The 140,130-nt window shown below is 35.2% G+C and overlaps 13 protein-coding genes and 2 long non-coding RNA genes across 28 annotated transcripts; 9 read left to right on the top strand and 6 right to left on the bottom strand.

Moving 5' to 3' along the window:
- The first annotated feature begins 684 nt into the window (after positions 1–684).
- On the top strand, positions 685–4,690 carry LOC147532454 (AP2-like ethylene-responsive transcription factor ANT). Of its 2 annotated transcripts, none has more exons than XM_086646293.1 (8): positions 685–1,798; positions 1,949–2,510; positions 2,609–2,691; positions 2,931–3,034; positions 3,117–3,190; positions 3,282–3,332; positions 3,424–3,500; positions 3,796–4,690. In XM_086646293.1, exons 1-8 carry the CDS (start codon positions 1,492–1,494, stop codon positions 4,407–4,409), a joined length of 1,872 nt encoding a protein of 623 aa, XP_086502419.1. In that variant the 5' UTR covers positions 685–1,491; the 3' UTR covers positions 4,410–4,690. The 2 variants fall into 2 exon arrangements, with proteins under 2 accessions (XP_086502419.1, XP_086502418.1); XM_086646292.1 differs by having other exon boundaries at positions 759–1,798; positions 3,282–3,341.
- Positions 4,691–6,766: 2,076 nt separating this feature from the next.
- EGY3 (ethylene-dependent gravitropism-deficient and yellow-green-like 3) lies at positions 6,767–15,054 on the top strand. Of its 3 annotated transcripts, XM_086645687.1 has the most exons (8): positions 6,770–6,957; positions 8,372–9,678; positions 9,828–10,025; positions 10,856–11,080; positions 11,561–11,799; positions 11,972–12,126; positions 12,670–12,972; positions 14,274–15,054. In XM_086645687.1, exons 2-8 carry the CDS (start codon positions 9,142–9,144, stop codon positions 14,276–14,278), a joined length of 1,662 nt encoding a protein of 553 aa, XP_086501813.1. In that variant the 5' UTR covers positions 6,770–6,957; positions 8,372–9,141; the 3' UTR covers positions 14,279–15,054. The 3 variants fall into 3 exon arrangements, with proteins under 3 accessions (XP_086501812.1, XP_086501813.1, XP_086501814.1); XM_086645686.1 differs by lacking the exon at positions 14,274–15,054 and having other exon boundaries at positions 6,767–6,957; positions 12,670–13,244; XM_086645688.1 differs by lacking the exons at positions 6,770–6,957; positions 10,856–11,080; positions 14,274–15,054 and having other exon boundaries at positions 8,981–9,678; positions 12,670–13,244.
- Positions 15,055–17,111: 2,057 nt separating this feature from the next.
- Positions 17,112–21,042, top strand: LOC147532452 (transcription factor bHLH77-like). 4 transcript variants are annotated; one of them, XM_086645683.1, is made up of 10 exons: positions 17,289–17,568; positions 17,797–17,886; positions 18,603–19,177; positions 19,310–19,543; positions 19,629–19,694; positions 19,790–19,858; positions 20,123–20,194; positions 20,286–20,435; positions 20,519–20,606; positions 20,701–21,042. In XM_086645683.1, exons 3-10 carry the CDS (start codon positions 18,632–18,634, stop codon positions 20,721–20,723), a joined length of 1,248 nt encoding a protein of 415 aa, XP_086501809.1. In that variant the 5' UTR covers positions 17,289–17,568; positions 17,797–17,886; positions 18,603–18,631; the 3' UTR covers positions 20,724–21,042. The 4 variants fall into 4 exon arrangements, with proteins under 4 accessions (XP_086501807.1, XP_086501809.1, XP_086501810.1 ...); XM_086645684.1 differs by having other exon boundaries at positions 17,293–17,568; positions 18,648–19,177; XM_086645682.1 differs by having other exon boundaries at positions 17,293–17,568; positions 17,797–19,177.
- A 4,587-nt stretch (positions 21,043–25,629) lies between these two features.
- On the top strand, positions 25,630–27,372 carry LOC147532451 (receptor-like protein 44). Its single transcript, XM_086645680.1, has one exon. The coding sequence runs from the start codon at positions 26,095–26,097 to the stop codon at positions 26,920–26,922; it is 828 nt and encodes a 275-aa protein (XP_086501806.1). The 5' UTR covers positions 25,630–26,094; the 3' UTR covers positions 26,923–27,372.
- Positions 27,373–32,506: 5,134 nt separating this feature from the next.
- LOC147532450 (putative xyloglucan glycosyltransferase 12) lies at positions 32,507–37,055 on the bottom strand. The gene is made up of 5 exons (XM_086645412.1): positions 35,207–37,055; positions 34,708–35,016; positions 34,328–34,618; positions 34,120–34,233; positions 32,507–33,604 (listed from the first exon to the last, which is right to left on the bottom strand). Exons 1-5 carry the CDS (start codon positions 35,960–35,962, stop codon positions 32,969–32,971), a joined length of 2,106 nt encoding a protein of 701 aa, XP_086501538.1. The 5' UTR covers positions 35,963–37,055; the 3' UTR covers positions 32,507–32,968.
- A 6,929-nt stretch (positions 37,056–43,984) lies between these two features.
- LOC147532449 (neurofilament heavy protein) lies at positions 43,985–48,546 on the bottom strand. Of its 4 annotated transcripts, none has more exons than XR_015227294.1 (10): positions 47,993–48,391; positions 47,156–47,220; positions 46,021–47,078; positions 45,864–45,936; positions 45,641–45,757; positions 45,421–45,543; positions 45,208–45,307; positions 45,041–45,130; positions 44,679–44,776; positions 43,985–44,547 (listed from the first exon to the last, which is right to left on the bottom strand). XR_015227294.1 is itself a non-coding variant. In XM_086645871.1 (10 exons), exons 1-10 carry the CDS (start codon positions 48,159–48,161, stop codon positions 44,289–44,291), a joined length of 2,148 nt encoding a protein of 715 aa, XP_086501997.1. In that variant the 5' UTR covers positions 48,162–48,546; the 3' UTR covers positions 43,985–44,288. The 4 variants fall into 4 exon arrangements, 2 of the variants coding, with proteins under 2 accessions (XP_086501997.1, XP_086501998.1); XR_015227293.1 differs by having other exon boundaries at positions 43,985–44,544; XM_086645871.1 differs by having other exon boundaries at positions 45,212–45,307; positions 47,993–48,546.
- A 3,931-nt stretch (positions 48,547–52,477) lies between these two features.
- LOC147532447 (DNA binding protein) lies at positions 52,478–57,327 on the top strand. 2 transcript variants are annotated; one of them, XR_015227854.1, is made up of 6 exons: positions 52,514–52,767; positions 52,830–53,025; positions 53,125–53,211; positions 54,332–54,530; positions 54,674–54,798; positions 54,959–55,237. XR_015227854.1 is itself a non-coding variant. In XM_086648908.1 (5 exons), the coding sequence occupies exons 1-4, from the start codon at positions 52,550–52,552 to the stop codon at positions 54,485–54,487; spliced, it is 657 nt and encodes a 218-aa protein (XP_086505034.1). In that variant the 5' UTR covers positions 52,478–52,549; the 3' UTR covers positions 54,488–54,530; positions 54,674–57,327. The 2 variants fall into 2 exon arrangements, 1 of the variants encoding a protein (XP_086505034.1); XM_086648908.1 differs by having other exon boundaries at positions 52,478–52,767; positions 54,674–57,327.
- On the bottom strand, positions 54,505–57,086 carry LOC147532448 (Tetratricopeptide repeat (TPR)-like superfamily protein). Its single transcript, XM_086648907.1, has one exon. It carries the CDS (start codon positions 57,084–57,086, stop codon positions 54,846–54,848), a length of 2,241 nt encoding a protein of 746 aa, XP_086505033.1. The 3' UTR covers positions 54,505–54,845.
- A 4,965-nt stretch (positions 57,328–62,292) lies between the features above and the next one.
- Positions 62,293–67,572, bottom strand: LOC147532446 (DUF21 domain-containing protein At2g14520-like). Its single transcript, XM_086647851.1, has 11 exons — positions 67,077–67,572; positions 66,419–66,495; positions 66,225–66,308; positions 65,630–65,743; positions 64,817–64,903; positions 64,501–64,640; positions 64,328–64,415; positions 64,126–64,199; positions 63,346–63,473; positions 62,701–62,942; positions 62,293–62,601 (listed from the first exon to the last, which is right to left on the bottom strand). The coding sequence occupies exons 1-11, from the start codon at positions 67,252–67,254 to the stop codon at positions 62,560–62,562; spliced, it is 1,254 nt and encodes a 417-aa protein (XP_086503977.1). The 5' UTR covers positions 67,255–67,572; the 3' UTR covers positions 62,293–62,559.
- A 5,562-nt stretch (positions 67,573–73,134) lies between these two features.
- Positions 73,135–79,532, top strand: LOC147532445 (putative pectin methylesterase CGR2). Of its 2 annotated transcripts, XM_086647282.1 has the most exons (8): positions 73,135–73,236; positions 73,667–73,963; positions 74,422–74,607; positions 74,702–74,741; positions 75,054–75,092; positions 77,675–78,049; positions 78,605–78,660; positions 79,140–79,532. In XM_086647282.1, the coding sequence occupies exons 3-8, from the start codon at positions 74,485–74,487 to the stop codon at positions 79,290–79,292; spliced, it is 786 nt and encodes a 261-aa protein (XP_086503408.1). In that variant the 5' UTR covers positions 73,135–73,236; positions 73,667–73,963; positions 74,422–74,484; the 3' UTR covers positions 79,293–79,532. The 2 variants fall into 2 exon arrangements, with proteins under 2 accessions (XP_086503408.1, XP_086503409.1); XM_086647283.1 differs by lacking the exon at positions 73,135–73,236 and having other exon boundaries at positions 74,428–74,607.
- A 9,292-nt stretch (positions 79,533–88,824) lies between these two features.
- On the top strand, positions 88,825–90,727 carry LOC147532444 (1-aminocyclopropane-1-carboxylate synthase 3-like). The gene is made up of 4 exons (XM_086647919.1): positions 88,825–89,094; positions 89,221–89,352; positions 89,447–89,607; positions 89,739–90,727. The coding sequence occupies exons 1-4, from the start codon at positions 88,936–88,938 to the stop codon at positions 90,694–90,696; spliced, it is 1,410 nt and encodes a 469-aa protein (XP_086504045.1). The 5' UTR covers positions 88,825–88,935; the 3' UTR covers positions 90,697–90,727.
- Positions 90,728–98,768: 8,041 nt separating this feature from the next.
- On the top strand, positions 98,769–100,692 carry LOC147532443 (uncharacterized). Of its 2 annotated transcripts, none has more exons than XR_015228147.1 (3): positions 98,769–98,869; positions 100,062–100,162; positions 100,239–100,692. It is a non-coding gene; the product is annotated as an uncharacterized LOC147532443 (long non-coding RNA). The 2 variants fall into 2 exon arrangements; XR_015228146.1 differs by having other exon boundaries at positions 100,056–100,162.
- Positions 100,693–101,005: 313 nt separating this feature from the next.
- Positions 101,006–101,585, bottom strand: LOC147532442 (uncharacterized). The gene is made up of 2 exons (XR_015228255.1): positions 101,421–101,585; positions 101,006–101,337 (listed from the first exon to the last, which is right to left on the bottom strand). It is a non-coding gene; the product is annotated as an uncharacterized LOC147532442 (long non-coding RNA).
- A 224-nt stretch (positions 101,586–101,809) lies between these two features.
- LOC147532441 (protein FAR-RED IMPAIRED RESPONSE 1-like) lies at positions 101,810–103,942 on the bottom strand. Its single transcript, XM_086649952.1, has 2 exons — positions 103,705–103,942; positions 101,810–103,623 (listed from the first exon to the last, which is right to left on the bottom strand). Exons 1-2 carry the CDS (start codon positions 103,940–103,942, stop codon positions 101,810–101,812), a joined length of 2,052 nt encoding a protein of 683 aa, XP_086506078.1.
- An 11,655-nt stretch (positions 103,943–115,597) lies between these two features.
- LOC147532440 (hyperosmolality-gated Ca2+ permeable channel 2.1-like) lies at positions 115,598–127,434 on the top strand. 2 transcript variants are annotated; one of them, XM_086645293.1, is made up of 11 exons: positions 115,598–116,216; positions 117,288–117,702; positions 118,208–118,354; positions 119,562–119,625; positions 119,705–119,914; positions 120,680–120,877; positions 121,001–121,305; positions 125,212–125,488; positions 125,688–125,957; positions 126,134–126,367; positions 126,539–127,434. In XM_086645293.1, the coding sequence occupies exons 2-11, from the start codon at positions 117,422–117,424 to the stop codon at positions 126,824–126,826; spliced, it is 2,274 nt and encodes a 757-aa protein (XP_086501419.1). In that variant the 5' UTR covers positions 115,598–116,216; positions 117,288–117,421; the 3' UTR covers positions 126,827–127,434. The 2 variants fall into 2 exon arrangements, with proteins under 2 accessions (XP_086501419.1, XP_086501420.1); XM_086645294.1 differs by having other exon boundaries at positions 115,872–116,910; positions 116,957–117,702.
- Positions 127,435–140,130: the final 12,696 nt, after the last annotated feature.

The raw sequence follows: 140,130 nt of genomic DNA, 5'->3' as shown, positions 1-140,130 counted from the left end.
CGAATCATTGACTTGATCGAATTTTTCCATAGTTTCCTTCTTGTGATTTTCGAATTTTTCCATAGTTTCATTCTTGTAATTTTCGAAAGCTTCTTCCAATTTTGTAACCGAGGATAACTTCTTGTTGATGTTGTCCCATTCGGAGGCAAAAGTTGGTGTCTTCTCTTTGATTGTTGGAGTAGGAACGGTAGGATTAACCATTGTGATTGGTTAAAAAAAAAAATTTGGCTCTGAATACCACTTGATGTAGACGCAGCGGAATAATTAAAGAACAATAAAATAAACTAGGAACAATTAAAGAAAACTGTAAGAAACGATAAACTAAACTTAAATTCTTAATAACTCAATTGTTTTTCTCTTCAAGGTGAATAATAACATAGACTAGATCCCCTTTTATAAGATAATAAACCTTCCTAGATAGACTCAAATTAGGATTCATAAAATAATAAACTACTCAAACATAGAAACTTTAAAATAAAGAAATATCAAATTAAAGTAACTTCTCTTCTACTAAATAAACTACTATTATGACTTAATAGGGTGTGGGCGCGCGTGGACGTGGGCCCACATGCCTATGCGCCTGCATCACAGTACTTCAATAATCAAATGATTGACTAATCGTTTTAAGTGGGTTGATTACTTAATTAGCCTAATATATATCAAAGTGAAATGACACCATGACTCACTCATGTAAAAGAACGGTCTAGATCGTAATCAAACCTTGAATTTTTTGTGTAGTGAAGGTGAATCATGAGGTCATCACAAATTAAGTCAAAATCTTTTGTGCCATAGCACTCCCCTTTCTGTTGTTTCATTCTTACGGCCCGAAACCAACTAGATTCAACTAGATTCAAAGAAGTGTTTTTTCTACTTGGATTTACTATGTTTTAATGAGTAAAAAGCAAATTCAAGATTAAAAAGATAAACTCAATTCATGAAAAAAATAGTGGTATTTGAAATATTGAATGTGTTGGTTGTCTTTGTGCAGGTTTTGGTCTTTATTACATCTATGGTATTGTTTTTTTCCAGTATGGATTAAAGAAAAAGGCAAAGGAATGAAGAAGGGATAAGAGGAAACAAGAAAGCAAAATACTTGGTCTTTTTCTAATACACAGATCCCTATGGAATTCTAGAGGGTTTACTACCCCTTTCTTTGCTTGGTGAAACTCATTCTTTTTGTTTAGTTTAAAGGAACTTGTTTTGTTCTCTTTTGTTTATAGTAGAGTTCTCTTAGAGAGAGAAAGAGAGGGTGGGGACTATATGAGTTTATAGACTCAAGAATTAGGATGAGTTAGATAGATTTTGTTATATGAGTTTCTGCAGCTAGAAAACAAAAACCCAAGTTTTTATTTTTTGAAATGGGTAGGAAGATAGATTTTGGAATGATTAGTTTATTTGTTACCCAATGATTGAGTTTACTTGAAACAACAGATCCTGGCTAAGAATCTCTTGAAACTTATTAGAAAGATAGGTAAGAAGGAGAAGAAGAAGATGAAGTCTATGAGTAATGATAACAACAATAACTGGTTGGGTTTTTCTCTATCAGTACCCCACATCAACATGGAACTTACTTCAGAATCTCATCATCATCATCAACAACATGGAGCTTCCTCTGCTTCTGCAACACTACTTTCAACAAATTACTATCTCTCTCCTAACATGAATAACTCTGGACTCTATTATGGACTTGAAGGTGATCATCAAAATAATGGATTTTATTCTCATTTGGGTATAATGCCATTAAAATCTGATGGGTCTCTCTGTTTCATGGAAACCCCCACTAAATCACAATCACTAGGTATGTATGTATATATGTATGTGTTTATGAACCTTTTTTCATGTTTCATTGTTTCTCTTTCTCTCTACTTTTTTCTTTGTTTTGATTTCAAATTCTTAGCTTTGTGGCACTTTTTAAACCTACCCTTTTTTCATATTATATTATATGAAGGGATAGTTCCAACTTCATCCCCAAAACTTGAAAACTTCTTAAAAGGTGGTGGTGCAACAATGGAAGATCATCATCATCATCATCAATTTGGAAGTAATGATAGAGAAACCATGGCTCTTAGTTTAGACAGCCTCTATTATCATCAAAACTCTGAACCTTCTTCAAATAATAGACAACATTCTTATCTTGAAAACCATATTCAAGTCCAACAAAACCCATATTTCTCTGGATTAACAAGCCATAATGAGATGTATCAAATACCATTAGAGAGAGAACCCAAGGAAACCCAGAGTCTTCAACTTCCTGTAATGGCAGAAGATGGGATTTTAAGTCTGAGAAACTGGGTTTCTAGCCATTATCCTGCTAACCCATCTATAGAGCAAAAAATGGCTATTTGTTTGAGTGATGATCAAGGAAATGGTGGTGGGTCTGGTTCTGTTGGTTCCATTGAAACAGCAACAAACAAGAGAGGGTCTTCAAAAATGGGTCAGAAACAACCAGTTCATAGAAAGTCCATTGACACATTTGGGCAAAGAACTTCACAATATAGAGGTGTTACTAGGTGAGTTCTTACTATTTCTTTCTCTACTTCAACTTCGATATTTATCGAAAATTTTAGTTATATGGGTTGTCTTCAACTTCGATATTTAATCTTATCAGACATAGATGGACTGGAAGATATGAAGCTCATCTTTGGGATAATAGCTGCAAGAAAGAAGGACAGACTAGAAAAGGAAGACAAGGTAAGTGACAAGGAACCACAAATTTTCAAGCTTTTTCTTTTCTGCAATTTTGTGGTTTTCTTGGACTGACTAGTACTAACTATTTCTTGTTTGTCATGTTCTTACTTGTTTGGGTGGATTCTCTAATCTATTCCAATAACACAATTTAGTCTATCTTGGTAAGTTTTTTCGTCGGTTATAAAATATTGAACAATAAGAACTAAATGTTTTATAGAATGTTGTTTTTTAATCATTCAAAGTTTTTTTGATTCTAGGGGGTTATGATATGGAAGATAAAGCTGCAAGAGCTTATGATCTAGCAGCACTGAAATATTGGGGACCATCAACTCATATCAACTTTTCGGTATAGATTTCGACCCAAATAATCAATTATGTCAATGAAATTCATAGTTTAAGATTAGTAGTAACTTGTAGTTTCTTGACAGTTGGAAAATTATCAAGAAGCACTAGAGGAAATGAAGAACATGACCAGGCAAGAGTATGTTGCTCATTTGAGAAGGTAGGAAAAAAAACCGATTTTCCCACCATTTTCTCTGTTGAATGTTTCACTTTGTTGTTTCTAAGTTCGTTTTATCCGTCTTTCGTTGCAGAAAGAGCAGTGGGTTTTCGAGGGGAGCTTCGATATATCGTGGAGTAACAAGGTCTCACAGGTTTTTTATTTCGTATAGTAAAACTCGTCTCATGAAAAGTTGCTTCATCTATATAAATCTTTATCGTTTTCAATGTCTATAGACATCATCAACATGGAAGATGGCAAGCAAGAATCGGTCGAGTTGCAGGAAACAAAGATCTTTACCTTGGAACATTCAGTCAGTATTTTGTTTTTGAGTTTATAATTCTCTGTTTCTTCAATTACTTAGAAGAATATCTTATAAGAATGTCCTTTTTTGGTCATTGGGTGATGCTTTATTATAAGGCTGATCATGAACTACTTTATGATTGTATAAGGCTGATTCTTTCAATAAGACTAAGCTTTAATAAGGCTGAATATTTCAGATCAGATCAAAAGAGAAAAAGTGTTTTCTTTGACAGTTTAAGTTCAATAAAAGCTTAAGTTAAACAATTGAAAATGCACTTGAGTTATTGCTAATGATTTTATTTCAGGCACCCAAGAAGAAGCAGCCGAGGCTTATGATGTAGCGGCGATTAAATTCCGAGGTGTAAATGCTGTCACTAACTTTGACATAGCAAGATATGACGTCGAAAGAATTGCCGAGAGTAATACCCTTCTTGCAGGAGACCTAGCTAAAAGAAACAAAGAGATAGAATGTGTAAACAAAGCTATCGTTCTTGATCATTCCTCGATTCAAAATGGTAAGGAAAGAGTAAGTCTACCGACCGAAAATGTGGGTGAATCGAACTTGAACAAAATGGTGTTTAATCAATCTCAACAAGAACAAAAACCATTTGAGATGAGTAACTATAAACACCTTCCATTCCCTATGGCTTTACATGACCTTACGAGTTTTGATTCAATGAACTCAAATCAACAAGGAACGGGAGATTCGTCATCGAAGTTAGGACTAGCTCATATATCCAACACTTCGTCGTTAGTTACTAGCTTGAGTAACTCAAGAGGAGGAAGCCCAGATAAAACACACTTCTTGACGACTTTCGGAGGTCCCTCAGTTTCGACTTCTTGGATTCCATCAACTCAAGTTAAGTCAGCAATCTCCTTAACTAACTTGCCAATGTTTGCAGCTTGGAGTGATGCTTAAACTTTGTCCTGTTCATAAGGTTTTTGCATGTAACAAAGGGAAGTGGGAAAAAAAAAGAAAGAAGAAAAGAAAAGTATGATGATGATTGCTAGTGGTATGGGAAAAAAAAAAGAGGGAATTTTTTTATTTGAGTTTTTGGTAGATGATTTAGTGAATGGTGAATTTGGGGATTCTAATGAAGGTCTAGGTAGGACCATTTTCTTTTTTGTTTTTGTAAGAACAGTTTGAAGTGTTTCAAACTAACCCTTTTATCTGATTTTGAATGAAAGATTTTGCAGAAATGGTGGGGGAAGATTTTAAAGCAAAATTCATGATCAAATTCTTTAGTAATATACTAATATGGGTATTTTAAGTGACCCATTAAGAAAACTTGTTTTTCTTTTATTAGTCTTGCTAAACAAAACCAACTCAAAGAATGTTTTCCCAATAATCCAAAGTAGTCTTTCTTTGACCACACTATCCATCAACTCTCTCTCTCTCTCTCTATTTGCTTTTCCTTACTAAATCCATCATTGGTTTTCATCTTTTTCCCATATGAGAGCTTTCCTTAAAGTTATCAGACATTCTCTTTTCCCTTCCATTATTAAAAAAAGTATAAGATTGATACTAAATATTACTACTAGTAATATTTATGTTTAATTTATGATGTTAGGGTCATCATAAAATCCAGTTTGTCCCCTTAAGAGATTTTTTTTAAGTGTTTGGGTAGGGTGGTGGGTTTGCAAGGAAGATTTTCTAGTAAAAAATTTAGCATTACACCTCCCCACTAGTAGCCAAGTAAGATATAATCGTTCTCGATGTTCAGATATTGATGTTTAGTTTCATAAGCTTGTATATCACACGCCAAGAAAAAATCAAAATAATCATACTCAAAATGTTTTTTCTTTCATTCTCGCGATTTCTCTCATCCTTCGCCAGAAATTCGTCAGCGTCGAAGTTACTAATTTCTCTGGCACCGAAATCTTTATTATCTTTTTTTCTCATCTCCATCTACTTCGACCATCTCTCTGTCTCTGGTCCCTATTCATCCTCCTTCACCGGAAGACCTCTTATCAGCCTTCACTGTTAGGGAGGGGCCCCTCATCAGTGAACAGAATACATAACGGAGTTCGGTTTCATTGAGGTCAATGGTCATTGACCAGAACACAGCACCCAACCAACTTAGTGGGTATGTAACTGTGACGTTCACCCCATCTTCTATTTTACCTTCTTCTGCTTCAAATAAAAAAACTTTAAAAACATTCTTTTTCAAATCAGAGATATTTGCTCCTAAAGATGAAAACTATAAGACAGATGTTACTTGTGATAAATGTTATATAGAACTATCAAAAAGTCTCAGAGGCTGGAGACCATTACTTGTTTAATTAGTCTTATGTGGTGTTTTTCTTTTCTTATTCCGACTTGTCTAGATGTGAATCATTTGAATCAATCGGTTGAAAATCTACCAACATCAACCATTCAGCGGAGGCAGAAAAAAAACACAGCCTGAAATCTGACTTGACTCAATTTAGAAGTGGAGTCAGATTTGGGCTCTCACTTTTATAGGACAATAAATTAAGCAACCAACTACCTTAGTTCTTTGAAGCTTCAGAGTTTTTTAACTGAGCTGAATAGATCCTTTAGTTTGTTTCCTTCTACAACTCTAGCCCAAATCCCCACTTATTTCAACTCCTATGGGCTGTCATTGGAAAGATCCAAATTATGTTTTTGTAATTTTAAAAACATTCACCGGTACTGACTGGTGGCAACTCAAATATATATACTGGTAAATTCTAAAAAAATATTCACCATTGAGTTGTATTTTTGCATTTTTTAACAAGATGATAACCATAGATAAAAGGGATTCTAAAAATATGAGATTTACACAAGGAATGAAACTTCGGTTTCGGTGGAAATTTCGGTCAGCCCAAAAGTGGAAACGTTTCGGTCAGTGTGGAAATTTAACAAATCTACGGAAATGATATAAATGTGATTTAGTTGTGCATAACAAGACTTTCAACCATAACTAAGTATGAAAAATATGTAGTCTTGTCTCTAACATGAACTACGGGATAAACTTGAAAAATAATTGACGGGTTTGTGACAAAATTCGTTAAGTTCAGGGTTAATCTATAATCAAATAGTAATACCAGGGGACTGACTTCAAAAAAGATAACTTGAAGCCGTTATAGTAGGGGGTAAATATTAGAATTTTGGAAATGATGTGAGACATCCCAAATGAGTGTTAAGGGCGCACTCTATAAGTATTAAAAGCGCCTCCCTTGTGAGTGAAGCAGGCGCCTTTTACTGTAAAGAGGGGCGCCTTTATAAATTCTCATTTAAACCTAAAAAACCCTAAAACCCAAATCGTATTCTTCTCCAGCCGACATGCTCTCTCTCTAGATTTCTATCAAAATCAACCCTAAAAACCTCAACTTCTTGATGAATCTTCACCTATAATCTGAGATAAACTACTTGTTAAGAAGAAATGAAAGGATTTCTTGAAGATCTGAGAAGAAACAATGAAGAAAAATGGAGATTAAACCAGAAAAATGAAGAACAAATGAAGGTAAGTATCCTAAATTGATTTCGAGCGAATTTTCGTTTGATTTCGAGCGAAATCTTACACAAAACTTATGTATGTGTGTTTCTGTATACCTATATTGAAAAACCGAAACTTTTCGACATTTCATTCCTTGGATTTACATGGAGTGACACTTCCCAACCGATTTCTAGTAGTCTGCCTTGTGAAACCCGAGTGTCCAATCCAGTAGCATCATTACCCAAACAACTCAGACAACATCCGCGTATGAACTAGATAGCTTTAAAATTCGATTGGTCAGGTCCGAAAGTTACTTAACCAAAATCACTCAATGTAACTACAAATTGCCAATGAGTCATGTCTTACCCGTATACGCGGTTTTAAATCTCTTCCTAAATTCACTATTTTAGAAGAAAATTGGCCTAAACACTTGTGGGCATTTTTAACCAACAATTTGTTTTCATATAGAGTTAGGTTAGGTGTCTTTCTTAAGGTTTTTCTTCAAATAACTAGGTCTTAGGGGATTAAGAGATAAGTTTAGGTGAGAATTTGCAAGACGAAGATAAGAAATAGAGGAGGAAGAATGTTAGTTGGGGGAGGAAAACGAAGGGTTTAATTTAAGGTGCACGGTCTTAGTTCAAAAGGGCATTACGGTCAATTTAACGTTTTTTTAATATTGACTACAATATTATGGAGGTGCTTGTAGAGAATAACTCGAAAGGACTGCCTGCCCACTTGTAGCATAACAATCGGTGCTTTTAGCAACCCCCATAATTTCAATTTTCCTTTTTTTTATGTAATGAGATAATTTCAAATTTTTAATTATAATTTTTTTTGTGGAAATCAAACTTCATTTAAAGGCCAAAAGGCTAATGAGAATTACATCATGAAGTTTAAAATAACAAAGACACAACCAAAACCGGACAAACAAGACAAGTAATGTCCACTTGGGGTGCCTCTAGAGTTGTCTGATCTAGCTGGTGGGCTTCTTCTGGTACACTCAATTGGAATGTATGAGTGTAGAGAAGTCTCCCATTGAATATGCATTAGGTTGGAGATATTTTTTATTAGAAAATTATTAAACCACTATATAAAAAAGAAACAACTTAGATATCACAGTCCTTCATCAAAAAAAAAAAACTTAGATATCACAGTAGGCACAATGACACCTAAAATTTTAAAACTTTTGTTGAGTCTTTTATTAGAGATGTTTTTAGGATAGTTCACATCCGTTAGGACATCTTTCATTCTTAGTAATTTAATTGATGTAAGATGTCTATTGCATTCTGTAAGAAATCTCTCTTTGCTCTATTTTATTTCAATAATATTTTCAAGTACATTGATTTGCTTTTATACTTGATTAAAGAAGAAAAACAGAAAATACAAATAACAGAAAAGTTTGTTATGAATTAGTTGTGTAACTAACTTTCTCTTGTTGTAGGAAGAAGATCTTGAGGCTGCCTTTATAGTAAACCATGTTCAAGAGTTCGTGGCTGCTTTTAGAGAACAACTACAGTCAACTTGTGTTGATTGTTATGGGTGCTCTTAGACCAAGACTAGGTCATATCTGGTATTCATGACCTAGGTATAAAAGGAATTGAAATCCCTAATTCCCTTCTTTCAGCTTCTTCGAAAATCCCTAATTCCTCTTTCCTGTTTCATCGAAACCCTAGTTTTACACATTCCTATAATCATTTATCCGAGAAATACTCGAGAACAAAAAAAAAACATACAGATTTTACGTGGACGATTTGTAATTTTGATGATTTTAATCCACTAAACAGCGAATCATTATAAATTACGTAACGAGAATCTGCCTCATTTTTTTGGAAATTGACTACAATCTACGACAGTCATTACATTGACATTGATAGATCAAAGATGTGATAAGCACGAAATTGTCAAGTTCAAACTCTTACAAAGAACGGACTTATAGTCTAACTAAATTATGACCTAAAGTCAAACAACATTATTTATACCTTAATAACGCAAGTTGAATTCGAATTTTGGCGGGTGAACCTATTTCTCAAAGATCCAGTAACCCATGAAAATATTATGGATGGGACCACGATTATTGTCTCGTCTTATACTTCTCAAACCACCTGTAACCTTCTTTAACTTTCTAGACTTCTCCCTCTCTTCATTCAAACTCTCACCTTCTTCAACTTCCACCATGAATTTTCCCACCATTCCACTGTTTCATCATCATCAATGGCGTCTCTCTCTCTCACTCCTTTATGGTCACTCAACAAAAACCCAACTTTCTCTACATCTTCTCCCTTATCTAATCGCCAAACACTTACCAATAATACCCATCTCTCAGTTTCTCTCTCTTCCAAACCCAACTCTAAAAAGTTCTTCAGAAAATTCTCTGCTAAAGATCAAGAGGAGAATGAACCCTCTTCTTCTTCATCATCATCTTCGCCTGTTACAGTAATTTCTGATAGACCCAGTACAATTGGCACTGAATTGGATGAAGAAAATCAATTGGAAGAACGAAATGAACAGCAAGAATTGGATTGGAAAACTGACGATGAGTTTAAAAAATTCATGGGTAATCCATCTATTGAGGCAGCAATAAAGCTTGAGAAAAAAAGAGCTGAAAGAAAGCTTAAAGAATTAGATAGAGAATCAAATAGTAACCCAATTGTTCAGGTGATTAATAGAGCTGCTCGTGAGAGTTTGATGAGAGAGAAAGAAAGGTTGATGAAAGCAGAGGGAACTTTTAAGGCTCTTGATCTTAACAAGGTGAAACCTTTTTTCTTTTTCTTTATGAATTTGAGTACTCAAACTGTTTGTGTTAATGTCTAAGTGAGAAAATAGAAGAATGGAACGGAGAAAACAGTAAGAAATCAAAGGATTTGTTTTCTTATATATTTGGGTATGTGGAATTGCAGTTAAGGAACTGTTTTGGGTATGATTCATTCTTTGCAACTGATGTAAGGAGATTTGGAGATGGAGGGATTTTTATTGGGAATTTGAGGAAACCCATTGAAGAAGTGATACCTAAGTTGGAGAAGAAGCTCTCTGAAGTAGCTGAGAGAGATGTTGTATTATGGTTCATGGAGGAGAAAACAAATGACATAACAAAGCAGGTAATTGAATAAAAAAAACTTTGATCTCATCTCTTGTATTCTTTTAAACCGTAAATTCATTTAGGAAGTATTAGCATTATCCCACATCTTGTGGGCGTTGAAATTTGAAAAAAGTAGACAAGTTCGGGGGCTATCCTTTCTTTGCAGACGGTTTTCAAGAAGAGTTAGGTCCAATGGACTCTAACATGGTATCCAAGTTAGTGTCTCAGAGACGCGTAGGGAGTTAGTAACCATAGCCCTGCGGGTAGGGGGAGTGCCGAGTGACTCCAACCCTGGAATTGAAGGGAGATATTAGCATTATCCCACATGGCTTGGGCATTACAATTTGCAAAGTAGATAAGCCTTGGACAATCCTTTCCTTGCGAGCCAGTGTCAGGGAGAGTTTGGCCTAAATAACCTAATTGCCTCTTACAGGATCCACATTAGAGTTAATGTGGAGAACTGAAAGATACTAACTTTTTATCTTGCTTTTCTTTCGTTTTTGTCCCCATTGTCTGACTTGACTCGGTTGAATTTGATATATCTGATTCTAATATGGAATGGGAGAATATATTTGATCCGAGCACAAAAAACACTGTAGACCAGTTCGGGTATGTATTTGGTAATTCAGGCTTAGAATAATTAGGATTTGATTGGGGCCAATTAAGCTATGGGTCAGAGGTTCTCACCGAGTCAGATTAGTTGATTCGGAAATGAAAAGCGCAAACAGCGAAAGTAACAACTAGTATCGAGGTTACCTGGGTTTTCCGGTGTACCCATTCTAGGAAAGGATGTAGTTGGCCCCTTTATTTTATAAACATATTGAAGGGACGAAAGTTGTGATCTTTCAGGTTTGTATGGTGCAACCTAAGTCAGAAATGGACCTCCAGTTTGAATCAACAAAGCTAAGTACTCCTTGGGGTTATGTCAGTGCAATAGCTTTATGTGTTACAACTTTTGGAACGATAGCTTTAATGAGTGGCTTCTTCCTTAAACCCGATGCCACATTTGATGACTACTTGGCAGATGTTGTGCCTCTCTTCGGTGGATTCCTTTCCATTCTGGGTGTTTCAGAGGTGCGCTCTCGAACTATTCATGTACTATTGGTGAAATCAACTTTTCTTTTTTGGATTTGGAGTTGGTATAAATTCAAAACTAACAGACTTCCGACATCTAAAAAGAAAAGTAACGGAGCATTGGAGTCACTACTTATGTCTGAAACCTGTAAGAGGAAGCTACCTAACGAGTGATTACTCATTAAATATTTTTCATAACTTGATTGGCAAGGACTCTTTAGTTAATGATCTCGAAATGGTAATTGAACTGCATCTCACGTAGTTTCTGAAACTAAAATGCACAATAATATGACGCTCAAAAGGTAAGAACTATATGACCAAGAAATTTAGACTGATTTAGATAAGAAAGTGGTGCTTTCTTTCCTTGTATGATCAGGGGTAAATTTCAATTCAAGGATAGGTCAAGAACTACTGATTTCTTTTTGTGCTTATATTTGATCAAATCCTTTGTATTTGAAGTATTTTCTTTGTGTTTTGCAGATTGCTACAAGGGTAACAGCAGCTCGCTATGGAGTTAAACTGAGCCCATCTTTTCTCATTCCATCAAATTGGACAGGATGCATAGGAGTGATAAACAATTACGAGTCTTTACTACCCAATAAGAAGGCTCTTTTTGATATTCCCGTGGCACGCACAGCTAGCGCATACTTAACTTCATTAGTGCTAGCTATCACAGCCTTTGTAGCCGATGGCAGCTTCAATGGGGGTGACAATGCTTTGTAAGTCTTACAAATCTCTCTCATTCTCTCTCTCATTCTCTCTCTCGTGTATATATATATATATATGGGTGTGTGTGTGTGTGCGCGCGCGAACATTCCCCGCTCTCTATAACTTTCTGAAACAATTTTGAGGTTCTCTTACATATGCTTCAATGTGTTGGTTTCTTTGCAGGTATATAAGGCCTCAGTTCTTCTACAACAATCCCTTACTTTCGTTCATCCAATATGTGATTGGACCTTACTCAGATGATCTAGGGAATGTATTGCCTTATGCAGTAGAAGGGGTGGGAGTTCCTGTCGATCCTCTTGCTTTTGCCGGACTCTTAGGTAAATCCCCTTAACTTTCAGGTTTGGGTTTTTCACCCATTAGCAACCAAAAATACAAGAAACAAGTGAACAACGAGATAATATATCATAGTTCCTAATCTCAACTTCTCAAGTCACTATTAGAAAAGGATTCTTATGGACATATAAGTATTTCTTATTAGGAGAGTAATGTGTAGTTTTCTTTCTCGTATTTTTTTCCCGAGTCAGGCGTGAAAAAAAAGAACATGAAATAACAGAACATAAAACATCAGTTATCTAAACATGATGGCAAAAGTAATGTGTTGTTTTTTTCTCATAAATTTCCTAATCTCCAAAATACTTGATTCATATTCTGTTTATTTTGAATGACTGGCTCGGGGATTTTGGTTCCCGAGTCAGACAGTCTTATCAAGAGCAACTACATGAAATAACCTAAAATGATTGTTGTGTGTTGTACCCTTGGCCAAAACAAGTTAGACGAGTTAGATTCACATAACACAAAAGAACACCACCTAAGTCTTTCAGTTCATTGTCTAATAGATCTAGAATGAGCAATTTGTGCAGGAATGGTAGTGACTTCTTTGAACCTTCTACCTTGTGGAAGACTTGAAGGTGGTCGTATAGCTCAAGCTTTATTTGGAAGGAACATTGCAACACTTCTATCTTTCGCTACTTCTTTGCTATTGGGAATTGGTGGTCTAAGTGGAAGTGTCCTCTGTTTGGCATGGGGTTTATTCGCAACCTTCTTTCGAGGTGGAGAAGAAATACCCGCGAAAGATGAGATTACTCCATTGGAAGATGATAGGTATACATGGGGATTCATACTTGCAGTAATTTGTTTTCTCACACTCTTCCCTAATGGTGGAGGTACATTCTCTAGTTCTTTCCTTAATCCACCATTTTTTAGGGGTGGATAAGATTAGGTGTATACATATATATTTATCGAATTTTTGCAGTTTCTTTTAAAGGAGTCAGTAATTAGATGGCTATATTTGTATATATATCCTCAACTTATCTCTCTTAGAGGACAAGTGTATATTTATAGTGTCAAAATTTTAGTGTAAGAAAAAAAATCTGTATTCTTGATGTGTAAAGGATATTTTTGATGTGGGTTGAAGAATGAAAAAACCTTTTGATAATTGTTGTTCATGTTGTACTATTCGAACCTCGATTTGTAGCTTATGATTGAACACCCCCTCTTAAGCCCAAGAGGTCCTGCGATCGAGTCTAGGTGGCTATCTCATGTAATTTAGGCAATAAATATAGTAAATAATGTAATAAATTTGTCGGGCCCTAGGCCTCTTTCATGTTGTTGGGTTTTAGGCCTATTTCATTTATGGTTTAGATTAGGCGGTTAACGTATTTATTACATCTTCATGATGTATCAATGCCTTGTAACGACTAACGTAGATTGTAGTCAATCGATTTCTCAAAAAAAAAAAAGTTTCTAAAACACATAAAGAGTATCAATGGATTTCATCTTTCTCAAGGAGTGACATAAAAACCTGTTCAATATACAGTTCCTTCTCTTCTGGGTTCTGGTAATGGCGATAGTGATGATGAACTTTTTAGGCAAATATGTTTACATCCGTGGGCCTTTAACCAACCGGGAAATGCTAAGTACAAAGAGTTTTTACTTAATCTTTGACACGTTGAGTCAGTTTCACTCCGGACGAAGTTTTTTAAAGTTTGACTGCGATCTTAAACGCTGTTTGACCCGGATGAGTCAGCATGTTAAAGATTAAGTAAAAGTTACATGCACTTGTAGCAAAGATTTGCAGAAATTGTGCTTGGACAAGTCAAATTTATTACTGCCCTGAAATTTTGCATTGTCAAATTGTGATCCCATTGATTCCATGGATTTAGAAGATGGGTTTTTTTCAATTCCTAGATCATCACAGCATCACTTAAAATTACAGCTTTTGAGTTTTAGAAATTTGTGAAAGATGATTTTTCATTATTATTCCTCACTGATCTTTGTGAGAAGACTGGACTAGTCTCCCCCTCTTGTTTTTTGTCACTTCTTGATATCGTGGTTAAAGAGTTTTCTCAACAACTAGACACAAAAACAGTGCAAAATGAACATTGGAGAGACATGTTTGCTCATCATTGGAATCGTAAGAGAACTCGAAGATTCCTTTCAGGAGATCCTTATCTCGCTATTGCAGATTGATGTGTTCGATGGGTAGTCTTAAGACTTTGATGTCTCTTCAGCATTAACAGATCGATGTGCAAAAGCAAGTAGTATCAAGGTACTTCATCAGTTTCATTTGCGGTGCCCCTCTGTTTCAATATATGCGTATCGTAGTTTCGGTTTTGAGCCAATCTTGTTTACACTCACAGAGATCAATTATACGTACAAATGATATCGAAGTGCTCTATGATGTCTTACCCTTGTACAAATTGAATCATCTTTGTTCTAGACTAAGGTGGCCATTGCTTTTCCTTCGTGTGATTCTGACTTGTCTAAATATGAATTGTCCAACTCAAATAGACCCAAAAATTAGCCCGAATCCATCTTTCGGACGAGTCATACATCACGACAAAACAAACTTTCTGGAATTTTACTTGAGTCTATTCAGACTTCGAGTCTGATTTCAGATATGACTTGAAGAAAACACCTTATACCTTGTTGATTTGTAGAAAAGGAGAAGGTTTAGAAGCTAACTGTTTCGTGTGCACGCATTCACACACATATACATACGCACAAACCTTTGTATCCTTCTTCTACACATGTAATCGACAGAGTACTTGTGATTTTTTTTTTTCTCTTCATCTATAATTAAAATGTTGCTTCTTAAGAATTGTTTGTGAAGGACCTTATTCTCAGCTTGAAGATTTACGCTAACGACGAGGACTATGATTTTCCTTTATCAGCTTTTTGTACTTTAAAGTTTAAATTAAAGAACAGAATGATGATTAGTTCTCATCTACGCATGCATAATTCAGGTCAGTAAAGGGTATTGGATTTAGTGTTCTTTTATAGTTATGTATTTGTTACTTTGGCACTTCCATAATATGGAGTAAAATATATAGACCAAACTTAGTTGAAACTTTGGAAATTTATTTCTTGTCTAGCAATATGTAGTAGAAGCTTTTGTTTCTTTTATCAACTGTCTTGAAAGAGGGCAAAAAAAGCTTATTTGGATTTGCAAACTCTCTCTCTCTCTCTCTCTCTCTCTCTAAAAGATTATTGTTCATCATAAGCTGTACTAGTAGGTCAATAACTTTGTCAGCTTCTTTATATAATGAAAAGAATAGTTTTATTTTTTGTTTATCTTGTGGTATCCAATATTTTTTTATGAGAAATGTTTTTCTCCTAGATTCTTAGAAACTGATGTGTCATTTTGCCATTCACGTACTCCCATCGAAGTTTTTCAAATATATCAGATGACATTCTATTAGAAGTATAAACTGCGTCATTAGTGTGTTAAGTAAGACCGCGAGCAAGGTCTTACCTTTTCCTAAAAGAACAATTGTTCATGTGAGTGGCCTTCGCCCGAGCTAATGCGTTTGACCTTTTAGTGCAAGACTGATCAGGTCGGGCCGTCTAGCCTAACCCAGTGTGGCCTAACAAGGACCCTGCCAACTGGCTTTCTACCTTAGCCAAGTCTTTTGGGCAACCCTCTTATGGTTCCAAATTCTATTGGTTGGCCTTTCCGAAGGGAATTGGAGGGACAACTCAAGACAAGGGTGTGGAGCCTTCAACTTTATAGCTCAAAATCTAGCTGAATTTGCATAATCAGTGTTCAGGGGTGGCCCTGGGCCAAAGCGAGCTTTTAGGGGCCACCAAGACGTTAATTTCTTTAAAAAATATATAAGAAGTCCAACTCTCTAAGAAAATTATAAGGGCCTCATTTAACAAATGTTAAGTAAAAAAGGGCCACCAAATTTGATGATCTTTAAATGAATGGTGGACCCAACAGTTTGTTTGACTAATGAAACAAAAATGCTTTTTAAATTTCCAAATCATGAAATCTCAATACCTTTCCTTTCTTCAAGCCAAAGTGCCAAACCGGACTGTTTATTCAATTTCTAAAAACAAAGTCTATTATTTTGTTGTTGTAAGTTGTTCAATTTCAAAAGCGCAAAAAAATATTTTGTTTTATGTTTAAAAAGTTAAACTCAAAAGATGATAGTGATTTGAGAAATTCACGTGGTCGCCTTGAAACCTTTTTCAAGCATAATGAGTCATATGACATAGACAGACTAGTCCTATTTTCTAAACTGAAAGCGTTGAAGCATTTTTTACCAAATGAGGTCAAAAGACCAATTGAAGTGCTAGATTTTTTGAAAGATCTGAAAGGTTGTTACCCGTACACATTAGTTTCCTATAGAATTATGTTAACGATATCAGTTCGTACTGTTGCCTCTGCAGAAAGACGTTTTTCTAAGTTGAAGTTGATTAAGTCTTATATTCGATCTACTATGTCGCGAGAAATGTTGAACGGGTTTGCTATATTATCTATTGAGAAGGATATGACTGACAGTCTTGATTATTCGATGATTATTAGTAACTTTGCATCGAAAAATTTAAGAAGAACAAAATTTCATTGATTGTAATTATCAAAAAAACTATTTTGTTATATATAAATATGATGAAAATATTTTGCGGTACTTACGATTTTCATATAGTACATTTATACGTTTTACAATTTGATAGAAGGGGCCACATTTTCAGACCTCGCTTCGGGCCACCGAAAAGTCAGGGCCGGCCCTGTCAGTGTTGAATCTTGTATGATCTTGTTTCACTTTGAATCAGATTCTACCCTTGAGATGAATTCTAGCAGTTAAATAAGAAAGATTTTGAGCTAATGGGGATAATTTTTTTAAGAAACTAATGGGGATAATTACTAAAAATCTTTGACTAGAAAATGACCTCAAGATGTGGACATTGGGGTTTGACTCGTTCAAGTAACCAACAACAACCACCCATGGAATCCCAAGAAGAAAGAAAAGGAAAGGTCACCAAAAACACTATAGTTTATGGTTTATCAAGGGTAGCTTTTTTTTTCTCATTGTCTGAATCAAACTCGTCGAGATTAGACTCGTTTAACTTAAATGAATCATTGATGGGTCTTTTTAAATAAAAAATTTAGAAAAGGATAAAAGTTTAAATTGACAAGATTTGAGGAGTATAATGTAATTTGAGATAAAGATAAAGAGAGTATAGTACAGAAGATGAGATTTGTTTGTTAGGATAGTTGGGGAAATGTGTCAGTAAAAAGATACTCCTCCTGTCAAGCAAGCTTGGGTTTCAAGAGAAGAACATCTTTCCTTCCTCCTCTATGGTTGTGGGATTAAAATAACTAAAAATAATGAAAAGGAAAAAGATCAAAATGATTTACAAGTTTTTCTTTTAAGAAGATTAGGTTAAGTAATAATTTACCTACAACAGCAGTTGGCATTAGTAGTTATAGATAGTCTCTCATTTTAAATATCATACACCTGTAAGCTTGGCAGGTAATAATCAGACCTCTCTCTCTCTCTCTCTCTCTCTCTCTGTAGCTTTCTCTTTCTATATTCATGTTGCTTTTTTGATCTTATAACTTTTTTTACTTTTTTTTTTTGGGTAAAAACCCACTGAGTGATTTTGGTTCTTGTACCAAATTTAAATTAGTATTTTTTTTTTTTTTGAGTTTAAGGTTTCTATCAGCAATCCATTTAAAGGGTATGGTTTCTTTACTACAGGAACTTTGTCTACTTCAAGAATTGTTCAATTCAAGTATTAATATTTGATCACTTTAGGGTTTTTGAAAGGGTACCCATTTCACTTTTCAGGTAATAAAATTCTAACAAGGGGTTTTTCTTCTGAGTTTTAATTTTTTTTTTGTGGGTTGTTGGGGATTACATTTGAAGCATCTTCTACTAGCTGATTTGCATTTGTTAGGGTTTCCCCATAAAACCATTCTCTGTAATTAATTGAAGTTGCTGAATTTCCTCATTTGAGTTACTTGTGAAGTAGAAATTTAGGGTTGAAGATTCATGATTAGCTGTGTAGAACTAAAGCATTTATGCTGTCATTCTTGTTTTTCTTTAGCTAGTTTGTGTTATTTTTCATCTGTTTCTACTTTATGCTCTGAAAAGTTCACTTTCTAGTTTGTGCCCAATTTGCTCTTGAGTGGACTTGATTTCTAGGGTTTCAGGAAATATAAGCAAGGTTCTTGGAGAAGGTTGGGTCTAAAAATATATCTTCTGCCCTAAATTTCTACTTTTCCTTTGTGTGTGGGAGATGCTGAAACTCAATTGGTATCTTTTGCTTTAATTTGCTCTTGGCTCTATAAAGCTGCCATGGTTAAATGTTCCTTGTTAAGCCTTGCAAGTAATGAACAGCTACTTTCAGTCAAACCCCCTTTTCCATTTTAGTTATCTCCATTTCCTTGCAATTTATATTGTAAATTGGGATCTCTTCATTTCCGAGCAAGTCGAATTCTAACAATTTCTAGTCGGTTTTATTCATTTTTCAAACACGGGTATGGATGATAATGGTGATTTAGTCTTTCAACAAGGAGATAGAAACAATCTGATGTCTTCATCTTCAGGGATGTACACTAATATACAGGATGAAAAAGTTTTGGAAGACAAAACAATGAACACAATGTCAATGCTTAAATCTTCAAGTGGAGAAGATTCATTGTTCTTTCATACTGGTTGGGATCCACTTGTTTCAATGGTACAAAATCTAGAGTTTAAGGGTTCTTCATTGGATTCTCACCATCAGATTAGTCCTTCTTCCTTGAATGTTGGAATACTGGAAGACCCACGAATGAACGATTCATCTCACTCTATTCAGTATCCAGCTGATCCCCGCCATGGCGAAATTGAACCAAAAGTTTCTTGTTTTGGGAATGGAAGCTTCTCAGAGATGCTTAGTCCCTTTTGCCTTCCTGAATCTAACCAGACTAGAAATGCTGGTTCTCTTCCACCTCGGACGATAACTGATCCTGGTGTAATATTTCAAGAAGATCTACCTATTAGAAATGGGGATTATCGAAGAACGGTTCTCAACGGGAAGAAAAGAAAGGGAGCACCTGAACTCCATGAAACCCATTCTCAGTTTGATTCAGTTCAGGTAATTCAAGTGGCAGATAGAAATGATAGTTAGTGTCTTTTACTTAACTAGTTTGATATTTGTGACAGTAGCTTATGTAGTTTAAATGATTGTTTGGGTGCTCTTAGTTTACAAATTTGTTGAATTTGATAGAGCATCGAGACTGAACATCGAAGGGATGGACCGGGAGAAGCCATTGAGGGTTTGAAAGGGCTAGATGAAAGAAAAAAGAGAAATAAGCAAACCCCAAGTTCAAATTTGTGTGGTAAACTAACTAGTAAGCAGACTAAAGACAGTTCTCAGACTGGGGAACCTCCGAAAGAAGATTACGTTCATGTCAGAGCTAGGCGAGGCCAAGCGACTAATAGTCATAGCCTTGCAGAGAGAGTAAGTTCTTAATATGAGGTCTTCATGTTTATAATTGAGTATCTTTGTTCTTTTCATGATCTTAAATAACTGGTTTTCAATGTAGGTGAGAAGAGAGAAGATAAGCGAACGGATGAGACTTCTTCAAGATCTTGTACCCGGATGTGATAAGGTTAGTCGTGAAGGTCTATAATTTTTCTAAATCTTTTTTGTAAGCTCTTATGTTGACTTTGTTAGGTAATTAATCGATGTCATTTATTACTGAAGATTACTGGGAAGGCTTTAATGCTTGATGAGATTATCAACTATGTTCAATCACTACAAAGACAGGTTGAGGTATGTACTCTAGTCTAAAAATTTATAAGTGTGAATCATCAACTTCGATTCCGATTAATACACTGTATATAAGCTAGAGATTTTTACTTGGTAGACCTTAGATTGGACATATATGTATAAGTTTCGTCAGGGATTTAACAGTTGAGCTTATTTATAGGATGAAAACCATAAAACTGTTGTTATATCTGTATTAGTTAATTTATATGTGTAGAGTAATACAAGAGTCATAACATATATCGCGATTTATTTCTCGTGCTTTTGCAGTTTCTGTCGATGAAACTTGCCACTGTCAACCCTGAACTGAATATCGATATAGAGCGGATTCTGTCCAAGGAAGTAAGTTTGAACAACATGAGCAGGAATTACAGGCTTAATTTTTTTTTTTTCCGAAACTTGTCGTTTGATCTCTCACTTAATTACTCTATAGATTCTCCATTCACATGGTGAAGGTGGTGGTTTATCTGTTCACGGGTTTCACCCTGGAATGAACTCCTCCCACTCTCAGTTCCATCTCTACCCACGGGAAACTATCCAGACTATTCAAAATACAGAACTTCATTCACTCCCCATGCCTCAGGTAACCGAAAGATAATTTTTTTTCCGGCATATGGTTCTATCTCTTCTTCATCAGTGCTTCTTACATCGTATAACTACTTCCAGATAACGAAGAGTTGGGACGATGATCTCCATAGTGTAGTTCAAACGGGTTTTGTTTCCAACCCGGCTCTCAATGACATAGGACTAAATGGTAAAGTATTCGATGTCAAATTAGACAACTTCCAATCGTATTAACTTCACTAAGCAAAAGGGCTTGATTTCCATTTTCCTTGCTTTGTATACAGGGTGCACGAAAGTACAGATATAAGTTAATTCTTCGGGATATATATCGCAGATTTTGTTCAGCTTTCGAATTATATGGAGTTGTATAGCGAAGAGCGTGTACCATTTGTTCTTCGAATTTTAGCAGAAGAAAGTGACATAGTTGTATAGGGCAATCAGACAGCTTAATAGATTGATTTGAAGAAAAAAGTGATTGTATTTTTTTGATTGTGTGTGTGTAGTTGTTATAGTATGAATGCATATTGAGTGTATTTTGTTAAGTTTTGAGAGACTTTAGTGAGTGTATAATAGTAAAGGTTGCTTGTAGAGAGAGAGAAAGAAGTTAATGAAAATTTGGGTTATTTGAGTTTGTGAAGGTATGAGTGAATACACTTTCATTTCTTCAAAGACAATCTTTCCATATTAGAAAAATGATCAGCGGTTTAGTGTTTGTTATGGTTTTTCTGCTACCCTTTAATACCTTTATTTTTTGTTGAAAGCCTTTAATACCTTGTTGGGCACTACCGCACTATAGGCAGTGTTAGTTATGGGAAATGATGCTGTGCCAGGTGGGAATCCCGACCCAATCCAGACGTGCCTACGTGGCACACCACGCCGGCAGAGCATAGGAGGGATTTAGCTCAGAACAAGGAATTGGGCGATATTCTGAATTTGAGAAATTTGAACGGTAACGTGTTAAGAATTACTATTATGTTGTGATTATGAGGAAGTAGTGTAGTGGTGGTGGACGTGTTGGTAGTAATGGAGTCGTGGCGGTTGTGGTGATGATTAATGGTTGTGGATTTGTGGGTGTGATGGTGGTGGCGGATTGGAGGGGGTGTTGCCGATGTTTTTGGTAAAATTGCGACAATGGTGGCGGAATGGTAATGGTGTTGGTGGAGGTTGTATAATGTGATGGAGTGGTTGATTGATGGTGATGTGGTTGTGGAATGGTTGTGGAATGGTTGTGGAACAACTAAATTCAGGGTTGAAATATTCATCTGATTCATCACCAACAATATATTCAGGGTTCTAAATTCAATGCTGGCAACTAAAACAGGAGGGTTGCACTTAAGAGACTTAACGTAACCCTTTGTAGCGCGAGCTGATGACAATCATTCACCACCTGTATCCGCATTCCTTGTTAGTACTTAACGTGTTAACCGTAACACTCCATGGGCTTAAGAGGGGTATCCAACCGTTACACCAAAGGATGGTGGACCTCAGAGAGGAGGATGTAAGAGGAGTGTAACTAAGTGTTAAAAGGACTAAGTGAAAGGTGCCTTTAGAGAATTTAAGTGTAAGGTGCTTTAGTAAATTGTAACAATCTTAACAGATATTCTGTTAAGGTTAGTTGTAACCGAATCATTTACACTCTTCTTCTCGCTAAGTTGGAGATTATCCTCGAAAGATTAAGGTACTTTCTTCGTCTCCAATGGGACATTCTAACAAAAACTCTAAAGTCTAGTTGTCAAGTGTTACATGAAAATTTTCTTTCCTAAGTGTCAATATAGAGACACTCTAGCATCTCCAATGCAAAATTAAAAAAAAAAACTCTATTCATCTTATGTGTTAAGTTTCAATTAAGATTCTCACTCCTAGTTGGCGAAAATAGAGATCCTCAATTTCTTTTGTCTCCAATGCAAAACTCTAAACTTGTCTTATTTACTTATGTGACATAGTTATTTTTGTAAATAAATAATTAGTTATTTAGAAAATATAGAAGGCTCAATTTCTATTCGATGAAAATCAAATATTAGTGAGTTGGACAATTAGAGATATCTCAAACGGACACTCTATTCCACCCTCAACACGTCATTTTAAATATCCAAATAGAGTGTTGGAGAGAGTTTTTTAGTAAAAACTCTAATAATCATATGTGACACTCTGGGTTTCTAAGATTGAGTGTTGCATTGGAGATGCTCTAAACATTCTTGATCTCCAATGGAAATCTATAAAGTCTCTCTACTTGATACACATGTCACTCTTAAATTGAATAGGAAAAAAATAGTTAAAAAAAAAAAATTCTATTGGTTTAAATTTTAGAGTGACACTTAAAGAGTCTCCAATCAACTTCTGTATTATTCTTTGTGGAATTTGGAGGAGACGAGTGTCGTTTTAGATACACTCCATCTGATGAATCATTTTTCATATAACAATCTTCTCGATTCAATATATTACAAGAAAAAACTGTTTGCCATTTTGAAATGTACTTGCAAAAGGTCAATGATAAATCCGAAAACCAGGGTTATCCATACAAAATGTTACCCAAAACAGGGTTATCCAAGAAAAATACAGGATTGGGGGGCCATTAGTGGGGAAAATTTGTAAAACAACACAAAATTTTATTAAATGGGACCCTGAGAATGAATTAACAGCAAACTAAAGAATTTGAGAATTGAGAGTGAGATGGTACAATTGTCTTCATATATAGGTTGAGCTTTATGGAGAAAGTTATATAGGGTTGGATGACCCACTTCCCTCTCCTACAAAATATGCTGGTTTTCCTAATTTCTTTTGCAAATATTTTTCCCACTTTCTTTTGCAAGGAATGTGACTGTACAAGGCTAAGAAGATAGTCAAACTCGTCACAAATGTATTATTCTGTATAATAACCCGTAGAAATAAAAAGATCAAATATGTAAAATAGTAATCAATAAAAGTATATAAATTTCATACCTCTATAATCTCGTGTTTTAATTTAGAGCAGAAAACACCTAACATGAAAGTATACAAATATAATTAAGAGCATTACAAGTGGTTCTCGATCACATTAAATGACTCAAAAGAGCGTCTCGAAAACTGAAGTGTAAAGGAGATCCATACGGCATTTCTTTCATGTTCAAGGATTGGGGTCAACCATTCTCATTCACTAGAACAAAAATATTTTATCAAATTATATCTTTAGGTATAAAAACATTACGCGTATGGATTATTACCAACCTTCGACAATGCCATATTTATATACATATCCTGCAGTATTTTGATAAGAATAATACTATACCTGATTAGTCTTAGTCATATACACGATAAAATAATGTAAAGAAGTCGGAGCATGCGGAAAAAATCATTCAAAAGGATATAAAGTAAACAGCTAATCACAATTGACTAAATATATTTCCACCAATGGATGTCTATTTGATGAGTTGGTTACCCTTTTATATAATATATATGCACCCAGAGAAACTCTAGGCCTCTAGGTGACTAAGGTTACCATTAAATTATGCCCTTATTAAACCAACAACAATATCTAATGTTTTGATTTTTCATATTTTTAATATCTGGCTTATATAATATATACAAATTTTTCTCTCTATGCATTTTGGGTTATTTTAGTGAGTAGATTGTTTGACTAGACATTACTAGTTTTCTTATCCCTCACTAGTCACTAGTTTGTTTGATGTGGAGATTAAAGTTTGTGTTTTAGGGTTAGAAAACAAATTAAAGTAAAAGCTCTCAAATGGATGTAAATATGTAATTATCACCATGACAGGTACATGTGGTGAATGAACTCTGAAAATATTTCTGCGCCAATCTCGAACTATTAGTTGTGGCATTACTAGCCGATTTGGCGGTAGATTAATCAGACCAAGCGCATCTAGACCAGATTATACTAGCTTGTTAGAGGGTACGGGCCTAACCTGTCAGACTTGTAAGTAAACCACGCCTACTAGGTGATCCGAAAAGTGCTAACGTATGTTAAGCTACGCGTTTCACCACGGCTTGTTCTGTGACTCTGGTAGCTCTAGACCCACTTTGCACCACAGTCCTAAATACTTAATTGAGTGATGTTTTAGAACACCCAAAGAAATGCAACCACATGGAAGTTGGAACTTAGCTATAAGATTAAGGACATCTTTTTACGTGGAAAAGCATTACAATTTTTCCTACGGCAAGGGCACTCCTTTACGTGTGTTAGTAAAAGATAACCATTCTTTGACTACATAAAAAATTGAGCTTGAAGGCAAATTCCACCATATTTTTAGATAAGATAAAAAATTGAGCTTTTTTTTTTTTTTTGATGAAGGAAAAAATTGAGCTTAATTAGAAGGTGTTTTTCTCTCATAGGCAACTGATTTTTGGGGTAAGTTTTGGCCTTCCAAGCTATGCTTTTATGAGGTGGGGGTTCTGGAGCATAAAAAAAATTTTATAGGCATAAAAATTTAGTCATTCAAAATTGAGTTAAGGGACATATGTATTTCTAAGTCCAAAAATTTACTCGGTTGAAATTTCCCCCCTAATCTTCATCTCTCACTCTAGGTATATTTCTCTTTCTCTCTCTACTTCTCACGATCTAGCTCTCTCGCTCTCAAGATATCTCTAGCTCTCGCTTATCTCGCTCTTTCCCTTACTGTATCTCTCTTACTGTCATGTCCATCTCTGATCCCTATCTCTCTCTCACGTACACAGTTCTGCCGTAAGGACACGTTTCCTTCGCTGAAACCAGACTTTGAAGAAGGTTTCTTGTGAAACCCTCCTCGAGGGTTTTGTGGTTTGTTGCAAACTGTCTCAAGTTTTTGCAAGTTACAAAAATACTTACGGAGTTGAAGACTATAACAAATTGAGTGATTTTTTTTACCAAACCAAAAAATTTATAGGAAATTTTGACAAAAATTCCCGAATTAACGTTTATAAGTAAACCAAATTACAACTCTCAAATGCTCTCAGAAACACACTCAATGGTATCAAACTAATCAAGAGGAAACAAAGAGAAAAAGAATTATACAAGAGAATTAGAACAAAAAAAATGACCTAAGATCATCTTCAACCCAAATCTCAAAAAAGTTTTGTCGTTGTCTTATGTGTCAAGTCTCATTCAAGATTTTCTTTCCTCAATGACTATATTGAGATACTCTATTCAAAAAATCTCCAATGCAACACTTTACAAACTTAAAATGCTACCACATCATTTTAAGACCCGTATAGTATGTTGATTGAATATTAAAAGTTATTTGGAAATTAGGACGGGCCAAGTTGAAACAGGCCAAACCACTCAGGCCCAGTAGTTCCTTAAAGGGCTTAAACTACTTAAAACTGAAATGACTAATATGAGCTCGTACCTTTCATTATTCTCTCAAGTCACCATCTATTATAGTCCCCCATTCTCCCCCCACCATCACCATTTTGTGAGTTTAGTGCTCCCCTCTCTCTCTCTCTCTCTCTCTCTCTCTCTCTCTCTACCTATTCTCTGAATCTTCTTCTCTCTCATTTCTCTGTCCTTCACCAAACCCAATAAGCCCCCAAGAAAACAACACAAGAAGAAAATTAAACAAACAAGGAAGTAAGAGAAAAAAGAAACAACTCAGATATCCATCTCTCTCTCTCTCTCCTCAGAAGAAAAGGGCAAACACAACAAACCCAAGAAGAAATAGAAAACAAGAAAGTAAATAAGCAGAGAAGAAAGGGTACCTGGTGGAATGGGTGGTATTTGGGTTCCATTATTTCTTCTACTCTTGCTTCTAAATTTAACATATCTACTACCTCAACCAGTTTTATCAGATCCAGATGATCAATCTTGTCTTACAAATTTGAAACAATCATTAGAAGACCCAAAAAACAATCTTCAAAACTGGACCAAAACTAATTTTGAAAACCCTTGTAGTGGTTTAAAATGTTATCTTGAAGGTGGTACTTGTAACAATGGTCGTATTTATAAACTTTCTCTCACTAATCTCTCTCTAAGAGGTACTATTACCCCTTTTCTCTCTAACTGCACAAACCTTCAAACCCTTGATCTTTCTTCAAACTTTTTAACAGGACCCATTCCTTCTGATCTTCAGTTATTAGTAAATCTTGCTGTTCTTAATCTCTCATCAAATAGACTCAGTGGTTCAATTCCTCCTCAACTAGCTCTCTGCACATATCTCAATGTTATAGATCTACATAATAATTTGTTAACTGGTCAGATTCCTCAACAATTAGGGCTTTTAGTTAGGTTATCAAGTTTTGATGTTTCAAATAATAAACTTTCAGGTCCAATACCTGCATCTTTAGGGAATAGAAGTGGGAATTTACCCAAATTTAATGCTAGTTCATTTTGGGGAAATAAAGATGTTTATGGATACCCTTTACCTCCAATGAAAACTAAAGGATTATCAGTAATGGCTATTGTTGGAATTGGATTAGGAAGTGGGTTTTTGAGTTTGATTCTTAGTTTTACTGCTGTTTGTATTTGGTTAAGAGTTACTGAACAAGGAGCTGTTAATGAAGAACAGAAGATTAGTCAACTTATGCCTGATTACTAACTAAAGGTGAAACTGAAACCCTTTATCTTCTTCTTCTTCTTCTTCAAGTATGATTTCAAATGGGATTCAACCCAGATTTTAGAGAGAAGTTAGAGAGATAAAGGATCTGTTCTGGGTTCTTATTACTTTCTCTTCACATTGATTATTGAAGAAATGAAGAAGATTAGTCAACTTATGCCTGATTAATGAACAAAGGTGAAACCTTTATCTTCTTCAAGGTATAATTTCAATGGAATTGAATTCAGACTTTTAGATTGAAGTTAGAAATTAGAGAGAGAGAGAAAAGATTTGGTCTGGGTTCTTGGGTTTTTTTGATTTTTTTTTTCCTCATTTTGATTGTTTCTTTATTTTACTGATTTGTGGAGTTCCTTTTTTTGTTTGTTAACCATTTTTTGTTCTTATTTTGATTATGTTAATTAATCAACATTGTAATTTAAACAAATTCTTAAATTTTTCTCATTGTCATTTCACTATCTCTCTCTAAAAGTATGAATTATTGTACTGATTGTGTAAGGAAAAGTTGTAATGAAAATCTCAGAAGAAATTTGTCTCAAGGAAAACCCCCAAATTTTGGTACCAAAACACAAATTGATGCATTTATGAAGATAGACATGTTGGTCACTAATACCGGATTCTCATATGACTATACCAAATCTTTGACAAGTGGCAATATCTATATTATTTTGGATGTGTTTCCAAATTCTCCAACATTCCCTATTTTTTTATGAATGAACACCAAAAACCCCATTATTCTTCAACATTTATTCATTTTTATGAAGCCAGAATATAATAATATATGGTCTAATAGGTATTACAAGATGTGAAGTATTGGGTCTAAGTTTCTAGTGATTTACAATGTTAATTTTCTTGGTTCTATTTTATGTGAATTTGTTAGTCTCCAAATCATCTTCTAAACTATTCAAAAGTGGGGAGGAAGACAAACATCATTGGGAAGAAGGGAATCCAACAATGATGGTATGAAGGGGTTAGAAAATGACTAGAACATGATGGAACTAATTGGAATATTGGATACTGTTTTGTCCAACTCAAAATTCCATTGCCCATTTTTAAGTGACAAGACATTACAATACCAAATTCTAAGTTAATTCTCTTAAATTCAACATCAAGTTGGATTTGGACATGCCAACAACTATTTGTCTGGGGTGATGAAGTGGAAGAGACATGTAATGAAATGGACGAGAGATAGAGAGATGAGGTGTAATTTATGTTTCTAAATTTTTTTTGAATAAATTCTATTTGAGTCTCAAGATTAGTTCAGGAAAAAGTTGAAACTTTTTTGTCCTTGAGAGCCAAATAGAACTGGCAGACACTTATGAGGACCACAACAGTGAGTTGGTCACAAATTGGAGGCCAAAACGGAATAAACCAAATAACTCAGACTTTGACATCTGGTGGAAATTGCAAAATCGACGATACATTTAAAGTTAAGACACAATTGTTTGATGGGTCGGTTGTTTTGCCTACTATAATTTCGAAAGATATTCCATCCAATACAAATCATGAGTAGTACAAATATGACACCAGCGGAGTAGAAATTTTAAAGAAACTTCAACTTTTAAGACAATTATAATATTTTGACTGCTTCTCATGCCAATTCTAATAATAATGATGTGATTACTTCGTCAATCGATCTATTTTGAGTTGTTTGTTTGAAAACTCAATTCCCATCCTCAAATATCCTTACACTAAAGAAAAATTTGTGTGATATGATTTATATAATTAAGGTCTGTGGAGGATGAAACACAACATAATTAGTATCTATTTTAACTTTAAATATTTCTTTGGTGTAAGTTGTTTTTGGATGGGAAAAAACATAAATATATGTATTTAAGGATTTTTAGTAAAGTCTAGATCTAAACTGAGCCCACATAAATGAATGGACAACCAAAAAGCCCATCATAATCATGACTTTCAATTTCAAAGGAAAAAGTGAGAACATTTTTACTGAAAAGGGAATATTCACATGTTGTTAATGTCACTATTATCACAAATATTTCATTAGAACATTAGTTGATTAAATGTTTAAATTTCAAATAGCACCTATACTGAGATGGTGGTGACATCATTATTGTACTAATAATGGATTTTAAGGCCCCTTGGGTTCGTTTAAAGGTTTGTGTATAACCGAGTCTAAGTATCAATTATGCCTGCTATGTTTTCATTTAATCTCCATTTCTCGTTTCTCATTTCAATAGTTTGTTAAAGTTCAGAATATTTGTGTGACTAACATCATGTAATAAATGTAATGACTCTGGAACATCCCCTATATAACAAAATGAAAATAACTAAACAACATATATATCATGATTTTTTTTGTTCATGACGTTAATCTGTCACATTACTATTTTTTCCTTCACTTAGTAAAAATCTTATTTTCTAAATTGTTGTAACAATCATCTTATGGTGTGTTTGGATGGTGGAATCATGAATCCGCGGATTCATGGTTCTTTGGGATTCATGATTCCACGGATTCATGAATCCAAGTAATATATTTTGGCTTTTTTGGCAACCAAGAATCCTAAGATTTATTATTATTTGAGTATTTTTAAACGTCTTTAGAAAAAAATATGATTTTTGAAAAGAATAATGATTTTGAAAAAAATATTGATTTTGTAGAAGGAAATATTTTTTTTGTTGATTTTAAGTTTGAAATTTAGGTTCATTAATCCAAAATCTAGCATATCCTAGGAGTGGGGTGGGATTTTAGTACAATACAAATTTTGGAATCCTAAGGATTCAAGAGTCCTAGGATTCTTAGTAACCAAACAGACCAAGGATTCATGATTCCTACCAAATTCCACTTTTGATAGGAATCATACTTAGGAATCCTGCAACCAAACACACTATTAATCTTCTTTATTTTCACCTTAATCTTTTTCTTTTTTCCAAAAACATAGGATTTGTCCTTCTAAAACTTGGATTTTAGGTAATAGAGTGGGATTGGGTTAGTAAAACCCACAGTGCCCTTAAAATTTCTAGAACATATGCACCCGTTCCCTGCCATAGGAGGAAATTCTATATACACTTCCTCTTTTTTAAACTCAAGGTTATTTGTCGATTGTAAAACATTTATTTGTATATGAAATTTTGATCCTAGAGAAAAAATTAAAAAGAATATGTCTATATTTGTTATTAACGGATTAGATGACTAACATGGTCTCACAATTTTAAAAAAGTGGAGCATCTGGGTCGAGGAATGACTCTTTTCACAACTATGTTTTGGTCGATATTTTGTACCATTGAACTTGTGTTGTCAACTAATGTTTTTACACAATGTTTACAAGTTTCCCCGACTTTCAAACACTTCCTCTGTCTAAAAAAACTTACAAGGATTTATAAACACTAAGATCCGTTCGTTTAATCTGATTTCTTAGTTTTCATTCATATGTTGTTCATTCGAAGATTGAATTATGTTCGCTTGAAGACGACACATTCACATTTAAACATTATGCATTTTCGTTTACAAACAGAGGATTTACACTTCTATAAAGAAATTCAGGTGTCTATATGATGACCAACTCATTGATCTCCATATCTGAATATATTCTTCACCAATTAAACCACCAAATTCTCAAGAATCCCTAAAAGAAATTTGATTGTAAGGGAGACTTGAGAAGTCATCATCCTACATGGTTTGGAAAATTAAATAAACAAGCACTGTCACAGGTCCAAGGCAACAAGCCGGCATGGTTAGTAACCAATCAGTGAGAAAACCCACCGGTAAATTCTACTAGAATATATCAGTGTGCAGCTACACTGATATAATTCTATTCATCCCTCCATTTTGATCCTTTCGCCAGCCCTCTGTCGATGTGGCGAAACATCACTCGAGTGTGGAGTAATTGGAGAGAGAATGATGAGAAAATATACTCCACTGATATGTCACCACATCAGCAGAGGGTTGGGGAAGGGACCAAAGTGGAGGGATGAATAGAATTTTTGTTATGATATATTCTATTAGCCCCGGAAACATAGGGTTGATGTTTCTACGTACCTATTGTAGTGATGCGTTCATAGGTTACCTTTAAAAAGTTTTAACTTTCCAACTAAAGCTTTCGTTGAGCAAAAAAACCATCAAACATGTTGTGGCAACAATCTCACATCGGTGGTGAGACGAAGTGTGGTGCTCCTCTTAAGAGGATAAGCACCCTTCCCTAGTGAGGCTTTTCAAAACCGTAAATCTCAGGTGTGTCAAAGCGGACAGTATCACTAGCAGTTTAGAAAACTGGTCTGCACCATCCTATAACACGTTATCAGCACGATTCGCTCTACAATGTGGTATTGGGAGGGCGTGTTGTGGCAACAATTCTACATCGGTGGTGAGAAGGAGTGTGGTGCTTCTCTTAAGAGGATAAGCACCATTCTCTAGTGAGGCTTTCTAAAATCGTGAGGCCCAGGTGTGCCAAAGCAGACAATATCACTAGCAGCCTAGAAGACTGGTCTGCACCATTCTATAACAACACAGACATTATAGAATGATATTTTACCTTTTGAGTGGGTAATTCTTTTGTATCTATTGTTTTACTTGGATCAAAATAAGAATTTAAACTTTTTTCCTTGTCAGTATTTCACCATTAAAAGACTTCCAAAACTTCAACAACTATAAGATGATATTGAAGAGAGATAATAGTGTGATCTCCCTGCTTTTACCAGAAAAGGAAACTTGCAATGGTGGGGTATAGTGTAGTTAATGGAGGAGTTAATAGGTTTTTGGGGTATCTTGGGAGGTTTTTTTACTGACAAAGAAATTTGCCCCATCCTTTCAACTTGGATTTTTCCCATGAAACCCCATTTTTCTTAGCCAGATCTCACCTTTTATAGGCAACATTACTTTTACAAACCCAACTACAACCCTATGTCCCTTAACTACAGTTGCAATGGCAACAAGTTAGGCTGGCCCAAGCCCATCAAATGCGGCCCAAGGCGCGCCAGCGTGACAAAGAAAAATCAGAATGCAAACGGTCGACTTGAATCAATGGAAGGAACTCACACTCCGTCCGCGTTAACAAACTATGAAGCCTACACTTCCACGTCTAAGTCGCCCAGGTTCCGTCCAAGTAATGCGAGTAGGCATTAAAGAAAAGTAAGCTTTCGAATATTTTCTTGTAAAAAGTGTACAATCGTTTCGATCGAGTAAGAGGCATTTTGTTGTGAAAAAAACATACCACGGGGGGTGCAGAAAGACCAGCGATGGTTCTATGCTACCTAATCTCTTTTATATGATGTGTCAACCATTATACCTAATCTCTTTTATATGATGTGTCAACCATTAGGGTCACTTGCGTCTTGGCCGCTTTGCAGTGCTTATAGAAGTGGCTATAGAATTTTTCAAATTTTAGCTAACCTCGGTCGGCCCAAGTAATGTAACTATAGTGGATATTATCTCTAAGATCATCACCCGAACACCGATTTTTTGAAACGGACATGTTACCTACCACCCACCGAATGTGGGTTCACAAACTCTGGTATTTCATCCAACCCACTGCATAACCAGTCAAGTATGTAAAAGGTATAAAGGTGAAGTAATTCATTGACCTCAATTTTATGTCATATAGGAAACAAATTTCATCAAATGGTTGCAATATAAATTGCTAAGTAATTTCATTTCTACAAGAAGAATCAAACATTGGCTTGTCTATGAGAAATGGAAAAGAAGAAAAACGATAACATTCTTAATTAACCTGTAACTAAAATTGCAAAAAAAAAAAAAATCCTTACAAAAGAATTATATCGAAAAAGAACAAAAAAGAAAGCAACTTACAAATAAAACAACTACACCATTATATCTACACCTTATATTCTCTTTCTCCCAAGAGAAATTCTTTCCTTTTACTCTTCTCTTCTTCCTAACGAGCAAAGAGTCCGTTAAAAAGACCTTTAATGGCGAAGAACGAGAAGAACATCAAACACTGTTCGGTATCATAATTATTTCTTATGTGATTTTTTTTTCTGGGGCAGTGTACCCGTTGCCCACGATATTACTCTGTCTACTTGATCAAATATAGGTCTAGTTGTTCTTCCTAACTCATTGAACCTGTTCACCGATTAGGTCAAGACCTACCAATAAAAATGCTATTCCTTGAAAGAGCAGAAAATAGAAATGTATACCCTGTGCAGAAAGCAAGCTTCTAGCTGCTGCAGTTAGAAGAAGGAAGGCGAGGGCAAGTTCCTTGGTATAAATTCTGTTATGCTTCTTTTTCTTAACTTCATTTTTTTCTTGTTTTCGAGCTTCTTCTTTCACCAAGGCATCAAAGTCGGGAACTGAATTGCCTCGAATCTGCTGTGGTTTTGATTCTTTCTCGAGTAGAGAAACTAGATCACCCTCGGACGAGCGACCAGATTTTTTAGTGACTACCCATTCATAGGCGCTTCCTAGTTGGAAAAGGCCGGAAATCATGGCATTGAATTTTGTAACAGACATAGTGTTTTCAAAGAGAAGGTAAGGGACGATAAATGGGAAGGATTTTGGGGCAGGTAAGATATTTAGGAATGACATAGTAGCTGGGATATAGCAGACAACCCAAGATGGGAGCTCGGCCTCTGGGATGAACATGGTCATTGGTAGAATAATGCAGAATAAGGTGAAGGAATAGAAAGGAAGAATCAATTTTCTCAACAAAAAGAAGAGGAAGATCATGTTTGCTTTCTTCCAAATGCTAATCTGCATTAACCAAAATCGAACAAATAGATTGTTAGCTCTAGAAGGAAACGAAAATGTCAAATTGTCACTTAGTCTAAAACCATCAAATATAAAAAGTAAAACGCAATAATGTGTATGTACCAAGGGTCTATGGCGCAATAATGTGTATGTACCAAGGGTGTACGGCTCAAATGTGGAGCAGACTATCCAAGACCTAACAACGGGTTGTTACGGTTTCCATTCTTTGTGTTTTGACAATGAAAATGAAAATATAACAAGGAGACCCTAGCAATCTATTAAACAGGTTAATGGCATAGTCGTCATAGTCGGTCTGTCATAGTCAGTCAGCCCTAACTATAGTAACCCAAGTTTATAATCGTCACACGATTATATGTGCAATTATAATTTTGTGGGTTGGAAACCCCTAACCTAAGAGTTAGTTTAAGTAATGGGTCGGGTTTGATTTTTAGCTTTAAACAACACATAAGACACACCCAAGAACGACAGACCAATGAGGGTTAAAAACCTTATAATACCTTGGCTTTGATAATGGCAGGCAAACAAAGACGGAACAACTGCATAGGACCAGAATGCCACCGATGTTGCTGTTTTCGATAAGCTTCATACGACTCTGGTATCTCACATTGGCACTGAAACAAGAAAATCAAACTGATGTTAAGAGCATAACTACTTAAAATTACCGAATCATTCATTTCTCTGTGAAAAAGTACACATGGTTTATACCTCGACATCGTTAAGGAAGATGAACTTCCAACCATGGAGATGAGCTCGAACAGCAATATCCATGTCTTCCACTGTCGTCCTCTCCATCCACCCTCCAACTTCTTCCAAAGCCTTTATCCTCCAAACCCCAGCGGTTCCATTAAACCCAAAGAAGTTTAAGAAAATTCCATTAACTTGTTGTTCGACTTCGAAGTGAAATGCTAAGTTAATATTCTGCAATCTTGTGAGCAAGTTTTCGTCCTTGTTCACAAATGACCACCTTGCTTGAACCAATGCTAGTTCATCGTTACCCTATAACCAGAATGTTTCAATTATCCATTAGAGAAGAACAACTCAAGCATTTAAATATCGGTAAAATCAAGGAGGAATAGATAATGTACCTCAAAATGGGGAACCGTCTTTTTAAGAAAATCAGGAGTGGGTTGAAAATCAGCATCGAAGATGGTAACAAACTCGTAATCTTTCACGTAACTACAATTCATAGCAGACTTAAGATTTCCAGCTTTATATCCATCTCTTAAGACCCGATGTCTATAAACGATATTGGCACCTTGTTGTTGCCATTTATGAACCTCTTCTTTAATCAGTAATTGAGTTGGTACATCATCAGAATCATCAAGAACTTGTATAAGCATTTTCGATCTAGGCCAATCGATATTGCAGACAGCACCAATAGATTGCTGATAAACCTGATTATGAGTTTCAAAGCGAATTAGACAATAAACTCTAATAGTCTTAGAATACACCATGAATCAATCAGATCTAACAAAGATGATAAAACTACTCATAAACTCTAAAGATCTGATTTGGGTAAGTACGAATTCGAATAATTTGAACTATAATTTATAATCGATGAAAAGTACGAAAAAAAAAATTTACCTCCTTTTCATTGCACATAGGGATCTGAATGAGAACCATTGGGAAGAAACCATCAGCATTATCTTTTCCGGATTCAATATCTTTAAGACCCTGTTTAGGAACAGGTTTGATCTTCTTCAATCGGATCCAGAAACAACCCAAACAGAGAATTAATCGATCTAAACTCTGAATAAGGAACAAAACTATACAGAAATTGGCAAGGAATTGAAGTGGTGGAGCAAGATATTGAACCCTAATAAAAACCCATCCAGAATAAATATAATCAAATAAACCCTTAACTCCATTATTAGAAGTTGTAATGAGATTTTCTAACTGTGATTGAGGAGAACCCAAATGCCAACCTTTGAAATAAGCAACAATTTCAAACCCTAATAGTACTATTGATAACCATAAAAACACTTTGATGAAGAAATAGAATCTCTTCTTAACTTTTTGATTCTCAGTACTACCGATCTCACTGCCGACATCTGAATCTGTTCTACCAGAAACAACTCGACGTTTAACGGCACCAAATAGGTTAGAAATTGCAGGAACAATTGAAGTTAAACAACCAGCAGCTTTATGAGCTTTGAGAAGAAGAACCCAAGTTAATTGTTTAGCATTTTTACCTCTACCTTTGTTTGATCCTGAAATTAAATCATCTTCAGAAGTGGGTTGTTCAAGTTCAAGCATAGACCAATTAGGGTTTTCCATTTTTACAACAACAGGAGTACCTCTTTGAGTATCATTTGACCACCAATCAAATGAAGGTGCCATTTCCAATAAAAATCTCAACTACCCAAGTTATAAAAATGTGAAAGAATTAAACCCTTTTAAATTGGAAGTTCAAATCACTTGATTTTAGTACCAACCCACAAAATTAAAAGCTTGTTGCTACTGTTTTCTTGATCTCATTTTTCAGATTATGAATGACAAAAAGAAGAAAACAAACTAACAAATAGAACCTTAAAGTATAGAGAGAGAAAGAGAGAGATGACTAAAATGCAGCAAGATTCAGATCATATAAGTTGAGAGATTGAGAGATTGAGAGAGAGAGAGTCTAGAGAGAGAAAGAAGTAAGCAACAGCTCAACACGTCTTTAAAGATTGATTAGAAAATTAAGACACTGTAGAGAGAGAAAGAGATAGATAGAACAGAACGTAAAACACGGATAAATAAGTTCCTTCTAGTAAAGTCTATCTCTCTCTCTATAAATAAATCAGTAAATAAGTTCAAGTTGAGAAGAAATGATTAAAAAGTAAAAAACTTTAGAATCTACCAACCCAGAAATTGATGAACAAAAATTTCCTTTTTTCACCTAATCCCACAAAAAATCTCTGTTTATCTTCTATTCTACTCTATTTCTCTCTAAAGAAGAAAAAGAATGTAACTTTATGAGAGAGAAAACCCAATTTAGATCTGTAAATGTTTGTTGATTACAGCAAGGATTTGATAATTAAGACAAAATTAAGAATGGGGTTTAGTTATTTTTTTTTCCATTTGTTGAATAAAGAAGAGGAGGTTTCTTTGGTCTTTCCTTCCTTTTGGATTGAACATTGAACATGGGTAGAGAGAGAAAGTAAGAAACTTCTTTCAGTGTCTGTCTCCCTCATCTTAATTACGTGTGGAAGATGACAATTTTTGCCTGGAGCTTCTAAATTCCAAATTAAACTGTACACGTGATTCTTCTAAACAAAAATGATCATCCCCTTGAAAGAAATAATTAAAAAAAAGTATATATATATACTAGTAATAATAATGTGAAAGAGATCATGAGGATAATTTGGAAAGGATTGTAAGAAAAGTTTTGAAGTCAATAATTAAAAAAATTCAGTAAAGTGGACAAAGGTGTAATCCAATTTGTATTGACATTTTGGCAAGTTTTCTTTGCAATGGATAGGTTATTTGTGGGTGGAAATAAAACCCTATATAATTGTAATTATCGAGCCAGGTCGACCTGGAAGAGATCGGGTTAGTTCGGTTGTCAGGTAAACAGGTAAACTAGACCTTCGTCTAGATCTGGAGCCCAGATCCAGACAAAGGTGTGCAAGACCACCAGCAAACAGAGCTCTTTTTGTACCGACGAGAGTAGAGAGGGAGAGAAGAAAAGAAGAAGAAGAATCTTTTTTTCTGAAGGTCGTCGACCAACGACCTTTTACCGGAGAAGAAGGGTGGGGTGGTGAGAGGGAGAGATAAAGTGGAGGTGAGAAATGATGAAATGGAGGAAAAAATGAGAGGTGAGGTGGAAATAGATGTTTTAAGATTTTTTTCAGAATTAATTCATTTTGATCCCTAAGGGTATTTTTGAAAAAGCTTAAAAAAATTTGGGGTAAAAACGGTGAGTAAGTCACAAATTGGAGTGCAAAACGGAATTAATCTTAAAACAATCTTAAACCAATAAGTTTGTATTCCAAGTTCTGCAGACCTTATAAAAATATTGAACTAATAACCCCTACTTAGAAATTTGTTTGAGGTTCCTTTGGAGATGTTATTTCTTCCATGAAATCTTCTCGTGAAATAAAGACTTCGTTGGCATTCTTTCGAAAAAGTCCGGATTTTGGGTATCAAAATATTATTGAGGCATAAAGACTTTGGTAAATCATATTTAATACGAGGGAATCCGAATGTATATCAATTCGTTAGTTTTACATTCCCTAACCTTCATTTTCACCCTTACCCCGAACACTACCCACCACTACTCTGTTATTGTGTTTTTTGGCGAAAGGCTCCTCTTCGCTCTAAACGGAGTGAGGGGGGAGAAAGATATGAAACAAATACTTCATATAAATGGTGGTGGGGGTGGTTGGAGGGAAAAAAAATGAAGGTGAAGACTATGAGATAAAAGCACAAATAAATTGTTTCCCAAATTGAATAGGCCCCGACTTTAGGGAATAAAGAAAACTCACTTGGGCATAAAGACTGTGTCAGTAAACATTGACATAGGGGCATATTCTTTTTTTTTTAGCTAAAAAAATGTCTTGATCAAACATTGCCCCCCTAATCTTCATCTTCTCTCTTCAACCGTCTTCAGATTTTCAGAGACACAGAGAGGACCCTTCAGAAAGACGATGGTTTAGGGAATTCTTCTCTACTCCCCCCCGTGAATCTTCCTTACTTTCACCCATCGACACATACAAGTTAGAGAGAGAAAGTTAAGCTTCTCCGAGCAAAAATTTAATCCCATCTTACCCTAATTCCTAAAGAGTCCTTGCGAGAATAGTCCCACATGGGAAAAGGGGTAACTAGCAATCAAGAATATAATGTATAAGTCCTTTCCACACATTGCCAATCGGTTTTGAGTTGGATGAGAACAAACTTAACATGGTATCAGAGCTAGGCCAACACGTGATAGGCTTAAAAGTCGCATGTGGTCCACGTTACCCGAAACAAAAAATCACGTGTTAAGTTAACCACGCCACACGTGAGGGGGCGTGTGAGAATAGTCCCATATGAGAGAAGGGGTAACTAGCAACCAAGAATATAATGTATAAGTCCTCTCCACTCATTGCCAATTGATTTTGAATTGGATGACCACAAACTTAACAGTTCTTTTGCTATCCTGATGTAGTTCCTTTTTAGACCAAGAAAATGGAGAAAGGCGCATAAATTCATACCGGAAGTACTATATTGAAGTTTCCTTTGAGTTTTATGGTTGCTTTAGCTGTTATTTTAGGATTCAGTTTGGGGTTTTTGTTGTTTATTTAACCATGTCAGCTTCTGATTATAGCTTCCTTAAGCTTCCTGGGACTCTTGAAAATCTTCAAATTCCCAGGTAATATTCTTTCTAAATTAGAGAAACAGTGACAGATAAAGGTAGATGAAGCAGGAAAAAGAGAAAGGAAGGGAGCAAGAACAAGAGAGTGGGGGGAGAGGGAGAAATAATGTGTGTGTGTGTGTGTGTGTGTGTGTGTGTGTGTGTGTGTGTGTGTGTGTGTGTGAGAGATAGAGAGAGGGAAAGGTCGAGAGAGAGTAACAGTGAGTGAGAGAGAAGAGGTGGCAATGGTGGTTGAAATGGAGTGGTGGTGAAAGTGATAGAGAACATAGAAGATTAGGGGGCAATATTTGATCAAGTTAATTTTTGGACTTAAAATATATGCCTCCAAAAATGTATGAAAAACACATGGATCCTCTATAGAACTTATTCTCCGGAAATTATGTCCCAAAACTGCAACCATCCAATATTGATATTGATAATAAGTTTTAGGGTTATTTCCAAATGACCCTCAACTTTGTGACCAGCTTCCTGCCTAGCCCATACTTTAGCAAAAATACCTATATGGCCTCCTTTTTCAGTGACCATTATAACACCTTTAACCAGTCATCACCTTCTCTCCTCCATCTCATCACCTCTCTCTGCCACCTCACCTGCTCGCCATCTCATTGTCTTCTCCGGCAAAATCGCCGACCGGAAAATTTTCGGCCGGTGACTTTCAAACCTAAAAAAAAAATTGCTCTCTCTCTTTCTCTAAATTTTTTTTCTTTCCCCTCTCTCTAGATCTAGAGAGAGTGAGAGGAAGTCTGTTCAAGGTCCCGGCCGGACCTTGAACAGTCTCGCCCAGACCTTGAACAGATTAGACCTTAAACAGATTAGACCTTAAACAGATCAGACCTTGAATAGATCAGACCTTGAACAGATCCGTTCAAGGTCTGTTCAGACCTTGAACATACTTTCTCTCTCTAGATCTAGAGAGAGGGGAAAGAAGAATTTTAGAGAGAGAGAGAGAGGAGAAAGCAAAACAATTTTTTTTTTATAAGGTTTGAAGGTCGCCGACCGGCGATTTTTGCAGGAAGCTGATGCTTAAGCAAAAAAACTGGGTTAAGAATTTTTGATGCTTAAGCAAAAAACGGCATCCTTTGTGAAATACCAAACTCGAGACTCGAGAGGGAATCCATTCGGCGCCAAACTGACCTTCTTGACAAATTGGGTAGTAGTAAACAATGGCATAGAAGCCGGTAGTCCTAGAGAAGCCGGCATCACGCCGTCGTGCCTTCATGTATTAGTTTAAACAATGGAAGAGTCATGTAAGGCGGATATTTCTTTATCAAATTTCAAACATAAGAGGTATAAACTATTGTGGAGAATTGAATCCAGTCGAAAAGCGAGCAAAAATTGTGGGCCGGGTTTGACCTCAAAACCTGGCATAGAATAATATTCTAATTTTTGACTTAAAAAAGGTTGTGTTTGTTATAACAGAAACCAGAGATGACTTTAAAAATTGTGCAAATATAAATGGAATAAAAGCGGAAAGATAAATAAAACAATAATAAGAATGTTAAATCGGTGCTCGATAAGATTCATATATATTTTGTTAAACGAAATACTCTATCCTTTTATAGAGCGGTGATAGTTTAGTCACAGCAATTACTTCGTGAATTACGATCTTTGTTTCTAGAATTGAATCATTTCATTGTATCTGAGAAAGCTTTCAAATTAATATGAAGGAAGTTTGATCTCAATGAATCAAAATTTTGACCAATATAAACATTCAACACTTTCGAATATGCCGAACGACTAAGCGTTTGGGTCAATAAAATCCTGCCTAATTGAGATAGTTGGAGAGGTGACGAAACCGTATACTTTTTATTACCAAACTATTTAAAAAATTGATGGTTTCGTGAAAAAAATTTTGGGCCGACAAAAGGTGAAATTTGTGTTTGTGAAAATTATTTGAGTAGTTAGAAATGAAAAAGAAGACCCAAAATTTTGTGAACAGTGTGCGGTCGAGTTTGATGACTCTTGGATACGAGATATCAAATGGGATGCATCAGGTGACATGTCCAATAACTCATGTGTGGTATTGGGAACGCCTGCTCAGTTACATTGTGAACCTTTTAGATAAACCTCTTATAGAATTAAAAGTCCTATTATACTGCGCCGTCTGAATTGATCTAAATATTATTTACATATTGGGAACAAAAATTTGTCATCCCATTCAGTCCAAATGATGCTCTGACTTTGACATGTCTCTTGATAAGAGGAACACGAACCTCAGAATTATGGGTGTATTTAACACTCCAAAAAAAAAGGGGATTTGATCTACGGTCGAGATTAATAGAAATTGCTATTTGTACCTCGTTAAGAAGACTTATTTCATATAATTAAGCATTCCATTTCTTGAAGTTTAAAAATAAATTTGAAGCAAATATGACACGGTTACAAGGGCCTGTTCATCACATATAGGCTTTAGTTTAAAGACATCATGTCATAACTTATCGAAGTGAAGTAGAGGTCTAAAAGATTAAACAGAATGATACATAGACAAGTAAATTTCTTATGAATCCTAAAGTATTCTTTCAATTGGAGCATTCGAAGGAAAGTAGACTACTCAAAAATTTTACATTTCATTTATATCATCATTGAAGAAAGAATTCACAAATTCTAAATAAAAAATGTAACTATCATAAAAGAAGAATGAATCAATGAAATATTAGTTGATCCTGACTAGCACTTGAGTATGGGGTTTTTCTAGAACGATATTTGAAAATCGAATGGTTCGGTTTAGTTGAGTTCGCTCTGTTCTGTTTGACAGACCGTTGTTCGCTTGCTCCAGCTAAATATATTAGTAGGACGAAATGATATGACATCCTGTACCACAGACCACAAATGACTCGAATACATAATAGTAAAGCTCCTTATAGTAGTTGGGGACAAACCGAAGACAATCAGCCACTCTTGCCGGATCATAATTAAATGGCTCCACTAAAGACAGTGTGAATAATTATTTTTAAGTTTGTACATGTTAGTTAAAGTACTTTCTATAGTTGATTAATTGGGTCAGAGATACATTGTGTCATTTTAATGGTTTCATAGAGTCCTCACAGAGTCACAGGAGAAAAATATGTAAGAAATTTCTTATCTCTCAAACTGAAACTTTTTCTTTTTTGTTTTTTCTTTCTTTAATATACACACTAAAAGCCATTACATTTATCATGAAAGACATTTTATATCATAAATGTCATATAAAGATCTTTAAGACTATTCGAGGGGTAGAAAGTTCATTCTTACAGTTACTTTATTTTTTTGTCGACAAAAGTAAAAAAATGATAGATTTTATCTCCACTAGAATCAAACTTAGGAATAACATTTGACGTCAATAAACAACCACCAGCTAAACGAGATTGTGTTTGTTTTATTTGCTTTAAATGCATATTAGAAATTTGTTACAAGACCTAAATCAATTTTAATCTACTCCTATATAATAACGGAGTAAGATATCTTTTTTAGAATATACCCTAATCTTCAATTGTTAAGATTAAACCTCTTAAAATTATTTCGAAGATATGGGATTCTCAAACTTATCTTCAAATATTAAGATTATATCTTTTAAGCTTATCTTTAACAACTAAGATTACACCACCCGAACTTTTCTCAAACAATTAAGATTATAGAACTGTCAGTGCTCGCCTGACAAATTATATCCTCGTTTTTTTTACATGTGATGTCGGACTCGTTTGAATATAATTGATTTAAGTTTATTAGACACCTCAAACTCGGTAAGATAAATCAGATCTAGACAATGAGAAGAAACAAACACAATTACAGGTCAAAAAATTAAGCCAAAACTAATTAACCAGTAATTAGTTTTAGAACAAACTAAACATAGGAAGGGAGAGATTTAGAGACAGAAAAAAAAGACATGAATGTCGTTGTAGTTAGAAGCCTGGCATCAACTTGGCGGTTATTTTCAGATCCCCTGTTTGTTTCTAGAAACCCAGCTGTTTTCTTTAAGGCACAAGCTGGTGGGTGAGTTCTATTGGCACCCAGAACAATTGCTTTACGCGCCTCATTTAACCAAAAAGCTTCGTCAAATTTTAACTGTAAAGGAGCGTCTACAACAATAATTGTAGTCGCCTATAGAACGTCAAATTTTGCGTTTGCTCCCTGCCATTTCCCACTTTAACTATTTTCCCTATACTACGATGTATCAAGTGCCAAATATAACGACTTACGTAGATCGTACTCGAGTTTCAAAAAAAAAAAAACTATTTTACCTGTACAATTATAAAGTTAGGTTAGGAGGAGCTATTGGATTTCGTCTATTATTTGTACTTTTATATTTTCTTCCCTAAATTTCGGAAAGAAAGATACCCTTTGAATCTTCCACCTTCCAATAAAATAAAATAAAAAAACAAAAAAAACCTAGACCAGCTAAACCCGATTGGAGCAAGTTTGGGACTTCACTAAATACCACTGGTTAAATTTAAATCTCCAAAAAATAATTATATTTCATAATTAAACAATATGTATTTCTTTGAATTTTTTGGGGGAAAATGCCTAAAACTATCCCCCAATATTAAAGTGTCTAGAGGTTCTAGGTCTACTTAGTGTTTCACCAATTGGAGATTCTAAATAACTCATTAATTTAGCTCGTTAGATAACTTACGACTTTACAAAGTCCGATCAAGGTCGGAAATTATTCATGTTGAACAAGTCATTCAAGACGAACGATTGAGATTTGAGTTTGTCTGACTAGTGACTGAATTGTTGAGTTGTGTGACGATTCTCCACTGATTACGATCAATTATTTTAAATTCTTTATAGATAGCCTCAAACAATGGAACTCTAATAATGGAATTATTGTGCTGATCGAGATCTGATCTAGACAAGAAAAAAAATCTTCAAGGGGGTATCACATAAGATCACAAACATACATAGTTGGCAATCTAATTAGTTCATGTGAGGGGGGAGATTTAAATTCTTTATAAATAGCCTCAAACAATTCATCAACTCGTTTGTTTGTCCTCGTATTTGAACCAATAGATTAGTTAGTCCTCTAATGATCAGTAACGGGTGACCCGTTAATGACAATCCGCCATTTCGATATTTAAGGAAAGCTCAAAACGAGTACAAAACAATCTGACGTACCACGGCAACAAGTACAAAACTCATACAAATTAATAAACACACACATATATGTAAGCATTTTGCCATTACAACAACTCAAACAAACCGAATGAGATCACTCAAGTATCAAACAGATTGAAAAGCGTAGAGTTCTTGTGGTAAAAGAGAAGAGAAAGATGGAAAAATGACAAGTTAAGGTAAGATTCAATGAAAGAATTGAACAATAATCTATTCAAAGTTATCCCACAAAAGTTAAAATCAAGAGATAACCTTGGTTGGTGTCTTTGTGCAGTTCGTTGGTGTGGGATTGCCATGAAAATGTGGCTCTTTTGGAACCGTTCCAGGTCTTCTTCCTCGTGAAGTAGACCTACCTGGTGCATTGGCGACGATGGTGCCACCCTTCTCTAGCTTTGCTTCCTTCGGTCTTGAAATAGTTGCTGCCGATGTTTCTTTTATCACACTTAGTTTACATTGTGGTATCAGAGATTGTGTTATTTTTCTAGTTACAACCATCCTGCTAGAATAAACAGAGAAACATACTAAGAATCAAATAAGTAAATTGGATAGTAAATTGGATAGTAAATTGTATGCGTAATAATTCACCGACAAGGCCTACTTTAAGTACGAAAGAAAATGAGATGGAGATACCTTTGAGGCCTACCAAGTTGTTGCTGCGGCAACTGAGATTGATTGATTGTCCTCCGACTACTCAATGCTTGAGATGCTTTCTCCTTGATGTCTTCCAACTGTTTTGTCGAAATATTAGGCTCCCAATGGTTTAACTAAACTTACTATGTTTTCATTTTTCTTGTTTAACAACAATTCCATTGATACCTAAAAATTATCTCGACCACTCAATCGACACCCCCGTGTGTTCGGGTGGGTGATCCCCCTCAAGATTCGTAAAAAAAATAGTCCGCTGGTTCGGGTGATTGAGCTAACTTTGAGATATCAATAGCATTTGTAATTTCTGAGATAAGAGTTATTATGAGGACAAATAATTGTTATACCTTCTTCTGCCTCAGTATTGTTGTGGTTGTGACCCTTTTTGGAGCGGACGGGTACTTTGATGTCTCAAGGTATTTGGATTTGACTTGACGCTGTAATAGAGAATCAGGTGAGAACAGATAAAAGATATGAATATCATGAAAGAACAAGGGAAATAATTTTATCTTACTCACAGTCTGAATCTTCTGAATTCTTTTACTAGTTTCCATTTGATTGCCTTCTCGATGATCATTTTCATGTCTACATTCTACACTAGACTTCTCGTTCAGCTAAAATTTAAGATAAAAGGCAATACTGAAGATTTAGTATTACACCAAGTTTCATGTCGATTCATGTTAATTTCTTATTTCAAATAAGAACTTAATCAAAGTTAATTACTTACTTCCATCTCATTTCCCTGCTTTCTTTGTGAATCTGCATCTGAATTCTTTGCAGCAGTTGCGATTTCTCTTAGAGGAGCAAGAAGCTTTTTCTCAAGTTTTGCTTCCCTTAGAATTCCTCTTTCCTGAAATAATCAATCTCTTTGTTATTCAAAAAAAGCATCTAAAAAGCATTTGCAACTTTTGAAATCAAATATAATCATTTAAGAGCCATTTTCTTACATCAGTTCTTAGTCGGAAAGGCTTAGGATTTGTCGGTTTTGTTTTCTTATATTTCCCTCCTAAGGTACCAGTAGCTGTGACAGCGCAAGATCCCTTCACAGTTTTACCAGTTGGACCCTGCTCGACAATTCGAAGTACTCAACTGTCAGTATCTAAGATTAGACGCTTTCTTACAAGTACATAATAACAATACAAGTAAAACTGTTCAAATGGACCAACTGACCTTTTGATGTTTTTCAGGAAAATCATTTTCGCTGATATTCTTTCGCACATTCTCATCATTCAGATTTAATTCTCTGTTATCAGTTGCAAATGCACTATAAGAAGTTAGGAGAGGACAATCATATATATCTTAACCAGTAGATGAAAAGGTATTATACCGGTTGTTCGCAGAAGTGGAAGCATTTTCTTTGTCATCAATTTCCGTGGGTTCTTTCCTACATCCTTTTCTGCTTGAAGGATGTGACATTGGATATACTTTTTCTTCTAATATCAACTCCCCTAAGTTAGACTTCATCATATCCTTCGGTTGGATTTCTTCATTACTCCTTGCTATTTCTAACTCCGAAGTTTCGGATTTGTGACAATCCTTTTCTTCAGAATCTTTTTCTGTACTTGGAACTGGTTCCATAATATCTATAGTATTATCCTCTTCTACTGCAATCATATGCTCCTCCTCAATAGTCTTGGTATTTCCCAATACAGAACAAACATTAATAGACCCTTTCCTTGATTTCTCATCGATTTCCATATCACTAAAATCATCAATTGGACCATGTTGAGGTGACACTGTGATGGATTTTTGCAAATTCCCTTTACTTTTGCTCTTCGAACGTCTTAAAGATTTTGGTTTACCCTTATGATCTCGAGAAAGTTTGGTTCGATTCTTGCTCGTTTGATTACGCAACTTTGACTCTAAAGGTTCCGCAGAAGCAGTGACACGTTTATCTGGACCACGAGGAGTACACCCTGCTAGTTCACATGGCTGATTTGATTGATCGTTAATCTCAAGCTTCTTCATTCCAGAACAAATATCAGTGCCTGGAGTCTGGGACTCCACAGCTTTCTTCGGGGAACCGAAGAGTGATTTTGCTACTAGTCTATTTCTTGGAATTGCAGGTTTAGCTTTTGGGTTTTGAACACTTCGAAACGGGTCTTGACTTGGGAGACACTTTTTATTCCTAGGAGTTGTCAAAGCTTTGGCGGCAACAGAAGATTTCTTTGCCTTCTCTTTTGGAGTTGAGTTGAGTTTACAAAGAGGATGAACTTTCACTTTGGCATCTGCTAGCTTTTGAGAAAGGGATGTGACTACTGTTAATCTCGACATTCTACGCTTAGAAGATTTTGCAGGAGCCGAAAGTGGGCATTTCATATTTGCAGAAGCTTGTCTACTTAGAGTTTTACGAAATCGAAAATTCGGACTCCTTGCCGCCATTACCTGCGTTATAATTCATTGGTCATGATTCAAGAAAGGTATGATCAACGATACAAAAGGGCAAGGAGTAACTAACTAACCCGAAGAACAAATTGTTTGTAGATTGTCTCTGGGTCCATCTCCTCCTCATGTTTCAAATCACAGCCTGAACCACATTTAAGTTATAAATACAGATAAACTTTCAAGGTGCACAAAATTTAGGTAGCACTAAAGCTACAAACTAGAACAAAAAGGAAATACACAAGAAATTATTAGTAGGCAAAAGATTGTAATGCGAGAGAGATGCATTGACTTTTAGTTTGATATCCAAACCAAGCTCACCGTCTTCTCAAGCAATGCGGAAAGAAAAAAATCCCTAAATATTTACTTAATGATCTTAGAAATAGCTTACAATCTAAATTCTTGCCATTTGATCTGTTCAACATAGGCTCAGAGGTTCAAGGGTGTATATCGAGCCATTTGTTAAAGTAACAGGAAACCGAAAATGACCTTAACTTCTTGCTCCAATTCCAAAATTAGGGTTTAAAGAAACCATAATGTTACAGACTAATTCTAATAGCAATTCTTGAACAGAGAAGGAGCTAAGGATGGCAACCTTGCTATTCCTTTTTGAGTAGGCCATCTTCCTAAATCCTAATCACTTCAATTATTGCTCTGTTGAGGAAATTTCTTACTCTCTCTCTCTCTCTCTCTCTCTCTCTCCATTAATAAGTCATTTCCTTAGCTAATCCTTCTTCCCCACAACAAAAAAGATACCCTTTTGGCTAAAAAAGGACAAACCCTAATTTCATTACCAAACAGATAGATTGATTTAAGTAGATTTCATTAAAACTAGCAAGTAATTGATATATGATTAGTGAATAATGGAAAAGCACAAAATAACAACAAACAAACTGAAAATGAAGGAGATAACTCACCAACACGCAAGCAAAACCAGGAACGATCATCAACCTGAAGAGATTTATCAGGAGCGGTTAAATCAACAAATTTTGGAGCTTCAATCTTTTCATAGATCTCATCATCATCTGAATCGTTACTTAACACGGTAACATCGAAATTGGGTACTAATTCATCAAATTTCTCCATTAATTGGGATCTGAAAGACAACTAGAGAAGGAATTTAGGAACTAAAGAGATAAAGTGAAGTTATTTTTGCGCTATTCTTCTAGGGTTTCAAACCCAAAAAAGGAAGAACCTGAAGGAGCGTTTGAAAAACAGTGTGAGAGTAAAAATTGTTTCTTTCCTTTTGAATCGCACTGGTTGAGTAACCGAGGAGGTTTAAATATTGAAGATTTCTCCAAGTAGCCGTTGGGAGTGTCTGTTTTCGGACATTTTGAAAGATTATAATGAAATTTTAGGGGTACGTTTGGTAACTTAAGAAAAAATTGTAAGAAAACGTGAAACGCTCGACCCTAGCCTAGCCCTAGTGGTGGGAAAGAAACCGGAAGACCACAACCCGAATCGTTTGTCCGAGAGAAATAAAGCCCATGGGTTCCCGATGGATGTAACGGTCAGAACCCGACTGGCCGATGGGAAAGGCGCCTCGGACTCGGCCAAATTCTTGTGTCTGGTAACGAAACGGTATACCTCCGTCCAACAACACTCGTCCTCATAACCAACTAATAAGAGAAACTTTAAAAACCTATTTTTGGATTTAAAACTAATTGATTTACTTATGTGGCACTTAGAGATCCTCAAGAGGACACTCTAAATTTAGAGTATCCTCTTAAGGATCTCTAAAATAAATTTTGACACATCACTTTAGAGATTCATGTTGAGTTTCGCACTGGAGATGGATTTTAAAGAAAAACTCTAAAAAATCCTATGTGACACTTTAAGATTTAGAGCATCTCCAATGCAAAACTCATAAATATCTCTATTCATCCTATGTGTCAAGTTCCAATTGAAATTCTCACTCCTAGATGGCTTTAATAGAGTTCGTCAATTTTTTTTGTCTCCAATTCAAAACTCTAAACTTATCTTATTTACTTATGTGGCATAGTTAATTTTGTCAATAAATAATTAGTTATTTTAGAAAATATAGAAGACTCGATTTCTATTGATTGAAAATCAAATATGATGAGTTGGACAATTAGATATATCTCAAGAGGACACTCTAGAAATAGAGTGTCCTCTTGAGACATCTCTATTCCACCCTCGACATGTCATCTTAGAGATCCAAATATAGTGTTGCATTGGAGAGGAGTTTAAAGAAAAAACTCTAAAAATCCTAGGTGGCACTCAGAGTTTCTAAGATTGAGTGTTGCATTGGAGATGCTCTTAGAGTTTGAGCTAGTGTGGCATTGGAGATGCTCTCACGCTCAATCTTTTTACCCTCTCAAGTCTCATAAACTGAGTTTGTATCAAAGGTTTGCTTTGAACCTCCAATTGAATCTGATCATCTCCTCGCTCAAATAAGTGATATTACCTCATGTTTAATTTTTTTTCTCGAAATTTGGTGGTCTTCATACTTACTGCGTCGAGTTGATCATCTGTTGAGGATTGCTTCACAGATATATATATATATCTCGTTCGATTCGCGCGACTTTCAAAGATTGTTTCATTGAGACAGTGAAGTTTGTGAACTGTATGCTTTTTTAAACTGTAACTTTTAAAATTGTAAATTTTGTAAATTGTAAACTTTCAAAGGTATTATGTTTCTTCTTCATTTTTAAATTGTAAATTGTAATGGGTGGAGAAGCCCGCAGCTGCTTTCAGAAAGCGTGGACCAAAACCGTCTGATACCTTGACAAGCCCGACGAAATTAGCAGGCCCGGGCGGACAATGGATCAAATACTCCTTGAATGTGACAACTCGAGATTGCCCGCCTAAACTGGTCGTTACCAACCTAAGATGTCCGAGCCGATCGATCCAACGAGGTTAGAGTCAGATACCATCCGACCAAATCGATTTCCACCCGTTGGAGTAAGAGCTTATCCAATGGGACACGCAAGAAATGTCTAGTGTCAATTAAGATTCTCTTTCCTAATTGAATAAAAAAACTTCATTGTCTCCAATAGAGATCTCTACAATAACTCTATTTAATAAATATGTCATTCTTAAATTTAATAAGAAAAAATAATGTTTCCTATTGGTTTAAATTTCAAAATTTGATGAGTTGACACTTAAAGGAATTCAAGAAAACACTCTAATTTTATAGTGTCTCTATTGAGAGTCTCTATAATAAATGCTCCCACATCATCATGAAGTGTTCAAAAGAGTGTTCCATTGGAGAATGTTTTCTTAACAAAAACAGTAAGAATCCCAAGTGGCGCTCTAAGTTTTGGAGTTTGAGTGTCTCATTGGAGATGTTCTAAGGGTTAGAACCAAGGAACGAAAAATCGACATATTTTGGTCAAAATCGTCGAAATATGTCGGTTTTTTAAATTAGGGAAACGGAAAGCCACTTATAGAAGTTTCTTGTAGATTTTCGATCGAAATTCGAAATATTCGAAATTTGACCACGAAAACAAACCTTCATCCTTTTTTCTCCATCTTTTGGTGGATTTCTTTTTGATTTCATTTCCATTTCATTGTTTGTTATATTCTCCGTGAAAACTCCATGAAACTACAACTAGTTTTAGAAGATTGCAGACGAAATCCCAGAGAAAGAAAGCGGCATCAGAGAGAGGAAGAAGAAGAATAATAAACTTCTTTCTTCAGAGACCCTAATCTATTAGGGGAGTTTTAAGGGCACCCATCATAAGAGTAAGAGACGCCTCTCTCAAGGCAGACGTTTTTGACACTTATGAAGGGCACCCTTAAAACTTACCTTTTCTGTTATTTTTAGTTCATGTTTTTTAATGTTATAAATTTGTTATTTACCCCTTATCCTACCTGTGTGATTGCACTTTACTCCTCAAACCAACTAATTCTGTTACAAATCCGTTATATTTTTCATTTTTGTACCTCATATCAACTCTTGATAACTATAATAATAATAATGTTCTCTTTTCCAGGACTTTAGGTTTCATGATGGATAAAATATATTATTATATAAAATTCCAACATATCTATCATTTCTGTAGTTTGTAAAACTTCCGAAAGAATCAAATTCATAAAATTAGTTTTCAGGGTTTTAGACGACGAATTTACGAAAGAAAAGAAATTCCATGTGGTTAAGAAAAGATATTACGAATACTTCTTAAATATGGTTCAGAGTTTTAACCTATTTAATATTTTATTTTCAATCTTTTACCTTAAACTTATTATAATTCTATAAATATTTTGAGAAAAATCCCAAACGGCCTGAAAAAATGGGTCGAGGTCGAAAGTTGACGACCGACTCCCATTAGACGGGTTATGTTGAGAGAGAAATGACTCGTCTAATGGGAACCGTCAACATCGTTTTTCGCCCTGTGGCGGACTCATTTACTTGGGTCATTTAGCATAATTGACTTTTGAGTTAATTCTGTTTTGAGCCCTAGTTTGTAACTAACTCGCCGTTTTGGTCCTCATAAGTGTCCGACAATTCGATTTGCCTTCTAAGACCAAAAAACAAATTAAAATTATTGAAGTCACATCATCTCCTCTTCTTTCCTCCGTTTATCCCATCTCACTTCCATTTAATGTTATTAAGTTTTTTAGAAATTTATTTCATTTTGGCCCGTAAGGAGGTATTCCGAGAAGAAGTTAATATTTTTTCCCCTGAGATCTAAATCGAACTATCAGACACTTTATGGGGGGGGGGGGGGGGGGGGGGGGGAGTTAATAAAAAATTAGGGGCCAAATCGGAATTAACCCGACCTCGAAATGAGACAAGCAAAGTTACGAAAGAGCCAGAAAGGCAAACAGGTCATAAGAGTAACTCCAACCCCTGCCTGTCTTAGGCCGAAAAAACAACTTTTTTACTCAAAATTTTCAGCCTCAGCTCAGCCTAAAAAACTCAGCTCCAACCCAGCCTCCCTTTCGGCTTAAAATGTATGCACGTGGGAAACGCGTGTGTGGACTTTTTGTCGGTGTGCGAAAAACGTGTGTGATTTTGTGTATGTACGAAACACATGTTTGAATTATTCGAAATAACATTTTTTTTCCAAGGTTGAAAAATTATTCAGAGAACGACACGTCGATAGGAAGTATTTTAATTATTAATTTGTGATTTTTTGTTAGAGTTAAAAAAAACTAATTAAAATTTTAAAATTTCAATTAAATTAATTATATTAAGATAAAAATTTTAAATTTTGGCCTCAGCCAGGCCTAGGTTGGATTTGCTCTAAGAGCATCTACAATGCAAGATCCAAACTCTAAATCTTAGCGAGTCACAATTTTTTAGAGGTTCTCTTCAAATTCATTTTTTCACACTTGACACATAATAGTGGAGATGCTCTAAGTCCTATTGGCTGAAAAGGACAGTCTGAAATTCAAATAATAGGAACCAGAATGGAGATAGCCGGTTTCAGTTTATGTATATTGGATATACAAAGTTCAGTTCAACTTCAAAGTAACGAATAAACTGAAACTCCATTAACAAAATAATGGATTTTGGGTGCTCAGAACTTAGTAAATGGAGAGAATCTCTCTCCTCTTACCAATCTACTTTGGAATCCATTAACAAACCCCAATTACTTGAACTTGACGATTTCTACCGTAATCAACTTCCTCCTCTCTTACTCCAACGAAACCCTAACTCTTTCATCACCAAACCAGAACTCACCAAACTTATGCAATGGAAGCTCACCAGAGGCAAATGGAGGTACTCACTTCTAATCCCCCCCTCTCTCTCTCAAACTTTCTCATTTAATGTTCATTTTGTAGGCCTCGTCTATTGGATTTTGTTTCTTCTCTAGACGAGAAAGTGGTGAAATCTGCTTCAGAGAAAGCTTTCAAATCTCTTCCTGATGTTTCAAAAGCTATTTCAGAACTCACAGTTTTGAAAGGGGTTGGACCTGCTACAGCTTCTGCTATTCTTGCTGCTTATGCTCCTGATGTTGCCCCTTTTATGTCTGATGAGGTCAAGTTTTGCAAAGTTAGGGTTTTGTTGAGATTTTTGATGTTTTCTGAGACAATTCTTGATTATGGTGGTGGTGTTGTTTGTGTTTTTGATTTATAGGCAATGGTGGCAGCACTTGGTAATTCAAAAGATTATACATTGAAACAATATATCAAATTCACTGAAAAACTAGTCACCAAATCAAAGGTTTGTTTTGTTCTTGTTGATTTTGATATTTAAAACCAGATTAAAGAACAACTTAAGTCAAGGGTTGTAATTGTTCGCATTTAGTTTTTCGATTAGGGAAATTTCGTATATATTGTGATGAAAATCATGAGATAAGAAAATTAATTACTCCCTAGCAAAAAAGATAGGATGAGGAAGTAGGAGTAATTCTAGTTATGAGAAATGAATAGTAACAAGATTGGGACTTACTTTACGATTCTAGTGTAAAATGGATTAAGAAAACGTAAGGACTCCACTTTGTCTGGGCGGAACTTTTGTGAAACTTCACACATTTATGCCTTGGTCGCTAGTGAAGTCACGCAAACTATTATCTTGTTAGCTCATGTGAATTTGAAGGAAATAGGGAGTGATAATTCGTAAGTTTTATGAAATAGCTTGATATATTCCACCCGATGTTGCCAAGTTCCTTTGTGCTAATTAGAAGTTTGTCAACGTAGTAGAACTTAAATAAAAACAACCAAGGCATAAGTAGGATGTGAACGTCTGCAATAATTCCGCAGATGCCAGGTGATCCAACATAACATATACAAAACTTACTTTACACTTTATTACTCCTCTGATGAATCCCTTCTCACCCTGCTTAAGCCACGAGCGAAAATTAATAGACAATAACTCTCTTGCACAATAGGGGAGTGTAGTAAACAAATCTAGATGATCTCAACTATTTTTTATCGTCATTTTTTCGCTAAAATATTTGAACTCTCTAATATGGGACTAACATCTCATTGAGCAAATCGCGTTGTAGCATATTTGGTTTTTGATGCTCTTCTCTCTCTTGCTGGTTAGGATAGGAGCTTACTAGCTTGGTAATTTAAAATCTAGGGGTAGTTACTATTTTTTACTGAGGTTATTTTCCTTTGCATCGTTGTAGTGTTCTAAGATGCTACTTGGATTTGATTCGTCGGGTTCACATAAACTTGCTTGGTCATTGTTCATTGATGCCTTTTAATGTCATTTCCGCTACGGAAATTTGCTTTAGTTCAAGATGTGGTTAATACGATATAGCTCTAGATTATAGTAATAGTCCTAATTATGTGAATTCCTGATATCTCCTTCATTTCTCCGGTCTTACAATTTTCAGGAACTGAGTGTAGAAGGCGAATCCTTCACGCCATCAGATGTTGAGAGAGCTTTGTGGAGCTCTGCCATAGGTGCGAAGGAGTTAGCATCACCCGGAGATACGGAGTTAAAGGTTAACTCAAAAAGTAACTCGGGCAAAAGAAAGCGAAAATCTTGAGGAACCTACCAAGCCAGTGCCTCTTAACTTATAATTTATTCAGGTCAGCAAGGATTCTGTAGTAGCTTTCTATTTTGGATTTTACAAGTTACAACTTGGTTGCCTTTGGTCACATACCTAAATGCTCTCTCTCTCTCTCTCATGACACGAGTTTAAATGCCTCCTTTTCTTCTTGTTCTGTTCCAGGAATAGCTCCTCCCCGGTTTCAAGTTCAATCCAGGGATGGAATTTTGTATCTAATTTCCTGCATGAAGATTTGGAGGACATCTTGGCTGAAAACTGACCCCTTTTGTTGTTTAGTCGAAGCATATGTAATGACAGAACTGATCTAGTTTACAATTTGAAAGAAAAAAATGGTTTATTTTACATTTCCCACTTGGTGTGATTCAATCCAACTATATCCAGGTTGCTTTATCACTCTATTCTTCTCCATTACTTCTCTAACATTAGCTGCTTCTTCCCATTTTCCAGCAGAAGCATAAACATTTGAAAGAAGAACATAAACAGCTGAATTATCAGGTTCTCTCTCTAGAATAAAGTCAGCTGCAATTTTTCCTAGTCTCACATTACCATGAGCAGCACAAGCACTTAATAATGGCCACCAGATAGAAGAATCTGCTTCAAATGGCATATCATTTATTAACTTCTCTGCCTCATCTAAGTGTCCCGCTCGAGCCAAAAGATCGATAATGCACGAATAATGATCAATTCCAGGTTCTATTCTGTACTCCTCTACCATTGAAAAGAAAATCCGACGGCCCTCATCTACCAAACCGGCATGACTACAAGCTGAGAGAACTGCAGTGAAAGTGGCTTCATCTGGTTTAATAGAACCTAATTCCTTCATTCTATTATAGCAAAAGACAGCTTCTTCACCTTCCCCATGCTGTCCATAAGCTGAAGTCATAGAGTTCCATGATACTACATCTTTTTCAGGCATCAAATGGAAAACCCTAGATGCCCAAGCTAAAACTCCACATTTTGCATACATAGTAATGAGAGCATTACCCAGAGAAATTTCTGAATGGAACTCCGATCTGATAATATAACCGTGTACCTGATTCCCATACCTCAAAGCTGATATGCTCGAACAAATGTTTAAAATGATACTAAGAGTGTACAGACATGGCTTCATTTTGGACTGCAACTTACAGAAAATCTCTAAGCCTAGCAATGGCAACCTATTAAACAGGCATGCAGATATAATCGAATTCCAGGATATCAAATTTCTGTAAGGCATCTCTACAAAGATATAATTTGCACTTTCAATCTGCCCATGCTTCGAATATGCAGAAATCATAGCATTGCAGACTTGGGTATTTATGAGGAGTCCATTTTTCGTTACAAGAGCCTGAATCATCTTAGTAAACCCTAATTCCGAGCATCCTAATATACTACCAACTGTGTAATCATCTGGTTTAATCCCTTGGGTCTGCATTTGTCGGAACACCGTGACTGCTGACTCATAATCCCCTCCCCGAACATAACCAGCAGTCATGGAGTTCCACGAGACGAGGTCCTTATTTCTTAATCTTTCGAAAACCACACTAGAAGCAGCCAAATCCCCACAATTAGAATACATAGTAATGGCAGCATTGCTCACAGAGGTAATACCTTCAAAACCCATCTTTATGATTTCAGCATATATTTGTTCACCAATTCCTAGCATTTCCTTCGACGAGCATGAACTCAAAATACTCACAAAAGTAAGCTCAGTTGGCTTAAAATAAGCTTCTTTCATGTCCATGAACATCAACAAAGCTTCCAACTCTCTTCCTCTTCCCACTAATCCAGCTATCATGGCATTAAAACTAATCTGATTAACTTCATTACTTTTGGCTTCTTCAAACACTTCAAATGCATCACTAACCGTTCCAGAGTTGAAGTACATTGAAATCAGAGAGTTCATCACAGAAACTCGAACAAAATACCCAGTTTTAAGAACAAGAGAATGAACATGCCTCCCGAAATCCAATAACGGGGACGAACTACACAAACTAAGAACACTAGCGAAACTATAATGATCATGTCTCAAACCCAACCGATGCATTCGAGTAAACATCTCGAAAGCAATATCCAAGTACCCATTCTCTATAGAACCTGTAATGACAGCATTCCAAACTGCAACACTTGTTTGAGGAATTTTCTCGAACAACTCGAGAGCATATTCGATTTTGATCAATTTTACATGAGCAGATAAAAGAGTAGTCCATGAGTAAATATCAGGAATGGGTATCTCATAAAAAACTCTGTTTACAGAATTAATGTCATTAGATTTAGTGTAGAGAGAGAGAAGGGAATTGCAGACATGAGGGTAAGATTTAAAACCAGAATGAATGATAAGAGAGTGAAGTTGGTTACCAAATGAAAGGTTTAAAAGATTAGCTGAAGCTGTGAGAGTGCTGGTAAAGGAGTAGTGATCAGGTTTGAGAGAGAAAGATGAATGGATTTGGTTGAAGATTTGGAGAGCTTCAGAGTAATGGTGTGAACGAGAGAGATTTGAGATAGAAGAGTTGAGTTTTATGAGAAGTTGGGTTGGATTTTCAGTTGGTTTTAGATTTATGGAGGTTAGGTTTTTTGGTGGGAAGGTAAGCTTCATTAGCGTCTAAGTTTTTTTTCTCTCTCTAACTGAACAGTTCATTGCGTTTCTTCCTCTTTAACTCATATTCCCTCTCAATTCTCTCATAGAGTTCATGGTTGTATTTATGGCTAGAAAAAGACATGAATACAACCTAAATTTGCTTGTGTGAAATTAGGTTTAAAAAGCCATAATGATATGATTTTCTTTCATTTCATTGGTGTTTGAATGATCTAAAAAGTGAATAACATATTGTTGAGCATGTTTTATTATTTGATTTCGAGTAAAATTAGATAGTGATGAAAGATGAAAATTGTAATCTGCCCTAAAATCTACTAGATGGACTGGACTAGCCCTAGACCTAATAGGTCCAAACGGATAAGTTGATCCGGGACTTAAGAGGGCCCAACGGATTAGTTGATCGGGGACCTAAGAGGACCAAACTGATCAGTTGATCTGGGACTAAGAGGTGGAAACAGATCAGTTGATCTGTTAGGTTGTGTTAGGTCCTAGTCTGAGTACGTATCCCAGATTCATAGTTTTTGTGCATCAAACTATATATTACGTATTCAAATATCAAATAATGGGTTAGAAAATATTTGTATACATCATTACAAATATCAAATAATAAATTGGTGTCGGAGAATATCGATGGTAGTGGACCTTTACTTCTTTTAAAAATATGATATAACACAGTTGAATGATAAATACCTACACTCGGAGTGATGATTCTGTTTATTTGAGTGGAGTCGGTAGGTGTCGATGTTGTTGCCGTTGTCGTAGAAAGTTGGTAGTAGTGCACTCCTACCTAGGGTTTTGTTTTGGAAGAAAAAAAAATTATTTTGGAAGAAGAAGCTTGAAGAAGAAAAAAGAGGTGAACTTCACCCAAATTAGTTGACTGGATGCTTATAGAGACCTTAGGTCAATGGTCATTGACCCGAGTCCATGACATGGCCGCCCGCTTACAGCCATTTGGCCCGGTGCCTATAAAAGCGCCCTTGAGAAAATAGAAACACTATTATAAGCAAGTCCAGGACATATATGATTAATTTTATGGACCTATTTGTAAGAGTCTTAACATACAAACCCAACGCATTAAAAACTCTAGACCACTTTCGGCTTGGGTTTCTCGATTTTCTAGACGAAGGTTCTGACGAAGGCCCTGAGCGTGAGACAAATAGAAAGGTAAGAGAGAGGAGAGAAAAGAAAGAGGGAAGAAGAAAGAGAGAAAAAGGAAGAGGATAGAGGAAGACGAGTGGTGGTGGCCACTGCATAGTGATGGTGGTGGAAGTTCATGGTGGTGGTGGGAAGATGAGGAAGAAAAAACTAAAAAATATTAAATGTGGGTGGGTGTTGGAAGGAAACAAAAAAGTCTGAGTTTTTATGTTTCCACCCACAAATTTGTACCCCGAAAAACCTACATGTTTCTCCATTACTCGAATTAGCATAACGGAATTCATATTCTTAAATAACCCAAGTCTTTGTAAAAATCTGTAAACACAATTCGTTATGTAGTTAACTGCACATTTTTTATCATCAAAAAAAAAAAAAAAACTGCACATTTTTTTAATTAACTTGGTAGGCTGTAAGGTTTGTGGCGATAAAATGTCCAAGAGTAGTTGTATTTATCATAACTGCTCACTAAAAAGTATATATTGTCTGGGAAAATAGTCTAAAACATACTGCAATCGAAAATGGTGCCAAAGAAGTATCACATGGTAGAGTACCCAATACACATATGGTAGAGTACCCAATACTCACATGGTGTACCTAGGGGTGGGAAAACGGTTCGGGAACTCGATACCCGCCCCGATCCGCCCGAAACCCGACTGCTGCACGAGCTGGGCATACCCGGCCCGATGACTCGGGCTATATGGGCCGAGATTCGGACATGTCCTCATATCCGAGTCCCGGCCCGAAATACCCGCCCGAAACCAGTCCGTGAAGATCCGCCCGAAGCCCGTCCGTGAAGATCCGCCCGCTACCCGAAGGTTGCTACCCGAGCACCCTTCTAATCCACATATCACCAACAGAAATTTATATGTTCCAAAGGTGTGGGACTAAAGAGCTTGAGCTACTTAAAATTTTAGCTTTTACCAAGCCTTGTTTTGTGAAGCAAATGAAGAGGTAGATATAACCACTCCTCTTGCTTCTTTTACTTTAATCTCAACAAGGTGGGACTAAAAGCATGTCTTCAAAAGCAAATGAGAGGGTTATATATAACTTCTCTCCTTGCTTCTTTTATCTCTAACTCAAAGGCGTGGGACTAAAAGTTAAAGTTTGTTTAAAATTTGTTGTGTAAAGTTGGCCTTCTTGTGACCTTGACTAACTATGGGACATAGTCAATAGTAATTGACTACATCAAAAATGTCTATGAGTCAAGATAGTAGAATCTAGGCTTCTCGTAAAACTCTCAAATCCCGCCAATATTTGAATATAATAAATATAGATAATAAGATGATGAAATATCTGATTTATAGACCAACTAGTGTCGTCGTGTGATCCTTGATAGATTTAAAAAGGTATATATAGACCATTGATCCCTTTTATTTAGTCAAATATGTGCTTTGCTTTTTATAATTGAACTGCCATCTTCATTTTTTGGATTTGCATGATAATTTTAAGTTGAACAAATTATCATTTCTTCGTTCTTATAATAGTAACAATAAATATAATTATAATTTATGTACAAGTAAAACTATTCTGTAGATTTAAGAATTAGTGCGCCAACATAAGTGTTAAATTTGTACTCATCAAAACTAATTTACAATAGTGGATAGGACTCAAATACACGAGTGATGTTCTTTTTTTACATAAACGTGTGACGTTATTTGAGTCTAATATGTAGTATTTTTTTTGGGGAGATTTTATAGGGCCCCTCATTTTTGTTAAAAGGCCTCCCCTCAGTGATAATTTAGTAAAATGGTTCATGGGGAGGCCTTGTAACAAAATTGGGGAGGCCTTATAAAACTTGCCTTTTTTTTTTGTGTCCGTGTTACTTTTGTGTTGGTGGATAGGACTCTTTTAACATCTTTCAAGAAAGACGAGTTCCCTAGCTATTCTTTTTTACCACAAGAAAAACACATTTATTAATGTTTGCACATCAAAGCCATTAATTTATTATAACTCAACCACAATTCTTGATTTCCCCCCTTGCTCAAAGTTATTCATATGGAGTCAGAGAGATTAGGCTTCAAGTAAACATTTCCTCTGATTAATTTATTAGAACTCAACCACCTTGATTCCCCACTTAGATCTCTCTCTCTCTCTCTAGAAGTTCTGAAGAATCAACGACATTTTCAAGAATTTGAATGCCCATTTAGATCTTTGTGAAGATAGTTCAGCTCATAATTTATGAATAATTGATGAAGTAAACGAGGTTTCAAATTGAAGGCTGCTTATTTCAGTAATGCATTATTAAGGTAAAGGGTTTGGACTATTACTACTCTTAGAAATCCCAATTCCCAAGCTTGGGAATGGCAAAGCAGAGGATTGGGTTAGGGTTTTCCTGCCTGCATTTCCTCTAAACCCTAAATATTAGTGGCAGTGAAAGATAGGTGTAACTTATGTAACAAAATTGACGAGAAGTGTTACTTGCATGCAAGAAAATTAAAAAATGAACTTTATTACTTTGACTACTTCTGTGATAATCTTTCAAATAGTATATAATCAAATTCTAAAAGAAAAATAAGTTACAGGTCTAAAGACTGTTACAAAAAGGAAAAGGAAAAAGATAGGTGAAAAAACTAAATAAGTTTTTTTTTTCGAAGAAGCTTTTCAAATGCCATAACTGCAGACCTGCAACTGATAAGCAGATGAAGAGAGAAAGGAAACTCAACCAGGCCATTCTGGTAGTGGTTGTCTTGTTCAGCTCCTGCATTTCTTCCTCCCTGAACCACCACAACAGAAAACAAGCAAAAGACGGCAAACCAGTAAGTCCATGAGGAACACATTGTGGCCTGGTAGTTCGAAAATTGAAGGCCTGGGTTCGGGGTTCTTTTTTTTTTTTTTTTACTAGAACGGATGGAAATTCCATCGAATGGAATCTATATCTGATTAGGGAAATGGTCTTGGGGTCTCGATTTTTTTAGTTTGTTAAGGTCACATGGTCTAGCAGGCTCTAGCACTAGTTAACTATCATCCATTTTTTTCTTTGTGTTCTCCTTTTCGTTCCATAATCGAATTTTTCACTATGGGGTTCTTATTACTTGAAATAAAAGATGGATCTCTATTGTTTATCACATTTACATACCTTTCTCGAAGATAAAACATCTCCTCGTGAATAGATCGGACAGTATCCTCTAGTTTTTTCAACTCTTGTTCCATGTACTGTAAAAGAAAATTATAGATGAGTTAATAAGATTCACATCCCAAACTAATTCAGAAACCAAAATTGAAAGAATTATCAAAGATTACTTCTATCAAATTAGGATTAATCAAGTCTTAAACAGACAACAAATCGTTTCATTTGGGTTTGTTCCATGTACTGTAAAATAACCTAATTTTACACTCAAAGTTGCACAGGACAAAAACCCAGAATTGTTTTACACAAATCTGAAAGTGGGAAAAAATTGGAGTCAAAAGAATAGGCTTCAATTAATTAAACAGTTCCTCGGATATACAAGCTTTCATGCTTTGTTGAAACAATGATGTATAGAGGTGTGAGAATAAATAGTTTAGAAGATGAGAGAAGATGAGAGGTGTGGGACTAAATAGATGAATGGAGGTAAAGAAAGTGGTCTTCAATTCTTGTTTGTGATGGATTATGTTTTAGTCCCATACCTTTGAGACAAAAGAAACGGAAAAAAGTTATATATATTCATCTTCCCAACTATTTCAAACATCTCTCTCACTTTCCTCACACAAGGAGATTGAGTATTAGAGTAATTATTTAATAAAATAATTATTTTATTATTTTATAAAGATTCTTATCTTTTAATATTTTTAATTCAAATATTTTTATTCAAATTACCCGAGCCCGTCCGGCCCGAGTCCGTTGGAACCCGCTCGGGCAGGCGGGCTACGTGCTCGATTAAAGAGACATATGTCCGGCCCGATCCCCCGCCAACCACACTCGGGCTAGTACTACTCATGTCCGATACGCCCGAGCCCGACTATATATTGCCCGAGCCCGTCCGAAACCGCCCGATTCCCACCCCTAGGTGTACCGACATATCCGTACCCGTACCACGTAACACAGTGATCTGTTTACCAGGTAACATAGCTATGGTGAACAAAGATCTCGAAATTTTCAATTACAAATTACAATATATCATTCTTCCATTACAATCCCTTTTTGCCAACTTTAATTTCAAAATAACAGTTTAGTCACTTCCAACTTGCAGATTCACATGAGATCAATAAAACACCAAACAAACTGTTCATATCTTGTCGCTTATCTGTATTATAGTGACAAAAAACCCTCTTCCCTAAAATGTCTTGCCTATAGTAGTTATAAACTTATAGTACAAGATGAAAGAAAGCGCCGATGTTATTAATCCTCGAACTGATGATCTGTTTCATCGAATATCTCTTCCTGAAAAAATGGGAAAAAGGAAACATAAACGATGAAAAATTCTTCATACAAATCTTTCACACTATGAACAGAAAACTGTAATAATGTTGACGTATGTACCTGTAAAAGCTCCTCAATAACATCTTCCATTGTTATTATACCAACTGCTTCTTCTTCTTCACCAAGAGTTGGGAGAGGATTTTCATCAATTTGAAGGACATCTGAATCCCACTTCTTGCCTCGATTTGAGTTGGTAGGATTGGAAGGTAAGCTTTTCAACTTCTTGAATGATTTCTTGTTCTTCAGACTTTTCGGTTTCTTTTCACCATCAATTTCCAACCTCACCTCTTTCAAGGTATTATCTGAATAATCATATGACAGATGACACCAGCCCACATGGAGATATATTATGTACTAAACTAAACAAAATAAAACTACACCCAATTAAGAACTTTGATTTTGTTGAAGTGGTGATGATGTGAACCGAGACCTAGACATTCGCGTTACTGCTCGAAATGAAATCTATAATAGTTGCTAATTTTTTGGCAATTCCTAGTTTTGCCATATATATCTAGGAAAACTTGCTTATCAATGACTTAACCATATTAGAAGTTTCCCTTTCATTCAAATTAGAAAGCCCAGATGGAAAGGGCTTGTTTTCTAACAAACATGCCTATAATATATACATATATATAAATTTATATATATCAGGGGATAATGGAAAGCTTTTCAAAGCAACATATATAGTTTATGGTTTCTGCTTACCACCAGCTGGACTATTGTTTTCTTGCTGCTCCCTGAACATGTCCCGACGCTTAATGACAACAGCCATGTGGCTATGACCTTTTTGAAACTCATTCAATATGTCGTACAAAGGCAAAGTCTCTAGAACCCTGGCAACGCAAACATGTCTCGAAACATCACTTTGTATGTTCAATATGTAAATTCAACTTTCATGATACATTTTTAATCTCAAAGATACAGTGTTAAGGTAAAATGACGCATTATACAAAGTACTATGGAATAAAGATCCATCTCAATATAAGAATATTAAAAGAAAAAGAACTAGTCCGAAATAACTTCCTCGATGAATTAATTCCACTAGCACATTAAAAAGGAAAGTAAAAGAAACTTTAAATCTATAACATGTCTCTAATTTTCAAACTTGAGGTCTTCCCTAATAAGAACAGACATTCTCATACATAACGAACTGCTACTGATCACTTAATTTAATGGAATTTGGTATTTTTTGGTAAACAAGTAAGGCAAAATCTCAATTTCATGGGTTTAGGTGTTGACACAACCCAAAATCAGCAAATACTAGTCGAGTTTCATCATTAATTGCGTGGAATGCATTCTCTTGTTCCACCAAAGGAGAATATTCCCTTGGAATCGCTAGAAATAATATTTCAGGACCACAGGTCTTGCAACCAAACAAATCTTAAGTTTTGAAAGCTTTATTTCACGTTTTCAACTCCACAGGAAATGCTTCTGATGAAATGAGGTAAATATATCATCCTTGAATGCTAAAATTAACCAATATACCTTGGAATCCTTCGAATAGTGACGTTCTTGACAGGCAACTCCTCACTAGAGTGTATGGTTAGCAAATTCTTAACCTACATTCCATAATAATTCATGACAAGTACATAATCACAAAACTATTTCTTAAGTTACATAAGATACTAAAAGTGCATAAAGCTCGTTCAAGTTCTTATTTAAAACAAATAAAATTGATAACAGTTACCAGAATAAGCCCAATTATATTTGTAGGTTGCTCATAGTAAACAGGTAATCTGCTATGGCCTTTCTCCAAAATTAATCTCATCAAGTCCCTGCACACGTATACATATAATGCATCTCACAACTTTGATTAATAGACATCTTATTTCTCCATCAAACTCGAAAACTAGTGCAAACCTATCAAGTTTTGCGTTAATATCAATGGAGAAAGTTTCAGCAATAGGAGTCATAGCATCTTTAGCAGTTTTCTCTGTAAGCTCAAGTGCTCCAGCTATGATGGTCGTCTCGTCATGAGTCAATTCACCACCTTTTCCAGCCTGCATAATAGGGAGCATTAAACGTTACGCCGAAATGGAGGAACTCTCGTATAAGAAATATTCAGATACTAAGAAATTATTAACAAAAAACAGTAAAGAAACAATTACCAATTATTTTCTTTTTTTTAAACTTAGACTGAATAGAGAATTAACAAATAACAATTTATTACGCTTACCTCATTACCATGGAAATCAACAAGTGTCTTTAACTCTGCTCTACGAAAAAGAGCAACATGTCCCTCCCCCAACAAATAATCTAGTAGCTGGAAGTCAAAAAAAGAATTAGCACACCAATGCGTTTCAAGTTAGCCACATACACTCTTCTGAAAACTCTGACAGTCAAGCTTTACAAGTAGATCACTGGATGAAAATGTGATATCACATCTATTTTTTTACTATAACTACGCATTTTATAGGGTATCTACCATAGGTAAGGCCGTAAGGGCTGGGTCTTGTGACATGGGCTGGACAACAAGTGATGCAAAATTTTCATGTTTGTGATTTAAGTCTTTTAGAGGGTATTTCATCATTTGACCAAGATTTTTTAAGTGGAATTTCCAATGGGTTGGGTTCGAAAGAGAAATATAGGTAGGAATTATATACAGAGAATCCGTAAGTTACTGGAAGTTGTGCCCGAAATATAAATGTTTCACTGATAGACAGGAAATGTTCAAAATTCAGACTCTTTATATAACCTGACAACCAAGGAGGGGTTCCCATTTCTGACGGCACACTATCTAAAAGAATAAAAGGGGGGCCATGTGCTAGTTCAATGTGAAACTAGGTGAGAAGTCTCAGGGTCACCTTGAACAAAGAGAATTTATGAAAAGCCTTTTTTGCATATTTACTTAGATAAGTGTAACGTATTCCTACTATATTTGAAATTTGTACAGGTTAAGTTAACCCTTAAGGCTCTCTGACATAAAATCAACTCATTGGAAGAAAAATATTATATCATTAAGTGTTGAACAAAAACTAATCAGCATTACCTTGCTTATGGGATATGCAACAGGAAAGCAGATCCAAACAAGTAAACGTACAAACGGAGTCACTGTAGCCCCAATTGCTAAACCATGTCTTGAACAAACGGATTGTGGTATTATCTGGTAAAAGAAATAGTGACTTTATACTCCATTTTGACTACATCAGTTAAACAATCACATTAACAGACTACATCCAAACATAAAAGACCATACAGGCAACTTGAAGTGTTTGTCATACCCCAAATCAACTCTCACCAAATTGAAGTGTTTGTCATACCCCAATAGTTTATTTGTATGTGTAGACTGTAGTACTATAATGATAGTCTTTTATAAAGCAGTGCTAGTTAGAACTTAGAATAGAAAAAGAGCTAAGTTGTCCAGTACTCCAACCAATGATTAGCATATTGAGTCATGGAACTCAAACCTACTATACAATGAATCAAACAACTAGGTTTCTCAATTAGGTATTAGATAATCAACGTTTCTAACAAGCAAGCAACATTTGGCATCCTGAACTTCAGTTATCCACTAATCTGTCATAACCTCATAGGTGCAAGTATCGTCTTCAAAGTTCAAAAGATATAGTTAAGAGTTAGCATACCTCTCCAAACAAGAGTATCAAGGTCACCGAGATCAATATAGCGCCCCAAGCTGCAATCAGACCATCAAGAAAAATAGGGAGTGTCTGTCGCAAAAACAATACTTTCAGTTGCAAGTAATCTTTTCATATACATGTTTCCCAAAAAAAAAGATAAGCCTTTACGGATTAAGACTTCCTATCCTAGAGAGACTTACCTCCATGGCAGCAGCATTACAAATTAGAAGGGTACAAAGCAATAAATGTTGTTTCTTCACAACTGGCAATATCTTCGCTGTTACAAGAACAAAATAAGATTTCCCGTAAATCCAGATGAGGAGCGAGTTAAAGGGTTCCTAATATGCAAAAAATCCAAAATATCATTGATATTTCTAGTAATATGCTAATATCACCCATATCATGTATCGCCTCTGACCAATATGGCAAAAAGTTCCCAATATTGACTACTTCGATCCAACATCTTGAAACAAATAAACTCTTTCGCAATTTTAACGGCGAATCATTTCCGGGTAACTTAATTTTAACGGTGAATCATTTCAGCCAACAAAACTCTACTTTGGTGTGAAAATGGATTGAGAGATTCATGAGATTTCATAATCACTTCCTAAAGCATCAAGTAAATTAACAAATATTGATGAGTAGTCCCTCTAATCAAATTACAATAATATATTATCACTATCATTAATTCCTAACTCAATTCAAACATTAGTTAACTCAAAATTTCCATCCCAGAGATTAATTGAACACATTCAAAATCAAGAAACAGAAAATGATGATCAAAATTACAAGCTAAATTTCATAAACAACAGATAGATAATAAAGCAAGAGAAAAAGAGAAAAGGGGGAAAAGTTTACCAGCATGTTTCCGATCCGTGGGAGTACCAGACTTGGCAAGAACTTCAAGATCAACAAGACTCATAGACATAAGCCCTAATGTGAGTCCAGACATTAATCCAGCAAACAAAACTAGTAAAATAATAATCAATATATGAATGAAAAATTGTGTTTCACAACAACTATATTCAACCGCCATTCTATTTCTATCTCTCTCTATCGATCTACTTTCTCCTCTTCTATATGGAGTATATTAAAACCCTAATTATCCTAAACTACACAGTACTCAAAATAGACAAAAGAAATTGAAGAATCAGATCCCACTATCTTTCTAATTAGTGAGAGAAACTTTCAGAAGAAGACGAAAGGGAATCGAATTTGTTATGGAGGAAAGTTAGAAAATGAGTCAAATAGACAGATAGAAGGAAACTAACTTTATTTTTGACAGTTGTGAATGACTAGTAAGACGGGTCTGTCTTGGGAATGGATATATAATGGCAACAACTTTTTTTTTTTTTTTTAAGATCCGTTTGTTACGGGAATTGTTGGATTTTCTAATGGGTAAGAAAGTCAATTCTTTCACATGTGAAATCAAGCTTTCAAGTGTTTGGTAGGGTTATGAGTCACTTTAAAAATTACTATTATGCATTGTATTTTAGGTGCCCACAGTCTTAGAGGTCTCTCTTCCTTTCTAAACTCAATTGAGAGGGAGACCGTGAACAACAGTTTGGGGCTGACCACTTTGATTAAAATGTCAATGGGAGATAATACCTTCAATTTTTGTTTGATCAAATCAGTTACAGTAGCAATGTTGGGATGATACCTTCAATTTTGGAGAAGCAGAAGATTTTTTGGAGAATATAAAGATGAAGATTTTTTTTCATATCCAAAGACTAAAATCCGGCTAAAAGTCTCTTTACATAATTCAACAAAACAAATAGATAACCAAACACATTATTACATACATTATGATAGTGATATATATCAGAGTAATCGTTTAAGTGTATAAAACAAGTAGACGAAATAATGATCTTTACATAATTCCACAATAAGAACTAAACTTGTTCGGTACTTTATAGTTTTCTTATCGGGTCACAACACAGACTTAGGTGAACAAGAAGGACATCGGTCCTCTAGGTTTCAATCACATTCCATAGCTTTGATGCTATTACGAGATACCATCAGTATTGTTTTACGAGGAATCTAATAACATTTACACAAAGAAAAATGCAGACAAAAGAAAGTGACGGATGAAGGCACGGGTTCGCATTGAGGATTAGTTCCTGAATCAATATGTTGAATCCTACAATCCCCGTTCTGTTAGGTAACTCCATTCTTTCCCACGATACCATGGAAGCTTATTCTTGTGGTTGTGGTGATGCAAGTAAGTCACAAAATCCAACCACATAACAAAGATCCAGTAAGGAACTCCATAGAGCTTAAGCATCTGGATATGACAAATTGTACAAGATAAACCGACAAGTAATCCCGCCATTGATGTCCAACACAAAGTGGAGGTGATCACATCTTTCCTCTCGTTCGGCACGAACAAATCACTGTTAGGGTCGTAATGAGAACCCGATTTCCCCGCTCTGCTACTCCACAAATAGAAATTTCATTGTGTCACCTTTCCACAAATACTTGTTAGGTGATCACATCTTTCCACACTTGATAGTTGCGGAAACCCTTACTAAAGAATGTATTAGATTTACCATCAACTTGATAGTTGCAGAAACCCTTCCTAAAGAATGATATATTCATATTTTTGCCTAATGAATGTTATGAAGTAATACATCTCTCTCTTTCATCCGGCCTTGTTTGATCAAAAACCTAGTTATTGATATAATGTATTACATCATAATCACCAAAGAATTGTACTTCCTATACTTAGAGAGAGAAGAGATTCACAAAATCACGAAAGAATTCCCTCAAATAAGTCAATCATATCTTAATTATGAACACCAATCACCACTAGAAGATCAACTAATCCAAATTCATAAAATTCAACTAAGAATCTCAAAATCAAAGAAAAACCCAACAGTATAAATTAGAAGAAATTTCAGGGTTTTGAGAGTTGACAGTAATACCTTGCAAAATTGAAACTCAAACAATTCATATGAGGGGGAAAAAAGGTTCCTTCTTTGACTTCACAAAACAATTTTGCAAAATTGAACAAATATTCTGAGAATCAAAAAACACTCCAAAAGGCTAACCTGAACTCTTTCCTCTTTCCCCATCGACGAAGCAAATTGGCGAAATAGGAGGGAACGAAAAACCCTCTTCGGCTTTTGTTTAGATCGTCCAAGCTATAAAGAGGAAAGAGATACTAGAGATTGAGAGGGAGAGATCAGAGATTGAGAAGGAGAGGCCAAAGATTGAGAGATAGAAAACGAGTTAGAGAAGATAAACATGAGAGGAGAGAGGGCGCGTTTTGACGAAGGTGGGAAATCAGCTTTCTCATGTTTTTAGTGGGAAAATATTTTGGCCTCTTTTCCAACCTTTTTTTCTCAAACAAGAATTCGACTTTCTCACACTTTAGCCATACCAAACAGCAAAAAATCAATTTTCTCGAGAAAACGACTTTCTCAACCACGTTTTTTCACGTAACAAACGGACCCTTAGAATAAAGTTTTAAAGGCGTCTCTTCAAATTGTTATTGAACCTCCAAACACTAAATTGACTAGGTCAATTTAAGTTGACCGCACTTGGTTATTGGCATCTCCCCAGCTCCCCTTGGGATGAAATATAAGCCTCCACGTAAGGTTATTTCACCCACTTTATGTTCTTTCTTCCAAGCCCTAGATCTTATAAAAACTCAAGTTTCCGAACACCTCACCAGAATCTCCTCCACACAGATGTGCGCAATCTTAAAAATGTACTGGTATTAGCGTAAATTTTCACCCACCTTATTGTGGTGACGTATTTCATTTTGTAAGTTCAAGCGGGTTCTTATTTAGCAAACTACCATGGATGAAGAAAGCTCCAAAAATTTGTAAGTTCCTGACGAACCCATTGTTAGTGTTACACCGATTTAAGTTAGTTTATGCCAATAACTTTGTATACCCGCTAGCACGATTTTACCATTAGCTATACATGACCACCAATTCGAAATTGTCAATGCCATCAACACAAAGCTATTGGTGTCACCAACTTGAAACTACTGGTTCCATTGATGTGAAGCTACTAGTGTAAAACCTTTAGGTCGGTGTTGTAGAGAAATAAGAAAAAATTTCCGAGGCACAAAGTTTTGGGTGGAAACAATTTTTTTTTTGTTTCTTCCAAACACTACCCACTTTTAATGTTTTTTATTTTCTTCTTCCGCCATCTTCCCCTCCCACCACCATCAACTCCGACGACCATTAACTCTTCTCCCCTCTCTCTTCTTTCTTCTCTCTTTTATCTCTTCTTCCCTCTCTCTTTCCCTCTCTTTCTACTCTCTTTTATGGTTCTGGCGAAGGGGGGACCCTCTAGCCGGAAACTTTGTCTGGTTTTCCAGACGAAGGCTCGTCTGGAAAATCATACGAGATGGTTTGGTTCTACCAGACGAAGCATCGTCTCGTAGAACCGGACAACTTCGCGTGGATCTAGAGTCCAAATCCAGACAACCTTCGTCTGAAAAAATAGACAACCTTCGTTTGGAAACCAGATGAAGGAACCCTTCCTTCGCACCAGACGAAGGATTCTGGCGAAGGGACCATTCCCTTCTCCAAAACTTAGAGAGGGAGAGAAGGAAGACAAAAGATGATGAAGTCGTTGGTCGTCGTCAGCCATATCTGACTGACGACTTTCTGTCGGCGACTTGTAAGGTGCGTTTGGTGAAATATTTTTGAGTTTTCCACTTTCTTCCCTGGAATCTTTTATTGTTTCCCTAAAACATCGACCAACCTTTATTATATTTGTTTAACCCAACAACATCTCTGTATCTCTCTGACCACTCAATACATCTCTTTTATCACCGTCTCTAGCTCATCTTTTTTTAACCAATATAACTTTATTTCTCTTTTACTCTCTCTAACCACTCGTTACATCTGTCTCACATACTTACTCAACCGGTCTTCCTCTACCAGTCTTACCCTCCTAATTGTCTCACTCTCATTCAACATTTGTGAACACCCCAAAAGCTTTTCTCTAGCTTCGACGATTGATAGTTCATCTTCTATTATTATAGGTGTTATAATCGGAAACAATTTTGGCTCGAATTAGATTGTCAAACTCGTAAACAGAGTATATCTCGTCTTGTCGAGCTCTTTAGTTTAGATCCAAAAACCACTCAAATTCGATTTTGGATGGATGATATACTTAAGTTTAAATTTTGGAGAAAATTTGGTTAGTTGAGGGACTAAACGAGAAAATGAACAGTTAATTCGGGGTACGTTTGGCAAAGAAGAAAACGCCAAGATCTAAGGTTCCAAGTTAGTTCATCTCTAAAGAGATTGATGACTCGCGTTTATTTGTTGGGCGTGCTTTGGGCAACCTTCTAGAAAGCTCTGAAGTGCCCTAATCAACGACCAAATTCTTTTTACTTCTTGATTCTTTCGGAAGAATCCTTTAGATCCAATAAATGGTGTTTTTTCCTGCCATTCTTCTTGATCTAACGACTCATATTGTAGCCGACAATTAACTCAAGCCAACTGTCACATTTCTCATGAAGCGTTCCTTTCTTATTTTAACCAACACGCCCCTAAAGAGAACAAGCACCTCCCCAAATGCTAACATCTATTCGATTCCCATAAATTGAATCCAAATCAACTTCAAATTCCATTTTGTTTTTCCCGTGCTTTTAGATGATCAAATTAAGGAAAAAGTCAGGAGCATTCTAATATATCTGGAATAACACCTCAATTGGCATATCAGAAGGATTTCTTTTAGTCTTTCTTTCTCTTCTGAATCCATTAAGCATTCCAAGTGTATCTGGATTATAAGCCTTAATTAGGAAGATAAAATCAAGAGCATAGAATTGAAAGCATTCTATTACCTCTTGAATATAGAACCGAAAGCATTCCAGTACATCTAAAATCTAGAATCAAGAGCTTTCTAGTATATCTGGATTCTAGGATCAAGAGTATTCAATCGAATCTAGAATTTGGAGTTCAAAGCATCTGATTGGGCCTATAAGACAAAATTGAAGTCATGAGTTATCTTGAAACCAAACCAGAACTCGGGAGTTATCTCATAACAAAGCCAGAAGTCACGAGTTATCTCAAAACCAAGTCAGAAGTCAGGCATTATCAAAAAATCAAGTCAGGAGTCCAGAAAGTCAAGTCAAAAAGTTCATATTGCTTACGATGGTTCGTCCGCTTTCAGAACCGTAAAGTACCATCACAACCCTGAAAGCAAGTTGTTGAATCCGGAGAGACATGCGCTTAATTGTTGGTAATGTTATATGAGTGTAAAATGTTTTAAGGAAAGATAATCCATTATCGCTTCGACTTACACACTTTTCTTTTATCTCGGTTATGTCCGAAAGAATGTTTATTGTCAGACAACAACGTTGTAGATTTCTTTAATAATTAAAGAAAATGACTATTCTGGTTCGAGTACCAGAAACTTTGCTTGACTAAACAAAAAGAATAACATCTCAAAATATAACCAGACTATTCTATTTCAACTAAGAACAAAAACTCAGTTTTAACAAGTAAACCAGAGAACGTGAAGACTCGAATCAAACCAAGAAAATAACAATAGGCTCGACAAAATTTTCGTCGAAGTGGGAAGATGTGTCCTAGTGGTAAAATTAGTAGTGCTCCTAACCCCTTCAGATACTCTGTGTTGGTGGTGGCTAGAAGTTGCGATAGTGGTTGTCGGAATTTGTGGCTGATGGTATGATGAAGATGAAAATGTTAATGAAAACAAAAGGGTAAGAAAAATAATCAAATTATTTTTAGACTACAAGTAAAGAACTCTAGGAATCAATCTTAACTGATAAAAACTTTATTTTTCGAATATTATTTGGATGTCTCAAAGTCGTGACCTTTTACTTATAATTGTAGACGAAAAGGATGAGGATAATCTATATAATAAGGAAATTATGTCTTTCAACAAAAAAAAAAAAAAAAAAAAAAAATTATGTGAACTTGACCACCGACAGTCTCAAATACGGTGCATCATTTATTATCCCACTCCCCCTTTCCTTATCGCTCAATTGCTACCAGCTTCAAACTTCAATGGACCAATTCTTAGAGCATCTCCAATGGGACACTCTAATAAACACTCTAAAAATCTAGTTGTCAAGTGTCAAATAAAGATTCTCTTTCCTAGTGTCAATATAGAGACACTCTACATTTGTTTGGTCTCCAATGAAGATCTCTAAAATCTCTTACTTAATACACATGTCCCTCTTCAATTCAATAGATAAAAAGTAGTTGAAAAGCAAAGTTTTCTATTGGTTGAAATAATAAAGTAACACTTTGAGAGTCTCAAGTAGACACTCTCATTTTAGAGATTCTCTCTCTAGACACTCTATAATAAATGTGTCCAACTCATAATAGAGTGTCTAAGAAAGTGTTTCATTGGAGATGATTTTTTAACAAAAACTCCAAAGAGTCATATGTGGCACTCTAAGTGTTAGAGATTGAGTGTCCCATTGGAGATGCTCTTAGCTTTCCTTCCAGAATACACACAAAATAGGAAAAACATTTACAAATCATTCTTCTAACTACTAAACTACATATATATTCATACAAACGAAATAAACGCATCTGAAACTAAGAAAAAACAGCCCACACACTCTCTCTCTAGCTCTCTCTCTCTCTCTAGCTTTCAGTTATCTATGGTGGTGAGCTGCTTAATTCAAGAGTAGAAAGAAACCAGATCTAGATCCAGCTCCTCCGACTTTTAGATCTCCACTTCTTATTCTTCTTCTTCTTCTTCTTCTTCTTCTTCTTCTTCTTCTTCCTTTTCTAATTTAGGTACTTTCTGAACTTAATAACATCTCAATTTCAATCTGTTTTCATAATTTGTTCATTACGATTTTTACTGATCTGATACTTTTACTTGTTCGTCTATTTGTCCTTTGTTGAAATTTAGTGAAGAATGCCGTGTTTATTCTGAATTTTTAGGTCTAGAGTTCGTTTTGATACGGTTACTTCTGTTTCAATGAGAAAAGATAGTTTAGAATGCACAGATCTAACGAGATGAGTTTATAGTTAGTCATTCTCCCCTTGATTTCTTCTATATTTGGTACTTTAAAGGCTTAATTAAGTTGAAATTCAGTAATTGGTTAATGATATTTCGGATATCCTAATGCTGTTATTCTAATTGGATCTTATTTGTTTGTCAGTGTTGAAAGTTGGAATCTTTTTGTTCGATTTTTTTTAAGCTTGGAGTTTGATCAGCAGATTATAATTTTTTTCAATAATTATCGTAGTTTCAGCTCTGTTTTCGAGCAGAATAACGTTCTGTGGAGTCATATTCTTTTGGATCGATAACCATGTCAAGAAGGCCAGGAAATCCTGCTCGTCGCTTTGGTGAGAGTGGAAGTATACCATTTGTAGGTTCCTTGAACCAAAAGTCACGCTCTTCCCCGTTGCTATCTGTCGGCCTAGTAATTGTGGTATGCCTCACTTCTTATGTACACTAGATTGTAAAAATTTAGCATGACTTGTAATTCCAACTCCTGATTATTTTGTTTCTATGAAATTTTTCAGGGTGCACTTCTTCTTATTGGTTATTCATATAGTGGCTCAGGTTCGTACGAATCCTTGCTAACTGCACTTTAATGTTTTTCTTTGTGTATTTAGCAGCTCGAAGTGAACTTCAAATACTGTTACTTGGACAGTTTACTTGTATACCGAAAATGTTTACAAATATTCACAATAGATAGAAGTTATTAACTGTTTCTATGTAAATGCTATCATATGAACTACATTGTAGTTAATATATAGATTAACACTTTTATTGTTCGAAGATGGTTACGTGTATACCAAAAAGAATTTTATTGTTAGACATGATGTCTTTTTTCCTATTTCGTTGAGTGCACTTATATCTTTTACATGACAGGTGGACATGTTAACAGAGAAGCTGCGAGTAAAGTTGAAGGTAAGCATTTTGAGTTTTTCTGTTCGTCTTCTTATTTTTCTTTCTAGTTATTGTTGCTTCCATTTCTACAAATTGGTGCTTAAACCCACACGTGATAATCAGGGCCGGCCCTGAGTTTTTGGTGGCCCGAAGCGAAATCTAAAATTGGGGCCTTCTATATTATACACAAATTCAAATTTCCTCCTAAATTCTCCGAACCTAAGGTCGACCCTAAGCCCATCCTATGAAAATATAATTAAAAACTTAACATCTTTCCCATTATCCAAACTTCGTTCAAAAATGCATATATAACATCATTCCCATTAATTAATCAATAGTTTGCCTGTGAGACATGGTTCACCTCGTGTGATGCTAAAATGGGATAGAGGATATTTGGTCCATCTTTTTTTTTTTGTTTTCCCCACCCTTTGGTCTAAGCATGAAAAGTTTAGGGCTTTGTTCAATGCCTTGAAACAAAGAAGTAATTTTAGTTCCAAAATTACCTTGATTATATGGTCGCAAGAGCTATCGCTACATAACATAATTTAAAGTTACGTGTCTACAAAATCTCATATTAGATCGGATGTAGATGTCTCCCAACAATAATGGTCATTTAGGTTCATGGAAGGCAAAATAAAATTTATCTAATTCAGATGACAAATACATTATGTATATAACATTGTTTTACGCTTTATACTGTCGGAGAAAATATCAAATTGTTTTTTTGCTACCAGCCACCACATTCTGAGCTTCCTATTATGAGAAGAATTTGATTTGTTGTAAATAAATTTTAGTATCTAGGAGGGTTGAAAATACCCTAGCTTATTGGCAACTCTAATTAGAAATAACTAAAAACATAAAAAAAGAATATTAGAAACCATCCAAAAAATGAAACTTAAATTAATTTTGTTTTAATAACAAGACGAAAATTAATAAAGTAGAATTCAAATTATCATATCCTTATTACATTATAACAATAAAAGTAACGAACATTAATGAAATAACTTAGCAATGAGGCTTTCAACAAAAAAAAAAACTTAGCAGTGAGGTAAAAAAAAGAGTTAAGTATCTGCTACACGATTATTTCTTTTGTATCGACTCTACAATATAATATAATACCAACTAATATTATAAGTTCCTTCAACAAAAAAAAACTAATATTACAAGTTTGTAGCAAAAAAATCTAATATTGTAATATATAATAATATAAATAAACACGTCCTATATATTAAATGCGGAGAAGTGGTGATGGACTTAGAAAGAGTGGATGAGTGGTTCATTGGTGGATTGGACAACGGATGATTGTGGCCTTGCGGGGTAGATCTTGTTGGTATCTTTCACGGTGGTGGGTTGTTGATAAAAATTTTGGCGAGAAGAGGTATGGAACTAAAGGATTGGGAGCCTAACACTAGGGTTAAGTTATAAATGGGTCAACAAGAAGTGTGGGCTGGACTGGTGTGAGGGCCTTTAAACTCTTGTTTTAAAATGTGGCCCCTCATCATGTTCTAAAATTTTTGGGGGCCCCTTAAAGTCTATCTATAAGAGTTATAACATGTGGGGGCTTTTAAAATCGGTTACTAAAATGTGGCCCCTATCAGGTGGTGGCCCAAAGCGAGGCTTTGCCTGCTTTGGGCCCAGGACCGGGCCTGGTGATAATGAAGGTATCAAACTTTATGATAATTATCTTGTAATTTGGTGCTCTATCCGTACACGACTTGAAATACCTTGACGTTTATTTATTTTCCATTAAAAGCCAGTTTACCAACCGGAACTACTAAATAACTAACCGTTATAAGATGGACTTATTAACGTCAAATGTTTCCTCTTTGCATAGCTAAGCATAAACTGTCCTACTCTAGTTTTATGTGAGTAATAATTAATAGTTAACATGCATCTTACATATTGAAATTTGAAAGGTGATATGACTTTCACACATGAGAAGAGCCCGACACCATGCTAAGCTTGAGATGTCTAATTTTGATCTATGCTATGAAGCTTTATCAATTTTATATACGATATATAGGGCCGTGTAACTCTTATTGCTCCGGAGTGGAGCTAGTCGTTAGGCCCCACTTGACCCACTAGCCTCTGCAGGGAAATTAACAATGTAGTTCTAAGTTCACAAGGTTATTATTCATCTCCAATTTTCTGAAAATTCATCACGTTTTCATTTCTACCATTGTTGAGTGTTGACCAACACTTAATTTTTTACTCCTCCCAATGTGTTCTACTTCTCACTGCAACTTGAGCAAGTGAAAATAGCCCAAAATTTTCGTTGGGATTTACAAGCAAAGACTGCTCTAGATTTTGTGAAGCTGTTACTTATATCGAGTTTCTACCAAAACGAGCTTCTCTGTGGATAGGTTAAAGTAGTTATCACAAAAGGGACAAGTTCTAATCATCTTTGTTTGATTTAGTTAAACAAGTAAAAAATAATTTACCTTGTTGTTTCTTTGTTTCGCAGGTATTGAGTTATGTATCCTATTTTTGATAATATGATAGATTTAGGTTGAGCAGTCCCTTGAAACTACCATACAATACTGTAAATTGTTTGTTTTATTCATCCTCATTTTGAAAGTTCTAACGGATGCTTCTGCATATAGGTGGTCTTTCATGCACATTAGAAGTTCAAACAGCAATACCCATTCTAAAGAAAGCCTATGGTGAAAGCATGCGTAAAGTTTTGCATGTAGGCCCAGACAGCTGTTCAGTAGTTTCTAAATTACTTAAAGAAGAGGATGTTGAAGCATGGGGTGTCGAACCATATGAGATTGAGGATGCTGATGGTCACTGCAAGAGTTTAATGCGCAAGGGAATTGTCCGTGTAGCTGACATTAAGTTTCCTCTACCTTACAGAGAAAAGTCTTTTAATCTTGTCATTGTGTCAGATGCGTTGGATTACTTGTCTCCAAAGTATCTCAACAAGACTCTCCCCGACCTAGCACGGGTATCCATTGATGGTCTTGTTATATTTGCAGGTAATACACTAAAAACTCAGAAGAACTTCACATTTTATTTTTTAATTTTGTGCATTGGTAAGTTCAAATAATATGAAGTATAAATCATTACCATCTGAGATCCTAAGACTGAAGTTTGTATATGACTTAGTGGCAAATTGGTCCTCCCTTGACAAACTAGCTGAAAAGAGGTAATAGGGTCACCTGGATAGTTTCCTTAGTAGATAGCTGAAAAAACTTAGTTTTGATAGTTTCTAGTAAAAAAAAAATTCTTTTACTGTTGAGATTCCTGAGGTTACTCCACTCATAGTCAATTGGTTTTAGGTTAGAAGTCCTATAAGATTTTAAATCTAGTCCAGTCATTGCCACTTGGTTTCAGCTAGAAAGTCGCAAACATAAATCCAATATCTACTATGGTTTGGCTTAGTTCCTAAATAAATATTAGCTGATGCTTGAACTTGGGTAACCACAAGCTCAGCTCATTCTACAGTCCTCTGTTTTTTGTTTTTTTTTTTCTAAGTTCAAGCAGAGTTAATCAAAATGCTCTGAAATCTCACTGCCACTTTCATATGCCAGGTTATCCAGGCCAGGCAAGAGCTAAAGTTGCTGAGCTATCCAGATTTGGAAAACCAGTGAGTTATTTGTTGCTTTTGGGGTTACGATACCATTCTAGATTTAAAATGCTATCGTGTTTCTAACCTAGGGCAGTAACACAGCTCTACAAGCTTCTAATGAATTGTGCGGTGCCATAGGCCCCATAGCTATTCCTTACCTCCTTTTATTTAAAGCTTTATCCTTTTATGTATAATATCTTATCGCGTTGGCCCAATTCGCCTCTATATGAACTATATAGCTAGTTCAAATGCACAAATTAAACCCTATACCTACCTGTTTTCGATATACATGTTAAACATCTAAGTTGCATCAGTCTCAAATGCCATATGATACGCAAAATCTTTTTCCCCCCTTGTTCCATTTATCCTTTAGTATATCTGTTGACATTATTCTTTATTTGCACACTCGTTCTTCCATATTTTATATTTGATTATAAAGATCAACAAAACCTGTTTGTGTGTTAGAAAATGACATACTGTAATGTTTCCACGTGAAGGCTAAATTACGTAGCTCATCATGGTGGGTACGATATTTTGTTCAAACTGGGTTAGAAGAGAATGAATCTGCCATTAAGAAATTTGAGCAAGCTGCAACAAAAAATTCATACAAGTCAAGCTGCCAAGTTTTCCACCTCAGTGCATATCACTAAAAGTTTCAAACTTTGATATCTTCACCAAATTGAAGATTCGTCGATTCTTCTTCAGATCTCATATGAAATATATGCTCTCCAGAAGGTAAATTATAAATTTGGTAAACAAACAATCGATTGTGACAAAAGTTACATTTATTTATTTTGTTCTAGATATTTTGTTAATGGTAATTCAAATTGGGAAGCATAAACTGGTTTCCACTGGAATCGTAATTGGTGAATTATTAGTCTCTCTCCAAATCCTGTCTAAGTTGCATCTATGATGGAGATTTATCTCTAATAAGCTCAATCTGAAGTGTATACTTATCTGTTCATGCACAGATTGTAAGCATGAAGTTTGGGTTAAAAGGCTAATTAAGGTCGTCTGAATGGTCCGACTCGAGATGATTTCAGAATATCTTCTCTTGTTCGACTCGGGGCAACGATGAGTCCATTTGCGTTAGCTTTCAAATATGCAGAAAGGAGTGGTGTTTTGACCAAAATAAATCAGCTTTAGGCAAGTTATTTTTGTTGTTGTTGTTGTTGAAATAGACGAGTCTGGTCGAATAAAAAGGAAAAAACATTACCATGTTTTTGGAACTTGACCTCATGGCACATTTTTTTTCCTCAGATGGCTAGCTAGCTGAACTTACCCAAGATTCCATCAAATGTAACTTTAACTATTTCATGTTTGACCCATCTACCTCTGAAATAACATCGTGAAAACTTTCTAAATTCAACACTTATTCAAAGAGACTCATGGACTAGAACGCTACAGAAGTTTGTTGCACAAAATCAAAATTGAGGTCTTGTTTTTTTTTTTTTTTTTTTTTTTTTTTTTCTTCTGTTGAAAGGAAATTCATTAAACATCAAAGTTTATTACAATAATCAAAGTACAAAAACAAAATTACAGAAATGAGGAAATGCATAATATAACTTCGAATAGTAAATCATTCTTCGTCTTGTAGCTTGCGAGTCTGACAACTCATCTTGAGAATGATATGAAATTTGATCTTGAGAGTCCTTCTGGTTGATTGAAAGATGAAATGTGTACCTAACTTCCTGTAACATTAAAGATGGATTAAACGGACACCCAAAGTTCCAAACACAAACAAGGATGTCTGCAAGAAGAAACCAAATGATGGTTTTGAGTTATCCCGCCAGTATTCTCCAAACACAGAGACCATATCCGCACGAGTCTACAAAGTAGAAACAGGTCAGACACCTGGTAAATGAGATCGTTGTTATAGCATGAGTATAAATACACAGCTAATCTAACAAATAATCGCAAATGAAGTGCGAGATTGGGTGAAAGTGAAAATGTTAAGGAACCTGGATAAAGAGTTAAATCTATTTGGAATCAAACACAAAAGTACTCGACAAAAATTGAGCTGAGATGACAAACAAAAGGTGGGCGACGAAGGTGGACATAAATATCCGAACAATAGAGATGTGAACTCATGAGCCACAAGGTCAATCGATGAACCCATCTAAACATAATCAAGCCCCAGGTGAGAAAAACCTTTATTTGATGAGCAATAAGCTCGCCCACTTGTAGATAATAGGCTAATTACCAAGAATCGAGAACCAAATGTGAGTAACCAGCAGTAAATTGGACATACAAAGGGTGGAAAGGATGATGCTTAGAATGAATGAGTAGAGAGAAATACTAATAGGTTATAAGAGAAAGACTCTAAATCAGTAAAGAGATGTGGTCAGATAAACTTCCATGAGTTTTACGAATGCAAGTGTAGATGCCAAATATGGAGATCAAAGCACCAAGCAAGTGTTTTGATAGTTTGATGTGATAAAACTCTTACTGAAAACAATATATCCTTGACTTCATTGTTAGATCCTAAGCACCTCCATAGATTTATGTGAGATCTAGGTTTAATGGAATAAAGGAGGGTTAGATCCGGTTATATTATTCGTGATTGATTGTAAGATTTAACGAGGTCTTGGTTTCTTGATAAACAATGTAATGAACATCAACATCAAATAGGAAATATGTTAAACTGAACCTATGGGATGGACGATTGTGACTAGAGATGCACGATATACAAGAAATCTTAAATATAAGAAATATTAAATATACTGAGTCGGATGTTGAATGTTATTCATCCCATATTGGTGCTATGGAACTTCTTTATTCCACCAAAATATTAATCTAAAATTTGAGAGATGTCGGATGGGATGTTTTACTTGCAAAGATAAGTTCATTTTGTGAGGCATGAAACATAGATCTTCCAGATATGAACGCTCAATATGTTGGAAGAAAAATAAAGCTCCTTATGAACAAGACAACTTATTTCAACAAAAAAAAACAAGACAACTTGACAAATGAACAATTTTACAGGATAGATATTTTTTATGTTGCAATAGCTTGTTAATTGCATGAGTTAATAGTCGGTTTAATGAGAACTCAGTAGAAATACTTTGTTCTTAGCTCAACATTGGTTCCTCGTGAAGTTTACAGTTCTTTTAGGATCGACGACATGTGTAATATGGTAGATAAATTTTATCCACAAGATTTCGCAGATCACAAGAAGATGCATTTGGGAATACAACTACAACATTATAAACATAATGTAGTAAAATGACCACAGTGCAAAATTTGACAATGATCTCCGATTTGTGTTAATGGTTGGTGAAGACAAGAAAATCAATGAGGTACCCTCTTTTTTATCGACTAATGGAGCTTGTCCTAACTCTTCATGTTTCTACTGCAACATTTGAACGATCTTTCTCATCTATGCGCATAATTAAAACAAGGCTACGCAACAAGATGGATGATAATTTTCTTTCAGATTCTATCATTTTGTGCATTGAAAATGAAATTGCTCAGAAGTTTAGCACAAGTTCCATCATAGACGATTTTAGAGATTTGAAGGAGTGGCAGGTTCCATTTTGATACATTAAAGAAAAAAATCTCATGTTATTTTTTTATTTGTGTTCCTTAATCTTTATGACTTAATTGATATTTTTAGGTGGTATTTTATGAATAGATTTACTATATAAATTTCTCAAATTAATTTATGAATGGAATAGTTTGCTCCCGCCCTCCTTTAACAAAAATTTTGGTTCCGTCCGTGCATCTACTTATCCTAGTTCTTTTTTTTGTGGAGTCACCATCTACTATTAGATCATTCCTTATTAGAACGGTTGCAAATTGACCACGCCACAACAATTTTTTTGTTACATTAGGCTCTGAGATACTATAATAAAACTTGCCAGAGTACGATTTTGAAGATGAATATGAGAAGAGGAAGATGAAGTTGGAACTGTGTTTGAGCTCGATTCCTCCATTATTGAGTAGTGAGGTGAGTTTGAAGACCTAGAACTCTCATACCATGTGAGATTTGAGAAGAAATGTTTTTCATTGTTTGATCAGAGAAAGAGAGCTCTATAATTATGGAGTACAAGTATTATAGAGACAGAGATAGGGTGAAAGTAGGCAAGATTGTCACTAATGGTGTATTTGGTTGCAAGATTCCTATTAAAAGTGGGATTTGGTAGGAATCATGAATCCTTGGTCTGTTTGGCTACCAAGAATCCTAGGACTCTTGAATCTTAAGATTCCTAATTCCAAAATTTGTATTGGACCAAAATCTCACCCTATCCCCTAGGATTTGTTAGGATTTTAGATTAATAAACTTAAAGCAAAAAAAAAAATTCCTAATACAAAATAATTATTTTTTTAAACATCATTTTTTCAGCAAAAATCAGATTTTTTTTCCAAGAAATCATTTTTTTCCCTATGTGAGTCAGTTGGTGCCCGTAGCTGATGAAGGCGCCCTGCCTATCCTGGCTCAAATCATTTTTTCCCCAAAAAAAAATTTTTTCTTCAAAAAAGCGTTTTTCTCCAAAAAAATTTTTTTTCGCAAAATCCAATTTTTTCAACAACCGTCTTTTTCCCGAAACTGATTCTTCCCCAACTTATTTTTTTCCGAGATCCGATTTTTTCCAGAAAACATATTTTGCTTTGAAAACAGTTTTTCCTCCAAACATGTTTTTAAAGAAAAATTGACTCGAAAAAAAATCAGTTTTCGGGGGTAAAAATGATTTTCGTAAAACAACAAGTTTTAAGAAATTTCAGTTACCGAAAAAAATGGTTTTTGAAAAAAAAAATTTGTGGAACATTTTTTTCGACAAAAATATGCCTTTTGGGCAAACCTATTTTTTAAAAAAAATTGTTCACGAAAAAAGTTAAAAAGCAGTTTCGAAAAAACTTTACGAAGAAGACGGAGAATTCTCGAATGAAACAATATTTGAAAAAACGAGTTCCGAAAACAAGGTTGATTCAATATTTTTTTTTAAAGAAGCGTTTGAAAATACTCAAATAATAATAAATCATAGGATTCCTATTAGTTGCCAAACAAACCAAAAAATGTTACTTGGATTCATGAATCCGTGGAATCATGAATCCAATGGACTCATGAATCCGCGGATTCATGATTCCACCATCCAAACACACCATAAGTGTAACAAACTTTCTAACCATCCAAAACTAGCAGCCTTAGGAGTTTAGCAGAACTACAGAAGTATAAACGCACCTCTTTTCTAAAGGCACCACTCTCACTTTCCACTACTTAAGTACTTATTATTACACCCTCATTACACTTAGAATATGATCATTATACCTCTTCCGTAATAGGTTCCAATCAACCAATCCAAACTTGAGTGCTCTTGCATCTGCTTCAGTTGAGTCAATGATAGTTGGCGACCGACTAGTGTTCAAGGCAACAAAAACGAGAACCAGACCGCAAGGATAACAAGAGCTTCTGATGCAATGATTTTGGGTTATGACTCTAGATCTTAAAAATAAAACGAAACAAGCCAGCCCCAACTCAAGAAATGTGGTCGGGTATAAACAAAGATTCCACTTTAGCACAAATGAAAGTGCCTTTAAATGACAAATAAATTCTCAAGAAATGAAATAGTTTTCTTTGGAAATGACTAGGGAATAGACAAGTTGGGTCACTGTCTTTCTTATTTTTGGAGGCCCCTGCAAGCTAATTAAACAGATAAATGTACAACAAGAATTTCATAGAAATTTTATCTACCAGAAAGTTCCTGCGGATAAGAACCAAAGTATAACTTAAAAAGTAGAAGTCCTTATATAGTCTTGTAGGAGCGAAGAAATACGTATGACAATGTATTTACAAATGAACTCATACACGGCACGATTTAATTTGCTGCATTAGTAACTAATTTCAATAGAAGATAGTATATAAAAACAGCTAATTTCCAAAGAAATGGAACTTTTAACATTTTGAATTAGTTCTTTTAGACTGAAATGGTTTCCATTTGAAGTAATTATATCTGATTTCCTTTACCCCTTCTCTCTAGGAGTTTGAATGGATGAGAACAAGGTTTGAAGTTTTTGCTTAAAAGTGGTGTTTAAGAGATAAAAAAGAGGACTTCAAATTCAAAACCAAACAACAAGGAGTAGATTAAGAAAAAAACATTTTTCAAACTTATGAAGTATGTTGGTTGGTTAATTTAAAACTTCAAGACCTAGTAAAATTTTATTTGGATTAAAATTCTTAATAAGGCCCAACGCTAACTGAACACGATTCATAGAAAAAAGATATCGCAGATGAAAATCAAAACAAACATACCAATAATAGTACTGTTACATACTTACATTTACTCAAATACATTTGTCTGACGAAACTGTTAAAATTTGTTCAGTAAATGTTAAGATACACCATTCCAGCATGCAAGAACTATATCCATATATCATTAAAACAAGCGAAATTAGGCGAAGAAAGACAAAATGAGATGAAGTGTATATAAATGTCGTCTTGGAACTCAACTAGGGATGGGGCTAACATGCCCATCATGTTAGCTTGTCACCATGGTCCATGCATGATGGTGGTGCTAATGTGTGTCCATATATATTTACACTAGGGGTCCATCAATATATATATATGAAGGTCCCCCTCCCGGACCTTATATAATAACTAAATTTACAAGTTGAGTATGTATAGGTAGGGTTTGGAGGATATGTGGGTCACCCAATAATGAGGGTGATCACGTGATTAAATAACCCTTCTTCAACCACATTCCACATGCACCCCCAATCATTCTATTTTCTTCCTTCCTAATCTCACATACCTTCCACCAAACAAAAACCATAATGTATAATATATATACACTTACATACTTCCCACCAAACAAAAAACATAATATATGTATATGTAAGTATGTATAAATTATTCTACGCGTAGACATGATATTCACCAAAATATAAAGTTTCCGGTGCGCGGCCGAATTCATATATGGGGAGAGTTTTTACGCTGATTTTGTTTTTAAATAAAAGGAAATTGATAATTATTCGAGATATTAAATATTGTTGTTATTTGCCCATAAATGCATGATGGATACTCGCAGAAAAGTTACTTAATATTAGTGATAAAAATTACAACCTAATATATTCACGAAAGATTGACAATACAAATTGGAAAACTTGACTAAAGAGGTTCTTTTACAACGTGCATCTTTTCAAGATAGAGGGAGAATTATTATTCAACGTGTCTCATGCCAAACTAGATGTCTTGCAACGAAAATAAAGTGTCAAAATAGATGTATAAGCTTTGAGGAAAATAGCCTCAAATCTCAGTCCTTTCTTCATCTTCGTGTGTTTTTTAACTGGGTGTAATAATTGATTTTGTGACAAGTATATTATGGGGGCCGATCAACGGCCGCTCGAGCTCAGGTAGACTAAAGCGGTCGTTTTAAGCTGCAACGTAATGAAAGACTTCATATTTTGAATTTTGTACGTTAGTTTCGAAATAATAATTAGTACTATATTGTAAACAAACTTATAAAATGATTTAAGTTATAACTTAACGGTTAAGAATTTGGACTCTGTCCAAGAGATCAAATGCTCAAATACTCAAAAAACAGTGTTCGGTTTTATTAATTTTTCCATAGAATATATTATTTAGAGCCCAATTTTTTATTTCGCTTGGGGCTTCCCCAATATTTGGGGCAACCCTGGGCAGATGAATTGGCCCAGTCGAGTATCAATAATACAAGGTCATCAACTATTTAATTCAACCATGTGTCTAAGTCTAATCCATGTCTCATTTTTATCTAAGAACCATATCTCATAATGAGCATCTTCTCATAATGTGTAAAACCATGATCATGAGCAAAAGAATTTAACCAGAAAATTGTGAAGTATGTTGCCATACTCAAAATCTAGCTGGGTTGCCAATGTGGCTTACATTTAATAGTATAAAATAACTTGAAGTTATTCGGTCGATTCTATCCAGATTACTAAATGAAGTCTTTTGGAACGAAAATATCAAATCTTCATAATTCTCAAATGCCGATTCAAAATCATAGATAATCAACGTAAATGTCTTTTGATTTGACCATTCGTACAACGAAATTTATTCTCCTTAAATTCTCTATCAGTTTTTTTTAAATCGACTCTTCCATCATTGTCAATAGTACATGCTATGGAAAATGTGCATGTAATTGTAACTAGACGTTTATCACACATTAGTACACATCCGTCAAACTACATATGTATAATGAGAGTCATGAGAACTGTACTAAGATGTGCAAGAAAATAAACTATAGGTCAAACAAAAATCTTTTTTCAAAAAATCCAATATAATTTCTAATTTCCAATAATCAAATTCTCAGCCAATTCAATCATATGTCATCATGTAGTGTGAATGTATTATACGTTTACTTTTCTTTTTTTGCTTTTTGGAAATTTTTTTATACGGTTGACTTTTGATTAAATCAGACTAAAAAGTGAGAAGTTAAATTCAAGAAACATACGTATATACGTAGAAAAGATGATTAAGTAATGAAGATTATTAATTGTGTAATTAGAAGAAGTGATTAAGTGGAAATTAAACTTATTATGCAACGCGGTTAGGGAGCAAACCCTGGTCCGGTTTACATGGCATTGTGGGTCCATCCACCGATTCATTTGCCTCCTTAATCCCTCATGTGAGAATGAATAATGGCTTTCCTTGACAAATCATTTTCCTATAAATGATTAGGGATGACCATTTGTTTCACTTCACATGTTAATTTTCATTTTTTTTTTGGTCTCATTTGGTTTTGGATGTCATACTGACTCAGTATCCATAGAAGGAGAGAGGAAAATTGAGCTGTTAAATGAAGATATTGTCGAGAGTAAACTTGTGGCCGAATTAGAATTGGTTAATCAACGTTTTTGTAAAATAAAATACTTTGATTACATCATGAAAATATAATATAATACTTCTCCAATGGAACACTCTAAAAAGAACTCTAAGATAAAGACATTCTAAACTTTTTTTTGTCTCTAATAGAGATCTCTATAATATCTCTACTTAGTACACATATCACTATTGAATTCAATATGCAAAAGTAGTAAAAAAAAAAAAAAATCTATTAGAGCATCTCCAATGGGGCTCTCTATAGCTAACAAACACTCTAAAAGTCTACTTGTCAAGTGTCAATAAAGATTCTCTGGATATGCAAATAATTGAGAAGAGTCATCAAATATAATGACATTGAGAGATTATTGGACAGAAGAAAAGGTTGCAGAAATGATCTCACTGCAAAGAATGACAAAGTCGTCGATAGATTTCCAGATTGGCTAAAATAGCGATTGTCATCTGCTCCCGACCATGTGGCACGTTGTCATGCGACCATTTTTCTGGATATCCTCAAGTAGGGTATATCTTTATAATCCAGGAGGTTATGATTCCATTCATGATGGTTGGCGTATATCCTCATGTAAAAATCTATGTAACTTATGGTAGAAATAAATTATAAGCTTGGAAGGGTCTTGTTATGTCCATTAAGAATCTATGTAACTTAAGGTAGAAATAAGTTATGCTAGTCACAAAACAAATTTATATCTAAAAGGTCTAAAGCTTTGTTGCCCAATATAGTCACTTGACTTATTATTGACTAGAATCATGTGTCTTCATTCCACATTTATCAAATTTGGCACAAATAAAATGAGTACATAAGAAACTCGTTTTCTCATCAAAAAAAAAAAAAACTCGTTTATCGAATGGTACGATCCCAAATCTAAAAACACGACAGTTAGTGTGGAACATGCCTCATTGGCTCTCTATATCCATTTAAGGGTAGTGCCCATATTGGACCATAAAAAGTGTTGCAAAAAAATGCATTCTCCGACCACTTACTTATATATACGGCTATACGCGTATGGTAGTACTAACAATACAAATGTTTTATGACCATACACGTGTACAATCTCTTATTTATAGAATGGACGGTTCTTGATTGCTTTCTATTTGAATTTTCAAGTTACCTATTTTTGGAAATATTTAATTTTGATTGACTTAATTTCTCTCCATTTTTCTTCATACCATATCAAGTAATTTTAACCTTCATAAATAAATTCATCACTTTCTTTCTCTACTCTCTCTATCTATCTAATCAATGGTCAAAGTCAAAGCATTTGTATCATTCCTTCAATACTAAATGTCCTATAAATATGTGTTGTTTGGGTAGCTACTTCTCCAAGTAGTAGTAGTTCTTCTTTCTCTCTCTATCTTTCAAATCTTTCTCTTCAACAATACAAACAAAAAACTAAGTTTCTATTCCCTTGATCAACAAAACCCACTTGTGTTTTTCAAGTCTTTTTCTTTCTCATTTATTGAGATATAAGATAATGAAGTTATTACCTCAATTTCTATCAAAAAAAGCTTCCTGTAATTCTCATGGGCAAGATTCTTCTTACTTTCTAGGATGGCAAGAATATGAGAAGAACCCTTATGATGAGATTAAAAATCCAAATGGAATTATTCAAATGGGTCTTGCAGAAAATCAGGTAATTTTTTAAATTTTGTGAAAACAGTAAGATTCGAACCCTGGTCTTGTCTGTTCAGACCAAGTGGGTGGCTTCGAAATTCTCTCTCTTCTCTTTCTCTCTCTGACATATTTCTTTATGTTGCAGCTTTCATTTGACCTTCTTGAATCATGGCTAACCAAAAACCCAGATGCAGCTAGTTTCAAAAAAGATGGTGAATCAATATTTAAAGAACTTGCTCTCTTTCAAGATTATCATGGTTTACCAGCTTTTAAAAATGTAAGTCTTCCCATAATATGGGTAATTTAGCTAATAATCAAATGTATTAAATCTTAATTCCAATTACTAATTAAATTTTGGTTAAATTTTACAGGCAATGGCTGATTTCTTATCTGAAATTAGAGGAAACAAAGTGAACTTTAATCCAAACAATTTAGTCCTAACCGCGGGTTCAACATCGGCTAATGAAACTCTCATGTTCTGTCTCGCAAACCCCGGCGAAGCTTTCCTTCTTCCCACTCCATACTACCCAGGGTACTTAATTAACTTAATTACTTCCTTAACTAATTAATTAAATATTATTTTGATTCTTCCCACTACATTGCCTTGATATTCACATATATTTTAAAATACTAATTAAATCTTAATTTTTTATAATGTTACAGATTTGATAGAGATCTCAAATGGAGAACCGGAGTAGAAATCGTTCCAATTCATTGTTCAAGTTCTAATGGATTTGAAATTACTCAATCAGCACTTGATGAAGCTTACCAACTAGCTCAAAAACGTAATTTGAAAGTTAAAGGAGTTTTAATTACTAATCCATCAAACCCATTAGGCACAGCGATTAGTCGAGCTGAATTAAACCGTTTAGTTACTTTCGTTGAATCGAAAGAAATTCATCTAATAAGTGATGAAATATATTCTGGTACAGTTTTTGAGTCAGAAAATTTTACTAGTGTTTTGGAGATCTTAATTGAAAGAAATCTTCAATGTAGTGGTGTTTGGGAAAGAACCCACATTGTTTATAGTCTTTCAAAAGATCTAGGGTTACCCGGGTTTCGTGTTGGAGCTCTTTATTCTAACGACGAATTAGTCGTGTCAACTGCAACAAAAATGTCGAGTTTCGGGCTTATTTCTTCTCAAACTCAATACCTTTTATCGGAAATGTTATCCGATAAGAAGTTTACTACTACTTATTTGAAGGAGAATAAAAAAAGGTTAAAGAAAAGACATGATTTGCTAGTTGAAGGACTTCAAAATTCAGGAATAGATTGTTTGAAAAGTAATGCTGGATTATTTTGTTGGGTTGATATGAGACATCTTTTAAGTTCAAAGACATTTGAAGGTGAAATGGAATTATGGAAGAAAATTCTTTTCCAAGTTGGATTAAATATTTCTCCTGGTTCTTCTTGTCATTGTTCTGAACCAGGATGGTTTAGGTTATGTTTTGCCAACATGTCTGAAGAAACTTTGAACCTTTCGATGGAACGACTTAAGAGTTTCGTCGATTCGATATCAATTGTTAACCGAAGATCCCCCACTAAGAACTCGAAAAGGATGAATTTGACCAAATGGGTCTACAAGTTATCATCGTCTTACCAACGCGAACCCGAACGTTAAATATATATTATAAATTAGATACAAATATATATATCCATATATATATATAGATTGTTATATATACTTATATAGATCAACCAGTGTATGAATATGGTCATTTATCATATCTACCTGGTTTGGATCTTGATCATATACTATATACTTAGTTTGTTTGATATTTTTTTTTTTTCTTTTTTTAATTCCTTTTGTTTAGCTCTATTTTACTGTAAAAGTGCACTCAATCCATGTTTAATTTGGATTTGAAGTGGCAAAAGCTTTACTTGTAATAGTTGAGTTTCTTCATTATACCCTCAAAGGAATTTTATTGTTGTATTGAACTACTAAATTATTAATAAAAGAAGTATTAATTAATTGTTGTATGGTTAATTCTACTTTCATTTATGTTAAATTTTCTATCCTCTTTCTCTATTTGGGTAAAAAAAAAAATTTAAGGTGAATTTAGATTAATTTACCAAGGTCAAAAGTATAAGGACAGAGAAAAAATGACTCTATGGAACAAAAAAACTATTCATACAACAATATATAGTTAGACATAAAATCTTCATTGAGTTTTTAAGGGTCCATTATGATTTATGAATCCATTTGACTTCAATTCTAGCTTGGATATTGGTTCTCATATACTTTATATTATGAAACTACCCATTTATTATTAGAACAATTATTTCATAAAATAATTTTCACAAAGGTCAAATGTTTGGGTAGATAGAGATTTTATTACCTTCACTAGCATCTATTTTCTTCAATCTCATATGTCATACCTTGTTTTCTAAAAAAATATATTGAATTCTTCACAATTAGAAGGATATATTTCTATTAAGTGCACTTTTTTTTTTTTTTAATATTAAACACTATGACTCTAAGATGAAGAATAAGAGAGAAAAAAATATACAAACTACAAGCAGTATATATTGAACGAAGAATAAACAGAAATTCCTAACTTTCAAATTTGAGAAAATTCAAAGGGAGAGAAATAATGACAAAATTCGTGGGTTGCATGATAAATAGGGGGAGTAGTTATTTGTAATCGATTGTTGACACTAATACTCTTATGTTTTGAGTCGATTCACATGACGAAGATTTTATATCAGCGGTTGGATGTAATCTATCAAACTCCCAACAAAGAATGGGCGACTATTAAATGTATTCTTATCAAACTCCCAAAAAAGAATGGGCGGCTAGACTTATCTCTCCCATAAATAGGGGCGCCTATCATTTTATGCTGATCTTCATGAGAGCGCCTATCTTTTCACGCTGATTATATTAAATGAGGATAATTTCACTTCGATGTCCATGAAAATTAAATCACTCATAGGCTTCTACTTCCAAAGTATGTGACTTGACCTCTCCATGTAAACCCAACATAAAACTAAAAGAATAATATTTATCTTATTTATTTAATTATACCTATTATATTTTTATTTTTCATTATTTAATAGGTCGTATTTAAGTTATTATGATTGGTATGATGCCCATGTTGTTTGGGTCAAAAAGAATAATAAAGAATATCTGCAGTATTGGTTGTTTTGGGGAGGATAAATAAATAAAAATAGTATTATCTGTTGTGACAGTACATAAGTTATTACCAAGACTATCGCCAATTGGCCGGTCGTGTTATCTTTATTGCCGACGTTGGCCGTCACTTTTCTTTTAAAATCCCAAAGTTTCGACCGACTTGGTGCACCACTTTTCACGCCCTTTTAGCCGTTACTCATGGATACCCCCTATAATTAGCAACCATTATTTGAGAGCACTTTAATGCATATTTATGTGGGTTAATCTCACTCACCCACTACATGAATCAACCCTCTCTCTCTTTTTCTTCTCTTTGTGTTCCCACAAACTCACAATTTACTCAATTAAACTAGCAAGATAGCATCACAAATGACTAATGTGGGTGAATTTTACTTCAATGTAATATGTGTCGAATCAATAAGTAAACAACGGATATACTTAAAAGTATATTTGATTTATGATAAAGTTAGAGTTCGTGATAGTACTTTTGTTTGTAAGTGTAAAGACTTAAACAAATTTAAACTGGGTAATTTGAGAGTCATGTAAGTGGGATTAAAGATGTTAGATTTGACAAAAATGTTATTGTCAGTCTATTTATTAGCTCGGGTAGCACAAAAGCAAAAAAGATTAATGCCTTCTGAATCGATACATCAACTCATATAAAAGTGCATTAAAGAGTAAAGACGGTTTAAAATATATTTTGCAGTTGAACTACTCTATAACCTACTGACAACATTTTGGTTAAAAACTTTTGTAATGTACGTGTGAAGCATTAAAGTTAAAAGTATGACATGATTCGCTTCAAATTAGCATATGGATGATAGATGTAAAAGGAAAAAAATTTACAAAAGCAAAACGATACTCTTCCAACTAATGTGGAAGCTGAAATAAAAATCATATTCCACTCTCCTCAAACTATCTATTGTTATTATTTTGAGTTAACTTTGTAGATAATTCATGTTTAGATAACGTCTGAAGTCAGATAAGACATATGTCAAACTCCTACTAGTCAAACTTCTCTTGCACTTGAATCATGCCCGTCGCTGAGAAGATTATTGGGCGACATTTTGCTAAATTAAAATCAATTTAGTTTTGACTTAAAAAAGTAAGTTTGATGGCACACCAAATTATAAAAAGGCCAAGTGTACAAGTAGTAAATATTATTGAAATTGGATTAGAAGTACTTTGGAAGTCTTCAATATTTCTAGTCCCAGCAAAAATGGTCCATGTGTTCATACTTGTACGTTATAATAATCTGCCCACCACATGAGAATTATAAAGAAATCCTAAACCCTAATTATATATTAACTTCATGAGGAAATGTGTGATTAGTTATAACATCCTCAGACATAGTACTATTCTTTATCTCTAGGGTAAAAATGCAAAAAGTAGTTTCTTGTTCAAATCAATGGAACAATGACAGCCATACACGTCCTTTACTTTTGGATTAGAAGTCACTTACTCCTATTAGACTAAATTATCGGGAAATTTGTACTTTTAATTATGATTTAATTAACGGTTCATTTTTAATTTTTTAAAAAATAAACTTATGATCAAATAGAAATTTACTTCTTCAAATATCAGATTTAATTTAATTTATATCATAGTTAAAATGCGAATCCTTCTTATTATCTATGTACGAATGGTGTGACAAAAGATACGAAGGAAAGTTAATTTATTTTTTATCTAAAGATGTTTAGATTAGAGATATGACGGAAAGTTAATTACTAACTGAAAAAAGTTGATCTATCGACAGAGACACGAGAAAAGATAATCTCATGATCATCTCTCCAATATAAAAATCAGATGTCGAACTACATAAGATTTTAGTCTTCAATAAATTTTATATTAAAACTATAGTGCAAATTATAGTTGATATATGCAGTACCATTATTTTGAAACTTTTGAAGATAAACCAATGTCTTGTTATCGGGAGATTTGTTTTTTTAAACAGTAACATGAATATAATAGACAATCATATATCATTTGATTTTGATACATCGTAAGGATGAAATATGTTTATAACTACTATAGTACTATCTTATAGATAAATCTTCATGCACTTTAAAGATCATACAAATGGTTCTAGAGGCTATTGTTCATATCTAATAATATTGGCTCAATAAGATATCTGGACGGTAGCAAAAAGTATAAGGATGAATAGTCCTAAATTGACAACTTTTTTTTTTTTTTTTTGTTGAAGGAATGGTAATTTTACTTCCTACACCAATAAACATCAACCTGTAGATTAATCACTACAATTATAACAAAAAAAAAAAAAAAAAAACTACCAAGTTAGATCAAAATTTAGATAGTATATAATCCATGGGGACCAAGAATCCATAACCACATTCTCTTAAGGGTCAATCTTTACCAAAGACTACCAAACTCTTATACATAAATCACACTGACCATGATACTTGCATGTGAGCTAGCCATGGTTTGGTAGCTCATATCTACCCATTTTCGAATGAATATATATATATATATATATATATATATATATATATATATATATATATATATATATATATATATATATATATTTATTGGAATTTGGGCCGATAATCGATCTTTTTCAAATTATAGTGGAGATTAAGAGCATGTGCTTATGTATTAACTCTCTTTTATTTTTCCTTTTAGGAGCCCACATTAATTAAATAATTAATTATTTGTAAATATAAATTAATTGATTGTTCTAATAATGATGGATAAATTCTCCATAATAGATGTCAAATAGTCTTAGGACGGCTATAAGGCCCATAACTAAACCTCATTCAAACACCAATATCTCATAAAATAATATCCTCCTTTAAGAAATAACACATATTAATTAAATTTAATTATTCTTTTAATTAAATACCAATAAACAAAAATAACCAAAAAATCTTCCATCAAAATTTATAATGGTATTAATTGATGAAGACTTGAAATCCTTTGACTTGACTCAGTGACCCCATCTTACCAAATTCTAAATGTTTTTTTGAGAAAATAAACACCACCCAATCTATTTTATGTGCCACCAGAGGTGGCTGAGTTAAGGCTATTTAAAATCTTGATTTGCTAGGTATTAATATTTTAGTCTTTGATCGATTGATTTTTTGCATTAAAAAGAATTTTGCTAATGATTCTCTCCGAAATCTTCTAACAGAGATTTTGGTTGTTATATGTTTACACTTAACTACTGAAATCATTCTAAAATATGCACTTGGAATGTGATCAAGTGGAGTATGGTTCAAATTATATATAATAATTGTGGGTTTAAAAAAAATAATCATAAAATAATTAAATAAATCATACATATCTATTATATAAAACAGAAGGGAAAACGATGACTGGGACAAACATCCTTTTTTAATAAAGCATATTGTCTAGAAGCCCTTCTAGAAATTTAAAATATAGTCCTTCGTAGAAATAAAGTTACCTATTTAAAAAACAATAATCCTTTCCCTCTTAGAAATAAAATAACTAATTTAAGAAAAAAAGAAACAAAATAATTTTCAAGAGTTAAAAAAAGAAATTAAAATCTCTCTCTCTCAATAAATTAATAATTAATTTAAGAGAAAAGAAACAAAAAAATAATACAAAAATAATAATAACTAATAAAAATCTCTCTCTCAATAGAATATATCAATAAATTTCGTAACATTTAATTGATACAAGTGTCCATAAAAGATGACTGGGACAAACATCCTTTTTTAATAAAGCATATTGTCTAGAAGCCCTTCTAGAAATTTAAAATATAGTCCTTCGTAGAAATAAAGTTACCTATTTAAAAAACAATAATCCTTTCCTTCTTAGAAATAAAATAATTAATTTAAGAAAAAAAGAAACAAAATAATTTTCAAGGGTTAAAAAAAGAAATTAAAATCTCTCTCTCAATAAAATAATAACTAATTTAAGAGAAAAGAAACAAAAAAAAATAATAACTAATAAAAATCTCTCTCTCAATAAAATATAACAAAAATTTCGTAACATTTGATTGATACAAGTGTTCGTGCCTTAGGGCACGAGATATACCCTAGTACATATATAAATTAGGATGTTAAAATTTGCAGAAACTTCTGAAAATACAAATCGGAACCTTGACATCATTTCTTTTGGGTTTCATTGGCCTTATTTGTTACTGGATGATCGGGATGTCTTATATGCTCGTCATAAAACGGAAACAAATCAAATAATATTATAAAACCTTAACATCAAAGGTACACAATTAATGTCAAACCCCAAATTCGAATTCCCTTAAGATACATATCAAATTTGGAACCGATTTCTTATGAGAATAGTTCCACATGCGGAACAGGTATCTAGCAACCAAGCATATAATGTATATGTCCTCTCCACCTATTAGCAATTGATTTTGAATTATTTGACCACAAACTTAATATGATATCACAGCTAGGTACACACATGATGACTTTAAAACTTAATATGGTAAAACTTAAGAAAAAAAAAATTCGTGTTAAGCTAAAATACTCAACACGGTGAGGTCGAGGGAGTGTGCGAAAATAGTCCCACATAAGAGAATGAATATTTAGCAACCAAGCATATTATGTTTAATTTTGGTGATTTTCTTTTCTTCCAATTGCAGCTTTAATATCATATAATTGAAACAATTTTGTCGATCCAAGAAAAATCTCTAATTTTCAATAAATATTCAAATCAACATTACTTCAACAATTTCAGCAAGTTGAGTTAAAATGTTTGTTGTTTAAAAAAAGTTAAATGTTTGTCACTAGCATATAAATGTATCACTTTGTACCTATCAAAAGGATACTTATGTCCCTACTTAGATAAATAATGTCTTTAATTTTTACTACAAAAAGGGGACATATATAAAATGGTCCCATTGATTAAGGAATTGTTAGGGTTAAAATCAACATGAGTTTATTAAATCAGTCAATAGTAAGACATAAAAAAACATAAACATGATTTGATTGATCTACTGAGATTTGTTTCCCATGATCTCTTCATTGGAATATTTAGAACCCTAATTATTCAACTGGGACCCTTTCAACTGTTTTAACAGTTTCAACACAATTATATCACATGCATCATGGTCCAATCTCAGATTTTGTGCCCTAGTCTTTATTATTTCAAATTATTAAAATATAAAGAAAGTATATAATAAATTATTTAAATTAATAGTTCAATAACTATTTAGAACAACAAATAAAAATTAATTAAAGAAGTTGTTAGATGACATATGTATGTCAAAGTATGAGCTCAAAATGATTACCAAACAAAGTCACACAACTTATTGAGAAGCCGTTTGTTTTTTTCACATCTAAATCTGTACTAATAATTTTCTGTGTAATTTTAGTTGTTGTGTATGTTTTTATCTCAAGATATTGAAACAAATATTTGTATTTGATGCATATATTTTCAACTTATTATAGAACAAGTCTGAATGTAATTAAAAAAAATTATTTTAAGGTCTGAATTTATTAGGGAAATAGACGCATATAAACACTAAAAGTACACATGTAAATTAAACACAGATTTATTCAGATTTCAGATCCAGAATCAGGTGACAACAATAACCTTTTATTTGCATACACGAAAATAATTAGTAATTAATCGTGTTACAAAAGAATATATATGAAAATAATAAGAAGTAAAAACATATCCAACGAACAAGTTAGATTACCTATATACGTAGGTGAAGTTATGGGTACCATGTGAGGTTCACATGTAATCTAGGGTTTTACCCATATGCAAGGGAACAAAAACCACCTGCAATTTTGTTTTCTATTTGAAATTTTGAATTTAAAGCGTGTGATTTTTTTGGGTGAAGAATGATTAGTTATCTAGGGGTTTCTTTCCTTGTATTCCAATGACAATTCTATCATGTATTGTCAGAACCTGCCTCTCTTAAATCTTTCTAGGAGCAACCTGGTATGCCTCCTGCTTTTGTTCACCATATTAGCTACAACAATGGACCATATCCACATTATGGCACCTCTCTCTCTCTCTCTCTCTCTCTCTCTCTCTCTCTCTCTCTATATATATATATATATATATATATATATTAATCAATCATAAATTCATCCTAGATCTTCCCATACTTCAAGTTGGATCCTCTAAGGGTCCCATAGTTATTCAAATTTATTTGACTTAATTTTTGTTGGATTCTCCATGTGATTAGTAATATTCATTATTCTTTTGTTTTTTCTAACACATTAATTTATTATTTAATGGGATATATGAGGTGGGCTCTCACATTTTCTTGGGGTCTACCACGAAAAAAAATAAAACATACCGACCTATTATTATTACAATAATGATAGGGAGGTAGAAACCAGCGGCAGACCCTAGGCAGAATGCCGACGTGGCGAAGCCACGTCGGCATTCTGGCCCGCAAGGCGTCTGACCGCTCATATCTTTCTCTCCTATTGCAAAATAGCCCGCCATTTACGTTAGGTTTCAGTTAGGTCCCTCCATAGTTTTAATCTAGATCGTTGAATTTATCAACGGTCCAGATTAAATGAAGCAAAAACCCAAGTCTAATAGTCTAACCCAGAGAAGTAAAAACCCAAAACCCAAATCGATCTCCTCTCTCTATCTATTTCTTCTTCGTTCTTCATTCTAAGAAACCAACTGATACAACATTAAAACATGGAGATGAAGAAAGATAAAGAGAAACTCACACCTCCAACAGGTAGCTCAATCACTTCTTGTTTATATCTAGGGTTTTCATACTGAAATTTAATATTGAAATTTGGGGTTTTCATTTTTGTTAATAGATTGAGACTAAAATTTAGTTTTGAAATCTAGGGTTTTCATTAATAAAGTGAACTGCAACCTTGTAGAGTTTTGAAATCTCGATTTTATATCTAGGGTTTTGTCTACAAAACATTAATAAAGTGCTTCGACAAAACATTCATAGAGAGAGAATGTCTGCATAGCTTGTTAGTGATTGAGATATAGCATTCTCTAATCCAACAATAGAACCCTACTTGTTTCTCCTTTGGACCTATTGAGGTTGCTAAAACATTAGCTTCACATGAAATCCAAATTTAGTTAGGTAAATCAATCAATGCTAGTTACATATTAAGTTGGTCAATCTTAATCACAATATTAATGTTTTGTCGAAGCACAATAAAAGCATAAAAACAACAATTGAGAACCACAAAGGGACACAAAATTTACGTGCTTCTGTTAAGCCTATTATTTCCCCTGCGTATTAAGAACAAGATTACAAAGATTTTTCAAGTTTTTTTTTTGGATTGTTCTCTCATTCTCTTTCTCTCACGTGCGATGTGGAATTACCGTAGTTGCTCTTGCATTTCATACTAACTTCTTTCTAGATTAATTTTTTTTAGTTAAACTAGGTCAAGGATCATGTGATTTTGATAGAAGAGAACTAAATTATGCTGTCATAGTCTTTAGATATTGATTTTATCAGTCACCAGAGTTTAGTGGGACAACATGGTTCAATCTTTCGTCTGTGCAGTTAATAAATTTGTGGTAAACTTTATAACGTAGCAATGAAATTCTTAGTATTTTAGTGGCCATGATATTTTGTAGTTCAATTTATTTTATTCTTGTCTACCCAATTCTCAGGTTATTGGTTCTCTTTATGGAGCTTTTCTTGGTTCTATCCTTGTCTACCCAATTAATGATTTTCTTGGTAAGTCATCTAGGTTTTTATTAGTTATTCGTGTAATTTTTCGAGTTCAAACTTTTCGAGTTCATTAATAAAGTGAACTGCAACCTTGTAGAGTATTGAAATCTCGATTTTATATCTAGGCATCTATCTACAATTTTACTTCTTCTGTCTACAATTTTACTCCTTCTCATAGTGGCTGCTCTATATTTGGTTGGTGCTCTAATCATTGTGTTAGCTCCAGACTTGGGTGTTCTCATAGCAGAGAGGCTTCTATATGGGCTCTAAATAGGTTCGGGTGTTCTCATAGCAGGAAGGCTTCTATACGGGCTCGAAATAGGTTTGGTGAGCTTCTTTATATCTGGGTTATTTCCGTTTAACTACTTCCACCTATTATACTCACAGCTGTTGAAATTAACAGGCCATGCATGGAGCTCCACCTTATGTTGCAGAGACTGCACATTTTCAGGAAGATATAAGTTCAAACTAGGAGTTGGTGTTACAAGTTCAAACTGTCGGGGAATTAACTGGCTACAAGTTCAAACTAGGAGTTTAGGTTACCATATCTTCGAGGAAGATATATTTGAGCTACCTTCTGAAAAAGTGATGATGTTGCGAAAGAGGCGTTTACAAGCAAAGAATATCTCATCGCTCCTCTCTGAAAACGTGTCGTAAACTTAGATGGCATTGAAGTATTACGAAATACAATTGTTGTGTAATGAATTATGTATTTGTAAAATTGAATGTGATGTTATTCCGTGGTAATATCGAATGTCTGTAATGAAATTTAGTAATGTAATTCGATAATTAATTGTTGTGTACCGAATTATGATTTTGAAAAATCTTATTGTGAATCGAATGCTCTTTTTCTGGAATTGAATGCTTTAGATTTGATCGCAGGTATGTAAATCTTTTCTGTATGCTTACAGGGTTGTGAATGCAGCGAAATGCCGCCCAATTTGCAGCGAAATGCTGCCCAATTTGCAGCTGTACTGTATAGCCCAATTTGCAGCGAAGTGCTGCCCAATTTGCAGCTGCAATGTGGTTCAATTTGCAGCGAAATGATGCCCAATTTGCAGCTGTACTGTAGCCCAATTTGCAGCGAAATGCTGCCCAAATTGAAGCGAAATGCTGTCCAAATTGGCAGTAGCTCAAAATAACCACGATGTTGACCAAAATTCGACAAAATTTTATCCAAAATGTCGTCCAAATTGCATATAATCCTTAATCATCTTTTAAACATAAACATCAAAGCTACTAAAGCAGAAATTGAAACAAAGACCATCATCTTATAAATAAACATCAAATCTATTAAAGCAGAGAAAAACTCCATTCTGCTATATCTCTCAAAATCTATTATCTCCATGTCCACTATTCTTTTTGAAACGATCTCCATGTCCACTATCTCCTTGTCCACTATCTCCATGTTCGCTAACTCCATGTCCATCGTCTCCACTATATACTTCCGGTTGGACGTAATATTGAGGGTAATACATGCCCGTCAATAACTGCATATGTGACTATAAAGTAAAAAAACATAAAAACTAATAAGTATTCATATACATAGTTTGTGATATATTAAACATAAATTATGTAGTATTACCATATGCATGGGAGGCGCGATAAACTTGTTTTCTTGCATAACACTACTTTCTTGTGTGGTTGTGAGGAGCATATTTTCTTGCGTAACATGACCACCAAGTGAATTTTCTTGTATTTTTGTAACATTCCAAGCCAGATCACATGTAGCCGTTGCAGAAATACCACACTAGATAGAAAAGATAGTCTAAGTTAGTTGACATATTTACAAAGAAGGAACTCAAAGTAATCAACATATATAAACTTTTAAGTCTAAGTTACCGTAGGTGTGGACTCAGTGTTAGACATGCCCTCTTGCGTATCGTTACCAACTGTACTACCTTGAGTTGTATTACACTAAATATAAGAAACAATATTAGTTTGGTAGGATGAAAACGAGAAGAAAAAAATCCATTAGTTCAAGCAACTTACACGCTTTTTTTGCTTGTATTTGGGTTTTTTGAATCTATTCTCTCGAGGCCTTCCTTTGGCCTTACATGACACGGGATCAAGGATCTTTTCTTGTGCATTATCTTCGCAGTCGACCGTGTAACCCTTGGGCTTACTAATTACTGAAGAACTACTAACTTTGTTGTGAGAAGAAGATATTGACTTATATTTATGGAGGTAATTTAGTAAATCCTCAGTACTTTTTTCATCCCTAGAAGCAACACTTGCTAGTTCAGTGAAAGAACGATACAAATCATCAAATCGTTTTTGCTCTGGTGTTGTCTTCCAACTCCCATAGTTGACATTAACCTTTGTGTGAGATCTTGTTACATCCTTCCTCCATCTCCTTAGGATGTATTTATCTGGTATGACATTAACGTTGTTCCTACACAATACAGTTATTGCATGTCGGCATAACATCCCCTTAAACTCAAACAATAAACAGTTGCACTTCACATCACATTCAACGGGGTCAAACATAACCTTATATACTATTCTCTTTGTGCCTTCGCCTATTTCTTTTGCCTCTGAAATGTTATAATCATACACCAGACCATGTTCGACACAACTTACTGTTTCACATGCCATCTTTCCAGCCATTTCTTTCTGAAACTCCTGAAATTTTATAAGAGTATACTTATCTCTCATTTGTCTTTCTATCGGGAATGGACTCACACATTGGACTTGTAAGTTATATGATCTAAAATCTTCTCGTGTCTCTTTTTCCACCTTTTCTTTCAATGCAAAATTATATTGTTCCACAAAAAGTTTTAAACTTGTTTTGGCGCCAACAAAGCCATCAAAAAAAGCATTCATACTTTCGCTACGTTGCGTACTAGACATTCCCGCCCAAAACTTATCTTTCACATAAATCGGTGCCCACCGTTTTCTCTCTTGGAACAAGTACTCTAACCAATTATTTTCTTGTAAACCATACTTTTCTATCATTAAGTTCCACCTGTTGACAAATTCTTCCGGACAAAGAGTCTCGTAAACAATCTGACTAAGAGTAGAACTTATCTCTTCATAACTTTTGTAACTTCTGAGTTTTTCCGGTGCTTTCTTCATGACATGCCAAAGACACCATCGATGTCTTGTGTTGGGGAATACTTCTGCAATTGCATTTTGCATAGCTCTATCTTGGTCCGTAATAATGGCATTCGGAGCGGTGCCTTCCATACAAGAAAGCCATGTTCTAAATAACCAAGCAAACGTATCTGTGTCTTCATTTGACAATAAGCCGCAACCCAAAAGAATAGACTGTCCATGATGGTTTACTCCAACAAACGGAGCAAAAGGCAAGCCATACTTGTTTGTTAGGTACGTTGTATCAAAAGTCACAACGTCTCCGAATTCTTTATAAGCCTCTCTACTCCTTCTGTCTGCCCAAAATACATTACGTAATTGACAATTTTCATCTAAATCCATACTAAAGACGAAACCATTATTTTTTCTTTGTTGGGCCAAGAAATACTCCTGAAGCGCCGCACTGTCTCCTTCTCCAAGGCGTAACACTCTCGCATTTCTTATGTGGTTTCTAGCATCTCTTTCAGTAAATGGTACATGTTCATGTCCACCGGCTGCCACCACCTGTTGTCTATAACTTCGACTCGGTTTAATTCCTGCCATATCACAAACTTCAAGTTGTCGAGCCACATGTGGATCGATTTTCCTGTTACACCTGTAATGACGAACTTTCCCAGGACTAAGGAGATGGTTATGCTCTAACTTGACAATAGAAGTCTCCCATTTCCCGTTAGGTTGTAACTTAGCAGAAACTTTAGCTTTGCACCCCGTTATACCACTAGGTTTGGGACAAACCAAATTTTGTCCTTTCGGTTTTTATTTTCCACTCTTACCACATGCTACAGTTACATAACGAAGAACATCATTAATATTTTTCCGACCTGTCTTCTTCACTGGATGTCCGACTTTTTTCGCATAACTAAGACAATAGTCGTATAAGTCATCAACAGTGTCAAATTCCATTCCTACTCTGGGTACTTCCACTTCTGATGATTCCGATTTTATATGTTTCTTTTCATCATTCTCAGATGTTATTTCATAAACATCGAAATCTTCATCTCCCGAGTTCATTTTTGTATCAACACGACTTCAACCTAAAAGAGAAAATAGAATAAGAGAGCAAATTATAATACTTCAAAGAGACCAAAGTGCAACAAATTTCATAAACATAACACACCAAAATAAATTTAAGAAAACATTAAACCACATAAACACATAATAAAACTTGTATGAACAAACCCTAAGAAGTTACCAGAAATTTCTATTGCTTCTTCGAAATTGTTGTGAAAAAATAGATAAAAAAGAAATCTAATGTTTTGGAATCGAACCTGAAATTAAGAGATAGCTTGTTCCTGGTGGTTTGGAAATTGAAATATAAGATATTTCAATAGGAGAGATTAAATTGAAATATAAGCTTGTTCCTGGTGGTTGGGAAAAAGATGAAGATCACGGCAGCTAGAGAGAGAATCGCCGGGAAAAAAAAATTGGCCATAGGGTTTTTGCTTCATTTAATCTGGACCGTTGATAAATTCAACGATCTAGATTAAAACTATGGAGGGACCTAACTGAAACCTAACGTAAATGGCGGGCTATTTTGCAATAGGAGAGGAAGATATGAGCGGTCAGACGCCTTGCGGGCCAGAATGCTGACGTGGCTTCGCCACGTCGGCATTCTGCCTAGGGTCTGCCGCTGGTTTCTACCTCCCTATCATTATTGTTATTATTATTATTATTATTATTATTATCATCATCATCATCACCAACTAAGAGATTTTAAATTTTGAATATACAAAAGCAAATTATACTAATTTGAGTCTAAGATTATTCTATCTGATAATTTGTAGACAACACCATTAAAAGTACAGGAAATTTGGCCGAAATTAACCACAATTATAGTTGTTTGAAGCTAAAACGACGAGTTATATTTTGTTTGGCAAAAAATTCAATATTTTTATTTTGTTTATCTTTTTTAAACTCAAACATTTGTATTTTGTTAGTAAGAAATCTAATATTTTTTGTAACTCTTTTACAAGTTGTTGCAATCCTTTTACGTCGTCGCAACCTTTTCACATACCAGTTACAATCTTTTTGCAACTCCTTTGCAAGTGGTTGCAAATCTCTTGCAATCAGTGTCAAATTTCTTGCAAGCATTTCCAAATTATGAAAATACTTAGAAAACTAAAGATTAAAAAAATTGAGTGATCATTTTTTTGCCTTCAAAAGAAATTATAAGTAATTTTCACCAAATTTTTCTTCAAAATAAACAATACCAACATTGTTGAACATGTATTAGAATGTTAATGAATTGCGCGAAATAAGACAAAGTGGTCGTATTATTATTATTATTATTATTATTATTATTATTATTATTATTATTATTATTATTATTTTAGTTTTTTGAGTTCATTTAATAAGGAACTTCAACTACTCTATGAGATGGTAAAATTTGAGCAGGCAAATGCATTATACTACTTTGAGTTTTAAGATTATTCTATCCGACAACATGTAGACTGAACTATTCAAAATAAAGAATGAAAGTCAAAATTTGGTAGCCAACTGGTAGATAATGTTGACATACATTCCAAAACTCTGGAGTAACAAGTTCGATTCTAAGAGGAGGGATCCCATGACTTTTTTTTTTGAGAAATCGACTACGATCTACGTTAGTCGTTACAAGACATTGATACATCATGAAGATGTGATGGGCATGATAACCGCCTAATTTAAACCATAATGAAAGAGGTCTAAAACCCGACAACATGACAGAGGCCCAAAGCCCGACAAATTATTATATTATTTACTATATATATTGCCTAAATATATGAGATAAATCTTGATGACAAACTGCTTCCACTGAGACTCGATCCCACGACCTCATGGGTTCAAGAGGGGTGTCCAATCGCTGCACCAAAAAGTGGTGGACAATCCCATGACTTATTAAACTTGGGTTATTAAGATATAAATAATGTTGTTAGGCTTTAGACCATATTTAGTTGGGGTATATCCCTTCCTGCAAGAGTTTGAAATAGACAATTTATCGTGCTTATCAAATCTTTGACGTATCGACGCCATTGCAGTGACTATATTCTGGTCAATTTCCAAAAAACAAAACAAAATGAACTATGAACAACATTGATCAACATATATAAGAATGCCAATTAAATTGCTAATAATAAGCCTATCTCATTAAGTCATTCAAAGTTCAAAAATGGAGGAAAAATCAATGAATCAAAATCTTTCTCAAAAGATTTGGGCACACAATGTGTGGTGGGTGCGTAATCTCCTCCATCGGCCATGGAAATTATGTAAGGTGCCAAAGCAATTGTGGTAAGTTATTTTTTTTTTTTTGTATATATCAAATTCATGGATGCATGCATGGATGTATTAATAGAAGATGATGATGTATCACTTCATATATACTTCTCATACATGCACATATGCAGACCCTTATTCACTTTTATCCTAAATTCAATTTTGAGAAGATCCCTAAATTCTTGCCTCTAAGTAGATTTGCTGATGGAGTGTAAATTCAGTCTTCCATTGTCAACGGCTAGGGTTTGTCAACGACCAAATAAGTCAGCTTCAATTATGGTATTTAGTAAAGTTAAAATTAAGGTGGTTTTTATTTTTCATTGTCTCAATCTATATCGTGTTACTAAGACGGACTTAAATTCAACATAAGTTAATTGTTCAGATAAGTCAGATATTACGACTCAGATGATGAGGCCCAACTCATCGGGTCAAATCAAACGTCACTTGTGTCAAATTTCATATTTAATTTGGTACAACAAGAACTCTTAGGATCGATTGTGTTATTGGTATTTGGTTGGATTTTTCGTTTTTTCTTCTTCTATAAATACACCATTACTTAAGACCTAATGGTACTTAGTCGTCTGGATTAAGAGCTTTAGTACAAGGTGTAAGAATAAATGTACATATGTTGACAAAAAAAATAGTAATGAAGCTAATTAAAGAGTCATTAGAATGAAGTGTTTTTGCGGCTCTAAAGCTCCTTCTACTTCACTTCTTAATCACTTGGTTTATAACTACAACACATGATTTTCACCTCTCGAAAAACAATAAGCGAAGGTTACCACAATTTTTTATTATTTGACCTAACATAACTCCAATTCTAAGTGTACTTAAACTCCTTTAGTTAAGAAAACTTAACACTCAAGAGATGTGGTTCCGACTTAATTACATCTTTCTAATTGTGGATAAGTTAGACTTAAAACTTCACAAAATTTCAAACTCTAAATAGAAACATATACCCATTTTCTCACTCTTAGTCTTAGACTAGTGACTTCTAACAATGTCAAATTCTCTTTTCTATGAACAATTTGGACACCCATTACAAGTCAAATGTCTTTTCAACACTCTCTAACGTTATTATGTTTTTGATTCGCCACATTTGTTTTCCATAATTTGAAGCTTACTTATTCTTTTTCCATTGATGAAGGAATTGGTCGAGGTAGCTACATCAAAAGCAAGCTAGGTATATTTGGAATAGCGAGCCTTGTTCATCATGTGCGCTTCTCGTACCTCTTTTCTTATTCTAGACTAATTACTATTGATCAAAATATTGTTTTAATTTATGTGCCTTATATGTGACGTCTCTGTTATTGAGTAAAAATTCATCTGACGTATACAAGGGGACCGATGATTTTTTTTCCAACAACACTTAATTTTGTTAATCTCGTGGTCCACAAATACGCACGTCGTGCTGTCCTATGAGGTTTGGGCGACTTTAAGCTTGAATGTACCTTTTTATGCATAAAATTACAAAATTGACAAATTAAAATATAATTTTCTAGTATAAAACACATAAGATATTTTCCGTTAGAAATAAGATATTTGAGCTCGTACTACATACTCTACCCTTTTTTGTCGCACACGTATTAATTGTTATGGATGCTTGCATTGTTACAATTAAAGAATTGCGCATTGAGGACCTTTCGAAAGGGTTTTTATATTCACATCATTTTTGTTATGTGCACACACGTCTAAGTTTCTTATTTCCAAATCAAGGGAGATTTGTGCCCATGTAGCCAAAGTTGTGAAGGTGCATTAGTGGTGCTTTAAGAATTTCCCATTTATCCTTAGCTTAAGACCTATAATTGAGAATTTACAAGCAGCCCTAAATTGCGAAGCCTTTCTTTGGTGTGACTTTGTAGAAGGGTTGTTAAGAATAAGTGGGTCGGGTTAACGAATTCTTATTTCTGAAATGTCAACATAGTTTAAGAAGTATGATTCCATGTCTTGAACCCTTAACCTAGAGGGTAAGTGGTAACCACTTCAACGGGGACATTCCTTAGTCCTTACATATCATGGGCCGTTACATGCCGGTGTAAGTTCATCGCTAGGACATTCTCCTTGGGAGCAAGGCTCAGATGGTGTTTCTTATAAGGTGGAGGGTCTTCTTCTATCTAATCACAGCGTATTTACTAGTTGATCTCTCGAGTAAATTGCCCTTCGTATTCAATTTGTTTTTCACATATTTAACGGGATAGTCAAATTTTGTGGGGATTGGGTGTCTATTAGGGGACCTAAAACCCTACTATTTGCTAGTGTAATACTAATGGCTCCTCTTATTTGCTAGAGGCGCTCCCTCCAACCAAAATTTGTGAGATTTCCTTTAAGAAAGCTTTGTAATTTTGTCATTGGTTCACTTTTTTGCATCTCCGTATAAGTATCATAGGGCACACGGTTTTGTGAAAGTAGTTTATTCTCAAGATTTATCTCATGTAATCATAAGATACTAATAAAATATAAGTGTAGATGGGCTTCAAACCCCATGAAATCACCTTCAATTATCACTAAGGATGGTGGTCGTGGTGCCCAGATTTGAGGAGGAAGAAGAAGTGTTTTGTTTCCTTTTAAAATTTTGCACCCCTTTAAATATGTCAAATTTCACAATCTCCCCTTAAATTTTTGAACTACGGAAAATTTTCTTATTTCCCGAAAGCACAAGCAATTCAAAATATATTTAAGTTGTGCTTTTTTTTGTATGTCTAAATCTAAGCTGACTGAATCTGAATTGACTGAATTTTTTTGCAAGTTAGTGTGTTTATTTTCAAATCTGAATTATTACGTTTGAATTAGAATTTTGACATTTATACTTCACTTTTTCTCCTTCTCTTTCCTGCTTTCTCTTTCTCATCAATGGATGCCACTCTCTATCTCCATCCCCAATTATTATTATTTTTTTCTCTCTCTCTCTCTCTCCCCAGTTGTCAAATCTATCTTCCCTCAGTGATTGGTTTCTCCCTCTCTCTCGAAGATCAAAAGCTATCTCTTTCTCTCTCTCAGAGACCAGAAGTTCCCACTCTTTCTCGAAAAGCAGAAGTCATATCACTCACTCTCTCTATCTTGAAGATCAGAAACCCGCTCTCTCGAAGATCTAAAATGTTGATTGTTGTGTTATGATCTCGTAATGTTGGTAACGGAATCTCAGGCATCTAACATGTCTAACACTAGTATCCCCATGATCTCATGCATAAGCTAATAATCATAACTAAGTTAACTAGTTCGAATAAATACCTTAATCGTTAGTTTTCCCTCGAACTTTTCCAATCGCTTTTGAGAAGCCCAAGAACTCCAATTGTAGCTCCTCTACTTGGGTGACCGAGCAATTACCTTGATATCCCACCTTGTTGTTAGCTAGAACTCCAATGGTGCTTAGATAGAAGAACACCTTCTTTGACTAGACAGTTGATTGGGAATTATGTCTCTTTCTTTTTTCTGCTTGATGTTGTAGAGCTAGAAAGCTACTTGAGAATTTTCCACACCTTATTCAAGTCCCAAGAGACATTATATAGAACCCTAAGTTAGAGTAAAATCCTAATTAGGTTTCCTAAAAAACCCATTTGAATAAGATTTAGGAAACCCTTGAAAATATAAACTAGTTTATATTTTCTAGTTTCCCTAACTTGTGGGCAGATCTGGCCGGCCCTATGAGGGCACTCGGGCAAGCATGGCCTACTCCTCTTTTGGGCCCAAAACATCCTTTTGGTGCCCCGACCCAAAATCCCTTATTTCGGGCTTTTTGCATTATCTTTGCCTAAACTTCTTTTAGGTCTTTGGGACATATCTTCCAATCAAGTTGACACTTCTTTTAGGTCTCATCCAACTATATATATGTCATCCCTCTAGTCATATCTTCCAATCAAGTTGACACTCTTTATGTAACCCGACGTAGGATCCGGACGACTAAATCATCCGGACTTGATGATCTTCTTCATCAATTGTCCTTTTCAACAGATTGCTCGCATTGCTTTTTGTGTCGAAGGACATCTCCTTCACTGATGTCAAAATTTGTCTTACTGAGAATCAGTGAGAAAGATGAGACCGCAACGTTGAATTTCGCTTTGCTCCTCAGGTATGGGAGGTGAAACCTGCAAGGAATTCGAAGACCTCTCTAGCGCTCAAGATAGTTAGATAGTCCTTGTAGTTAAAATACTGAGTATTAAGTGAATCTTGGAGACTTACTCGTTTGATTAAGAGAGTTGGTACGCTCGTTGTGATTGTGCCCTCTTCGAGGCTAATGGATTGCCTTTTATAGGTTGTTTTGATCGACTGTAAAGAGACAGTGATGATGAGGCGGTTGGGATCCACCTTGTAGGATTGGAACTGCTATTCCATAGTCTGAAGATATTAGAATTTCTGTTTGGGATTATCCTGTATGTTAGATATTTAGAAGTTACCTTGTTCAGGGAAACTTGATAGATTGCTTTTCCGAGTTTGTAGATTCTTTAAGATAAGTTTTTCCTTGAGGAACTCTTGAAACCTAAATTTAATAAATTCTTAAGATCCTCACCGACTGGGATCTTTGATAAGATCTGGGATTAAGTCGGTAAACATTATGCACACTTCTACGCCCTATATTTCGGGATTAAGGCATCGACGCCACTTATGCAGCCCCCTTAGTCTTCTCTTAAATCTCAAGGGAGACTTGGACGTATTTGAGTCAACGCAGGTCTTAAGGTGCCTAAGACAATCTTAACGACCCCCCTAATTCTAGGCTTGAGTGGTAGACCTATTTCTGATTCAACTTCTCTATTGACTTGATACGGGTTGACCCGTTGGGTTTTCGGTCATTTCTTGACTCATTGACGATAGTCAATTGATGACCATTTTTTGGATCATCAAGAAATTCTTTATCTCTCTCTCTCGAATACCACAGAATTAAACCCCCGCCAGATCCAGCGAGGGTTTCAAACAAGACGACCCTCACCAGATCTGTCGAGGGTTAAGACCTTCTTGTTTAACATTTCAGGGTTCACGGATTAATTAGGCGAAGGTTCATGTTTGATCCGACTTTAACCAAGACTAGTACTGGAAACATTAATAGAAATGCGGTACGTTCCGGTACGGGTACGGGGTAAGCTAGTTAGACATTTCTGATTCGTTAGGGGTATACTTAATAAAAAAAATTAATGCAATATACATGTAAGACGTAAAACCTAAATTTTTAACCATAAATTATTTATTTCAAAATTCAAAAAAAAAACACTAGTTTAATACGTCAATATTGAACGATAAAACTAAAAAAAATATTTTCTTATGTTTTGAAGACACAAAAAACTGGGAGCTTTATAGATATGTTATATGTTCTTATTTCTCTGACTTTCTTCTCTTGTAACATTATTATGAGTATCATTAAAAATATCATGTTTTTCATCTTTATTTGTCTTGCGAATGGGTACGCCAGATTTGGCGACCTGGTTCGCGTACGGCACCCTAAAAGGGTATGATCGAACCAGATCAAGGTTTGGTTTCTAGATTACGAAATCTGACAACTATGATAATTGGTTTATAGTGGTGGTGCTGGTTTAGATTGTGGAAGCGGAGGTCTGACTTGTGGTAGTGCGATCTTGTTTGTGGTGGTGTGATCTTGTTTCTCCTAGTGGTGGTCGCAGTGGTGTCCTGGTAGTAGTGGTGTCTTGATGGTGGTCGAAATCTGAATATGAGATTTTTTTTCTAAAAGACAAGGGCACAAGTGTCATTTAACTCATTTGAATTTTTTTTGTGGAAATTGACTATGATCAACGGTAGTCATTACATTTGGCATTGATACATCAAAGATGTGAGAAGCTCGATAATCGCCCATTCAAACTCATTTAAAGTTGACTTGTATTTTAGATTTGTTTTCAAGTCTAAAACAAGTGGGCTCTTTTTTTTAGCCTATTTAGACAATTATCCAATTCAGATTTATTTAAATTGAAAAACAAACATCTGGAATGTGAATTTTGATTCAATTCAGATTTCAAATCTGAAAAAAGAAAAAAACAAACACAACCTTAGAGAGAAATATTGGAAGGGATAAGAAGAATTCATAAAGGTCAGTTGATAGCAAGTGCAAAGGGAGTTGAATTTATAAACTTCCAATCCAAGAAATTATTGGCCCATCCAGGTTTGGTTATGTTTGCCTTAGTTTTTTTTAGGGTTGTTATCAATGTAACGGGTATCCATATACTTCCATAGTTACAAAGAAAGACGGTGAGATTAAGGTTTCCAGTGAGCTATATGAAATGAAACCCTAGAGATATCTTTTTCACTTGTTTTTCATTCATAGTAGAAATCCTTTGATTTTAAAATATTAAGCTCGCGGTCAACCAACTCTAAATCAATTGGCAAGAGAAGAGAGAATTTAAACATTATATTCTTGGTTAAGAGATTATCCCTTTGCCGTGTAGAATTATGCTTTGACTAATACCATATTAAGTTTATGGGCATCAAACTCAAAATCATTTTGCAATGAGTGGAGAAGACCTATACATTATTTTTTGATTAAAGATTATCCCTTTCCCTAGTGTGAGACTATTCTCACACCAAGAGTCTCACAAGTCCCAAAATTGATCTTGGATCTAGAGCACATCATTTGTTTGGATGATGTCATATTCTATTAGGCTAGGAGACGTTCCTGGAACCATCCCAAACAACTTATCAGCTTTAGAAGCGTTACTCACTATATTATGAGTATTTTCAGCTAAAATAAACTGAAAAAGAAGGAATCATTTTAAGAACTGATTTCATAATAACTAAAAGGGAAATGATAGAGTGACTTAGAATTTGGTAATTAGAGGATGACATGTTTCCTCATTTGGAAACAAAAGCGGTTCCCACCGTAGTCAAACTTTGAAAAATCTTGTCTTTTAGTGAATTCCACGTCATTATGTCATCCTCTAAGTCACTCTAGCATCTCCCTAACTAAAAACGTTAACTTTAAAACGACTCTCTAAAGATGATCCATTCACCAAGATGATGACCTCCTAAAGATGACCAACTTTGAAAATGAGATTTATTTTTCAATTTTTTGTGAGTCAACTTAAACAGTTGATTTTTCTTTTTCAAATTAATACTCTATGTCCTAGTTTGCTCCGTTAGCAGATAGGTAACGACATGACTGTCCGTGGACTTATAATCGCGGACGACCTTTCATCTAAAAAGAAGTTGTATCTTATTTTTTTTTCTCTTTCTTCCTTCCCCACCAACAGTCAACCATTGTTTTTTTACCATCAAATCTTCACTTCTTTTTTATCTTTCTCTCGCGCGCTCGCACACACACACACACACACACACACACACACACATTCTAGAAGAGAGTTTGAAATCCTAGGCGAGGCTTAAATCCTCATCTAGAGAGAGAGAGACGGTGGTGGTGGAAGGAAAAGAAGGAAAGAAGAATAAAAATATCGGATGAAGGGTAGCCGACGGTGTGAAGCCATCCGCTGGTGATCCTTTCTTCGACGAAGAAATATTGGACATAGGAAAACTAGTTTGAAAAAGGCAAAAAAATTTAAATTTCAAATGTTAAAATTGACTAACAGAAAATTAGAAAGAAGTCATTTGAAAGTGGTCATTTTTATAGGGCTATTTTGATAAGTTGATCATCTTTAGGGAACTAAAGTATAATTAACATTGACTAATTATAAATAAACTATACAAAATAGAAAAACGCTATCTAAGTCTAAAATAAAAATTTTCAACAAAAAAAAAGTCTAATATAAAATCAGTTCAACAAAAAAAAAGTCTAAGATAAAATAGAAAAACAAACACCCCTTTTTTCGTTCAACAAAAAGTAAACACCCCTTTTTCAACAAAAAAAAGCAAACACCACTTGACTATGAAAAGTGGGTAGGCTAAGGAAAAACCAAAATGCTTGCATCAGGTCTGCATCTTTATCCAAAAGGCCAGCGCTTTGGGGAAAGCTAAATAGTTTCCGGGGGTGTGAAATTTTAAAGGAAATATGTAAAATTTTAGAAATTTTTCGGGGAAATAAAAATTAATTAAGGGAAGATAAAAAACACTCCACTTCACCTCACTCTCTCTCCACCTCCTCTTTGTCTTCTCCGATTGGGTCGCCGGCCGGAAAATTTTCCGGCCGGCGACCTTATCGGAGAAGATAAAGAGGTGAGGTGGAGAGAGAGAGAGAGAGCTGAGGTGGAGAGAGAGAGAGAGAGAGAGCTGAGGTGGAGAAGCTATGTTGCTTTCCTCCTAAATAAAATTGTCAAACAAAATCGACCAATTTTTGACCAAGTCTTCACACCCCGGAAACTATTTAGCTTTCTCCAAAGCGCTGGCCTATCCGAAATATCAAAAATGTTAAACATTGAATATTGAATTATTAGATATCTTTCAGATATAAGATACATATAATGTAATATTTGTATAAAAAATCTCAGATTCGAAAAGATATTCGATGTATAAGTATAAAATTCATAATAATACATTAAATCGACAAATAGTTCACTTGTATGACCAAACTTCATCACATCATGGAGGAAAACACAGGTAAATAATTTTTAGTGATTTTTTTTTTTTAAGAAATAATTTTTTAAAATTAAACTTATCGAATTAGATTATTTTATGATAAATTTGAAAACTTTTGAATGTCTAACGTTTTTGGATATTAATTCAAAACAAAAATTGAATATAGATTTTGACGTTTGTTAAGTTTTAGGTTATTCAATTCAAAATCAATTGACAACGAATGGAGAGGACTTAGATATCATATGTTTGGTTGCTATACATTTATTCTCTCTTGTAAGACTATTCTCACGACAGTGCACTATTTTTTTTTTTTTTTTGAAACGGTAACACCTTTAGTGCAAAGACAAAATAATCTTAATGAGCATCACTCAGATCTCGAAACTTCTAGTAAAGCATATAATATATAAAAATAAATCTTCTTCTATGGGTATTCTTTTTTGAGTTAATTCCTATATGGCCCCCTACTTTGTGACCAGCTTCCTTTATGGCCCCCTTTTTTTCGTAAATTCAAATATGGCCCCCTATTTTCATGGAAATGTCCTTACTACCCTTCCTTTAAATCTTTTTTCAAAATAAAATAAAAAAAACAAACATAATTCCACCTCACTTCCCTCTCCACCACTTATCTCTCTCCACCTCACCTCTCTTCCCAAATCATCTTTCTCTCTCTCCAACTCACCTCTCTTCCCAAATCATCTTTCTCTCTCTCCAACTCACCTCTCTCTCTCTCCACCTCACTCTATCTTCTCCGATGAAGGTCGCCGGCCGGAAAATTTTCCGGCCGGCGACCTTCAACCTAAAAAAAAAAAAAATATTTTTTTTTACTCTCATCTCCCTCTCTCTCTAAACAGGGGGCCATATTTGAATTTACAAAAAAAAGGGGATCATAAAGGAAGCTGGTCACAAAGTAGGGGGCCATATAAGAATTAACTCTTTTTTTTTTTGTTGAACTTCTTCTATGGGTATTCAACAAAAAAATGTTCTCAGTCGGTCATCATAATCTGCCCTCTTGTCTCTCTCTCTCTCTCTACAATTATGTGACGACGTCTCCTTAATTTGGAGTGTCATGTGTGTTAACGTTCTATTACCGACAACAAAATAAACACTGTTGTAACAAAAACAAGAAAAAAGCAAAATAAACAGCGACAGTTATCGTTAAATATTTCCTAACACCGTCTCTGAGTCATCCACAAGCTATCTCCTCCCTCCAGCTGTCCACTCCTCTCTCACACGAAAAGCAAGTTTTCCTACTCCCTCTTTCTCTCTCTAAAACTCCATCTCTCTCTCTCTCTCTAAAATTCTCTCTCTCTAGCTTTCTCACGTTTTTGAAGTAGAAGCAAGAGCCTAGAGGAATAGATTTCTTCATTCTTATAGCAAAAAAAAAAAAAAATCTGAATATTGAACTAACTCTCCATTTCTTTTTTGCTTCCTTGATTCGGTAACTTGTCTTTTAAGAGTTGATTCCCTTTATTTTATCCGCTTCTTAGTTCATTACTTTTATCTTCTTCTTCTTCTCTCATTGATACTTTACTTCTTCTTTACCATCGTCATTAATCGAAAGGGTTTGGAAAAGGTACTCTCTCAATCTTCATCTTCATGTTATAATTGTAGTTTAGGGTTTTATTCTGTGTTTTCTGGTCAACTGTTTCTCATTTTGTGATTTTAACTTGTTTAATTTCGTGAAATACAGTTTGTACTAGTCTAATTGTTGTTTACTTTCATTTCACACTATGAAATCTGGAAGATCTATCTGAAGAAATTGGAAGTTAATTTGTTTAAAAGTCATTTCTTTACTGGTTCTATTTATGGAAAGACAATTGATTTCTATTTGAATCAAACTTGACCTAATTCAATTTGCAATGGATCATCTATATTTGTATAATTAAATGTAGATTTTGTCATGTTTTCTGAGTTAATCAATATGCTTTCCAACAATAAATGTCAAACTTGAAAGTTATTAACCAATCTATCTTCCCCACTTTAGTGTTTCGTGTGGTCGGGCTAGATTTGATTTAGTCGACTTGATGGAGTGACTGCTCGGATTGGTCAGTCCCCTCTCGGCTGTTGTTGTTCTAGGCGATATATGTCGATCAGACAGTTCGAGGTGAAATCTCCCCTAAGTTATGGTAACTTTAGATGTAAGAATTAGTGAGATTTTGTAAAATTGATTAGGAAAACGGGTTACTTGAGAGAGATGTCAGGATCAGTTACTGTAAGATACCTTAGTTGGAGATAAATAAAAGAAATGAAGAAAGTCAATCGACACAGTGCGAGAATGTAAACATTTCGTCTTTCTGTTATAGAAGGCTTTAGAACGCTGAGATTAAAGTAGAAATGATGTTATTACATTTACTGGTAAGTGGTTACGTTTGTAGAGATGCTTCTAGTGGAGTGGTAGTTGAGATATAGTTGAATGGAGAAATATTTAATATAAAATCTGATTCGGGAAAAGATTAGTAAGCAGGCTATTTCTTTGTTTGTCTGTAAAAGTATTCTTGATTCAGACGAGAAGAGTTGTGTACTTATCATACTCTTAATACATTTTTTTAGGCAGATCTACTTACGAAGTTTAAATTAGTTTTATAAAGTCTTCTTGTGAATTCATGCAATGTTCTTGACATCTGTTGTTTACTCCTGGATGTAGCACCGGCGCTACTTCCTTTTGTTAGAGTGGTCCTCTCAAGCTTCGCCCCTCACATATAGGGGGAATGGGAAAGTCCATAATTGTTGGCAAACAGCAAAATGATATCTAGAGCTTTCCTTTTGTAGTGGACAGTTATGAATATCTCTGCTCTTTTAACTTCTGCGGGAATCAATATAGCTATATGTGTGGTTCTCCTATCATTGTATTCTATCCTGAGAAAACAACCTGGAAATGTTGGTGTTTACTTTGCACGGAGGCTTGTTCAAGACCATACTAAACGCGATGACCCTTTCTGGCTTGAGAGATTTGTTCCTTCTCCTAGCTGGATAAGGAAAGCTTGGGCAATAACTGATGAAGAAATCTTGGCAATTGGTGGGTTGGATGCAGTTGCTTTCCTTAGAATACTCGTTTTCAGGTACTCCGAGTCTTACTGAAATTATATACAGAACTTAGAAGCGAGTAGCGTTTGTTTACTCTAGTCTTTTTCAGTTGCTTTCAACTAGATAGTTGTGCTTTTGAAGTTGTAACCTGTTATTCTATATCAGCTCACATGTTTGCATACTTTTCTCTTTCTTAATTTCTCAACTCTCTCTTTCTCGTTCTATCTCTCTCTCTGTCTCTGGTACTTCCTAGAGGGGCTCGAAGTTCAAGAAAAGGAAATTATGGGATACACTTTCATGTCTATGTTTAATAAGAAGCTTGAGTGGTCATCTTATGTTATTACAATTTACAAGGAACTCCCTTAGCTATAAGTAGGCATTATTGTCGGATTCTTTTGGATGGATCTAATATTTCAACTAGATTGATGTACATCATATCCACATTAATCCCCTCTGCTGTCAATTTTATGTACTTTTACTTCTGCCGACAACATTTTGATTTGTCTAGTCTTATGCTGGTTACTAATTCATCTGTCACAGCATCAGGATGTTCTCCATTGCCGCTCTTATCTGTGTTCCCCTCGTGCTTCCGTTGAATTATTTTGGGCAGCATATGATTCACAAGCATATATCTTCGGAGTCACTGGGTGTATTTACAATTGGAAATGTTAGAGGAGGCTCTAAATGGTATGACTTGATTTGAATAATTATTTGGACAGTCTATTTTCTTAAAAATTTATTTTCATATTTTAGATGCATGTTTAACTTAAAAAATGTTTAAGTATCATTTTCGAAATGCTTTCTGCTAGTTTTGACTGCCATTTATCAACCATTGATCTCTGAGATCTGAGTCATTGTGACACCAGCTGCAACTTTGAAGTTCAGATATCCCCAAGTTGCACTGGTAACAACTCAGTTCATTGAATCCCTTCTTGTAATGAATATTGTTAATAAAAAGTTATATATAGATATTAGACTATCATCATGTCATTTCAATCTCTTTTCTATTCTCGGGTATCCTGCCATAGTTCCAAACTTCCTTCACCCACGGGGTGATATTGCCAAGTTATGACTGGTTTTGTGTTTTTTTTTTTGCTTTGGTTGGACATATTTTTGTAATGTACTGTGTTACAATAATCTCCCGTTTACTCTATAACACCTAAAAGTAATGGTCATAAAATGATGTTAACATAAATGCTAATACACATCGGAGGTTTTGTTTTGCTCGATGATAAATTGCTAGTTCACGACTAGATCCAAATAACATATAAAAAAGGGATTGCCACTAGAGTTTTGGATCACCATCACAAGAACTGAGGAAAGAAGTCAGTCAACTACTGTGGAAGAATGTTCTTCTTAATATTAACTCTAGATAACTTCGTTTGCAATACGATGGTTCACCAAATGGAACTTTGATTGCCACCAAAGTAACTAGAAAATCAGTTAACTTTTTTGTCTTTTGGGCGTTGGCTACTTGCCAAGAGTTAGTTGGATAGTCTAGATCAATGGCGCTATTATTACATAAACCTTGGTTTTGTAAAGCTTTAGTTTTCTTCCCTTCATTAAAAATGAGACAAGCAGAGATTAGCTGTTTTAATTTGGTAATAAGGAAAAAAGAAGAAAATATGTTAGCATATATTTAGTGGAAGTTCAACTTCCCTTGTACGAGCGGAAAATTTCCTTAGACCTCTATTGAATGTAGATTTCAAGTTGCACCTGGTTAAAAAAAGTAACAACAAGAGGGCTCATGGTGGTTATTAGTATTTCTCATTTGGTGTGTATGATGAATTTTTCTTTCCTAGTCCTTCAATTTTGTTGTTTATAACTAACTCTTTTAAATCTTGTTTTCTGGAAATTTTCAACATGCGTCAATTTTCTTGCTTATTTTTGGCAGGCTCTGGGCTCACTGCCTGGCACTATACATTGTATCCATTTCGGCTTGTGCTCTGCTGTACTTTGTAAGTGTGATGTCATCTGAACATTGTCGTTCGTTTTCTGCATTTGATTGTCTTACTGCTGTTTTTTTAAATAAGCCAGGAGTACAAGAGCATGGCCAGATTAAGACTCGCTCACTACACCAAATCTGCTATGAACCCTAGTCATTTTTCAGTACTCGTTCGTTCCATTCCATTTGAAGCAGAAGTATCATACAGTGACGTTGTAAAGAATTTTTTCACAAAATATTATGCTTCCAGCTACTTATCACACCAGATCGTTTATCGGTCAGGAACAGTTCAAAAACTGATGGTAAGTTAGTGTTATGGGATGCTTCCCTTCTCATGTCATTATGAACACTCATGTTTAAGGGCTTCAAGTTCTGACGTCTAGTTTAGTATGCTGCTTTTGTCATTAATTAGATTATATAATTAGATGTAATATAGTTAAATCTCTTGAAAAGCAAAACCTTTTCAAACATTTAGAAAGAACAAAGTACAAGAATTGAACCGTAAGGAGCAAGCAGAGTCACAGGGAAGCGGCGCTCGTCAAAGAAAGTCCGACACCTAAGGAGCTATATAAACTTTAGTTTCCGATTAGTGATGAAATCCTGAAAACTAGAGAAACCCAATCTTGTAGTGTTGCGTCAGGTGTTGTTTCACATGCAGAAGAGCAGGATTTAAACCAGGGTGTGAGATTTTTGGTGCTCTTGAAAATCATCATGACTTGTTACAAGAAAAAGAGTATGACAATTGAAGTCCTTAAGCGTGTATTCTAAAGCTGAAATCTGTAAAGCACGAAGCTTAAAAAACTAAAAAATTTAAAACTTCTTAAAGCGAGAAGCTCAAACAACTGAAATCCTTAGGCCTCTTAAACCACGAAGCACAAAGACTGAAATCTTAAGCTGCTTGAAGTGCAAAGCTCAATTCTCATCATAATGTCTATGAATTAACATTTAGGTTTATATGTGTCCCTCTTCATCACCAAGCTACTGAGGCACATGAAGTCATCCCAGCTATTTCATTTTTAACATTCTTGCCTCTCAAATTTTGAGAAATGAATTTTGCCTGTTTGCAGATGGATGCTGAGATGGTTTATGACAAGCTATCAGATCTTGCATGCTGCTCAATTGATCCTAATCATGAAGCAACTTCCGTGAGATGCGGCTTATGTGGAAGAATGTCGACTTCTTTCAAAATTCTTTCTCAAACCGAGGGTATTGAGGGAAAACCTGACCTTGGCTCCTCCAGTTCAAAGTCGAGTTTGGAACAAAAGGTTGTAGTATTTGATCTGTTGGGTAAACCACAATATTTTATTTTGAGTGTTAATCTAATTTTATGACTACGATGGAGATATATCCTTGCGGTTAGTAATGGATAATGGTTGACTTTCCCACAGACACAGGAATGTGGCGCAGCTTTTGTTTTCTTCAAGACTCGTTATGATGCTGTTGTTGCTTCGCGGGTACTTCAGTCATCAAATCCAATGTTGTGGGTCACCGACTTGGCTCCAGAACCAAATGACGTCTATTGGTCAAATCTTTCTATCCCGTATAGGCAGCTTTGGATACGTAAGATCGCAACACTTCTGGGTTCTATCGTGTTCATGTTTATATTTATTCTTCCTGTGGCGCTTGTACAAAGTCTCGCTGCATTAGATCAGCTACAGCAAAAACTCCCATTTCTCAAGGGGATACTGAAGAAGTAAGTGCCCTCTACTATTGGCAGTTAAAACTCCAATCTTATTCTGCATTTCTGATTTGCAAATCATGATGAGAGTCAGATTTTGTTTAGGATTCTTTGAAGATAATGTAGCCATGTAGGGTCATGCCTAATGCACTTAGCGGAATTTTAGAAACGTTTCTAGCACTAGACAAAGGGTAGGATCGCATGCATAAGTCCAACACGAATCGACCAAGAAAGATAGAGGTTACCTTATTCGGTAACTCCTATCTTAATCATGAAGATTACTATAGAATCCCAAGCGTGACTCCTACTTAAGAAACACGAGCACGAACCACGATCGCCCCCACGGTGCTAGCTAGAAGAGGAGCAAGTCCCAATTTTTTCTTCCTTCGATAGCAATGCTTGATTAGAATTCCTTCTTACAAATTCACAATACAATAAGAAGAAGATCACAAGAGAGAGAGAGAAAGAGTTTGGGATAGAGGTTCCCTTTCTTTGGCGCAAAGAAACCTCTCGGCCGAGTTCTCTATAACATCCAGCCTCCTTATAGTCAGCTAATGGCAACCGACTACCTTAACTTAGTTGCCTTGACCAACTTTCGGCTAGGGCTGGACCTGTGGCCGCGCCTCGGCCAGTGCAATCCGATTTCATTGCTTGGCCAGTCCTTGGCCGAGGACCATTCCCCGGGCCAGTGCAATCCGATTTCATTGCCTTGGCTGGTCCTTGGCCGCGGGCCATTCCCCGGGTCTTTACCTGTTCTTTTTCTCTCTCTCTCTCTCTCTCTCCGACTTCTTGACCGTGTCTCTAATCGGGTCTTTCGGTCGTGTCCATCACTCTGTGTATAACCCTTGTAGGACCTGATCATGCTTAGCCGCATGTCCAACCCTTTGACATACAGGTCGTAGTTGGTTTATACCTAAACACTACGACGACCTAAAACAATCGGATGGATAATCGTCATCGATCCTATCCGGCTTACTGCACATATTGCCATCTGATAAAGGACACCTCCTTTAGTCTCTCATTTGTCTTTGACATGAGTCACATATTCGATTCCTTTGTTACTTAATGTCTTGGTGTGAACCTTAGGTAAGATAACACGTCATCCTTTCTTATTCATACATTTTCTTGAATACAAAGTTCATCTGACGAACCAAATGATCAACTCTTTAATCCCTTTGAGCATGACCATGCATTTTCTCTCATTCTTCAAGAGGGGGGAAAAAAACAAATCTTGATGATCCAAATATTGGTCATCAGTTGACCAGGTCTGTAAATGAAGAAAAGTCTAAGAGCCCAATGGGTCAACCCGTGTCAAGTCTTCAGGAAATTGAATCCGAAATAGCTCTGCCACTCAAGCCCAGAACAGGGAGATCGGTATGATTATCCTAGGCGCCTAGCCATACTCTGGCTCAAAACATGATCAGGTCTGCTTTAGAACTTCGAGAAGTATAGGAAGTCTACAGAAGTGGGGCCGACACCTTAATCCCGAAACATGGGGGTGGAAGCGTGCCTAATACTTTCCTGACTTAAGCCTGAATCTAATTTAAGATTTGGGGCGGAGAATATATTAAGAATTTAAATAACTTGGAACTTAAGAATCCCTCAGGAAGAAACTTTCCCCACAAAATGTACAAGATCAGCAATACGATCTATCAAATATACCGGATAAACCCAAACAAGGAAACTTAATATCTCGCGACTAGTTTCATTCTTAGACGATGGATCTACGCCGCCTCATCACAACCACTATCAACAATCGGCTAAACGAGCGTATATAAAGCAACAGGTTCACCCTAAACTGGGTAAACACAACACAACCATTCGATCGGAGGTTCAATCCCTAGCTTCGGTTGTTCGGTTTCTAATTCAATTCATTAACTGCAAAAATCCTTTACTGACTTAAGCCTGAAGCCAATGATGTGACAATCCTTGTATGAGAATAAGGTTGCACTCATGTTCAGGAATTCCTTTGGATAGTCGATGAGAATTCTCATGACGTTCTTTGATATTATCAAGTTCTCATTATGGGTTAATCCAATACTCATTCCCCATTGCATATCGGTGTAATTGGTTGGACAATCATAGTCCTTATAGCCCATTAAACTGCGCAATCAATCAACTCCGACACTAGTCTCCAACCCTGGATTAAGGACTTTATACAGTTTATAATTGCAAGTTTACTTAATAAAGTTTAATTCATCAAACTACGCATTTAACGAACCTATTGAAATTATTAACTGGTTGGGCTGTCATTTAATACCCATTTGTTATTAAATGCACCACCAAAATTATTAATTGGTTTCATTCATCAAATCACGTCACAACCCCGAGGCTTTACCTGTTTGTCTCTTTCTTCGATTTCTTCATAATGTCTAATTGAGTCTTTCAATCTTGTCTGTCAGTCTTAGTGTGTAATCCTTGCAGGACCCCGATTATGCTTAGCCGCACGTCCAACCCCTTGGACATAGAAGTTGTAGTTGGTTTCTAGCTATATGCTACGACCACCTAAAGCAATCTCTTAGTGCACATATTGCTCTCTTGATCAAGGACAGCTCCTTCAGATAATAGAGATCATATTGGAGGCGAATATGCTTCTGATGTAAATAGGCAATTTCTTTATTGTCTTGTTTGTGATTCGTACAATCATCAACCTTGTTTGACCAAAAATCCTGGCTATCTAGCCATGGCAGTGGATTGAACTATTAAAGAGGCTGAGAGTTTCCGATTAATTAGAGAGTTATGACTACCATGCACAGGGACAACACAGCATTTCGCGATTTTTTTTCAAAAGAAATCGTGCCAAAGTGGTAATGTATAGAAATTGATTGGAAACACACTCAAGCTTAAATGTTGAACTTAAAAGTTTTTGCCACTACTTTTATTTGTGTTATTCACTGATGGTTGGAAGTTATGACTAACTGAAATGTGGCGCATGTGACTTTTTTTTTTTAAACTTTACATGTAAAAGCAACTTGTTTTGTGTATAATGGCTTCTATTATCCCATTTGGGCACTATATCTATATCAATTATATGTATATTTTGCTTGAGTGGGAATCAACATATTTTCTGTGATACTCTCTACGTGGCTTAGACCCGGATGATCCAATGGCTGGCTCTTCGTGGAGATGTTTTCTTACCTATAGAGATCATATTCACTCATTTATATCATCTTAATTCCATGGGAAGTCATTACACATTCAATATTGAGTGGAACTTGTTTTAATTGTTGATATAAGGTCCAACGAAGATCGTTTTGCACATTCTGAAAGTAGCTGCAAATTGTCATCCTTTGTAGTACATGTAGGTTAACTTCAAATTGGTTCATATGGTCCCACCTAAGTGTACAACTCTGTATCTCAACTTAGGAATAACTTTAGCTTTGGGCGGGGTTAGGGGATCAACATAGGGATGATATTTTGGTAGCATGATTTTAATGATTGGGAAAACAACCATAGATAAGCCTTGAATCATCTTGTCAGAACCACTCAGAGCATGATAAAAACTGTAAAACAAAATAAATGCTGATCTCTGTTCATTTACTAACATGGGCTGACGAGCACGTGCGGTATCTGCAATTTTAAACCCTTCTGCCTGGTTTGTTAGCTTGTTCCCTCCCTTCCCAATAGAAATCAATAGGCCTCTATATCAGCACAGCATTACACTTATTTTTAAGCGTACTAATAGACATTGCTATATTTCAGTCTTCTTGAACGAGCACGCACTCTATGCTTTCAGTCTGCACGCTGTTTTTATGCCTTCCCTGGATACATCTTTCCACAAATTGCTCCTGTCACGATTCCTGTGATATTATGAATTAGAAATATAGAAGCCATTCTTGACATACAGTTTCTTACTTAAAATTCCTGATCATTAAATTTTTAAATGGTTTCTTATAATACATTATATATTTATGAGTGCAGTAAGTACGGAAATCAGCTGGTCACAGGTTACCTACCAAGTGTTGTATTGATGTTATTTCTATATACTGTTCCGCCACTGATGATGCTGTTTTCAGCAATGGAAGGGTCTATCTCTCGTAGTGGACGGAAAAAGAGTGCATGTGTGAAGGTTCTTTACTTCACAATCTGGAATGTCTTCTTTGTTAATGTTTTATCCGGTACTCTCATTAACCAGCTAAAGAAATTCTTTATACCAAAAGACATTCCCACTGAATTAGCAAAAGCTGTGCCAAATCAGGTATTTATAACCATGTGGTTCTATTATGTTACTCTAGTTTTAATTGATCGCTTTTGTATTGTCGGAGTTCACAGCAAGTTTCAATGACTTGTTTGTCATTTTATGCCACATTGGCGTTGTTTTGCTACTTCTGCAAATTTTAACACTTCAATGGCTCTTGTTAATAACACTACTTGTGATATGACAATTATCTGTGCAGGCTACTTTCTTCATTACTTATGTTCTGACATCAGGATGGGCAAGTATATCAACAGAACTTATGCAACCTTTTGCTCTTCTTTGCAACTTGTTCATGAGATTTAAACACCAAAGAACACTAGACTGGGCAATGTCTTTCCCATACCAAACTGAAGTTCCTAAAGTTCTCCTGTTCGGACTTCTCGGTTTCACCTGTGCGATCTTGGCACCCTTAATATTGCCTTTCTTGTTGATCTACTTCTTTCTCGCTTATATTGTGTATCGCAATCAGGTCAGTGTTTCTCTCTGTTTCTCTCTCTACATTGTTCTGGAAAAATAACTCTCAATTGAATACTGGAAAACTAAAAGTAACTAAACCGTGCAATTGATACATTTTTTTTGAACTTTTAATGGCAGTTTAGTAATTGAATACAAAACCAATTGAGCTAATTGTATTAATTTGTGCAGTTTCTCAACGTATATGTGCCAAAGTACGAGACTTGTGGGACGATATGGCCTATTGTGCACAACACTACTATTTTTTCATTGGTGCTGTCACAAGTAATAGCTCTAGGTGTTTTTGGACTAAAACTATCACCAGTTGCTTCAGGTTTTGTTATTCCTCTGGTGGTAATCACATTATTATTTAACCAATACTGTAGGCAGCGGTTCAATCCCATTTTTGACAATTACTCTGTTCAGGTAAAACTCTAGTCCGTCATAGCCTTTTTTGCAGATAGTACAATCATAATATAGTACTGTTAATGATAGATGTTCAAAAACCGATCCTCTTCACCCCTTTTAATATACACACATTAGGAATCTGTTTCCTCATTAGTCAGTTTTTAATGAGATATGTGATTGTTTTACTAGGAACTTATTGAGATGGATCGGCAAGACGAGGTGAGTGGGCGAATGGAAGAAATCCATGAACAACTAAAAACAGCGTACTGTCAATTGTCGTCTAGCGAAGATAAAGATAAAGCAGAAGAGACTCATCATCATTCTCAGTCTTCCCAGGATGGTGAGAGAGGGGTGAAACCAGGTTTGGTAACACATCCAAGCTTGGGGAGAATATCGCTGGATAGCACGAGGAATGTAGTAAATTGGGTTCCGATGCTTACTTTCAATGAGAGGACTCAACATCAACTTCCCAAGTAAGCAATAAATTGTTGAAAAGTTGATAAAACCGATATAGAGATACAAGAAAGGTGAAGAACTCAAAAAAGAAAAGAAGAGCTTTACCACTTCTTACATACAAATACATTTGGTTGTGTTACATTTTTGATCAAATCCATTTATGTTGTTTGTGAATATTTGTATGGAAATTTGGCTTGGTGTGCTGTACTTAAAAGTATATTCTTTTTCGGATGAGGCTATGAGCTATTTTGTAAACATTAAGCATTGAACATTATCGAACAAATTATTAAGGGGAAAAAAGCCCGAGAATGGATGGCCTGATTCCTGAATCTGTTGGAGCTGCATGCACGTGGTACCTGAACACATTTAAGCCCACGTTAAGCCCACGTTAGTGGTAGGGGAAAAGCCTGAGGTATTCCATACCCACCAGTAGTTCACCGGAGTATGTATATTGAAGTATATTGAAGACAAGGAAGATATCCAGAAGATATCTCCTCAAGATAGAAAGAAATAAATATTATAGCAATTGTAATTTGATTATTTCCTTATTTATAATTTCTCTACAAACCCTAATGTATAGTCTATAAATATGTACCAAATTCTATCAATGAAAGTACCTTTGATAATTATATCTCTTGTGTCTTCTTCAATTTAATATGGTATTAGAGCCAAGGTGATATTTTCAGATTTTTTTAGTCGATAATAATTATTTCGTTTCTTCGTTTTTATTCATTCCAAGGAGGTCTACGGATTCTTATTATCATTATACTTTGATCATCCCAACTCCATCTTCAAAAAATAATGACTTCTGGACAATCTGCCGACATAATTGATCTGAACTCGAATTCCGATGACACTCCACCGATGACAGACACTACTCCTATCCAACAAATATGTGAGGCTTATTATGTGCATCTTTCGGACAATGCAACTTCTGTTGGTGTTAACCCCGCTCTTACCGGGCCAGACTATGCTGAATGAGCTCACAGTATGCACGATGCTCTTATCATAAAAAATAAACAAGGTTTTATCGGTGGGTCGCTCCCTAAACCGACGGATCCTGCGCAACTTCATGCATGGACCCGTTGTGACACCATGGTGGCTGCTTGGATATCCAATTCTGTCAGTGAGGAAATCCGACTTAGCACGAGACGTTTGGCTTCTGCTTTTGATCTTTGGAAGAATTTAAAGGAATATTTTGCTACGTCTAACGCTACCTGCATTTATCAACTGAAGAAAAAGATTTCTGCCCTTACTCAGGAGCACCAGACTATTTCAGCTTATTACTCTCAGTTGAAGTCTTATTGGGACGAATTGGATGCTATCATTCCACCCACTTCATGTGCTTGCCATGTTGGCAAAACAACCATTGAATATCATCTTACCTCGCGTACGATTGAGTTTCTCATGGGTCTTCATGAACGTTATTCTGCGACTTGCAATAACAACCTTCTCATGGAACCGCTACCTTCTCTGGCCAAGGTATATAATTTGGTCATTCAAGAAGAGCAGAAAAACAAGATCAATGCTCCCTTTGACTTTCACGCTTTCAATGCCACGTCTGCTAACAAGTTGAAAGAAAGTGATTTACCTCGCACGAAAAATAAGCGAATTCGTCCTTATTGTACTAAGTGCAACCTTCATGGACACTCCGCTGACACTTGTAACAGAGATGTCATTTGCACTCACTGCAAACGTCTCAGTCATTCTGTTGATCGATGTTATATCTTACATGCTTGCTCCCCTCGTCCAGGTGGTGCCTGTAGCACTTCTCTGGGTTCCAGCTCTTCTCCAGCTCCGATTCTTACCAGAGAAGACTATGACCGCATTATGGCAGTTATCAATGCACAGACTCCTTCCAGTTCTGTTATAATGGACACTCCGCTGACACTTGTAACAGAGATGTCATTTGCACTCTTCATGGACACTCCGCTGACACTTGTAACAGAGATGTCATTTGCACTCACTGCAAACATCTCAGTCATTCGTGGACACTCCGCTGACACTTGTAACAGAGATGTCATTTGCACTCACTGCAAACGTCTCAGTCATTCTGTTGATCGATGTTATATCTTACATGCTTGCTCCCCTCGTTCCAGGTGGTGCCTGTAGCACTTCTCTGGGTTCCAGCTCTTCTCCAGCTCCGATTCTTACCAGAGAAGACTATGACCGCATTATGGCAGTTATCAATGCACAGACTCCTTCCAGTTCTGCTATAATGTCAGGTACTTCCCTATCTCATCCTTCTGTTAGGATTGTTGATAGTGGTGCTTCAAACCATGTTTGTTTTTATCTAGATGCTTTTAGCTCTTATGCTTTAGCACCACCATCTTGTTATGTTCAAATTCCTGATGGAGCGACTTATTTAGTCAAATATATTGGCAGAGTCATCTTTTCCGAACTCTCTATTGACCAAGTTTATTACATCCCTGATGTGACACGAAAATGTCACATTTAAGGAGCCTAACTTAGACTAATTAGTCCTTTTCGAGTGTTATCAATAACATTTTATGTGTTTTTCTTGTTTAGGTACCATATTTGGAATAAAGAACTTAATTCGGAATAAAGGGAGCGAATTATCACTATCATTTCATGTGCCCAAAACGAGAGAAAAGGACTTCAAGCAAATCATATGAGAAGAGGAGTCAAAGACGAGTCCAACGGTGAAAACGGAAGTCAATTCCGAGTTCGGACGGGGAAGTTGTGAAAGAAAGAAGTCGAGGTTCGGTCTTAAAACAAAGATGCTATGAAGGCACCCTCCTTTGGTTATAATTCTAGAAGACACCCTCTTGATTTCCAAGTGAAGATTAAAACCCAAGTCTAAAACCCAAGCCCAAAGAAGGAAGAAGGAAGAGATTTTGGAGGCACCCAATAGACTCAAGTTTGAGTCAAAGTCAAGGTTGACTAAGTCTAAGGTTTGAGTCAAATACACTATTCATCTTCTTCTTCATCATTCTAACAATACCAAGAACCAAGAAGAGAGAGAGAGAGAAGGAGGCAAGGGGCTAGGGTTCTTCATCATTTAGTAGAGTTTGAGAGAGAGAAAAAGAGAAGAAGGAGAAGGAGGAATGCCGGCCAAGGCAAGGCCGGCCTAGCCTTGGCCGGCAGCAGCTCGGGCTGCATGGCAGCAGCTCGAGCTGCTCGGGAGAAGCTTCCATGAGATGGCCGGCACGGGACGCATCCTCAGTAGCACGGGACGCGAGCTCCATAGCTGCTGGCCGGGATCTTCAAGTGCTCGGATCTGCTCATCTTGAAGAACAGCTCGGGATTTGAAGCCTAAAGCTCGGACAGTAGCTGCTATCACACGGGAAGCCACGAGACAGCAAGAAGAGACCGCGACTTGCTCGGATCTGGCCGAGACCTGGCCGGATCTTTGTGTTCTTGGATTTTGGCCGGAATTCCTCATATCTTTGGCCGGAAATATCTAGGGTTTCCGGCCACTTTCTTGGCCGGAAACCTTAGGGCTTTTACTCCCCATCATCTTGGCTTGCTTCCTATGTGTTTGATTTTGATTTTGGGTAAGAAATCTTTAGAGAGAGAAAGCTTGATGAAGCTTTAATGGAGTTTGGGTGAAAAATGGAGAAGATGATGGTGGTCGCTATGGGGAAATCTGATTTTTGCTCGGGGACACCCAAAGTGCACTATAAAAGGGAAATCCAGAATTTTGCTACGGGGAGATCGACTACACTTAGAGACTCATTTTTCTCGACGAACCTAGCCTCGAGCCACATCGAAAAAGGGGGATTTCTCATCATCTTCTTTTCATTTATTACTTATTCACCATGTTAGCTAAATCAAGTGTGTCGATTATATGAGATGAAATGTGATGAATTTGTGATTATGTTTAATATGATTTGATGTTTTGATTATGAATTGATGTTCATTTGATTCGATTATCGTTTTGATCGTATTTTCATGTGTCTTGTCAAGCACTTCACATAGTTAATAGACGAAACGATGTATTCGATATCGATAGTAGTCTAAGTCATAATTTCATGTGTCTTGTCATGCACTTCACATAGTTAGGCGACTAGGCGACACTTTCATTGACTCGGGATTAACCGAATTAGGCGTTTGTTTGACTAAGTATGATCTCCGGATATACGTAGTACTTAGAAACATCTACTTTAGGAGTCGAACATCGATTATACTTCGACACATTAGATTGGATCATACGTAGTCGTAGGTTTATTATTATGGATTCCCGGACTTCGACACCCCTCTCACTTATTTGTTGCCCGAATCGAGTCTTACCGTCTCCCGACTCTTGTTTCTCCGACACTTCTCTCGAATCTCTCTCGCCCGTTTTACTTTTGATTGCTTAGTAGTTTTATTTGTTTTCATTATTTCATTTGTTTCTCAATCAATCTTAATACCCCCCGTTATTTTTGTTCATTTCCTTTTTAGTTTAAGTTAGCGTTTAATATCTAGACCGAGGGATAAGACCCTTCGATATCCAAACTACCTTCCTATCCTTGGATCGATCCCGGCTTTGCCGGATTACTACTTGATACCTCCGCTTGGGTGTGCAACCTTTTCGGGTGCATCAATCCCTAATTTCAAATTTAATTTGATGTCTGTAAATCAGACTTGTAAATCTTTGAAATCTGGTGTTTATTTTGATTCAACTCATTGTCTTTTTCAGACGATCTCAAATCATCAGGAGATTGGTCGGGCTGATGCTATTGATGGACTCTACATTCTCCGTAGGACTTTTACTGCACTTGCTTTGAATAAGGCACTCGACGTCTGGCACCATCGACTTGGACATCCTAATTTAGGTCGTTTACGTTATTTATCAGAACGTTTCCCGTTTATTTCCTTTAATAAGTCCTATGAGTGCGTTGTATGCCCTATGGCAAAACAATCTAAGTTGGTTTTTAATAAAAGTAGTAGTTTTATAATTTTTGCTTTTCAACTTATTCATGCTGATATTTGGGACCCTTTCCGGTTCCATCTTTAACCAACAAGAGTTATTTCCTCACACTTGTTGAGGACTTCTCCAGATTTACTTGGACATTCCGTATGCAAACCAAGTCTGAGACTAAAACACATTTAAACTTCTTTTTTCAGTTTGTTTCTAAACAATATCATAAGAAGATTAAATCTATATCATCGAGTCCTGAAAATACTTTTTCAAACCCGATTGAGACTTTTCGTTCTGATAATGAAGCCGAGTTCTTATCCAATGATCTCCAAACTTGGTTCCATTCTCATGGAATTCTTCATCAACGAAGTTGCGTCTCCACACCTGAACAAAATGGTGTCGTCGAACGCAAACATCGTCATTTACTCGATGTTGCTTGCGCCTTGCGTTTTCAAGCACATCTCCCTTTAAAATTTTGGGGGGAATGTTTAAAAACGACAACCTATTTAATCAATAGAATGCCGACCCCAATACTTCCATACAAATCTCCTTATGAAATGTTATACGATTCTCCACCGGACTATTTAGCTCTCCGAGTTTTCGGTTGTTTATGTTTTGCAACCAATACCAACATCCAAAATAAGTTTGATCATCGAGCTAAACCTGAAATATTTATTGGTTATTCGCCTGGGAAGAAAGGATACACCATTTACGACTTAGAGACGCACAATCTCTATGATTCCCAGAATGTGCGCTTTTTTTAGGATAAGTTTCCTTTCGCTGAACGTCAATCGACGTTCTCTGAACCTACCTCCTTCACTCCGCTTACATCGGACCCCTATTACTTCAGTCCAATCGACGATACCCACTCGCCTCATCCGGACTTGTATACTCTCCCGTCTTTGGTTGATGAACATTCTCACTCTTCTACTGACGCGACGACCATCCCACCCATTGTGCTAGACACTTCATCTTCCGCTGCTTCTCCATCGGAGGAATCTCACGAGCTTCCTTCTGAGTCTGTTATTCCCTCGCAGGGTATTTTCCCTCTGCAAGATGATTCTCTTTCGAAGGACCCTTCTCTTTCGACTTCTGATACCACCCCGGTTTCAGCTGCTTCTCCCGAAGAACTTTTACCATCTTCTCGACCAGTCCGTACAACGAGACGTCCTGCCCATCTGTCTGACTATCTTTGTTCTTGTACTACTGTTCCTACAACTTCCACCAAATATCCCTTAACTGACTATGTCAGTTTTGATAAATTCACCCCTTCCCATCGGGTATTTCTTAATTCCGTTGTCAACACGGAAGAACCCACATCTTATTCCGCTGCCAAAGTTTTTCCAGAATGGCGTGCTGCAATGGACAAGGAAATTCAAGCTCTTGAACAAAATTGTACTTAGTCATTAACTCCCTTATACCCGGGTAAGAAACTCACTGGTTGTAAATGGGTGTACAAAATCAAATACCGCTCTGACAGAACCCTTTGAGGTCTTCTGTGATAATATGGCGGCTATGCACATTGCCGCCAATCCCGTCTTCCACGAACGAACCAAGCATATCGAAATCGATTGGCATTTCGTTCGGAGAAAATTGAATCTGGTCTTATTAAGACGACTCACCTTCGCTCCGCCGACCAGATAGCTGACATCTTTACGAAACCACTTGGTTCTGATCCATTTCATCAATTACGAAACCACAATTGCGGGGGGGGGGGGGGGGGTGGGTATTGAAGTATATTGAAGACAAGGAAGATATCTCCCCAAGATAGAAATAAATAAATATTATAGCAATTGTGATTTGATTATTTCCTCTTTGTTTTGTTTCATTATTTATAATTTCTCTACAAACCCTAATGTATACTCTATAAATACGTACCCAATTCTATCAGTGAAAGTACCTTTGATAATTATAACTCTTGTGTCTTCCTCAATTTAATTGGTTTTGAGTTGGATAGCCACAAACTTAACATGGTATCAGAGCTAGGCCCACACCTGATAGGCTTAAAAGCCACACGTGCTCCACGTCACCCGTAAAGAAAAAACACACTTGTTAGGCTCAAAGAACCCCACACGTGAGGGGGCGCGTGAGAATAGTCCCACATGGGAGAATGGGTAACTAGCAACCAAGCATATAAAGTATAGGTCATTTCCACTCATTGTCAATTGGTTTTGAATTGGATGGCCACAAACTTAACACTGTCGGTGCCTGACGAGTGTGACCAAACACAGTTTAAGTTTAGCATGTGGGGGCGCCCGGCCCGACCCATTTCCAAGTTCCAACCCACCTTAAAAAGAAAATATACTTTTTATGTTCTATTATATTGACTCCCCCCCCCCCCCCCCCCCCCCCTTTCTTCTACATGAAACGACCTAGAAATTGGAATTGAATCAGTTGTAACAGCCCTGGTAACAACCTAAAGACAATACCTAATTAAAAAGAAAATTAATTCCATAAATGCTACATGGTTATCTCCTGATTACTTTACACAAACAACAATTGGAGAGAGAATGGTGAGAAAATATTCTCTCCCCAATTGCTCCATGAATCATAAATCTCAGTTTCTTTTTCTCATGGCCAATGTAGTTAACAAACTGACCAAATAATAAATGACCAAATTAACTTTAATTCTGGATATTATAATAGTTGATCATAAGAGCATCCCCAATGGTTGACACCAAAAATATCACCAAAAAGGAATCTTCACCAAATTTTTTGGTGTTTTCAAATTGTTGAACCCAAAGACAAAACACTAAAAGTCCCGCCAAATCACTATTCATCACACTTAATTTGATTTATACTATTTTTAACACTAATTTCTTATAAAATAAATCTAATTAGTTGAGATTACAAGACTTAACCTACATATTAACTAATACGACATTTTACTAAAACAATAAACGGAAAGTAATACGACATTTTACTAAAACTACGACATTTTACTAAACCTACAAATTGAAACTAATACGACATTTTATTGATTCTTCGATAAGTTGTTCACTTAGTACTAATAGTATTGTAATGTCTCCGAAAACCCGGAGTACACAAAATCGATAACGGTAGAAATGAAAATCATAATAGTTCGATTATGTGTTATTAAGGGTATAAATAAAAATATTTAAGGTAGTTTTTTTTGAATATTTAGATTAAATGTTTAATTTTTGATTTTAGTGTAATTTAATCAAGTAATTAAAAAATTTATCGGACCAAACACAAAAAAAAAACATAAAAAGGGACCAAAAAATTAAACAAGAAACGGAAAAGGGACCAAACATTAAAGAAGAAACAAAAAGGGGACTAATAATTAAAAAAGAAACAAAAAAGGGGACTAAACATTTATTAAAAAATCACCTGGCCCACCTCTCACCATTTTGGTGAGAGGGAACAGCAGATTTTTGGCAATCTGCTGTGCCGTTGGGTGTATATTTATCAGGAGATCACCAAAATTTGGTGATCTCCTGATCCGTTGGAGATGCCCTAAACAGTATAGTATTTTCTAAACGAAGACCTAAAGTTAAAAACAATAGGAAAGTTTCTCAACGAGAATAAATAAATATCTTATATTTTAGTGACTGTCAATGTCGTCAAATATATTAATCAAGGTATGATATCATAATAATATTTAAGTTAATATTAAACGAAAAAGGTGGCGCCGAAGGTCGTCGGTTGGCTGTTGGCATGCTAGGGAGTATCCCACCAATTTTAAATTTAAACTTTTGAAGTTTTTTAATTTTCTAACTATTTAGTTAGTTAATTATTTGACGTAACTGCGATAATCAAGTCTCATTTGAATTTTTGTTGTTTTGCTACGAGGTCTTTCTTCCACGACCCTTTCTAGTAAGGTACATTCTTCTTCACTTTCCAGAGATAAATTCATTATCAATTGCTTATTTAAGTTTCTTGAAGTCTTATCCTCCTGTTTAGCCGACAAAATAAATTGATTTTTCTTTCTTACATCTGACTACGTGTTTTCTAAATAACGATTTTGTTAGAGAACGGGGAAGAATAGAACGGGGAAGAATAAATCGCAAGATCATATTTCTAGAAGACTGACTGAAGAAGTGAAGATGCTAAGGGAACATCAATGACTATTAAAATAAATTACGTGAAGTAGTTACAATGTCAGTACTTCACGTAATTTGCTTTTGCACTGTTCTTTTGCCTCTGAAGTTTGGAAAGAATTACTACTACAAGAATGGAATGGTTTATGTCATTTGGATATTATCCAACTAATCATAGATTGGAAACCAAAGAAAGGAATAGATAGAAAAAGTTCCTTGATGTTATGCATTCCTGCGGCAATCATATGGAATATATGGATTGAAAGAAACAAGAGGATGATGGATGATTTGTATGAGAAAGAAGCTACAGTCGAGGAAATTATTGTCAAACAAAAGCTTCCATTTTCTATTGGAACATCAACCAACCATGGAGAAAGAAATTGAACTTCTCGAACCTAATTACAAACTGGGATGCGTTAATTAGGCTTTGAGCCATTTGTAATCTTCTTTAGTCACATTGTTGTTTTGTGTTTTTGTGAAGTTAGTCTTCTCATCTAACTTCTGTAAGCTTTTTTTTAATCAATGAAACTATTCTATTTCTTCTAAAAAAAAAAAGTTACAATGTCAGAATTAAAATTTGTGATCATCCAAATCAAAATCAATAGACAATGAGTAAGGAGAAGACAAGCTACGAGATCACTCTCCTCCCATGCCATGTCAGCTAGAGTAGCAATTAAATATTAAAAAGCATAATGAAGACTATGATAAACATGGCCTAAAATAGTCAATCAATGAAGAATTTTATATGCATATTAGAATTAATATATGGATAGGAATATTATTATTACCCCTTAATTTAAATATTATTAGGCATGAAAAACTTTTGACACTTTGCTCACAAGGTAATTAAGATAAAAATATTAATATATACAGTCGGATAATTATACAAAATCTAAACAGTCGGATAATTATATATAAATCAATTCTCTTAGGACCATTACTTTTCTTTGATCAATTAATTTAAGTTTTGAGTGGATGATGAGTGAAAAAAATGTTAGTATTTCTTTGTTATTGATGTCATTCATGACCTTAATATTCATTTAAAATAGTGAAATTTAGGTCTTGAGTTCTCACCACTTTTTAGCTAAGACTCCTAGGGTTAGTATTTCCTTGAAATTGCTGCTTTCATTTAGGAGACATTTATATGAATGGAGACTTTGAACTTCAAAAAGCTAAGGCCTTATATTATCTATTTTCCATGTATACTTAGACAATAGAAAGAAAACACCTATCTTATATTTATCTATAACAAGAAACAATAAAAGAATGAATCTAGGGATCATCTTTTTCATTCTTAGCCTCTTAGGATATATATATATATATATCCCTTTTGAGAATTATTGGTAATACCTAGCTAATTATCTTAATTAACATGCTTTTGTTTGGCTAGGTCTAACTTTTCAAGGAGTTTGAAAAAGAGAATACATGACATGTTATCCTCCAGTCTAAGAGGTTTTATGGCTATTATTCTCTATATTGAATATTCAAAACAATTAGTTGTTAACATTATCTACAAATCACTCTATTTTAAACCCTAAACTGTTCTAGCATCTATATATGTGCATTAGGGTTTGTTTCCTTCCAAATAAGATACACCCTATTTTGCAGATCCCAAAACAATTTACAGACAAGTTAGACCCTTATTATGGAGCCTCTAACTATTACTATATTTTTTTATTTTAAAATTTGTTTGACATAATCAAATAAGTTAAGCTAGCTCGACATGTAAATATCATTAAAATCTTTACTGTTAGAAATTTAGTCTCTTTAGAGCTGACTTTGGATTCTAATCAATTATTTATTTTGATTGGTAACAGCTATATCATGGTTTGTTAGATTTAGTTGACAAAATTTGAGAAGTTGTTGAATTTTGTCCACCTATATACACCTCCCATGAGATAGTTTCTTTTTCTATGTACAAGTGTAAGAACACTATACCTAGTGGCTACTTAGTTAGGTTATCTCCATTCATTCCTAACTAGTTTGAGTTTGGATATCTAGATATTTAACATTGTAAATCTAGATCCCGATAAGTGATATACATGTTTAGCTAGTTTTGGACAAAATTCGACAAATTAGACTTGTTTTCAGAAGAAATTTAAAAAGAATTTCAAATTGTGTTTAAAATTTGTGTTGGGAAGGGTTTCAAAAGATAATTCTGTTTTGGAAAGAGTTTAAATTTTTTTTTTTTATGAAAAGTTCAAAATCTATTTCTCTAATCGTTTTGAAAATATTTAAAATTGTAATTTGACAAAGAAAAAAGAATCGCTAGTGGGACAAGTCTCGAGCATGGCTTAGACGTGTCTAGGACCCCGCTCGGATATGGCTGGGACTGTCTCAGACCATGCCGAGACGTGTGCAGGATGCTGCTCGGGCCAAGCCCGAGAGTTGTCTCGAATTGTGGTCGAGACATGTCTCGAGCCAGTCTGAGGGCTGGGCATCTTGACCAAAGACCAAGGCATGCATAGGGCTAAAGGCAGAGAGAGTCCCAGGCCTTGGCCAAGGCATGTCTTGGGCTACTCGGAGATGGTTTTGGACCAAAGGTCGAGACTCGTGCCTTGACCCAAATTAGAGTATTCTTACCACATCTTCTCCCATTTCAAGTACATATTTTTCATAATCTTGACCCTGACCGATTTAAGGTCCAAAACAGAATTTCCAAATAATGGTTTTCGAAATCAAAACATGCATGGAAAACTAAAACGCGCTTGTCGTTACTTATTTAACGCAAATAGACATAAGACCCATTAGACATAGAGATGTCAAACGTATCTCCCGCAAAGCTACAAGTCTACAAATTCGGAAAATGTAGCGAACCATGATTCTAGATCTTAGAGACGAATCTAAAGGAGCTAGCATACTTTAACTTTATGAATGTGATATTTTGGTTATATGTGGATGTTTGTGAATGATAAAACAAGTATTTGACATATATGTTTTTTTTTTTTTAGCACAAATGAATGTCTTTTGTAATTTTCTTCTTGTATTGAGCACTGATGGGCGTAATTTTGTAATTTTAGTTTCAAATTTATACGATCTACGTAATCATCCTTGAGTCTTGTATTTAGAGTTTAAGGTGAAGTCTCTATTGAAGAGCATAAGGAAGGAGATCCTAGTCCGAGTGAAAGAACTCAATGGAAGTTTGAGGATGAAATCCTGGCGAACAATGACGAATAAAGAAGAACCCTCAAAGAATTTTAAAAAGTATGTCTACTCTTATTAAGACACCTATGAAGTCCTCGGTTACTGATGGTGGGCATGCCTTCACAAAAAACCATCTTTTATCAAGGACAGTATAGATAGACCCGATCACAAAGGTCTACACGTATAAATAGTTCTGCTCAACGGTCTGTAAGTGCAAGTTGATTCGGTTGTTGCCACACTATACTTCCTTGACATTTGATATATTAGTGTTGAAAGTGTCTTCAATATGGGTTGATATCGAACTCGATTTACGATCCGCCAACCCGTTAACAAGCGATTTCGGCGCGAAATTTTGGACTCGTTAGCGGAGCTGATTATTGAGACAGGGTTGGTATGCGAAGCAGGATTCTGAGGCAGAGCTGAACTCCGAGACAGAACTGGAATGCGGAGCAAGGCTTATGGGGGTTATTAGTATTAGTGTATCCATGTGTATTTCGGATTTAAAAAGAGAGAGTCAGTGATGCGGTGGGATTAGGTTTTAGTGGCTATATAAACTAAAACCCTAGGAAATATCTGTGTCGAATTCTCACGAACCTCTTGTGTAACTTGTCTGCTTATCGTAGTGGAAATCATCGCGCCGTTGTCGCCGTAGAGTAGGTCTCACCAGCCGAACCACGTAAATCTCTTGTGTGCTGTGTGATTTTTCTTTATTTCCTATTTTTTTTTTTGTATTACTTGATTTCGGTCGTAACAACTCTCTTTTAGCGTAACAAATATATTTTGTAGTTTTCGAAAAAAAAAATCAATCACATTGATCTTCTCTTCCTTCGTGGAAAATAGTTCCTGACATGACATATTATGCAGGCAGTAGTGTAATCCACTTGACAGTCTCTTGCTTAATGGCATTAGTCAACAAGAAGAAAAAGATGTTTATTACCTAGCTAGTCAAAAAGGAGATAGAAAGAGATATATTAAGTTGATTGACTTGGTCTATTGAGTGGCGGATATGTACGATCCGCTGAGTGCAAGTTGATTTGGTTGGCCACATATATTTATGATTGTTAGTGTTTCCAAAAATATGGCCAACACTACATCATTTACTTAACTATTATAAACCCTAGTTTTACTTTCATTGGGAATATTGTTGTTTTCAAATTGTCCTCGGTTTTCATGTGTCAATAAATTTCTAATTTTTTAGCATTGTTATAATGGAAATTTATTTATTTGAATGGCGTAGTATAAGATACATTGAC

Source organism: Eschscholzia californica, unplaced genomic scaffold (genome assembly GCF_041429995.1).
Source record: "Eschscholzia californica isolate CP2 unplaced genomic scaffold, dmEscCali1.0.p SCAF_6, whole genome shotgun sequence".
In the NCBI taxonomy this organism is placed as follows: Eukaryota; Viridiplantae; Streptophyta; class Magnoliopsida; order Ranunculales; family Papaveraceae; genus Eschscholzia; species Eschscholzia californica.
The sequence above is the reverse complement of the archived record's forward strand: the minus strand, read 5'-3'. Positions and strand labels throughout refer to the sequence as shown.

Excerpts from the sequence above, each read along its gene's own strand:
- LOC147532444 (XM_086647919.1), top strand. The coding sequence starts at position 88,936 with ATGAAGTTATTACCTCAATTTCTATCAAAAAAAGCTTCCTGTAATTCT. Across the intron at positions 89,353-89,446 it reads GTTTACCAGCTTTTAAAAAT|GCAATGGCTGATTTCTTATC; the intron begins GTAAGTCTTCCC and ends TAAATTTTACAG. Across the intron at positions 89,608-89,738 it reads CCCACTCCATACTACCCAGG|ATTTGATAGAGATCTCAAAT; the intron begins GTACTTAATTAA and ends ATAATGTTACAG.
- EGY3 (XM_086645686.1), top strand. The coding sequence starts at position 9,142 with ATGGCGTCTCTCTCTCTCACTCCTTTATGGTCACTCAACAAAAACCCA. Across the intron at positions 10,026-10,855 it reads CAAATGACATAACAAAGCAG|GTTTGTATGGTGCAACCTAA; the intron begins GTAATTGAATAA and ends GTGATCTTTCAG. Across the intron at positions 11,081-11,560 it reads CCATTCTGGGTGTTTCAGAG|ATTGCTACAAGGGTAACAGC; the intron begins GTGCGCTCTCGA and ends TGTGTTTTGCAG.
- LOC147532441 (XM_086649952.1), bottom strand. The coding sequence starts at position 103,942 with ATGAACTCGGGAGATGAAGATTTCGATGTTTATGAAATAACATCTGAG. Across the intron at positions 103,624-103,704 it reads TTATGTAACTGTAGCATGTG|TTTCTGCTAAGTTACAACCT; the intron begins GTAAGAGTGGAA and ends GCAAAGCTAAAG.
- LOC147532440 (XM_086645293.1), top strand. The coding sequence starts at position 117,422 with ATGAATATCTCTGCTCTTTTAACTTCTGCGGGAATCAATATAGCTATA. Across the intron at positions 118,355-119,561 it reads GTTAGAGGAGGCTCTAAATG|GCTCTGGGCTCACTGCCTGG; the intron begins GTATGACTTGAT and ends TATTTTTGGCAG. Across the intron at positions 119,626-119,704 it reads CTTGTGCTCTGCTGTACTTT|GAGTACAAGAGCATGGCCAG; the intron begins GTAAGTGTGATG and ends TAAATAAGCCAG.
- LOC147532454 (XM_086646292.1), top strand. The coding sequence starts at position 1,492 with ATGAAGTCTATGAGTAATGATAACAACAATAACTGGTTGGGTTTTTCT. Across the intron at positions 1,799-1,948 it reads CACTAAATCACAATCACTAG|GGATAGTTCCAACTTCATCC; the intron begins GTATGTATGTAT and ends TATTATATGAAG. Across the intron at positions 2,511-2,608 it reads CAATATAGAGGTGTTACTAG|ACATAGATGGACTGGAAGAT; the intron begins GTGAGTTCTTAC and ends TAATCTTATCAG.
- LOC147532449 (XM_086645871.1), bottom strand. The coding sequence starts at position 48,161 with ATGGAGAAATTTGATGAATTAGTACCCAATTTCGATGTTACCGTGTTA. Across the intron at positions 47,079-47,155 it reads ACAAACAATTTGTTCTTCGG|GTAATGGCGGCAAGGAGTCC; the intron begins GTTAGTTAGTTA and ends ATTATAACGCAG. Across the intron at positions 45,308-45,420 it reads AGCAGGGAAATGAGATGGAA|CTGAACGAGAAGTCTAGTGT; the intron begins GTAAGTAATTAA and ends CTTAAATTTTAG.
- LOC147532446 (XM_086647851.1), bottom strand. The coding sequence starts at position 67,254 with ATGGCGGTTGAATATAGTTGTTGTGAAACACAATTTTTCATTCATATA. Across the intron at positions 66,309-66,418 it reads GTAATGCTGCTGCCATGGAG|ACACTCCCTATTTTTCTTGA; the intron begins GTAAGTCTCTCT and ends TTTTTGCGACAG. Across the intron at positions 64,416-64,500 it reads ATTAACGCAAAACTTGATAG|GGACTTGATGAGATTAATTT; the intron begins GTTTGCACTAGT and ends ATACGTGTGCAG.
- LOC147532451 (XM_086645680.1), top strand. The coding sequence starts at position 26,095 with ATGGGTGGTATTTGGGTTCCATTATTTCTTCTACTCTTGCTTCTAAAT.
- LOC147532445 (XM_086647282.1), top strand. The coding sequence starts at position 74,485 with ATGTCAAGAAGGCCAGGAAATCCTGCTCGTCGCTTTGGTGAGAGTGGA. Across the intron at positions 74,608-74,701 it reads CTGTCGGCCTAGTAATTGTG|GGTGCACTTCTTCTTATTGG; the intron begins GTATGCCTCACT and ends GAAATTTTTCAG. Across the intron at positions 78,050-78,604 it reads TGGTCTTGTTATATTTGCAG|GTTATCCAGGCCAGGCAAGA; the intron begins GTAATACACTAA and ends TTCATATGCCAG.
- LOC147532448 (XM_086648907.1), bottom strand. The coding sequence starts at position 57,086 with ATGAAGCTTACCTTCCCACCAAAAAACCTAACCTCCATAAATCTAAAA.
- LOC147532452 (XM_086645681.1), top strand. The coding sequence starts at position 18,581 with ATGGATGATAATGGTGATTTAGTCTTTCAACAAGGAGATAGAAACAAT. Across the intron at positions 19,178-19,309 it reads CTCAGTTTGATTCAGTTCAG|AGCATCGAGACTGAACATCG; the intron begins GTAATTCAAGTG and ends TGAATTTGATAG. Across the intron at positions 20,607-20,700 it reads CAATGACATAGGACTAAATG|GGTGCACGAAAGTACAGATA; the intron begins GTAAAGTATTCG and ends CTTTGTATACAG.
- LOC147532447 (XM_086648908.1), top strand. The coding sequence starts at position 52,550 with ATGGATTTTGGGTGCTCAGAACTTAGTAAATGGAGAGAATCTCTCTCC. Across the intron at positions 52,768-52,829 it reads CTCACCAGAGGCAAATGGAG|GCCTCGTCTATTGGATTTTG; the intron begins GTACTCACTTCT and ends TTCATTTTGTAG. Across the intron at positions 53,212-54,331 it reads AACTAGTCACCAAATCAAAG|GAACTGAGTGTAGAAGGCGA; the intron begins GTTTGTTTTGTT and ends TACAATTTTCAG.
- LOC147532450 (XM_086645412.1), bottom strand. The coding sequence starts at position 35,962 with ATGGCACCTTCATTTGATTGGTGGTCAAATGATACTCAAAGAGGTACT. Across the intron at positions 35,017-35,206 it reads CTATGTGCAATGAAAAGGAG|GTTTATCAGCAATCTATTGG; the intron begins GTAAATTTTTTT and ends ACTCATAATCAG. Across the intron at positions 33,605-34,119 it reads CTGCCATTATCAAAGCCAAG|ATTAGCATTTGGAAGAAAGC; the intron begins GTATTATAAGGT and ends TGGTTAATGCAG.